The sequence below is a fragment of the Typha angustifolia genome, chromosome 14 (assembly GCF_048772165.1).
Source record: "Typha angustifolia cultivar Huaian chromosome 14, ASM4877216v1, whole genome shotgun sequence".
Lineage (NCBI taxonomy): Eukaryota > Viridiplantae > Streptophyta > Magnoliopsida > Poales > Typhaceae > Typha > Typha angustifolia.
In genome coordinates this window covers 7,075,963-7,184,028 of record NC_133252.1, presented here as the reverse complement: position 1 = coordinate 7,184,028, position 108,066 = coordinate 7,075,963, and the positions used below count along the sequence as shown (strand labels likewise).

General features: G+C 36.7%; 1 protein-coding gene across 1 annotated transcript; it reads left to right on the top strand.

Annotated features, from left to right (window-relative positions):
- The first annotated feature begins 46,455 nt into the window (after positions 1-46,455).
- On the top strand, positions 46,456-89,743 carry LOC140775491 (ABC transporter D family member 1). Its single transcript, XM_073118827.1, has 26 exons — positions 46,456-46,620; positions 48,547-48,743; positions 54,344-54,629; positions 58,172-58,396; positions 68,981-69,178; positions 69,298-69,752; positions 71,251-71,389; positions 71,477-71,555; positions 72,330-72,568; positions 72,708-73,012; positions 73,097-73,208; positions 73,282-73,440; positions 76,117-76,216; positions 76,295-76,403; positions 77,201-77,291; positions 80,161-80,285; positions 80,389-80,538; positions 80,694-80,766; positions 82,126-82,306; positions 82,392-82,550; positions 85,988-86,149; positions 86,233-86,439; positions 88,534-88,688; positions 88,807-88,859; positions 88,946-89,024; positions 89,124-89,743. The coding sequence occupies exons 2-26, from the start codon at positions 48,682-48,684 to the stop codon at positions 89,208-89,210; spliced, it is 3,990 nt and encodes a 1,329-aa protein (XP_072974928.1). The 5' UTR covers positions 46,456-46,620; positions 48,547-48,681; the 3' UTR covers positions 89,211-89,743.
- Positions 89,744-108,066: the final 18,323 nt, after the last annotated feature.

Here is a 108,066-nt window from a genome sequence, read left to right as displayed (position 1 = left end):
CTGAAAACTCATGTTGAATACCAAGAGAATTGCAAAATATAGAAAAAATTTTATTTTCAAATTCTTTACCATGATCAGAACGAATCCTAACTAGGGTTGTAGATTTTTCATTTTGCAATTTTAAGCATAGTGATTTAAAAACTTCAAAGGTTTCAGACTTTTCACATAGAAAGGCAACCCAGGTATATCTGGAGTAATCATCGACCATTAAGAATATATAGCGTTTACCTCCAAGACTTTCCGTTTTTGTTGGACCCATCAAGTCCATGTGAACTAATTGTAGCACACGGTCAGTGGTAGCTGCATTTATCTTCTTGTGTGAGATACGAATTTGTTTTCCAATTTGACACGAACCGCACACTCTTTTTGACATTTCTTTCATCTTAGGTATTCCTCTTACCACTTCATGTTTGGACAGAGTAAATAATTCCTTGTGATTCACATGTCCAAGACGTTGATGCCAAAGATCTGCAATGTCGAAAGAGGCATTGTTACATTTCAGTTTAAGTGAAGTTCCAACGACATAGCAATTATCAGATGTTCTAGATCCATAACATATAACATTACCATCATGATCTAGAATAGTACAATCATTTTTGGAGAATTTTACCTCATAATCTTCATCACAAAATTGATTGATGCTCAGTAGATTTGCTTTCAAGCCCTTAACATAAAGAACATTTTCGAGACTAGGAATCCCTGGAGTACTTACCTTTCCTCTACCTATTACCTTTGATGAATTACCATCTCCAAATGTCATAACTCCCCCTTCATGTTTTTCAAGATTAGAGAATAACGACTTGTCACCCGACATATCTCTTGAACAGCCACTGTCTAAATACCATAAATCAGAATTTAAAGCTTTCAAGGCAGTATGCACAACATAACATTTCAAATCACTTTTCTTGACCCATATAGCTTTTGTTTTCATCCCATAAATGAAGGAAGTTCTAGGTTTTTGCAAAAATTTACAATGAGGTCGAATATGCCCTAGAATGCCGCAATGATAGCATGTCGGAACAAACCCTTTTCTACTCACCTTTTGTCGATGAGTGTGACTAAAGTTTACCTTTGGTGCCGTCAAAGATTCACCAGTTTGTAGATTCAACTTCAATTTTGAAGGATTCATCCAGGATTGCTTTGAAAATGCGATTGATGGCTTCAGGTATTCTTCCTTTTGTATACCTGCAGAAACAAAAACAGTTTTATTATTATTTGAATTACTAGTATATCCAACACCATACCTATCTTTTCCAGAGATCTGAGCTTGTAGAATCTCGTCCAGTTTGTTCTTTCCTTTTAGAAATGTAACTTCCTTATGCAATCGCTCAAGTTCAATTTCATCAGCCTTCATTTTATTTTTCGCATTGTCAAGTTGTTCAGAAAGGTCTTTGACACGTTTAAGCTCTAATTTGTACTTCTCCTCAAATTGAATTCTTTCTGGTTCAATTTCCTTGAGTCGTTGAAGTAGTCTAAGATTGCTTTTCTTGAGTTTAAACGACTCCAGGTACAAGTCATTATATGCCTTTTGAATTTCAGATTCATCTTCCTTAATTGGTAGCATATCAAGATCATCTGTACTATCAGTATCATCAACAGAGTCAGTATTTAGCAGAGAAGAGGCAAAGGCTATAAAGTTTTCTTCGTCTTTTTCAGAATCATCATTAGATTCATCTGAATCATCCTAAGTAACTTTCATAGCTTTACTCTTTCTCTTAAGACGATTAGGGCATTCTTGTGCGATGTGTCCAAAACCAGAATATTCATAACATTGAACTTTATTCTCAGAATTCTTATTTTTCTATTTGATATTGTTGTTGCTACCATCTGTATTCAAACTCACAGTATTCTTCTTTTTCACAAAAGCTTTGCTTTTCTCAAGTTTTTCGGCATTAAACTTGTTTGGCTTCCGAAAGAATTTATTGAACATTTTGACAAACATAGCCAACATCTCAACATCTAAATCACCTTCATCATCAGACTCCTGTAAATTTTGTTCAACTGTGAATAGGGTCATCCCTTTGGACTTCCTCGGTTTTGAAAGACTGGACTCAAATGTTTGTAGATTTCCTATCAATTGTTCAACTTTCATAGAGTCGATGTCCTTACTTTCCTCAATAGCTGTAACTTTCACCTGAAACCTTTCTGGAAGAGACCTAAGGATCTTACGGACAATTCTGTTTTTAGGAATCTTCTCTCCTAGATTGAAACTGGAGTTGACTATATCACTCAGCTTTGAATAGAACTCATCAAATGTCTCATTCTCCTCCATACGTAGGGTTTCAAAACTAGTAGTCAACCTCTGAAGTTTCGAAAGTTTTACAGCCATAGTTCCTTCATGAGTTGTTTCTAAGATCATCCAAGCTTCTTTTGCTATTTCACAAGTAGAAATTCTTCTAAATTCTTTCGAGGAAACACAACTAAAAATTGCATTTATTGCTTTGGTATTCCAGCCAACTTTTTCATAATTTGTCTTATCCTATGACTCAATCGGTTTCTCAACAAACTCATCATTCACCATGTATATTGGTGGACTCCAACCGTTCACAATGGCCATCCATACTCGCTCATCTATAGACTTCAAATAAGCTCTCATCCTAGCTTTCTAATATCCATAATTTGATCCATCTAGAATAGGAGGTCTAATAGATGAGGGTCCATCTCTATGAAAATCTATGCATATCTGATCTCTCTCAAAGAGTGAGAGAACCTGCTCTGATACCAATTGAAAAAACCCCTGGACACACATATGTATCTAAACACTAGGCAATGATATCACTCGTTCGCTTAAGTAAAAGTCTGAAGAAATATTAAGAACGAAAGCAGAGATGAACACCAAGATTTTAACGTGGAAAAACCCAAAACGGGAAAAAAACCACGAACCCAAACTCGGATCAAAACCAATCACTATGATAGTAGCAGTTACAAGACTGACTCACAAAACAACCCGTCGATCCAAACGACTTTGTTCCTCTCAGTCTTGATCGCTAGAACCCACGATTCACTACTTCTTATGATTGAAGTCCAATCTCAGTAGCCCTCGAGATTGATCTTTCGTCTAGATAGCCTTTAAGACGAAAGATTAAATTCTTGTAGATGAGTGGAACCTTGTTCGTTGAAGAACCGATGTAGCCTCAAGAAGTCTCCTTCAATAATCTTCTTCAACTACCGTAGAGTTAGGGTTTCATAATCCTTATATATGATCTTCAAGATAGAGCCAAATCTGAGTCTTATCCGTACTCACGAAAATCCAATAAATTGCAAACTTCATAGGTGCGTTCGAACGCGGCCCGGGTGCGTTCGAACGGGCCCAAGTGTGTTCGAACGCGATAGCTTGAATTCTTCAGGTTGCGTTCGAACGCGTTTGTAAACGCTGCTCTCGGTCTGTGTGAACGCAGTACCCGCGTTCGAACGCGTTTGTGAATGCGGCTCTCTGTCTGTGTGAACGCAGTGCCCGCGTTCGAACACGTTTGTGAACGCGGCTCTCTGTCTGTGTGAACGCAGTACCCGCGTTCGAACGCGTTTGTGAACACGGCTTTCTCCAATGATGTTGCAATTCTTCACACCAGAGATATTCTAGACTTGTGAAAAGCTCATATATATGAAAAAATAAACTTAGAATATTTTGTACATAATTGCTAACAAATAAAAACCTAACATATTACTTTCCTAAAATTTATCCTCTTGGTGGTGTTAAGGAACTTGAGAAAGTTCGTGAAGTCTTAAGGAATTTGTATAATGAATATGCATCCAAATTTTCTTCTCCGGCTGATCCGAATGTGAATATAAATAATAGCTAAGCTTTGCAGAGTGGTAGGGTTGATATTGATGTTGATGAAAATTTGGAGCAATTTTTAAGTTAAGAATGTTAACAGCAATCTATTAAGGTAGATTTGGATCAATATATTAACGATGCCTCACTTCTATAGCAACGTTATGATAGTAAATTTGATTTATTATCTTGGTGGTGGAAGACGAAAGGAAGTGGAAAGTATCATATACTATCACAAGTTGCCTGTGATGTATTGGCAATTCCAGTCACCATAGTTGCATCTGAATCTGCATTAAGTACAGGTGGCCAAGTAGTTGATGCTTATCGTAGTAAATTGGATCCTGAATTGGTGGAAGCTTTAATATGCACTCAAGATTGGATAAGAATAATATTTGATAGCATTTTATAAATTAGTATTGTTTACTAATTTTAATACTTTTTTCTTATTAGGACAAGTAGCATCAATAATTCATGATGTTAAACAATTTGAAGTTGTCGATTTACAATCATTAGTTCCATCAATAAGTTCATTAGATTAAAGAGGGAGTAATCACATTGTAAGTTTTTTCACTTTATATTTTAAGTTGATTAATCTAGTTTCATTTATTTTGTAGATGCACTTGAACGTGGAGGATTGTTTAGATAGTTGGATGGTTTTATTCCTCTCTAACTTTGGGATGTTGATACCTTTTAAACTTGTATTAATTTTATTTGTTGAAGTTCATGTGAACTTGTGTCTAGACTTTATATGTTGAAGGATATTTTATTTGCTTTTATGGTTGACAATGTGAACTTGTGTAAGGACATTTTATTTGCTTTTATGATTGACAATGTGAAGTTATCCAAAAATATTATATTTGCTTTTATGATTGACAATGCGACCTTGTGCAAGAATATTTTATTTATTTTTATGGTTGACAATGTGAACTTATGCAAATATATTTTATTTGTTTTTATGGTTGACAAAGTTAAAGAATCTCATGATTGTTGTTGTTGTAATTCTTGGGTCAAGGTTTTTGCTAAGTCTATAATTTGATATCACAATGTAGTATTGCTATGTCTATTACATATTGTTATTCTATTGAGAGTTTTTTTTTTCTTAGTAGTTGTCTCTTTCAAAGATAGTTCCAATCATCAGTAAGATTCTTTCTTAGTAGTTGTCTTTCAACATACATGAGATATGTCTAAGTTGGAAGGCCATAATCCGTTTAAAATCCAATAAGTATCCGTTTAGGATCCAATCTATATCCGAAAACTATCCGATTCATATCCAAAAACTATCCTATAAAAAACTGAAACTTACGTGAATATTTAGATATACTATGATACCTACTGAAAAACGTAAGAAACGCTCTAGGAGATAGAATCAATCACACGCTATCAATAATAATATGCGGAAACTAAAGCGTGAAAAAGACGATCGCAAACACAAAAAAAATTTACGTGAAAAAACCCAAAACCAGATAAAAAATTACGAAATCAAACTCGGATCAAAACCAATCACTAAAACCTGTACTAGTAAACAAAAAACCTACAGATCACCCGTCAAACCCCATGACTCAATCTGTACCAATCTTGTTCGCTAAACCCCGCGACACACTGCTTCCCGTGATAGGTTTTCAAACTTTAGTGACCCTCAAGGTTGATCCTTTTATCTTAGTGACCCTCGAGATATAGTTCTTCCAGATCTGATACAGATGCATAAAGTTGAGAACGATTCAGCACTTTGTCTAAAGTTGAGAATTGATCTGTAATGGCCTCCAAAAGGTAATCTCAATATCATGAATGACAAGCTTCTCTAAAAGATGATCTCCAAGTTAATACTTGACAGCCCTTCCTTCTAGGGTAAGATTAAACCTTTTTATATTCTTAGAGATAAAATAAATATCTCTTAAAGATAAGATAAGTATCTCTTAAAGATAAATATCTCTTCAAAGATTCTTCATAGATTCTCTTAGAGATAAGATAAATAGTGATAGACTCAAATCTTTAAGTCAAATCAGCCAAGGTCGTTCGAACGCCCGCAAGGCCCATTTGAACAGGCTCGAATGCCTATTATTTTCTTCTTTCTTGGGAAAATGCGTTCGAACGCCCAATAGTCCGTTCGAACGTCTAAGTAGACTATTGAATGCAGAGTTGTTGTTCCTATGTCCTTGGATAATTTTTTATATTACTCTGACCATCATGACACCGTTTAAGCATTTTTAATTACGATTCCAAAGCCATTTCGAATACTGTGACTTTAAATTCAATCTTCCATTTCAAACATCTCATAACTTGTCATAACTTGTGCATATGCTCATATAAATAAAAATTATATTTTGAAACACAATTTGCCAATTACATTAGTACAAACAAACCTAACATATCCGATCCATATCCGTTTTTTTGGATATGGTTTTAATTTTTGCTATCCGTCAAGTATTTGTATCCAGATAAAAATATGGATCCGAATGTGGATTGAGCACTATATGATTCATATCTGATCCGTTTTCACCTCTAGTGGTGACCACATGTTAGTCTATTATTTAAAAGTAAAGACAAGTTGTAGATGTATTTAAAGAAGTATGCAATTGCCTCACACCACTCATACAAGGTTAAATATTCTAATCCTACCAGTTTATATGTGAAGTGTCAACAGATGATATTTGCCAATGGAGAGTACGAGCATATATTCATAATAGCCATGGGATGTGGGAAATAACAAAATACATTGGTCATCATAGTTGTCTCAACCCTTTACTAAATGAGGATCATTATCAATTAGATATCAAATTTGTGGCTCACTAACTTATAGATTCTGTAAGAAAGAATATAAGTATAAAAATAATTAGTCTCTAACAAGAGGTCATGGCAAATCTATTTGGTTGTTAGGCAGAATCATGTAAGCTATTTCCTTCATATATGATAGAAGTGAAATGCAAAAATCCTAATACAGTGGTCCAGTGGGATAAAGTCAAATTGGATGACCCAAATACGGAGATGTTTAGGCATGTTTTTTTTGGTCCTTTGGAGCTTCAATTCATATATTCAAACATTATAAGCTTGTAATAAGTATTGATACCACATATTTATATGGTAAATATAAAGATATCTTAATTATTGCTACAAGCACTAATCGAAATGATCAGATATTTCCTCTTGCATTTACTATTGTAGAGAGCCACAATGCATTGAGTAGGGGTTGGTTTCTTGCATGTTTGCATCATCTTGTTGTGCATCAAAGACAAGAAATTTGTTTGATTTCAGATCGGCATGCTAAGATATTAGCAGTTGTGAATGACTCTTAACAATGGTTGAAAGGAGCTATTGGCTTATCACAGCATTTGTTTGCAATATATAGTTAGCAATTTTAATAAATATTTCCACAATACTACTTTAAAGAATTTTGTTTGTCAAATTGCTATAGAAAATCAAGTCCAAAAGTTTGACTTTCGGATGTCATGAATTGAACGGTTACATCCAGATGTAAAGAAATGGCTTGATGAGATCCCAATTGAAAAGTGGGCTCTAGCTCACAATGGTGGACATCATTACGAACTCATGACTACTAATTTGTCTGAAATGGTTAATAATGTAATGCTTAATGCTCGATTCTTGCCAATAACAAATTTGGTGCAAGTGACATTTTATCACTCAGTCTACTACTTCTATAAAAGGCACAAATAAGGAGATGATTAGTTAAGAACCAACCAATAGTTCATGCCTAACATCATTGCTACTATTTGTGTAGATCTTGAGATAGCAAACTTACACATTGTGCATGGACCGTCGAGGTATTTTGGGCGTTACCACTGCATGTTCTTTACGAAGTACAGAAAGAGATGAAATTGAAGCATATATGAACACATGGGACCTAAGCTTACGCCGCTTAGTGATCAAGGTTATTGGCGCAAGTACGTGGTCTAACCTTCTTACCTGATCCATTAATGAGATGGATTAGTAAAGGGCGGCCAAAATCAACAAGGATTCATAATGAGATGGATGAAAGGGAAGGGCATCAAGCAATCACATGTGGGCGTTGCAAATAGCAAGGCCATAATCGGTGAACTTGTCATGTTACAAATGAAGAGTTAAACATAGACATTGCTTTAAATATAATAATTTTACACTTTTGTAAATATTTAGCATGTTTACTATTTTATGTGTCATGTTACTTTTTTATATCATGATCTTTGATGTGATTCGGACCACACTAAGTCATCACGTGCATAGATACAACCTATGGACCCTATTTCTTGTTTTGGTTTAGTTGTTTTCTTTAGAAAATAAGAACTAAAAATCGCGTTCGAACGCGGGGAGATCGCGTTCGAACGCACTTGTTCGAACGCCTACATACATTCGCACATACAAAAGACATGAATTGTGCGTTCGAACGTACTCGTTCGAATGCCTACATACATTCGCACATACAGAGGACCCGAATTGTGCGCACTCGACCCACGTTCAAACACGCTCGGCAAAAATACATTATTTCCAAGTTTATTAATTGTTAGTTTGGCTTGTTAGGTTAGCCTCTTAATATGTGGATGGCAACCCAATTGGGGAATGAATGAATATTGAGTTTTCCTTCCTTATCCCTTTACCCTAGCTCTTTTCCCTCCTTGCTCAAGCCCTAGCCATGTATCATCTCGATGCCGGTTACTCCTAATCCTCTTCGACTGTCGGGTCCTCCCCCCTCCTTGGGATCTCGACCAACTTCTCTCCCCTCATCTTTATCCCTTCATCACTTTGTGACACTAAATCCATCACCATTACCACCACCTTTACATCATCATCACCATCACCCGCCATTTCCACCTCCACTGCAATGTCATTATTTTCGTCCTAGGTGTAGTCAGAATCTGCCAAGAGCATGAATATCAAAAACATAGATAAGAAGATATGAAACGATCTCATATAGTTTCATAATTTTCTGACTATGAGAGAATATTTTAAGAATATTCTTCTCTGACTGCACGGACTGCTTCCCTGCATCCGAGCTTCATTGGGAACGGCCGCACGATTCATAACAATCTTTAGCATACTTATGAATGTAATTTCGTGCAATTGTGAGCACATGATTACACATTAGAATCCAAGCCCTATAGATGTATCTATTTTGAGGTTGTAAAAACAACATAAATTTTAGGCTATTTGGAGAGGCGAGGTAAGAGCTATCTTTACTTACCATCTTTCTCGTTCTCTTAAAACTTAATGAAGGTGGAATAAAAAAAGTTTACTATTAGTTATAGAATTTTTTATTGTTAAAAGCCTTGTTATAGATGGTTCATATGACATGCTCTAAGTGGTTCATATGACTTATTTTTATTTTTGCAAATTACATGATCTAGATAGCCTCATTTGTCGACATCGTTTTACATGAACTTTGAGATAGTGGGTGCCACATTCATGAGTTCTTCATCTTCTTGTTCAGAGCATATTCTACTTTGTCTATAGAGTAGTAGAGATTACTATTGACTGAGCACTTATTACAACTCTAGTTGAGTGTGGGCAGCGAGAGACACATTTTATCTTGAAGTCGGGGAGGCCACCGTGACTTTGCAAGATATGATGATACTTATGGGTTTGCATGTCCATGGTCCAGTTGTCACTGGTAGCACAGATTACAGATGGTCAGAGTTGTATCTAGAGCTTTTAGGAGTTACGCCACCTCAGACTGCTATGCGAGGTCATCAATCCGGATGCAGTTGCATGACACATTTGCGACATTACTCACAAATGCTAATAATCAAACTATATAGAGATATGCTTAGTCCTATATTTTCTCACTTTTGGGTAGCTGCATTTTAGTTGACAAGTCAGGAGCTGCGGTTCAATTGATTTATTTACCTCTACTATAGGACTTCCAATACACTAGCACCATTAGCTAGGGCAGTGCAGCACTAGTACTTTATCGAGAGTTATATTGAGCTTCTCGCCTTGGTGCATTAGAGATAACGGGGCCCGTTGTCTTGTTGTAGGTGTAATCTACTTCTATTTGTTTTGTCTATTCTATTTATATTTATAAGATGATATATATTGGTAAATTAGGTTTGGGCATGGGAACACCTATAGGTTGGACGACCAGATAGGCTCCCACCTCCTATCAAAGCAGTTGGTGATCATATTGAGTAGCATGACCAGCCACCTGTAGTACCAACCCCACCTGCAGATCCACTTGGTGAAAAATGGCAGTGCCGCTTGACTTGTGAGCATAATTCGGCGCCACATGTATTGCATATTCAATTAGATCAACAAAGAGATGATCAAGTAGTTGATAATTAATAATAGAAAATAAACATCTATTATTTTTCCCTAATTATTTTATTGTAATGTAGATGATATGGGAGCCATATACTGAGGATGTCATGGCTACTTTACCTGCCATATGTAAATCAGATAGTCGTGTATGGAGGACTAGAGCTCCCCTCATATGCTTTGTGTTACGATCTCCCGTCGGAAGGGTTGATCGTCTCGCAATTGGTTTTGGACAGAATTTGCATGGAAATTTTGAGAGATATTGCGGATGATCTAGTCGATAAATCAACAAGAAATTTTGATACGCGGTAGCCCTATGAAAGAACTTTCCAACGAATCTAGTTGCACATAAATCGGATGTGTTGATCGGATATATCTTCAAAAAAGGTAGACAAAGGTCGAAGGGTCAGACCTATGAGATCAGGTCTGCACGGTATTTGGGATCCATGGGTGGAGGCACGGACTCCAAGGTGAGGTATGGTAGTGGTAGGCCAACAGTGATGGCGTGGCACCGGTAGGGATACTGGTGGTGGAATGTTAGGGATGGTGTAGAGGGTAGGGCGATGGTAGAGAGATTAGAAGGAGTAAAAGAGAAAAGGGGGACTAGAAACTAGGAGAGACCAAACCAATGGAGTGATGGCACGATGGGCAAGGAGGGAGAAGGAAGGAGAGCCGACGGCTAGAGAGAGAGAGATAGGGGCGATAATGCTCCAATAATTAGATCATAATCAAATTATGATTTCTGAAAAAACCCCTAGACACACGTATGTATCTAAATACTAGGCAATGATCTCGCTCGTTCGCTTAAGTAAAAGATCGAAGAAATATAAAGAACGAAAGTAAAGATGAACACCAAGATTTTAACGTGGAAAACCCAAACGGTAAAAAACCACGGATCCAAACTCGGATCAAAACCAATCACTATGATAGTAGCAGTTACAAGACTGACTCACAAAACAACCCGTCGATCCAAACGACTTTGTTCCTCTCAGTCTTGATCGCTAGAACCCACGATTCACTGCTTCTTGTGATTGAAGTCCAATCTCAGTAACCCTCGAGATTGATCTTTCGTCTAGATAGCCCTTAAGACGAAAGATTAAGATTTTTAGATACGAAGGGCCTTGTTTGTTGAAGAACCAATGTAGCCTCCAAAAGGTCTCCTTGAATAATCTCCTTCAACCCTCCTAGAGTTAGGGCAACACTATCCTTATATATGATCTCCAAGATATTTCCAAATCCAAGTAATATTCGTACTCACGAAAATCCAATAAATTGCAAACTTCATAGGTGCGTTCGAACGCGGCCCGAGTGCGTTCGAACGGCCTAACTTAATCTCACTTGCGTTCGAACGGGCCCAAGTGCGTTCGAACGCGACAGCTTGAATTCTTCAGGTTGCGTTCGAACGCGTTTGTGAACGCTGCTCTCGGTCTGTGTGAACGTAGTACCCGCGTTCAAACGCATTTGTGAACGCGGCTCTCTGTCTGTGTGAACACAGTGCCCGCGTTCGAACGCGCTTGTGAACGCGGCTCTCTGTCTGTGTGAACGCAGTGCCCGCGTTCGAACGCGCTTGTGAACGCGGCTCTCTGTCTGTGTGAACGCAGTGCCCGCGTTCGAACGCGCTTGTGAACGCGACGGCTTTTCTCCAATGATCTTGAAATTCTTCACACCGGTGATATTCTAGACTTGTGTAAAGCTCATATACATGAAAAAATACACTTAGAATATTTTGTACACAATTGCCAACAAATAAAAACCTAACAATTTCCTCCACATATTTATAAAGGCTAACCCTATGCCAACCTAGATAAGGACTCGATCAACCAATACCACTCGACTAACTCAAGTTGAACTCAAGTTCACAATACATCTCATGGCTCGACTAAAACAATTAATTGACTTGACTAAACTCCATTAATCAATTAACAGACTCAATTAACCAATTAACAAGTTGAGTCCATATTTAGCATATACTTGAGTTCATGGCTCAACTAACAAGGCAACTGCCCAAAAGGACGCAAATAGATAACTAGATAAACAGGCTCAACCTGATAGGCTCTGATACCAAATTGATAGGCTCTAATACCAATTTGGTAAGCTCTGATACCAATTGATGGGATCTGGAACCAAAAGATCGGCTACGGAATAATTCCTTAAGATATGAATTTATTGTAGGAAGCAATTCGCACAACTGTGGGAAAATATTCGTCAGATATTCTCTGGATCTGTAACTTCCTGATTTATAACTTTCGTATTTACGCCCTTCACAGATTCAAATTGTAGCAGGGACGAAAACACGGAATAACGTGGGTGATACTGGTGGTGACGAGTGAAGTGGATGTTAGGGTTATGGATGGGTATGGAGATGCGGGTGGATTGTGGAAGTGATTAAGGGAAGTAGACGAGGGGACGAAGTAGTCGAGATCTCAAAGAAAAGGGCTGGCTCGACAATCGAGGGAGATTAAAAGCGAGGAGAAACCTTACCAACAGTAGAGGTGGAAGGATGATGAAGAGGGAGGAGGGAGGAGGGAGGAGTCTAGAGAAAAGATAGGAGGCAAGAAATCAAGAATCCAATTGCATAATAAAGTTAGTTGTCATCCATATATTTATAGAGGCTAGCCAATAAGTCCTAAAACAACATGAAACCCTAATTCTAGAGGATTCCCATCGATCGCGTTCGAACGCGCCTGATCGCGTTTGAACGCACTCAAAAAAGCCCATTCTCTGGATTTGCAAATGCGACACAGGCGTTCGAATGCGAGCGTTCAAACTCGCCTAACCGCGTTCAAATGCGAGCATTCACAAAGGCGTTCACAAGGGTGTTCGAACACAACTCCACCTGCGTTCGAACGTGACCTACAAAAATTTTATTTTAATAAAAATAAACACCTAATGCAATAAGAAAATATCCTAACTAAGTGTATCAGCCCACCATGCTTCCCCCACCTTGCCGTCAAGGTGAAAAGTCAGGGAAACGCTCCAAGATATTAGTTTCGAAATCCTATGTCGCCTCATCAGATGGCTTGCCAAGCCACTCAACTAGAATCTCCATCTCCAATCTGGTACCATATCGGCGTCGGCGTCTAGCAAGTACTCGAACTGGCTCTACGATCTCTATCTCCTCCAATGGCTCTAGTAGAACCGATCCAACAATCTTATGATCTCCAATGCGCTCTCTCAACGATAAAACATGAAAGACAGGGTGCACTCTCGACCCCTCCGGTAGCTCCAAACGATATACAACCGAACCAATACGCTCCAACACCTGAATGCATCTGCAGTCCAGCAGCAAACCACCTCGATTCTCCAACTCGGGATGGCGCTCCAGATCATCCATCACCTCCTACAACAATCTCAAAATATCTGGGTCAGATATACATGCATACCTTAGCTCGTCAAGGAAGGAAAGATAGGAGAAAAATAGTCTACAAGCTTGACGATATCGGATTGGCGCGATAGTGCATCCGCCGCTTTATTTTTCATTGCCTTCTTGTATTGGATTTCATAATCATATCCCAGCAATTTTGTGACCCATCTCTGCTGTGCCGGAGTGTGTATGCGATGTCCCATAAAGTATGGAAGCCTCCTTTGATTGGTTCGGATAATGAATCGTCTACCGATCAAATAAGGCCTCCACTTTGTCACCGCATGCAGAATTGCCAACATCTCTCTCTCATAAGTCGATAATTGCTGGGATTTTTATAATAAAGCCTTACTAAGATAGGCAATGGGACGTCCTTCTTGCATTAGTACAGCTCCTATGCCAACACCCGACGCATCACATTCCATAATAAATTCTTTGGTGAAGTCCGGTAGCGCTAGAACGGGTCCCGTCGTCATTGCTATTTTTAATTTTTCAAATGCTAAAGTGGCTTCATCCGTCCATCTAAATGAGTACTTTTTCAACAAAGAAGTGAGAGGAGCAATGATCTTGCCATATCCTGCAATGAATCGACGATAATAACCAATCAGCCCCAAAAATCCTCTCAATCCGATGGTAGTAGTAGGAATAGGCTAAGGGGTCGTACATGCAACCTTTTGAGGATCCGCCGCTACACCATCCGCTGAAATGATGTGACCTAAATACTCCACCATAAGCACTTGGACTTCTTGATCTTTAATTGGTTTTGCTCCAACAAATTCAGCATGTCCTTCAAATGCCACCAATGCTCGAATTTAGTCCTACTGTACACCAAAATATCGTCAAAAAATATCAAGACATACCTTCGCAAGAAAGGCCGAAATATATCATTCATGAGGCCTTGGAAGGTAGCTGGAGCATTGGTGAAACCAAAAGGCATCACTCGGAACTCGTAATGCCCGTCCGGAGTCCGAAACACAGTTTTGTGCACATCCGTTGGGTGAACTCTAATTTGATGATACTCGGCCCTCAAGTTAAGCTTACTAAATATAATCGCCCTACAAGCTCATTCAGCAACTCCTCGATAATCGAAATAGGATACCGGTCATTGATGGTAATAGCGTTTAGTGCTCGATAGTCGACACAAAAACGCCATGTTCTATCCTTTTTTTGCACCCAAAGCACGGGGAATGAGTATGAGCTATGACTTGGTTATATGAGGCCTTACTCCAACATCTCGGCTACCATCTTTGAGATAACTTTTTTTTGCACATGTGGATACCGATATGGCCTCACGTTCACCGGTGTAGCCCCGGGTACAATCTCTATGCGATGGTTCGTCGCTCTCCTCAGTGGCAACTCCTATGGCTCCTCAAACAGTCCAAAAAAGTTATCTAATAAATTAGACAATTCAATGGTAATACCTGAACTTGTTTGAGGCTCATCTCCTGATGGTCCTAACTAAAGAAGATAGGCCAAATCATACAAACAAGGTAGCCCCACCATAGGCTGCATCGTAGGAATCGGCGAAGACCGAACACCATCAAGCCGCACATCTTTATTTTCTTGTTTATATTTCATCCACATGCTCCGAAAATCAAATCCGACGGATCCCAAACTTTGTAACCACTGAGCACCAAGGACAATGTTCGCTCCTCGCAGCACCAACAGATACAAGTCCACAATGATGTCATGTCCTTGCAACCATATACCGACCCCACGACATAAGCTCTCCGCCCTAAGCTTCGTGCCGTCTCCAATAGCAACGTCAAACCCCGTAGTCGGTTCGGCATCCAAAGCCAATCTCCTCACTAGCCTCTCGTCTAAAAAGTTGTGTGTACTCCCCGAATCGATAAGGATGTGCACATAATGCTTTCTAACGAGTCCGTCTACCCGTAACGTCCTCGACACGAAAGTACCTGAATATGCATGCATCAATATTTTAGCTTGGATATCTTCCTCAATGCCATCCTCAACGGTCTCCTCATGGGTCTCCTCTAGACACTCTCCATCATCAACTACCTAACATCCTCCTAACGACCATCGATAAGCATCACAATCCCGATCGGTTTAGAATACTAATAACTGGGGGTGAAACGCTCATCACATCGAAAGCAAAGACCCTTTGCTCTTCGCTCCTCCACCTAGGTAAGTGTGAGAGTTCGAATGAGGGGTCTAGTGCCTCCTCTAACATCAAAAGAAGGTCTCAAAGGTGGTCGTGGTCTAGTACTCATAGCCGCTGTTTTTGAAACCACAGAATTTCCAGTCGGCGTTCTAGGTGCAAACCGCCCATCTCGGTTGCCCCAATTGGTTTTCACTGTCATCTTTAAAGCCCTATGCTTTTGTTCCATCCTCACGGCCTTCTCAAAGGCCTCCTCAAGAGTAGTAGGACATAGAGCCTAAACATCCGCTTGTATCTCCTCTTGTAGTCCTAAAATAAATGTACTCATCAATATACGCTCGGGCCACGGTGGCTTACAACGACTACTAACTCTTTCAAACTCAGCTTGGTACTCCAATACTGTAGTCCTCTGAACCATTTTGCTTAATGTGACAGTAAAATCTTCATATGCCGCTGTCCCAAATCTTCATGTAATCCTCCTACAAAAATTGTAACAACCCAATCCCAAAAAAAAAAAAAAAAATCTTTGCATGGGCACAACGTGGCCGGCCATAGTGTGACCAGCCTCGTGCCCATGCAGTGGGGCTGCGTGGGGGAGGTGCCACGCACCCCCCACCCTCGCGTCGCCGCAGCCAACCTGCTATGGCCATCTGGCAATGGCGGGCCCCAGCGCCGCCGCAGCCATCGCCAAACTCCCACCGCCTTCCCTCTCTCTCTTTAAATCTCTCTCTCTCGTTTGGTCTCTCTCTCTTTAAACCTCTCTCTCTCTCTCTCTCTCTCTCTCTCTCTCGCGCGCGCGCGCTCACACCCGAGCTCGGGCACGTCGGAACAGAGCCGCCGGCGAGAGGCCGGCCGCTGGCTGGCCAGCAGCGGCCGGTGCCCTCCCCGCCGACCCGGTTCCCCAGTTCCCTCCCCTCCTCTCTTTCTTCTCTTCTTCTCTTCTCTTTTCTTCTTCTTCTTTCTTCTTTCTTCTTCCTTTCTTCTTCTTCTTCCTCAGCTGCTTCTCTTCTTCTTATTTTCTGCAACAGTGCTCGGCTCGGCCCAGCACTGTAGTAGGCTAGTGCTGGGCCCGAGCCCAGCACTGTAGCAGAGATCCTTTATCCTTTTAATTTTATTATTTATTTATTTAGGTATTTCTGTCTTAATTAATACAAATAGATTTAGACATTATTTATTTTAATAATAATACATATTCATCATTATGATTATTATTAATTAAAGTTTATTGATGATTAATTAAGTGGTAAACTATTACACATAAATATAGGTAATACTTATATTTATTTATTTATTTATTTACTTATATGTATATTAGATTAATAGATAAATTTGTAAATTATAGTTATTAGATTTATATTCTAATATTCTTATGATATAAATTTTAAGTAATTCTGTTAATTTATTATACATTATTATTTTGTAACAAATAAGATAATGACTACATAGTCCCTAATTAATCAAGATAGAATTTAATTATAATTAGGTTTTTTTATCTATATTTATATTTTATTTATAATAAAAATCTAGCCAATTATAAAATTAAGTAGAAATTCTAAAATCTAATAAATCATCATATTTTACTCGAACGGATTATAATGGGATAAACAACTAACTTTATGTTACTTAAACATTTTCAGATCCCGAACCCCTTATTTGAGACCCCGTGGATCTTGCTAGCGAGAAGTGTCACACGGTTGATGGGCGGATGTAAGGGATACGTGGTTTGTATCTTCTGATCAGTGTGAGTAGTCTTATCCCCTAAATCCCTTTCTCAAATTAGGTTATATTATATATTATGTACATGTATGTTTTGGCCTCCAGCATGATTATATGATTTTATCTAGAGATGATTACAGTCGAGCATATTTTTATCATGCATATAATTAGGCTGATCTTGGATATGAGTATGATGATGATAAATAGAGATGATGAGATATGATTATACTGTGGTGAGGTTATGTCTAGTTGATCTGTAGCATGGGTATGCATATAATAGATTAGCATGAGTATGCATGTGTTGACTATATAGTTGGAGACTACATTGCATCATTTTTCTCTTGATTCCTATTCCACCTAAATTCCTGTTATGCATTGACTTGTTATCGTACTAGATATATGCATATGATCTGTCATTTAGAAGGAAAGCATGAAATGTGATTGATAGGATAGTTGATAGAAAGCGTGAGGATACCCGAGTGGGCGCGAGGGTTAGGGCGTGCCTGGAGATGACTGATCGCTCGACATAGTCGCGATCCTGTTGGCCTTACGTCTGAGGTCGTTAGTCTGTGTGCGCAGCAGACATTCGGACACATGCCGTTCGCCAGGGCATATGTGGCGAGTTATCTTCACGAGGTTTCTATCAACTATGTGGGTGCCCGGTCTGGATAGATGTTGATACCCTAGCGGGTGGCGGGGTATGGTTATATTAGAGATACTCTTGCGGGTGGCGGAGTATGCTCTGAGCCTTTGGACATGATGTTGAGACCGGGTACCGGGTGTTGACTGTGCACAGTGGTCTAGTATGATGATATTATACCGAGAGGTCGGTGATGATTATGATGTTGAGAAATGCATATGATTTCATTATCATTTGATTACCTGATTATCGAGTGGTCAATATGCATCATATATGGTTGCATTTGATATCATAGCATGGTCATGGTCGGCATGTATCATGTGTTATATTTGAGAGAGAGTTATGATGATAGTATGACATGGAGATTTGTTTACTCATGGTCGAGGATTATATACTTTTATCAGTTATGATATGTTATCTACTTTTCATTTATATATTATTGAGTATACATTCATATACTTATTCATGACATGATACTCTTTCTGATTCATATTATCCAGTACATGATTTACTCTCTGTTTGGCATCACTGATTCAGGGTAAGGTCTATTCACTGAGCCTTTTGCTCATGACTCTCTTCATTTCTTTTCTAACCCCTCAGATTTGTGGTACGTGATAGCGACCTGAGATATCTTGGGAAGATATTTTAGAGTGATGATGAGGTGAGCTATTGATGCGAGACGGTATAGAAGATAATTTAACCAGACATTGAGTTGTATCGTTGTTTGTTATATTTGTACCTTATTGTATCAGACGATGATTTGTATAATATAGATCGAATCATAGTGTACTCTTGTATTAGTTATTTTAGTTGTATCTTGATGGTTTGTTGTGGCCTGTGTGGGTCCTACCAGATTATGTAGCGGTCTAGTGTATATTATTGTGGACTTTGATATTCATATGTTAACAGGTTTATTTGGTTAAAAGTATAATTTATTTGGTGATGGATTATATGATCATGGATAGGTTAGCAGGTTTTATTTGATGATGTCATGATTATATGTGCACAGGAGAGTATCCGTGCGTGACGGGCCCCGCCCGACTTATCGCATGCGTCGCGCATGCCGTGCGGCCGCGTGGGCGTGCACGTGCCGTGCCGGGCGGGGGCGTTACAAAAATCAGCCCATCCGATAAATCCACCACCACGAATAACCAATCTATACTAATGCAATGCCGTTCCTTGGAGGTGAAAGCTTGCCATCTGAACTTTTTGCATCTTTCACCGTACCTTGACAATCAAAATATTGTTCAACTTGAAACACCCAATCCATTGGATCACCGCCTTGGAATTTTGGAAAGTCCAAGTGTGCGGTTCTCCCCAGAATAGTATTGTCGGGTTCGTGAAAGATCCTTGGTTCAAGTCTAAACTTTTGTGCAGGTTGATCACCCTCTCTAAATCCTCGAGCACACCCATCACCATCTCCATAGGGATCAACCTCATCCTCAAAGTGCCAATCCTCCTCATCGACGAAGCGCACCGGTGTCGCACGCCTCTCGGGTTCCACCACCGTCGATCTTGGGTTTTGTAACAGAGGTAGGGGATGATGTGAAGGCATAGGTAGGAGGGGATCATTAACACTCATATGACGCACCTGGACCTGTGGGGTATCGGTTCGATGGAGTCCCATCGCTGGTCCTTCTTGAAACTTCGTTCGTCGTCAAGGAGATGACGAACCCAATCAATTCATGACATATTATTGAATTCATTGTGATCCTTTTATATGTTGTCAACTCTATGCAATAATGTTTGGAACATGCCTCTTAGTTCATCCATATTCGAACCCATGGACGTTGGTTGACTTGGTCCTACCATGGTCGCTCCAAAGAAACCAGCCTCATGGTTAGGATCATCATGCATTGAGTCCTCGCTTGTTAGTGTGCTCTCCATAGGTCTCCTTGTTGATGTCATCTTCCTTGTCTCAACCATTAATGGAGGTCTGAGGTTCTCCTACTCTGATACCAAAATTGATAGGCTATGATACCAAATTGATAGGCTATGATACCAATTTGGTAAGCTCTGATACCAATTGATGGGATCCGAAACCAAAAGATCGACTATAGAATAATTCCTTAAGATGTGAAATTATTGTAGGAAGCAATCCGCACAATAGTGATAAAATATTCGTTAGATATTTTTTGGTAATTAAAAAATTATGAAACTAATTGGGTTCGATCCATAGTTTCCTGATCTACAACTTTCTTATTTACGCCCTTCACAAATTCAAACTGTAGCAGGGACAAAAATATGGAATAACATGGGTGATGGTGGTGGTGACGGGTGAAGTGGATGTTAGGGTTATGGATGGGTATGGAGATGCGGGTGGATTGTGGAAGTGATTAAGGGAAGTAGACGAGGGGAATGAAGTGATCGAGATCCCAAAGAAGAGGGGTGGCCCGACAGTCGAGGGAGATTAGAAGCGAGGAGAAACCTTGCCAACAGTAGAGGTGGAAAAATAGTGAAGAGGGAGGAGGGAGGAGTCTAGAGAGAAAATAGGAGGCAAGAAATCAAGAATCTAATTGCATAATGAAGTTGGTTGCTATCCACATATTTATAGAGGCTAGCCAACAAGTCCTAAAACAATATGAAACCCTAATTCTAGAGGATTCCCGTCGATCGCGTTCGAGCGCGCCTGATCGCGTTCGAACACACTCAAAAAGCCCCTTCTCTAGATTTGTGAACGTGACATAGGCGTTCGAACACGGGCGTTCGAACTCGTCCGACCGCGTTCGAAGGTGAGCATTCACAAAGGCGTTCACAAGAGCGTTTGAACGTGACTCCACCTACGTTTAAACACGACCTATAGAAATTTTATTTTAATGAAAATAAACACCTAATACAATAAGAAAATATCCTAACTAAGTGTATCACAACCCTATGAGCCCAATTTGCCGCGAATGGATCTAATCTGACCGAGTCATATCATTTTGATGTGGTGGAGTGGTATTTTTCTAATCATGTTATGCGACAGTTTGGTCGCATATAGCAGATTCAATAGCATGGAATATAGAGGATGCACTTCATGAGGTTGATAAGCGTGAAAAAAGCAGTTATCATTGGCAGGCGCATCATGTAGCATGCATTCATATATGGGAGCAGTGGATAGAAACAGTAGTGAATGAGGCCCCACATATTGGACTGATGGGATTTGAATGAGGCCCCACATAAGGAGTGGTATGGAACGATCACCCAGCAACTTATTTCTCCTTTATGGTATGTATAGTTTTTTACAAGTAAATTTATTATTCATAGTATTATGTATATTTGACTTGCAGTTTGCTCATAGGTTCATATTTTGACCGATATTCATAGTAGAGGTATGAATGCACTACAGATGTGGAGCAATGATAGGGGGCATCTTACGATGACAGAGATGTGAGAGATATGTGTGACAACATTAAATAAGATTGATGAGTCACATTGTCTTGCACATCTAGCTCACGAGGACGCTGCAACTTTAGCTCATGAGGACTTTGTAGCTCTAGCTCATGAGGATTCTACAACCCTAGCTCATGAGGATGCTGCACTTCTTGAGATTGAGGTCCCCACATTCTAGTTGATGCAAGAGCAATCTGCACGAGGGATAGAACGTGGTAGACGAGGGTGGGGTCAAAGATGTAGAGGAAGAGGATGAGGGGAGTCTTATAGACCTATACACGAGGGATTGGAGGTCCCTTCCGAGATTGAGGTACCCCGAGAGATATAGGTCCCCACATTACAGATGACACAAGAGCCATCTACACGAAGAGTTATTATTTATAGGAAAAAGAAATCATCACACCTTATTTTTTATTTACTAGGAGGATAGTCGATGATACTTTTTTTCATTTTTTAATTTTACTCTATTATTGTAAATATCTGGGGAGTTATGATGCATTCTGATTTTGTTAAACTTTTTTGCTAAGTATTATTTTGGTTTTATAGCAAGTTTCATATATTGTTAAGTTCCTAATTTTTATTGGTAGGTGTGTAATTAGTTGATAGATCGTCAAGTTGTCAAGATAACTCATTTTCTTTGAATCTAGATTTTATTTTGTAAGTATCAATTTTTGGTGTGACTTAATTTTTGGTACACATTTTATTTCAGGTTAAAGTTTCAAATTTTGTTGTAGGTTTTGGCACACGTGTATCAGAAACGCTTTTTGGAAAAGCGATTATTAAGTCACCTTCAAAGAAAGCGATTAATAAGTCGCCTTCAGAGAAAGTGATTATTAAGCTGCGTTCCACAAAAGTGATTTATGAACCACAGTGTGGCTGCATAATAAGTTGATGGATCGTTTAAGTCTCCCCTAAGAATCGCTTTCTCATAGAGCAAATTATGAATCACTTTCCCATAGAGCGATTCATTAATTGCTTTCGCCAATTACTTAGAGATGGGACCTAGATGATTAGAGGAATAATAGTTGCTATCTGAGAAAGCGATTTCCTTGTAATACTAGTTTGGAAAATAGTTTGAACAATGATCTAGTTTGGGAAAAAAAATTTCTGTAGCAGTATTTTGGTCAAAAACTCAACTTTGCATAACATTGATGTAGTGTCATGCTTGCTTGCAAATTGAATCATGTAACTATTATTGCAACTTTTCCTTTAATGTAGAATTAGTACTATTTTTTGTGGGAACTTATTCATGTCCTAACTTTTCATGATGCTATGTTCTGGTCAAGGTTGGTTAAGTTAGTAGATGGATGGTAATGATGACAGGGGACACGGGTGGAGGGATGGTGGTGGTGAGGATGATAATGGCAGATTAGAGAAATGGGGAGGGCAAAGGAGAGAGGAGAGGCTGATCCTACGGGTCTAGAGAGGTAGGATAGATGAGGAGGGAGGGATGACGATGACCTTGGAGATCACGGCAGCTTAGATCAAGAGAACAAGAGAGAGAGAGAGAGAGAGAGAGAGAGAGAGAGAGAGAGAGTGTGGAGAAGAAGGCAGAAGAGGGAGAAGGTAGGAAAATGGTAATAATTTTCAATAATCCCAAAGTGATTGCTCTCCACAATTTTAAAGGCTAACTAGAAATACAAAATCATTCAAGATAACCCTAATACGAGACGACCTCGACATCGGACGTTTAGACAAAATAATCCGTGTAACCCATTTAATAAATGGGTCGTGTCCATGTATAGCAATTCTGACTCGTTTAATAAATGAGATATGTTCATGTTTGCAATATCATGACCCAACCCGATTACCACACCTAGTGTTATTTACTAAAAAAGATAAAAGAAAGGGCACAACCAAAATAAAAGCCGCAATTAGGTGATGATGCATTTGTCCTTAATATATATAAGGGTATTTTAGTTATTTTATACTAGGATGGTTGAAACTATAAAGAATGATCAAAATGATTAGGAGTGCAAATAGAAAATTGATATTGGTTTTTAGTGAAAATCACCCACATTTAAACTTCGTTAGAGTAGTCGAGGGACTAGGTTTAGTCAACTTTGACAAACTACACAATATTTCCTTGTGAATAAGTGGATAAAATAGAACTAAGGCTAAGATTAAACTAAATTTAGAACACAACTATCACCCTCTCCAAAAATCCGGCTCGTCATCAATGTCTCCGATGCCCACCGCCCACAGCTTCTCCGCTACCTTGTCAACTTCCTTCTCGTCTTTGTCGCCGAGGAGACTAGGGCGTTCTCATGAAACCAAGGCTTACACTTCTTGAATTGGGGCCAAAATTGTCTTACTCGTCGTGGAGGCCGTAGTAGATGACGTGAATGGGTTGGGGCTTCTCTACCATGGAATCGTTGGGTGACATAAGCTTTGCTATCGAAGGTTCGAACGAATAAAAGGTAGCCTAGGGAAGAGAGGAAGATGTTTCTATGGGGTGCTTCAACATCTAAGCATGAAGAAATAAATTGCCTTCATGGTGGTAAAATAACGAAGAAGAGAAGCAAGAAGTTGTTATTGAGAAGATCATTTTCAAGAAGCGCAAATGTGTTAATATTGTGAAGGGTCTTGACCTATTTGGTGTAAAACTAAGTGATGCTTCAAAGAAGCTTGGAATTAAAAAAATCTTAATAGATTGACTAAATTTAGTATAAACCATAGAAGAGAAATTACAATAGATCTTACACACCTTAGAGCGTTAATGCAAAAGATAAATCGAGGTGAAGCAAGAGAAGTCATCATTAAAACACATATAGTAAAGAAAACCAAAATTTGAAGAGAGAGGGGCGAGGCCCCAAATTCAAAGTGTACAAAATGAAAAAAAAAAAAAGAGAATAAGAGATACTCTCAATAGGAGGGAAAATAATGGCTTGACGTTTTGCCAACCTACAAGCCAATACAATAAGTCAACAACGAGAAATGACTAGTGCCTAAGGACTTAGACCTAGACAAGGCTTTAAATCCTGACTCGGTACATGACCTAGACATTAGTGCCTTAGATTCGAAGGAGAGAGAGGAGTGGTGGGACAAGCACTAGGCCTAGACGATGGAAGGTGAAGCTAGTCCAGGTAGTAAAGCTTGTGAATTCCACTACTAGTCCCAATCCTTTTGCCTATAGACGGGGTCCTACACAACATAAGAAGCATAAGAGAATGAGATATTATAGCCAAAGTTAGAAAGCTAAGAAACAATAATAAGACTCACAGTAAGACTGAGAACAAGCTAGACATCAAGAGATAAGACAACCGGTGGGAACCATGATAGAGGTAATATAATCAACGTGGGACATGGGTCCTATCAATAATGTGAATATGAGGAAGGGTGAGATTGTAGGGGTGAGGCTAGTGAAAATGATAGAGTTACCAATTGTATGATGTGAGGTGCCAAAATAATTAAAAAAAAAATAGCTTAATTATACTAGAGTCAATAGAGGCAAAAGTATAGGCACCAGTGAAATTGAGAACTCTGTAAATAAGCTACTGAATTTGATGGAGTTGCACACTACTAAAGGAGGGACCGGTGGAAGAATGAGACAAAATGTTGGTTGGAGCTGTAGTCAAGGGGATTGAGGGTCAATAGGAGCTCCCGTGGCAAACTTTTTAAATCCTCATCTTCTTGTGACCACTTGTGCTCCTCTTTGAGGCTTATATTTCTCACTCTCATTAGGTTAAGGCATTTCTTAATGTTCTCTATCTCATCAATCAAACTCCTTCACCTATCCGCACTGGTGTCACCTCTTACAAGTGTCTCTTTGGTACTTCACCATCTTATGGGCATCTTCGTGTCTTTGGATGCATTTGTTTAGTTTTTCTTCCCTAGGTGAATGCAATAAGTTGTCTTCTCAAGCAGCTAAGTCATTTATCTAAGATATAATCCTGAGTATAAAGGCTATCGTTGTTATACCACATCCATTCATCGTCCTAAGATATCTTGCCATGTCACTTTTCTACTAGAGATACATTTCTTTATCTCTGATGCCTTGGCTCCACTTATTCTTTATAGATCTCCCTAACTTTTTTCCTTTTCTCATCTCCTCAGATGTCCTTGGCCCAACCTCACTGTTTGCCTCCCACATGCCGGATACTCCCCTATCCATGGACACTTCATTACTTCTAATTCTCTTATCCACAAGCCCGCCCCTCTCATTGTCTCTCCAGCCCTTTGGTGGAATATCCCCTTCCATGACAACCTTATCATATTTCTACACTCGTAAGTTACCTCCTCCTACAGCTGAACCTTCTTGAACCTTCTTCCTTTGGTAGTCCCCGTCTTTCTTCACGGTGAATAGATGGAAAACTTATCACAAATGTTTGCTCTCTGGATGTGCATTCAGCAGATGAATTTGAATTCTTCTAAGAGAACAACAGTGACAGCAAGTGATGTATATATCTTCTTATGGGTTTGTAATTTAACTTTGTTTCCATAATCATAGGAGATGCACCGAAGGAGTAATGTATAATGTGATTTGACATCAGATTCACATTAAGTAACACATTAAATTTGTGTTATAATATTTTGCTAACTTTTGACAATCTATCATAGTATTGGATTCTTATTAGAAATACCCAACCTTACTCATGCATGTACGTAGAAAATAGTTCTAGTGGAGGCCATGAGGCTCCTCGTCATGGTGATACCTGTAAGGCTCAAATTATGGCTTGTGGGCAATTGCCAAAGATTAAAAAAAAAGTTTGGTATTCAAGATGAGCATCTGCAAACATAATCAGAAGCAGCTGTTTATACACACGATTGAGCCAATATATGACATGGAGTATTTTGGGCCACGACTGTTCCAACATAAGATGACTGCAAATACTCTTCCTATAGAAAATTAAAGAGAGAATAATAGAAGAAGAGTAACGGTGGAAATTATTTCATTGTGTTTAGATGTACAAAGTAGTAGCTTATTTTTAGTTGAATGAGAGCATTATAGTGATGGAAACATACGACAAGAATCAATCCTAATTGGTACCGACAAAACTGATTTACACCAAATATGAGTAGGTAAGTATGATATTAATACAACTAAAGCTAGATCAAGTTGTATCAAAAGGAATAAATAAATTTGCTTGAGAAATAAAGCTTTCTGTCATGGTGCATTCAAACGCCAGGGACTCGCATTTGAACGCAACATTAGAACGTTTGCACATGTTTGTAAAGATAAAGAATGGGATTTGCGCATTCGAATGGCCTCGGGCACGTTCGAACGCGCCATTTCGAATGCCTACACGTGTTCGCAAAGACAGAGAATGGGTTTTGCACATTCGAATGGCTTCGGGCACGTTTGAACATGCCGTGATGAGAATGCTTAGTTTTTAGGAATTTATTTAGTTGTTTGAGTCAAAAGGGGTAGCCTCTATGTACTGTGGAGTGCACCCTAATTGGATTAGTTTTGGAACGAATCTTCTCTCTCCTTACCTCTCGTTATCTCTCTTCCTCCTTGTGCCCTAACCTTCTCGTCGACCCCTCGACCCCTAGTCGATCTCAGTTAGATCCTCCCCACCCCGTCTGTCGCTGCGCTACTTCTTCTAGAAGCGACCCCTTCTCCTTCTTCGTCCTACCTTTCCTCTATCCGCTCGCATCCCCATCTCCACATTCATCTTACCTTCATCTCCTTCCACCATCATGAAAGAGCTACCTTTAATCCAAATACCCAACCTAATATCCTCATTAATTCGGTTGCAATAGTGGTATTAGAGCCATCGATTCTTAGACCATAATTAACACAAGGTCAATGGTGAGGCGTGAGACGACGGATGTCAACTCGGACCTAGACCTGAGTGCACCAATGACCACTAGTGGCACCACCGACACTAGCAGTAGCGCCATGCCGAGTGCGCCTCTTTCCACGCCGCTGGATCCTAATATTGCAGCAATTATCTAGCAAATGATGGATCAACAACAAAGGATGATGGACCAGTAGCAGCGAATGCAGGACGCCCTTGTGCAGTCCCTACGTGAGGAGACCCGAATGATATCGCGCGGATGACTAACGCTAGAGGAATCCACCACAATTACACCAACGACGAGAGCTTTCCTCGGGCAGACGGATGCGTTGCTACCCACCCTCCTAGGCCAAGGATGCCACACCAGGCTCCACCGAGGGTGAACCATGGCATAGATGGAGGAAGAATCGAGCACCATCAAGGCAGGGGCGAACCGAAAACAGCGTGGCCATATGATGATGAACATGAAGCTGCTCACAAGGAAGAAGATAGGAGGCATCATGGTTCCAGAGATTCACATCCTTCATTGGCTAGCAATGAGGATGGATGCCCTAATATACAATGGACGCGATTATGGCATCCGCAGACGACCCGCTCGATTGGAATTTCCAAAGTTTAACGAACATAATCCTATTGATTAGCTTTTTCGTGCTGAATAGTAATTTTCATGTCATAGCACGTCGAAAGAAGATAAGGTACCTATTGCAAGCTTTTATTTGGAAGATACGGCTTTACATTGGTACCAATCGGTACATGCCCACCAACCGTTCGACATTTGGATGACATTCACTTTTGCATTAGCTCGACGGTTTGGACCTATTGGATACGAAGATATGGGGCTACACTCTTCAAATTGACACAAAAGACTACTATGGCAGCATATCAAGAAGATTTTGAGCACCTTAATAGTCATTGCTTTCCAAGATGGCCGCAAGAAGCATTGAAGAGCACATTTTTGGCAGTGCTACGCAAGGAGATAAAAGCTGACATCTATGCCATACAACCATTGATATTGATGGAGGCCTTCAAAATTGCCACAAGGATGGAACAGAAATATATTGCTTTGAAATGAGCTATGAGGACGAGTTGGACGTCGAAAGACAGCCGATATATGCAACGGATGGCGCCCATAACCAGTGGCTCCAGTTCCATAGAGAGACCACTGGCGCCCACCTTGGGACAGCGAGGTACCCCGAGACCGACGACTGGGTTCAAAGGAGGAGGCACGCAACCCAAAGGCTGATCCTTGTCACAAGCATAGGTGGATGAAAAATGAGCCAAGGGCTTATGTTTTTGGTGCGACAAGCGCTACACTCCGGGGCATCGATCCACCAAGGCTAGGGGCAATGTCATGTTGATTGACAGCTATGACGACGAGGCTGAGGGGGATGCCATAGAGGAGGTAGTCGGAGAGGAGCTTGAGGAGATAGTGGATGAGGATATGCAAGTCGAGATCTCGATGTATGCATACTCCGGTATTAGCGCCCCAAAGACAATATGGGTAGATAGACTCGTCCAAAAGTAGTGTGTGCACACCCTCATTGACACGGGGAGCATGCATAACTTTTTGTTTTTGGACGAGAGATTGGTACGAAGTATAGGGCTCGAGGCATAGCCCACTATCAGATTTGATGTGACCATCGACAATGGCACCCATCTTAGAGCCGACAATGTCTATCGAGGAGTGGTGGTATGAGCACAGGGACATAGTTTCACCTTGGACTTGTATCCACTAGCACTTTGAGGAGCAGACATTATGCTAGGCACCTAGTGGCTGTAGAGTCTTGGTCCTATCACATTTAATTTTTCACAGATGAGACTCACATTCCGGAGAGATGAATGTGCGATACAACTAGAGGGATTTCGCACGCAGTCGAGCCCTTCATTATGATCGTTGGTAGGAGTTCCACAGATAAGTGAGGTTGCCTACTTCTATCAGCTGGCGCCGATGGAGCCTAAGATCGTCTCTGACTTAGGTACTCGTCCCAATTTGGATTGCTTATTAGCTGACTTTTCTAGACTTTTTGAGGCCCCATGAGGGCTACCACCTACTAGGCATGCTGATCACAGGATCGAGATTGTACCGGGGGCCAAATCGACAAAATTATAGCCCAGCCGATATCCACATGTCCAAAAGGAGGAGATTTTGAGGCTGATTGCGGAAATGTTGGAGCAAGGCATTATCTAGCCGAGTCAGAGTTCCTATTCCTCACCGGTTCTGTTAGTGAGGAAGAAGGACGAAAGTTGGCGTTTCTGCGTAGATTACTGCGCACTGAACACCATAACCGTCAAGGATAAATATCTGATACCTGTTATAGAGGAGCTATTGGATGAGCTGACAGGAGCTTCATACTTTAGCAAACTCGACCTTCGTGCAGGGTATCACCAAATCTGAGTGCGTGTGGAGGACGTCCACAAAACGACATTCTGAACTCATAATGGGCACTATGAGTTTTGGGTAATGCTGTTTGGGTTGACCAACGCACCAGCAATCTTCCAAGGGCTGATGAATGACATATTTCATCTACTCCTACAATGGTATGTGTTAGTATTCTTTGATAACATTTGCAGCAAGACTTGAGAGGAGCACTTGGTTCACCTATGGTCATGTGTTAGCGCTCTTGATGGACTACTCTCTTAAGGTGAAGCAGAGTAAATGCCTGTGGGGTGAGCAACAAATGGAGTACTTGGGACACATCATTTTGGCAAAAGGAGTCGTGGTTGACCCCAGCAAGGTGGCATGCATGCTCAGCTAGATGAAACTGAAGATGGTACAGGAGTTGCGCAGTTTCCTTGGCTCGACAGGTTATTATCTCAAATTTATGGCCGATTATGGGAAAATTGTAGCACCACTAACAGCCTTATTGAAGAAGGATGCCTTTGAATGGACTAATGCAGCGACAAAGGCATTCGAGGAGATGAAGGTGGCAATGGCGACCGCATCAGTGTTGGCACTACCCGACTTCACCAAGCAATTCGTGATCGAGTATGATGCATCGGGCATAGGCATAGGGGCTATATTGATGCAGTTCGAGAAGCCTATTGGTTATCTTAGCAAAGCCTTGACAGAGAGATCACAGTAGCTATCCACCTACAAGCGGGAGATGCTCGCTATTTTGCATAGAGTGACGAGGTGGAGACCATATTTGATTAGAAGGCAATTTGTGATAAAACAGATCAGTGAAGCTTACCTTATTTTATGGGGCAGCGGACTCCGCCCGCACAGTAAAGGTGGGTCACCAAGCTATTGGGATATGACTACGAGCTGTAGTACAAGAAAGGAGCGGAGAATAAGGCAGTAGATGCACTATCCCGATAGCCGGCCGAACTGATGGCCCTGACCATACTTGTCTTTCCCTTCTTAGACGACATACGAGCAGCAGGTGCTACTGACCCGAATATCTTGAGGATCTTACAGGAGATAGAGGACGACCCTATGGGTCATCCCGGACTCATAAGCAAAGGCGGATTGCTATTGGATCGTGGGCGCATCGGGATACCAACGGACGTGGGCCTGTAGTAAAGAGTAATGGAGCATTTTCATTCCACCCCTGAGGCAAGACACAAGGGACTCCTACAGACTCACAGGAGGCTACTTCAAAGTTGTACATGGCCTAGGGACTCCCTGAGGCTAGTAAGATTACTTCAGTCTTTGCCCGTGTCAGAGAGGATTTGGGAGAACATCTCCATGGATTTCATTGAAGGCTTACCTTCTGTGAGGGGTACTCAGTCATATTTGTCGTGGTAGACAGGCTGAGTAAGTATGCTCACTTCTCAACCCTAGCATACCCATATTCAGCGAGGATGGTAGCAGAGGTGTCCGTGCGTGGCACTGCTAAACTTCACGGCATGCCACGTTTGACAGTATCCAACCAAGGCTGAGTCTTCATCAGTGGTTTTTGGACGGAGTACTTTGCACTCCAAGGTACCCGGTTAGACCTCAGTTCATCCTATCATCCACAGATAGATGACCAAATTGAGATGATGAACCAAGGCATAGAGTGGTACCTACGGTGCTTTGTGGGTGAGAGACCGAGGAGATGGCTCGACTACATACCGTGGGCGGAGTGGTCCTACAACACTGCATTTCATAGCACTATCGAGATGACACCATTCGAGGCAGTGTATGATAGACCACCACCTACACTAAAGACATACGACCCTGAGGCAACATCAATGAGGACGGAGATAGAGATAGAGCTAGAGCTGTCAGATCGGGATGCAGTACTATGGAGACTACGGGAGCACATGACAATGGCCTAGAACCGCATGAAACAAGTACACGATCGCCGACATTAGGAGTTAGAGTTCGAGGTCGGGGATCTTGTTTTCATGCTAGTTCAGCCATATCGATAAATTACTCTACGTCCGGTACGCAACTCCAAGTTAGCGCATCAATATTTTGGGTTGTTATGTGTATTGGAATGAGTGAGACCGGTGGCGTACAGATTGGAGTTGCCAAAGGGATCTCAGGTTCATCCCATGTTTCATGTATCGCTACTACAGATGAGAGCAGGGGCGGATCAAGTGGTGGGTACACATATACCCAATCCAATTGAGGAGATATAGGTATCCGAGCTAGTACACGTTTTGGCGAGACGGAGGCGACGCCAAGAGGGGCAACTAGAGATAGAGATATTAGTGGAGTGGCTCGAACGACATTCTGATGAGGCGACGTGGGAGTCTGAGGATGACATTGTGGAATGCTTTTTGGACTTCTCACCTTGAGGTCAAGGTGATGGAAGCATGGTGGATTAATACAACTAGAGCTGGATCAAGTTGTGGAATGCCAGGCACTCGTGTTCGAAAGCACTGTTCGAATGCCTGCACGCGTTCGCGAAGACAAGGAATGGGTTTTGCACGTTCAAACAGCCTAGAGCGTGTTCGAACACACTGCAGCGAGAATGCTTGGCTTTTAGAGCTTTATTTTAGTTGTTTGGTTCAAAAGGTGTAGCCTCTAAGTATGGTAGGGTGCACCCTAGTTGGATTAGTTTTGGAATGAATCTTCTTTCTCCTTACCTCTCTTTATCTCTCTTCCTTCTCGTGCCCTAACCTTCCCATCAATCCATAGCCGACCTTGGTTAGATCCTTCCCCCTCGTCTATCGCTGCCCTACTTCTTCTACGAGCGACCCCTTCTCCCTTGCCCTATATCCATATTCATCCCACCTTCATCTCCTCCCACCATCATTAAAGAGCTACCTTAAATCCAAATACCCAACCTAATACCCTCATTAGTCTGGTTCGTAACAGATATGAAATAAAAGATATTACTACAATGTGAGAACTAAAAAATATTCTCAAAATAATATCTTTGACAATATTTTGAGACTATTCTCGTATAAGTATGATAATATTTACCATCATCTAAATGATTATGGTAGATTTTACTATATAATTCTAACATCTCCCTCAAACTCAAGATAACAATGAAGTTGTCATATTGAGTTGGGAAACGAGATTAGGAAGCTAGTCAGAAGGATGTGACTTTGTGAAAACATCGACAAGGTGATCTTCTTATTTAATGGGTTGTAGGTGTAAAGTGCCCTTCTTTAGATAATGCCTAGCAAAGTGATAGCTATCAAACTAAGAACCCTAATTATAAGCTCATTTTCACACTTATCACCACATTCTTTGTAGGAAGCATGAGCTAACACCCTACTTCACAATTATCCATTTTAGGATCATCAAGTGCCTAACCTCTATACTCGATAAACAGTTTACCTAATTATCCTCCCATGAGTAACGATCTCAGACATAAACCAACATATATATAAAAGTATTATATATATTTTTCCCTTAATCTTGGTTGAGTGCGTAAAAGGATACATAACTACTTGATATTACGTGCGCATGGTATAATGTCTAATATCATATATGGAATGACCAGCATACTTTAAGTGTATATTACATATAAAGTATGCATTCAATCATCATGAAGTGAAAACACCTAGATGCTAATAATAAAAGCATTAATATAAATATCATAATATTACTACAATGTTAGAATGCTAGCATCATCACCATATGTCTATACTATACTTAGATTATAAAGAAATCACTTGCCTGAAGTGTATTTGACTGCTAAAATTACACTTTAGTTACTTGGTTCCTCCTACATCTCATAATGTTCCTCATATAGTAAGAGATTTACTAATAAGGTAAAGGAGAAATCTAATCTATAATTACATATTAAATATATCATGAAAATGTCGCTATGTTTTTGGATAGGTTCAATTTATTTGTCTATTAAAATAATTTTTAAGAATACCGACCCAAAAAATTATTAATTAATTTGAATATAATAATATTCATAATTTCATATCCACTTAATATAATAAACAAATGAATTTATATTTTCTGATAATTTATATTAAGGTCCCAAATTTAAAATATATATATGGTCTAGCTCACAGCCCAAATAAAGGATGGATTGCGAGCTGCCCACACCTCACCTCAACCAAGATCTTGAGTTAGGCCTTAGGGCCCAACCCGAGATTAGTTGCAATCAGTTTGTAGTCCAGGGTCCACAAGTTTGGTTGGCCTAGCCCACTCCTAATCTTCTTCTTCTTTGATCTAAGGAGAATGATAAATAATGCAAAAAGGGGAGAAGCAAGGCCAAAGGAGCTTGTTAATATGTTAAAATGTGATAAAATCTAGCTTGAGAGACAATCAACAAAATAGAGGGAGGCGAGAGGATATGGGACCATAGGGTTCATGACCCCGATTGGATAGGTAACGGGGTTGTAACATCCAAAAATAAAAATCGCGAACGTGCCTGACACGTGCGTTAAGTTTAAGGGTGTGCACGTGTAGGGCATGTGCACTGAGCTTAAGGGTGCGCACGTGCGGGGCACATGCGCCCCTTTTCCTTTCCTCTCTCATCTTCTTCTCACCATGTCGGAGCACCACCAGAACCGCCGACCCCTTAGATCGAAGGCGCGCACGTGTAGGGCACATGCGCCCCTTTTCCTTCCCTCTCTCATCTTCTTCTCGCCGTGTCGAAGCACCACCAGAACCGCCGACCCCCTGGATCGAAGTGCCGGAGCTCCCTCACCCTGCAGGTAAGTGTGATTTGCAATTCATTGGTTAATTAGGATTTTCCTTTGATTTTTCTCCTCTCGATCTCACTGTGATCTGGCCAACTAGCGGCCTCATGCCCTACCGCGTTGATCCGATGAGCTTCCCTCTTTCGCAAGGATGCCCCCATTGGCTTCCTTCGATGCCCTGGTGGCTAGAGCTGTCAGATGGCCCCTCGCCTTGGCCGACGGCCTAAGCGAGGTGGGTTCTCGCCACCTCTGGCAGCTCGGCTTACCCTCGACTAGCTTCTACTTGCCGAGGTAAGCGTGTTGGTGGGTTCGGCCGAGTTAGCCAGCCTTCCTCCCTCCTTTCGGATGACGTGAAGAATGAGGGAGAGGAGTGCCTCGAGCTGGGTGTAGCCAACCTAAGCGCCGGATTGGGCTAAGTGCGGCCCAGCTTGAGCTTCGAGTCAAGCTAGGTGAGGCCAGCCCGAGCGCCAGGTCGGGCTAGGTGTGGCCCAGACCGAGGCCCGCGTTTCAGGCCTAGCTGGGTTCGGCCCAACCCGGGGCCTGTTTGTCGAGCCAAGCTAGGTGCGGCCCAACCCAGCCCATATTAGGGTGTGGTTGGGCTGCAGCCAGCCTATGAGGATTTTAGGCCTAGTTCCCTTAGGCCCTATTCACATCTAGAATAGGGAAGAATAGGAATAACAAAACCTAATTTGTCATTCCTAAAATGATGGTTGTATTCTAGGAATAGTTATTCCTATGTTTACCTGTATTCTAGAATAATGGTGTAATAGTTATTTTTGATGTGATATAAAATGAATGAAATGATGGGAAAAATTACTATAATACCCTTCGATTTGATTTAAAATAGATTGATGAGATAGAAGGAGAGAAGCTTATAATATTATAAGTATGCAATGCATGCATGAAATATTGCATTATTATGCTTTATGCACCCAACGTGTATTACTATAGTGGGAGCGTATGTATGCATTGTGTATTGGTACGTATGTAATGCATTATCTTTTGGCAAGCAATATTAATTATTACCATGCTTTACTTATTTACCATCACTTATTACTATGTTAGGAGCATACTTATGTATTGTGTGCTAGTACATATATAATGCATTATTTCTTGGCAAGCGATATTAATCATTATCATACTTTACTTATCTACCAGCGCCTAATACTATGGTAGAAGTATACACATGCATTGTGTGCTGATACGTATGTAATGCATTATATTTTGGCAAGCAATATCAATCATTAGCATGCTTTACCTGTCTACCAATGCCCATTACTATGGTGGGAGCGTACATATGCATTATGTCTTAGTATGTATGTAATACATTATATTTTAGCAAGCAATATCAATTATTACCATGCTTTACTTATCTATTAGCACCCGTTACTACGGTGGGAGCATACCTATGTATTCTATGCTGGTACATATGTAATACATTAAAATATTAGTTTATTTATATCCGTCTTTTGTTATATTTAATACTACATATTTTCTAGTCGAAAATAATATGTTATATTTAAATATTATTATATTTAATATTAAAAATATTACTATTTTATTTTACATGGAACATATATTTTTAATAATCTTTGCAAAATGAAATTATTAATAATATTAAAATATTTATACTTTCATATGTTTTATTTTAGCTTAAAACATGATAATATTAATAATATAATATTAATTTTCCCCAAATTTTCTATTTTATTTTTTTTTTAAATTAGTTAGATTAATACATAGTTTAAATAGTATTAATATTATATTTTTGATGTTATTAGTACATATAAAAATTATTTTAATAATAAGATAATTTATAAAATAATTATTGTAAAACTTCAATTTATTTATAAAAAAAATTCTCTCCCTCTGACTGATGCACGCGCCAAGCACATGCGTCAGACCCTGCCACTCTCCTCCTCCCCCTCCCCTCCCCCCGGTCCTCTCTTCTCCTTTCTTCCTCTTCCTCTTCCCTTGTCGTGCACGCCACCTTCCCCACCTCTATTAATCCCAGCTCCCCCTCCCCCACCGGCACCATTTCTCCATCTCGCTACCTCTCTCCCTCTCCTTTCTCGGGTTGCCGATGTCGAACCCGCTGAAGCCTCAAAGCCGCCGAAGCCCCAGAGTCGACGAAGCCAAGCGCGCGGATCGCTGTAAGCCTCAACCTTGTTAAAATTCAGAAGTTAGTTTCCCTCCATCTCACCATCATCCTCGGCGGTCGACGACCCCGCGTCCGGCCGTCAGTCCGAGAACTCCGAGGAAGGGGCTCTCTGGACGGGCTTCAGACCTTTGGGTTGGGAAGAGGGACCTTCATGGCCATTGGCGATGGAGCTCGCCTCACTGCCTCGTCGGCCACTCCAGCCACGGGGCGAGCTTCTCCCGCTCCCCTGTAGGTGGGAAGGACGGGCGGTGGCTCCTTCGCGGCGTGGGTTACGCCCATCGAGCCGAGCCGCGCCCTCCTCTTTTCCTCCCCTTTGCATTTCTTCCCTTCCCTCCCCGGCGTAGGTCACAAGCCGCCAACCTGAGGGCGGGCTGCCGGCGACGTGGGCCACCGGCAGCGCCGAGCCTTCGCTTCTCATCCCCTCCATCTCCTTGACATGATTTTGGAGCCATTTATCTTTCAAGATATTGATGATTTCACCGTGTCGTGTTCGTGTTTATTACCTCAACCTATTTAACCCATTTATGACCGACCCGCCAATTCGTTTATTACACAATAACTTATCTATGGCATGATTAACCTGTTTATGACTCAACTAACCCGTTTATGACTCATCTAACATGTCTATAATATAAAAAAAAACTCATTTTATAATTTGAAAAAAAAAATTTATTTATAATCTGAAAAACTATTTATAGCTCAAATAACTTAAAAAATTAAAAAATTTGTGCTACCCAATAGCTCATTTATGACTCCATTAGCTCATTTAATAAACAGATTATGTTAGTGTTTAGAAAATTTAACCCGTTTAGTAAATGAGTTATATTCGTGTTTGCACTATCCTAGCTTGACTCAAATCAAACTCGATTGTCTCCGCTAACGTGGAGTGGCTTCATTATGCAGGCTCTAACTTGGGAAGCGAAACCTAAGCCTAACGATCTGGTAGTTTGGATTTATACCAGTTAGCGCGGCAACAACTTGGGAGGTGTGTGAATTTTCATTCACCAGGGTCTTTCAATAGGCAGGAGTGATAATTCTCTTCTTCTAAGTTACTGTGTCAATGTGATATATAGGAAAGCAATGGCAATTTTACTAGGCTTGAAATCATAAAGATTAGCGGGAATCACCCGGCTTGGATATGAAGCGACTCCCAGGTTGTTGTGAAGTCAATAATCAGAATAGTGGATAACATCGACTAGCAGATCCGTTCCATTATATGTGAGGCAAAAGATCGGAATAGTGGATAACATCGACTAGCAGATCCATTCCATTATATGTGAGGCAAAAGACTTATTATCCCTACACCTTCACATTCATATCTATTTTACTAGTAGAGGGAACAATGGATATGCTCACAATCTAGCTCAATTTGCTATAAAAAAAATCAACTATGTAAACTTTGATCTGGTCCCGAACTGGTCCTTTTACGTAATCTCGATCATATTTGAATGCAGTCAGGATTTTTTTCTTTAAAAAAATAAAATAAAAATAAAAATAAAAATGGGTACCAGTTCATCCAATGAGATTTTTGTGTGGGAGATTTTTTATTTTTATTTTTTAGGCTTGAGTTAGATTTTTACAATCTAGCCTACATAAACAAGTATATTACTAAATTAATATATTTTAGTTTCTATATTCTCTTGTGAAATTTAAAAGGATACTGATTAGAGGTGGCAATTTGGTCAAGTTGGCCACATTGGATCCAAATCAAGCCCACCAAAACACAACCTATTTATTATATGAGTTAAAATATTAAATATAAACATGGTCCGTTTATTAATTAAATGAGTTACATTAGTTATAAATGGATTATTAAATTATATAAGCCATCTAGGTTTATATAAGTTACTCAGGTTATAAACATATCTATTTGGATTATAAACAAAATTTATTCAGATTATAGTTGGATTTATTTGTGTTAGAAATAGATTCTTCAAAAGATAAATAGCTTATTCAATTTGTAATCGAGTTATTGTCTCATAAATGATTTATTATTTATAAACTGCTTATTATTTTATAAACATATTGGTACATCATAACAAGTAAATAATAGATTGAGATAATAAATATGAATACCACCCTTCTCCAACCAGATTATATTAAAGTCTATTTCCAAAACCAGATTATATTATATATATATATATATATATATATATATTAGGTAACTATCCGAGAAATCCAATCCAATGTACTGGAGCAAGTTTTAGACAAGGAACAAAATCCAGTGCTTGGAAAAAGGAGCTGATGAATTGGTTGAAGTATTAAATAGTCTCCCATTTAAGTGGTTCACGGAATAGTTAGAGAGGGATCATACTCATGAGTGTGAGAGGCGAAGTAGGTGGTCAGAAAACTTAAGGACGAAAGTGTTAAATTGGAAAAGTAGGTTGGCACTATATGTCACACATTATACACATGTATTCTTCTTCTTCTTCTTCTTCTTCTTCCTTCTTCTTCTTCTTTATTTTTAAAGAGGAGCAGATGAACTGCTATCTAGCTTACACAAACGGGTTTATTAGAGCACCCTGAAACTTGACATTGTTACTGCCCAATTGATAGCCATGTTAGCTTGCCATACATATACTGAACTTGAGCATTTACAAAAGTCTATAACATTGCTATATAGTATAGGTATGTACTCTACCAATTCCTCAGAGTCAAGAACTTTAAAATAACATGCTTTTATGCTTTTGACCCGTCCTGATTGCTGCCCTCTCAAAGTCTCAAAGCTCGAGCAGTTTTCGATCCGAGCGGGCTTTCCTCTCTCAATCCAGATTTGCATCTGCACAACGAGCACCCAGTTCTACCCTATCGGACCAAAGTTTCAAAGAATCCATCGGTGTTGATTTTGATCCAATTTGATGGAAAAGGATCGACCCATCTTACCATAGTGGCTTGCCGTCACAAAACTCTCTACCATAGTCAGCTGAAATGTTAGGATGAACTTTGAGCTGTTTAAAAAGATATCTACCATCTTTGCTCACACAGATGATGAAAAGTTATGACAAGTAGATATATGACATAATTAATGGAAACAGTAGGATTCATATCAGATGATGTCATAGTAAACATAACGAGTAATTAGTTAATTCTGGTCACATCTTAATAGAGTAAATTTTTTTTTTCCTTTTGACATGTATAGCCTTCTGAAATCTGTTATTTACGTGTGCAACCTTTTCTATAGTTGGTATTTACGGTAGCATTCTGCGAAATGCTTGCTTTACGTGTGAACCTAAAATCTTTTTTTTTTAATTGATACTTTTCAAGTTTCAAACTAACTAACCATTAAAATTTTACTAATTGAACTATAATAGACAGAAAATTCTTTATGGATAATTATATCTAGACCTCCCAAAATTACCCAGTTTTACATAGACCTTTTTTAATTTTTAGTAGCACATGTGATCCCTCAATTATATAAAATCTCCAAAATGCCCCATTTCTTTAGTTGTTTGTTTAATTACATTTCGCCTATTTTGTGATTTGCATCCTATTTTTAGGGATTTTATAATACGACTCTTCATTTTTTTCTATAATATTCATTTAACACCCAAACGTTACTTTAGCTAACTAATATTAACCATGTTATATAGTTTATGTGATTCTAGTTCAAAGATTACTAAAATACTTTTAAAAGTTCCTGACCTAATTTAAATTCCCACAAAATCCTTCTTCTCCAAACTTAACCATAACCCTACAAAATCTAAATCCTCTTATTTATAACTAAATTCTACCTCACAAAATTATATTAAAACTCACAACCCATAAAAATCTCCCAAAATTCCTACCACGTATAAGCCTTAGAAGCTTCCCCCAATTTTACCTATTTTTCTCTATCTCTTCAGTTCAAATTCTTTTTTTCTTCGTCTTTCCTCAAATTTTCTTCATCTCCCTCCCTATCTTTAAGGTCGCAAGCAACAAAATCGGCTTGGTGTTTGGGGAGCTCTAAAATTAACTTGGCGTGATATTCTCTATGGTTTGAAAAAAAGCAATAAGTATGAATATTCAAGTTATGAATAAAATTAGAGATAAGTACAAGGGTAATTTAGAAATATTATAAATTATATAGTGGATTATAATAGAACATTCTCTTTCTGGTATCATTAGTTTGATTATGGTTAGGTTAAATTAACTCAGAGTATTAAATAAACATTATAAAGAAAAGGAGGGGCCGTATTATAAAATCCCCTAAAACGGAGTGCGAATCATAAAATAGGTAAAATATAGGGTGTGATTTATAAAAATCCTAATAATTTAATATTTATAAACTGGTTATTATTTTATAAATATATTGATACATCGTAATAAATAAACCGATCTAGGTAATAAATATGAATACAACCATTTTCCAACCAGATTATATTAAACTCAAACTTATTTAAAATACTTGGATTCGTACATATTAGGTAACCATCCGAGCAATTTCAATCCGATGAACTGGAGCAATTTTCAGACAAGGAACAAAAATCTGGTGCTCGGAAAAAGGAGCTGCTGAATTGGTTGTAATTAAATAGTCTCCCAATTAAGTGGTTCACGGAATAGTTAGAGAGGGATCATGCTGAGTGTGAGAGGCGAAGTAGGTGGTCAGAAAACTTAATTTAGGACGAAACTGTTAAATTGGAAAAGTTGATCGGCACTATATGTCACACATCATACACATGATCTTCTTCTTAGTCTTCTTTTTTTTATTATTTGTGTATTAAATAGAATATTTTTTTTGTTAGTACCTTTCTGTTCGAAAATGGTTGTATTAAATTGACCTAGGATGGTGTATCACCATTCACCAACCACATAGTGTGACTCCAACTATCATATTTCTTAAAACTAGAACGGCACCTAACAAGCATCTTATATTGATCAATCAATATTCTAGTAAATATATTCCGAGGCATGCGTCCCAACTCCGGGTACATCTCTCTCTCTAGACTGTCAAACCAAAATTGCTCATATTTTAGTACAATCTAGATATGTTCCAGTTCAAATATCATATTACCTCTGAAGATCGAGGTATACGAAATAAATTCTATCATATAGACTAGGCTATAAGCTGGATAATAAGGCGCAGCCCACCATGATACACATCTTATATCTTAACTTCGTGTAAGCTTCATCAAATTGATTAGAGAAATCCATTCATATATCAACTGAACTTTCACTGGCTATCATACTCTATGCATTAGCAGACTTACCTCATAAATATATAATTCCCAATGGTGCAAAGAAAGAATAAGTTGGAGGCAACTGAGGAAGCCTTTGACATCTGACAGGATGATCACAGTTATCATATTATCGAGGACAAGAGGAAGTATTTTTAAGTCTGATTGGGGAATAAGTAGGAGCCATGTTTGACAGGGCAATTCTATCTTTCCTGTTCAGTTGAGATCGTGATTTTATTTATTTATTTATTTATTTATTTTTGAGAGACAAGAATCGAAGAAGGCGTGATCTATTATAACTCTGATTGCACCTTGCATTTGGGTCGATCTTGGAAAAAGAAACCAGATTGGATGGTGATCGGATAGTAGCAAAACCATATCTATTTTTAAATTCCATATTTACTTATATACCCCTATAAATTTAATACTTACATAAGTACACCTTTTGAAACACACCAATTTTGTATATATATTCTTTAAAACTCTATTTTTTTTTAAGAGTATTGTTAATAAAATTTGAATAATTTAGACATAAATAGATAAAACTATTCTTTTAGTCTAGTTTTCATACATTTTTCTTAGTTATGAATATTTTTTCTTTTTTTTTCTAGAGAATTAACTTCAAAAGTAACATAATAGTATCTATGCAAATAGCATATGTTTTGAGAGGTATACATGCAAATATTAACTTTAGATTGACATACAAATAAATAAAGAATTTTTCAAAGATATACACATAAAAAAAAACCCTTTTCTATCTGGATCAATAATAAACTTGCTTATTTTTTGTTGAATTAGGATATATAATATAATTAATAAATATTAAAAAATAGAAGAGCAATTTATATGAGGAAAAAATAAGAATAAATACAAAAACATGTTCTACCTTATTGTATTTCACTATGTTAATCAATATTACAGATATTATATATATAAGTTTTTGGATCAATCCTCATTCACACGTGGAATAGGGTTGAAAAAAGTAAGAGATTTATTTATAAAATAACTATTCATATATTCACTAGGAAGTAATAAAAATGAAATAATTATTTTTGATATGATATAAAATAAAATAAAATAAATATTTTTTTTATAAAATTATTATAATATTTTTTGATTTAATATAAAGTAAATTGATAATATAAATATTAATTGTAAATTAATAATTAAGTTAATATGTATTTATTGAATAGTATTTATATTCTTAATTATGACTGTTACGATGTTCTGTTATTCAGGAATTAGAAAAAAAAAAAAAAAAAGAGCTATGGATGGCTTAGTTATTAGCACAGTATCAAAGACGGGACATCCTAATATCTATAATCGGATCGGATCATATTTAGATCAACATAGATCCGCTTGGAAGGTTAATCGGATCTATCAGGTTCCCAGTTTGGGGAAATTGGGCACACATTACAAAGCTCTTATCGGAAAGATGAAGAGTCGTCCAAGAGTACAAACCGATCAAGTAGGTGTCGTTACGTCATTAATTGCTGTGTTGGTAGAATCCTCTTTATTGAGCAATCAAACTCCATAACTTTCAAAGAATTTAAAGTCTGACCGACTTTAATTAAATGATTTGGTTTCGAGCCAGAGTTCCAGAAATAACTAAGTTCTGTCAATTTGATTGGATTTGACATGATTATTTCACGAAGACAAGTCCAGTGATAAGAGGATCTTCTTTTCCTTGATTCATTTAGCTTTATGTTTCAAATTCTAACTCCTAAAATCTCTATAAAAAGTAAAAGATTTTACCCTCCTGTCTTTTTGTTTCGGTATAAATTTGACACAGTTTATTCTTACTCTATTACAGTACTATTCAGTTGAATTAAAATTTGTGTTATTCTCCAAACAATATAAATATATGCTAAATTTTTTCTTACAAATTCATTTGTTGAGGATATACTATTGATAGAAGTAGGTTTTGAGATGAGAACTCATTATTCTATAACAAAAGGCCAATCTCCAGCTATAAAATTATTATGATCCGATCATGGGAGTCGAGTCAATTGAGTCAGTTTAGTCGAGTCACATTAAATTGATTTAGTTAGTTAGATTTTTTTATTTTAAATTTAAATAAATCGGATAATCTATATGTGGATCTGATCTGCTAAAATTTTTACTCCTATAAATAGGAGTAGTCATGTGTTGATTATTATGAATCGTGGAATTGATTATTTAAGTTAAGTTATCTATTATTTTATCTTCTTTTTCACTGTAGTCGTTAGATTATCTTTATATTTCTATGAGTAAATCGTAGATGTATAACCTTTCAAGCTTCCAAACCCTAGTCACCATCTTCCTTAGCAGCCATCCTACTTTACAACTGTCCGCCATCACCTTTGGTTGTTCACCATCTTTCGATGACCGCCGCAACTTCAAATATTTATTATTCTGCCTCGTTCTGATTTTGCTCCACTCTTTTATTTATATTTTTTCATCTTGGCCTTCGATTTAGATAAAGAAAACGCCATTAGAAACTCTAACTTATGAGACTATCACTACTAAAATTTTTATAATTTTCTTACATCCAAATTAGTCTAAATCTGATCCGTAACAAAAATAGAAGAAACATAAGTAATGAAAGCAATTAAACTCGTGAGATATTAACTAATTAGAAAGAATAAATAGAGAGGAGAGAAGGATATCTGGATAGTAGGTGACATAAATAAGAGAATGATAAAACCGAAGCCTAGATAATGTGGAAGATAAATTTTATTACTTTTATTTTTAGTGGTATCAAATAACTAATACATCAATCATAATCATATAACTTATTTAGTATTTATATTAATCATAACTTCCCTAGGCCTACTTATGCAACGAAAAAATGTGGTGGGTATTTTGTACAAATTATATAAAATAGCAATGCTTTTGTAACAACCCAACCGACATGAGTCAGCCACAAAGTGGCCATCCTTGTGCCAATGCATGAGGCATGACGCATAGGGGCCGGTGCCATACTCCCACAGCCGTTATTGCATCCAGCTGGCCGTGGTGGCCCTCGTTGCTTAGCAACCATTGCAATCCCCACCGACTCCCCCACCACCTCTCTTCTCCTTTCTCTATATCTCTTCTCTTAGTCTTTCTCATCTCCACCTCCCTCGTCAAACTCTATCTCCTTCCCTTTCCTCCAACTCTCTCTCTCTCTCTCTCTCTCTCTCTCTCTCTCTCTCTCTCTCTCTCTCTCACGCACGCACGCGCACGCGTATTTGTCGATGTTGGCCACCATGGAGCCCCATCGTCACCGTCTCCACCTACCAATCCTCATCGGTGAGCTCCTCCCTTCTTTCCTTCTTTCTCTCTTTCCTTTCCTCTCAGTTTACTTCTCGAGCTTGGGTTCATCAAAATCAAGTCACCGGCGGGAGGCCAGCATTGATTGAGCCCCTCCTTGCCGACTTGAATCCCATCCCCCTTCCTTTTCTTCTCCTTCTCCCCCTTTTTCTTCTTTTTCTTCTTCTTCTTCTTCTTCTTCTTCTTCTTCTTCTTCTTCTTCTTCTTCTTCTTCTTCTTCCCCTACTGTATTAATATTGGGCTTGGTCTTGCATCATAGAGGGTTTTCAATTTTAATTTTATTTTCAATGAAGAGAAAGAGAGGCTGTGGGGGGTTGCGGTGGCGACGAGGGTTGTGGAGGCGACAGGCCTGCTACAGTCAGCTGGCCATAGCTAGTTGGTTGCAATAGTGGTGGTGGGAGTGTGGCAAAAGTGGCCGGCTCACATCGTGCCCATAATTTTTGTTTTGTTTTATTTTTTTAAGGTTGGATTATTATAATCAATGTTGTATATTTTTGTATTTCACTATATTAGACTGTGTTTTGTATGAAAGAAAATATTATACATATTAGATTGTATTATATTAGTTGTATATTGATGGTTTGTCATGACTTGTGTGTACTATATCAAATTATATAACGATATAGTATATATTATTTTGGACTTGGATATTTATATATTAATGTGTTGATTTGGTTGATATTATAATTTATCTTTGAGATATATTATGTTAAGTATAAGTGTATTTATGCATGATAAATTCATATGTTCTATCATGTGCACGTGCCAGTTGCCAGGCAAGGACATTACTACTTCATTTTTTACCTTAATGTTGGTGCTAGAGAATGATCAATGAACTTAAAAACATGTTTATCAAAATTGGCTGATCCCATTTAGAAACTAGTGTAAGTTTTGGTTTGGGATTGACTAGTTTCAGCCATCTAGGGCAAATCGACTAAAACTAATATTTTTAAAGATTCAAATCAAATTTAAAACAGATCTGACTTAGGAAACATTAGTAGTTGATATTTCCAATTGCGTTCTTTTCAAGTTTTTTGTTTTTAACCTCTATCTCTCATATTTTACTAAGCTAATCTGCTGAGCCTCTCCATTTGCTCCACACTCTAGTGAACTTAGATGAATATTTTTTATTTATTTTCTTCATTTCTCTTCTCTCTTTCTTGCACACTTTTTAACTCATCTTTTCTTGTTATTTTAGAACATGAGTGAAGATAAGAGAAACGCTCTTCATCTTACTTTTGTACCGGTCATTCATAAGCATATAAATTTGTTAAATTTAGCTTGAAATTCATCATGGTTTTGCATTACTATTTTTTTTAGTTTATAGGATTCATATAGGAATAATTCTTATTTTCTTATATTTTCAAACTTTAAAAATTTATACATATATTTAAATAGTATTTAAAAGTTTATATAATTAAAAAATAGTTCAATTCGATACGGCATCGATATATATTATTTTTTTGATCGACCGATTTCAATTCCGATATTGTATTTTGAAACTTTGCTTGAAAGATAATCAAGTAAGTGACTTAAAATGAGATTCAATAATTCTTGCTAAATAGTATTATATTAGCTACATATTCTTAAGATGGAAGATAACTTGCGACCTAAGTTTTGGAAGTATGGCTCGGTTTCGCATATATGCCAACATAATTTAACAGTTTACAGTCTCGTGATTTTGCAATTTATCTCCTTGAGGCCACTATTTGAAAAAATAAAAAATAAAAAATAAAAAATAAAAAATAAAAAATAAAAAATAAAAAATAAAAAATGAAAAATGAAAAGAGTACACGTAGAGACGGGCGGGACACGGCATACTATTATCGGGGGTCAATTCATCCCCGATCAGAAAACCTCGAACCTACCCCCACCTCGACCTCTCGGCCCTAAATCTCTCTCAGCAGAAGACGACAGTGCGGCGACGGTGAGCGCGGCGAACGGCTGAACAAATCGAGGGCGACGAACGGCTGAGCTTCTTTGAGACTGGGCAGCGAGGTTATATATATATATCTCCCCCCCTCCCTCCCCGCAAGCAGCTTCTTTGAGACCTCTCTCTCTGTGCGAGCAAAATTTCTTTTTTCTCCATTTCTTCTGATCTCCGTTGGAATTTTTAGAATAAAATTGAATGTTATTCTTCCTCACTGGCCAAGTGATCGATGACTCCTCTCTGCCTCTCCGCTAAAGCCTTTCATTTTGTTCCTTCTTTTTTTTTTTTTTGATACTTACAGGGCTTAAATTGAAATTTTTTGTTGTCTATATTAATTCTAATTAGTGTGATAAGCTGATATTGTGATTTATTTTTTGACAAAAGATACTGTGTTGTTTGAATAGAGAAAATGCTACTAATATATATTGCTTTAATGATTACTATGATATTGTCATCTTTGATACTGTGATGTAAAAACTCTGTTAATCTTCTAAATTGAAGGAAATGCCACTAATTGATATTTTTCTAATAATGTAGTTTTATTGCGGTTGAAGAAAACTGAATACTGAAAATACAGAGTCTAGTCAAAATACTGCATCTTCTATGACTGTGGATGATAATGCTCTTTTGTGGAAATATGTTACTAAGATGGAGAAATTGGGAGAAGGTGGAGACAATCATAATTTCAGATGCAACTATTGGCAACAAGTCTACAAATGATTATATTATAGGATTAAGGCTCATTTGTTTAAAATTAGTGGGCATGGAATTAGGGCTTGTCCAAAAGTTAGCGGTGAACATATTATGAAAATGAAAAGGGTTGTTGATATGACCGATTTTAGGATAAAAACTAAACAAATTCTTTTGCCAAAATTTGGGCAAGCTACATCTTCTAGTGATGAATAAGTTAAAGTGCAACTAACCAAATTCACATTTCAATTAGCAAAAAGATTTGATGAGAGCCAAGAAAGGAACAACAGATTATAGAGGAACTTGGTCAAAATTGCAGACTGGTTCTTGTATGTTAGATATGTCAGAGATTGTGCAGGCCACTGAAAGAGGTGATTATTTACCTTTTGCCATGGTAATTGACTATTAGAGATAGAAGGATGATACTAAAGAGCTAAAAAGTTGAGCTCCTTAATTGTCAAGGCTATGAAAACAAAGATATGAGAAAGAAGAGAAAATAGGTCATTAGACAAGATAATGGAAACCATTTCATTGTACTTTTCAATAGGAATGATAATGGAAATGAAAATCTCTATTATCTATTGCTATTGTTGCCGTATGAATACAAGCATGGCTGGACAACTCGCTAGTTGCCTCTTTTGATATTTCTTTTCAATAATTGGAAATAGATGTGCGAATGAAATATTGTTAGATTTACATAATATTGAGCTAATGTAAAGAATAGAAAAGGAAAAAATGGATAAGTTTTTTGAGTCCCAAATGTGAACATGATTTATTTGATCTCTGATCCAAACTAATTAGGTATTATCAATATGCTTTAACTCTTTAGCATAACATGCGAAGCATGGAGACAGATATAAGATACAGGCATGACATTATGTGCATATGATTAGACTGCAGAAGTGTGGATCTTGAGAAGTATGAATGATGTATACAATGAAATATTACTGGTTTTTTACATGAAGTATTTAATCAGTGTCTTTGAAAGAGTTAATGGATGTATGATTAATTGCTCTGTTTGCATTTATCACTATTCATGTTGATTGTCTTGCAACATTTGGTTCAACACAAGTACGCTTGCATTGTTATGTAAAGTCTAGTCATTTGAAGTTTTGAATTTTAAGTCTTGCTCAACTTGTTAGTAAATCGATTGATAAACAACTAGATTGTCCTGTACTATACCTCATCGTTAGGATACTGATTTGTTTGGTCTCATTGATATGAGGTATTATTTCCATTTTTTTTCCGATTTCATATTTCATTTGCTATTTATGTGATCTTCTTGATATACTGCACTATAACAGGTCAATTTTAATAGTGCAAGGCCAATCCTTGCTTGGGAGTAACAACATTTCTATCGACTTACCTTTTGTGCTATGTTGAGAGGTGAAAACTCTTGTTGATTGTTGTACATTGCTTAGAGGGACCATCTAGCAAATATGCCCTCTCTGCAATTATTGCCACTAACGGAGCATGGCCGTAACCTTCTGGCTTCTAGGAGGTGAGTTAAACCATAAATTTTGTGTTTTATATGTAGTCTTGAGTTGGGTCTATTGTATCCTTATTATACATTTCAGTGACATTTTGCTCTCTAAAATCGTGATGTTATATGCTTTCATGTGACATGTGACTTTCTTGAACTGTTAGCAAGTAACTGCCACTTAGTAATAATGCACTGATGTAGTTTCTGGAGTTTTCCATTATGGCTCATAGTACCATGGAGTTCTTTTTGTCCTAACATGAAGATCTATTTTTATCCATTACATATTTATGTTGGGTTTTCATGCTATGTTGCAGTTGTCTGTTTTAATGCTCTCATTTTTATTTTTAATGGCAGCTTGTACATATAATTGTTATTTTGGTGGAAGTAGGCAAAGGTGATAAAGAGGAGGTTAGCAGGATGATGTAATTATGTTTCCATGTGGCATATCTAGTCGGATTATCCTTTTGAGAGAGGAATCGGAGGTTGTTTGGTGTAGTGTTCTAGGAAAACACGTTTTCTTAAAGACTTAATTACACTTTGGCCCCCGCTAGATTATCACTTGGCAAGAATTTTTTGCTACAAATTGCTGACCCCTCCAACTATTAAAAATTGATAATAACTTGACATTGTCAATAAAAGTAGCATAATTGCATTGTTAACCTTAAAACTATGGCTGATAAATATATGAAAGTTGGAAGATAGAAGCAAAAGAGATAAACAAATTGATTGGAGAGATAGAAGAAAAATGAGATCAATTTCATTTGTGGATTGTGTCTGTAGCATAGTTCCAAGTTTCGGCCAATCCCGAGTGGGATCAGCCAAGACGGATTGGGATCGGCCATAGTTTATGGGCTCTCCTTCTCTCTTTTCTCACTCCATCTCTCTTCTCTCTCTTATTTTTTTTTATTTCTTCTCTTATTGGTGCCCCATCTCTCTCATTTTTCTTTACTCTCTGTCTCTAGCGATAGTAAGAGAGGGAGAGAGATTAAGAGAGAGAGAGAGAGAGAAAGAGGAGGGAGAGAGAAGGAATAAAAAAATAAAATTTGCTTTGTGGCAATAAGAGAGAAGTTAGAGAGAAGAAACGAAAAAAAATTAGAAAAAATAAATTTGCCTTGACAAGTAATAAATGGAGGAAAAGAGAGAAGGAGAAAGAGAAGGGAAAGTTAGCTCGGTATTCGTTAAAGTTTTTAATAAGTTAATGTAATTTTTAGTTCTTAGACTTTATATGTGAATAATTATTATTTTCTTATCTTTTTTAGAAATTTTTCCATATTTTTAAATAATATTTAGAATTTATATGATTAAAAAATAGTCTGATCCGATATAGGTGGTTGATATAGCCGATATGACCAATATAGCATATACTTATCATTTTTCCAAATGGCCGATCCCGATCTTCATACCTATTTTTGGAACCTTGGTTTGTAGAATAATATGATGGAAGAGATAGAATAGAAAGAAGAAATGAGTTTTGAATCAAGGTTTTGAAACTCAGTATCAGAATTGGGATTGGCTGTCCGACAAAGCAATACCTATTGGCTGCTTGTATTGGATTGGATTAATTTTTAGTTATGTTAAATTCTAAATATTATTTAAAAATGCAAGAAATTTTTTAAAAATTCAGAAAAAAGAAAAAAAAGAAAAAAAGGAAATAAAAATTAGTCACATATAAAGCCTAAAAATTTAAAAAATGTTTTAATTTAAAACTTTAATCAATACCAAACTAGCTTTCGTAAATTCTTATAGTCTTCATCATTATAATAATCATAAGTTTATAAATAATGATGTCTAGGACCTGGTGCTCTAAAAAGTGATTGCATCGTACTAGATATATCATATGAATCTTGTTGTGTTTGAGAAAGATAATAATCACTATATGGATCTTATGTTTGAGGATATTGAGGCTAATAACCATCATATAGATTTTATGACGGCTCCAAACAATAAATAATTGATGCACCATAATCATACGGAGCAATATTCTCATAACGACATCACTGATATGTATGTATATTCTCAATTTCTCTATCTTTAATCTTTATCCCTCCTTGACTTTTTTGAACAAATATAGAAAAGATGATCTCACCACTAGGTGTATCATTAGGATCATCAAGGTTATCACTATACTGGTAGGTGTACTATCTCTCATTGCTAACGACTCGTACTAATCTCTACTCTCGTTGTGGTCTCTTCTAATACCTCATGTAATAATAAGTCATTTTTATCATCTAATAATTTATCTTAGAGTTAAAAGGTTTATTCATCAAAAATATGATTTAAATCAATCAATTGGTTATTTTCCATCTTTAGTCCACTCATTACACATCAGTGTATAACCATATTCATCCTAATATTTTTTAAATGTCTTAATATATGTAAAGCTCATCTATCTCCGACTCAAGATATTTAGTAGCAATATTATTTGAACTATGAGGATGAACATTATGCCCTATTAATAGTAGCAAAGTATCAATGATTATGAAATGTATCCAAAAGTTTGAATAGAGTAATATATCACTTACTTTTTCTTATCCTCTTTATTTTGAACGTATTTTACAATTAATTTATAAATTTTGTAAATTTAACTACAAAATTGGTAAAAAAGAAAAACTGTGAATTGTAAGCAGAAAAAGGAAGATAAGGAGAAGTAAGAGAAATGCTATCGTATTAAAACTTTTGGAGACATTTTATAATCATTAATACTTTGCTAATGTACTCTTTTTACTTCTTTTATCTCTCATTCCTTCACCACCTTCTTTCTATTTTTTTCTTCTACTCGAAACAATTTTATACAAGCCTTTCATTCTATTATGCAAAGAAATATTACACTACTTTTCTTACTACTCTACCATCTTATTTCCCCTGTATAGAGACTTGTGTAGAATTGATTTTAGTGGAAGAAAAAGAAGAAGACAAAGAAGGTGGTGGAGGAGTGAGATATAAAAGAAAGAGAATGGGGAGAAGTAAGAGAGACTACTTTTTTGACTTTAATTCACAAATTTTTTACAAAATTTGTAGTTAATTTATAAAATTCATTACTCTATTTTTCTTTTACTTCTTTTGCTATCTCTCACTCCACCACCTTATTTCCTTTGAATAAGTGACTTGTATAGAATTATTTCTAGTGGAAGGAGAAAAAAATTACAGGTCACTTCTTTCTATTCTTATAATGTCCCATCAACATTTAATGAGACACTAGATGACAGAAGAGCAAATTTAGAAGAAAAAATAAATAAAAATGCCTCATTTGCAAAGGAAACTAAAAATGGGCCTGAGTGAGAGAGACAAAAATCTACTATGTTTTTGGTGCAAATTACCCCATAAAATTTGTAAACGTATATTTTCTTATATAAATAAATGAAAATATGAGTAATGATTGCACTGATATGTTGAACACAATATCATATTTAGATATTTAGTTATTTAGTTAAGATCTAGTGGAAAGGTTTAACTTCACTACGGTAATGGTGTGTAGTCAAGTGCATATGAAATTAAATCTCATTAATTATTTTCTCATTGTTTGTCATCAAGGCTACTCTTCAAGTATGCTAAATTATATGAGGTTACTTCACTATCTGATATCAGAACTCCAAAGGCAAAAACAGTAAGCACCACAGACTGTTAATTATGACTAGTTACCTGTTAGCTTTTTTATAATTTCTCAAATTTTCATTGCTAGACTTAGTAGTGAATTAAGCTAAGAAAATGTGTGCACACATTCATGAGGATTTGTATAAACTCTTTTGTTGATAGAAATTTAGAATGTATTGAAGAGTTGAAAATATCACATGTTTGACATGTGTATACATGTATATAAAATAGCTGAGTTGGATCATTTGATTCAAGAGGTTATGTTAGTAACTTGATGTGGATCTATTTTCTTTCTTCATGAACTAAGGATGGCATATTCATAGTTTAGGGGCACTAGAAACTGACAACAATGGTTGTCGGCGTAAGGAGGATTGTGGTAACTTCTCATTGTTGCATTTTTCTGATGCCTTTTTCTTGCTCGCATTTTTTCTATCATCCAAAAGTAAGTATAAGACATAACTCTTGCACCACTTTGTGATTGTTTGGATACTTTGTGCACACAAAGGATGGTTTTATTATTTAGTGTTAGTGAGCTCTTCTAGTGTCTTTCTTGATCTCTTTATGGTTTTAGAATAGTAACTATCATTGTTTGATCTTATAATACATATCTAGAATTTGCTCTGACCTTACGTATTAAATGCTATTAGGGCTTGAGTGTAATAGGACTAATTGGAATCTGATCAATAGAAGGGATAAGAGAAGTTTGTTGCCAGTGTTTAGGGAATTCTATAAATAGCATCCTGCCTTTTGCATCTGTTATCACTTATCATTTACATCTGTAATCTTTTTTTACCCATACGCATGATAACCTTCAGTTAGACAGAATAACTCAAGGGTGTTTTCTGGTGATAAAATTGAAGGCATGGCTAACCTGTGCATGTCCAAAGGGCAGGGTGTGAACAATATAATTAACGCAACATAGGAGGTTTATTTATTTTTTGTGTATAGAAATTTCATTTATTTTTAATTCACGACAAAAGAAAAAGTAATTAAAAACGGAGAAGAGAAAACAGATGGGACACTGCACTATGATTTTATTCAACAATTATATATAATTTATAGAAAAATTTCCTTATACTTCTACATATAGACTAGTAAATAGCCTTAAGACATGGCTTGATTTCCAATGATTATCCTACTTCTATGGCTATAATTAAAATTAAATTAATTTCTACAGACAGAATTTTTAAAATTGAAAAATGGAAATGTCTAATTATTAGTTCCAAAAATCCTCAATTTTTTGATTAACTTAAATTATTCCTGAATTAGTAAACTAGTGTCATATCTTAAGGTTTTAATGTCTTCCATTAGCATCCATAATGTCCATTGATTGATTGGATTGCTCTAGCTTCCAAATTGCACCAATCAGGTTGTCTTTGTGAAGCTTGCCCTCGTAATGTAGAAGAAAGAAGATATTAGTCGTTGAAGGTGTGATTTGATGAAGCAGTTGCATATGATATGTTCTTTATAGATACCACTTAATAGGCTAAGTCTACTGTCTTGAACTCTTGATTAATGAGCAAAGAGTTCCAAACATGGTTTGAATTTTCAGCCAAAACCAATTGGGTTCAACCGTAGCCTGGCCGAGGCCAATTTTGGAATTGCAAGATCACCTGTTTCTGGCCGTTTTAGTTGGTTTCAGTCAGATTAACTGGTCCTCTGGTTTTTTGCTTAAACTGCAAAAAAAGCTAAACCTATGATTCCTAATCTATTTGATAGATGCCCATTGTTTATCTTGAAAGGGGTAAAATTGACATGTCAACTTGTTTGCTTATAACTGATAACTCCTGGTAGTCATCACAATTTTGTTTTCCGACATTAGTGAGCTTCTTCGACTTGTTTGTAAGTCTCTTCAAAATGTATCACTTGCATTTGTTTTGTATGCCTTTTTCTATTTTGCATTGAATCTTGTTCTCGTTATCCACTTCATGGCCATCGAGTCATACATCCTGTGCTGTTGAAAGTTTCTTCTTTATCTCAAAGGAACATAAAAAACAGACCTAAATACAATGTTGGTGTACTAACAGGAGAACATTTGCACTGGTCTCGACTGCCTTATTGGCTGGTGGAACTATTGCGTACATGCAATCACGCCAGCATAAAAGATCCGCAAGACAAGAATCTTCTAATGGTCTTTGCGCAACGGATAACGGAGAAGAGAGTTTGAGCCAGAATGGTATAGAAGGTAAATCAGTTAGAGCAACAAAGCAAAGAAGAGGTGGATTGAGATCTCTACATGTTCTAGCTGCCATTTTGCTCAAGCAGATGGGTCCAATGGGCATGCGTAATCTTGTAGCCTTGGGAGCAACAGTAGTAAGATTCTTTATCTCCATTGTTTAATTATATTTTTTATATTTATATATCTGGTCTTCCACTTATCCTAATCTTTCCTAGAACTTGTATACTAGTGTCAGAAACATCTCGAACAATTTATACTTAAGAGTTACGGAGTTCTAGTGTGGGTGTCTAAATGTTTTCTGAAGTTATGATAAATTTATAGTTTATACGTCTAACTTCTCTCATTTTAACAAAGTGGTCCATTGATGTTTTTAATAATTACATTTAACAAAGCGGTCCACTACTCCACTGATGTACTTAATTTTTTTTTTTTTTTGCATTATAAAGTATTCACTTTATGCAATCCAAAATTTGTAAGCCTCACAAGAAAACATACAATTATACAATCATTTCTAGAAATATTTGGAATGACTAATTGTTGTTGGTTAAGAAAAAATGCAAAGAATGAGTAACTCCCGATGCATAAGAAAAACCACTTTTTTTGTTTGTAATTTTGGCATTTTTAAGTTGTACTTTGCAAGCTTGCATAGTTTGCTGATATTTTTTTAAGTCATATACCATGAATATGTTTGAGAACTTTCTTTGTGATCCTTTTCATTTTCTAGGGTCTACATCGAAATGGATCTCTTGAGCACCTGGTTCGAAATGACCGTCCCATACTTGTTTTCATCCTCTAAAAGCTTGTTGATTGCCTACAATTTGTTTAGTGTTCTTTATTTTACACTTGTAGACAAACTATAGTTGTCATGATTCATGAACTCATGATGAAAAGGAGAATAGATCATCCGTCATTATATATAGAATCAAGAAAATAGCATTTTGATGAAGATATACTTGATCTTTTAAGTTTGTTTTGTTGAGTTGTCAAGTTAGACTGAACTGGACATTGTAGAATTCTCCAGACCCAAACGGGAGCCCTGGTTGCCCTGGAAGTGCTAACTTAATTGTGCAAATAGAATTGTTGCTTATCTGAAAAGTGAAATGTATGTGTGTTAACCATATATTAAAAGAGAAGCTTGATTTTAATGAGGATTAGGTAAAAGAGTTCCTATTGTTATCTCAGTTAGCTATTCACACACCTGTTCAGGTATTATGTTTGAATTTTGACTTGTTTGATTTATTTGTTTTGGAACCTTGAGCACTCATGATTCAACGGCCTTGGCTTATGCTATTGTTATTTGGGTGGGATTCTGAACTAGTCCACTCCATCTTTGACCAGCTCAGCATATAAAACTTGTGAACTAGCAATTGAGAATTGCGTTCATGGTATGGAAAGGCATGGCAGCCGCCTTAGTGGGGTGATCCATGGACTGCCCTTTGTAGGCCTTACGGTCATGTTGGTGGGTTTTCGCAGGCCACCAAGGCAAAGGCAGCCCAAAATGCAGTAGAAGTAGCAGAATGGGTATGATTGGGGTAAAATGTCGAGTTTTAGGTAGTGTTTAAAAATAATAATTAAAGCTTCATGCAAATCCCTAACCCTAAATCACGTCTTCTTCGATTGAATGGTGGTGGTGACTCTCATGCTTGCCGACGAATGAACAGTGGTGACTCCTCTCGTTTCGTCCTAGTCTCTCTCTCCTTCTCCCTTTCTCATCTATCTTTCGATCATTGCTTGTCCACCACTGCCTCCCATCTTCCTCCCTTGCATATCCCTTTCCATGCCACACCACCACCACCTCTCTTGTGCATATATCCCCTTTTGTACCACACCACGACCACCATTCTCGTCGACACATTCCCCTCACACCACCTCCACCCACTGGCTTTCATTCTCTTTTTTTCCCAAAGGCAACACATTCATCTTTTAGTCTCTTTCTCTCTCTGTCTATGCAAGTCTCCCGTACCTCGGCTCGTCACAATATCAAATTGATTAGATAATCGTATTATCAGTTATCATAATGCTGAATAGTGTGAATCATGTTACTATAATAGTATAATTTAATCTAATTAGTGTAAATTAGTCTAATAAAATTTACATATAGTAAATATTATATCATACATGATTATTTTTAGGGAATTTTACAATTCACACCCTATATTTTACCTATTTTTGATTCACATTCCGTCTTTGAGGATTTTGTAACTCGATCTTTTTTTTTCTATTATTATTATTTAACACTTTGACGTCATTTTGACTAATTGAGATTAACCAAATTACTAAGATACTCTTACCTGTCTACCTCTCCATTATCTTTCTTCATCCTCTCTCAACCACCTCCTTCCGTTGTCGCCGTTGCCACTGCCACCACCTTCTCTCGTCTTCTCTTGCTCCTCATCTTCCTCATTTTCTTTTTCATCTTTCTCCCTCCTCTTCTACCTATCCCATGGAGAGATGAGAGAGAATGAGAGGATGAAGGAGACAAGGTTAATTTGGTTATTTTATAAAATATGTAGTATATTATAATAGAATATTCTTTTGTCGGTACCGTTCATGTTAATCAAGGGTGTTAAATAAAAAATATAAGAAAAAAAGAGGGGTCAGGTTACAAAATCTTTAAAGACGGGATGTGAATCACAAAATAGATAAAATATAGGGTATGATATTAAAAATGTTAGATCACTGGGGCGCTTGCATATGTGCCCGCATACTCTCTAGGCTCTTTGTGGTGGGGTGGTCGCCCAATGCAAGTGGCATAGTTAACGAAAAAATTTTATGATATTGCCACAAAAGTAGAAGAGTGGAGAGGAGAGAAAGAAGTCAAATAGAACTAACAATTTATTCGCTAAAAATATTGTATTCTCCATATACCTTTTCTTTAATAGAGAATAATCCTAAAGTAAATAAATTTCCTAAAACTCCTAAGAATCCAATCTAGATAGGATACTAACAAATGTTAGGAAACTATATAATTAGGAAAGATACTTGAAATAAGAAATCTATGTAGGAAATCTTTTGAAATTAGGTCTCATATGGGAATTAAGTAATCTTTGAGAATGAGACTCATATGAGAATTAGGAAACCATAAGGATTAGGAATAAAAAAAAACTGCATCTTCATTATTTACAATAGCATACACTATATTCCAAGGTAATCAATACACTTCCAATCTTGATGTTGCATATGATTTTACATGCCAGTTAACTGATGTCTTCTGCGATTCTCATATTAAATGGGAATCTTTGCCTGTCTTATAGGTTATACTGTTTAATCCACTAGGGTTTTCTAAACACAATATTCTGGTTTTTCATTTGTCATGTCCTTTGTTGAAGCTACAAACTTTTTAAACTTATGGATATTTGTACACCACTTTGGGTGCAAGAAATAATGAGCTGCTGTTGCTGAAGAACTGAAGAAATACCATTACCAGTATTTGTATGCTGATGTAGTGGTTCATGAAGGGTACCTAAGGATCTTGCCTAAAACCTTACAAATTTAAGGATGACACTTTGCCTTCCTTTTCTTCTTATTAATGTTCTTCTGAATTGTTTCAACATTCAATTTCTGCATTTTTACTCCTTTTCAGCAATATATGCTATTTTGTTCCTTTATCAATTTGATGTAATGACTCCCTGAAAGAATGTTAGAATAATAATGTGAAATATCTAACCTGTTGTAGGTGTTGCGTACTACCTTGAGCATCAGATTAGCAAGAGTTCAGGGATTCTTGTTTCGAGCTGCTTTTCTTCGACGAGTACCAAACTTTATTCGTCTGATTGTGGAAAATCTACTCTTGTGCTTTCTTCAGTCTACAATATATTCCACCTCAAAATATTTAACAGGATCCTTAGGGTTGCGTTTCAAGAAAATTTTGACGGATCTCATACATTCTGATTATTTTGAGGTAAACCCAGCAATAGTTTTTTTTTATAAATTTTTTTTGTGGTTGTTGGGTTACTCTTGTTTTTCTGTCTATGGCGTACTCACTTCTCTGATTTTATCGAGAGACTTCAAAAGTTTCATGATAGAAAATTGTATGACCTATACATTTGTATTGGAGTAATTTTACATGACAAAGATGAACAGTCAAGAATGGATCCTCATTGTATGATCTGTATGTTGAAATTTTGCAAAACTAAGATCATCCTCATAATTGGCATAACATTATCAACCTTCATTTGGAAAGGTGACTGGCATGTGGGTGATCAAGGGATAAATATATAACAAATGTTATAAACAAGTGCTTAGGAGGCACATTTATAGTAGATCGATGTGTATGCAAACATGTATGTGGTCATAATAGAAAATAACATTTGTGATAGGTCGTTGTGTATGCAACATGTATGTAGTCACAATAGAAAATAAAAAAGTCCTTAATTAGATATAATATAAGAAAATGATATGGAAGAAAGAAATTGAAGCCTATATGGGAACCTATTACTTGTAAATAGCCAGGGATTTTTGCTAGAAAGTTTTATAATAATGCTCTAATAATTATATGCACCAATATGTGTTGGTCTTGGGATTCAAGACTATAGTTCAATTGGTCTAAGTAGGCTCAAACTAGATCGGGATTCAAGACTCTAGGAGTTTGATTTTAGTTTTTATTTTTTATTGTGTTAGATGACCAATTACCTAAGGCTTCGTTCACTTGTGGAATAAGGCCAATTCTAAAATAAGTATTCTAATTTTTAATACTCAAAGAAGATAGCTAATACTAGTATAAGCTATTTTATTGTTTAGTTGAATACTAGTATAAAGAGTAATAATTATATTTGATGTGACATAAAATTGATATTAAAATAATGAAGAATAGTGAATTTATATTAGGAATTGATGACATTTAAACCAAATAACCAAAATACTCTTGATTGGATGCAAAGTAGTAGTAATTAGGTGTTGTCTAACTAGGAGCAAAATAATAATTTTCAGCTATTATTAAATTGATTTAGAAAGGTTGTAAGGAATAAAAAGACAAAATGATGAATTAGTATATCAAAAGAAGCTAAATTTATTGTTTAGTTACTATATCAGAATAAGGAGGTTTATTCTAAAAGAAGGCTATTCCTATTTCACAAGTCAACGGGGGCGAAAAGTCTTAAGTTGATAGGTACCAACAATATATACCATGCCTTAGACATTTCCTTATGTATTGCCTCTTTTTTCCCAAGTGATTACAATTATTTACTTACTCGGTAGAGTATACCAATTTAAGTAGGAATCTTCCATTGATTCATATTTGGAGACCTTGATTCATCTTGCAAGAGTGATGTAAAGCAAGGATGGTCGTGCCGGTAGTCGCACAACACTTGTTACGGGGTGTGCCAATAGCACACCCTCGTGCCATGCCAACTGGCATGCATGCCGCGTTGACTCATGTCTGTCTGGCACGGCTGCGTACAAGTCATTATGCCAATGCGGAGTTTTTTTCTTTTAATTTTTTCTATTTCTATCAATCATCATCTAATTAAGATCAAACCCACGGGGTCAGACCTAGACAACCACAAGTCATAATTTATGAGAGACAGGAAAGGAAAGGGACCGTCTCAAGCTCAACATATTTATAGCTAGATGAGAGAAATGTTTGAGTCTGTAGGTAGCAGAACATCAGGAGAGGTGCGCTCATGTCATAGTATGAGTTCATTATCATTACCATCATATCAATCACACTCACTAGAGCCACAATACTCTTATTATATTCTATATCCATACTCTATATATGCTTATGGTGTGCCTATACCGGTTGTTCTCGTATATGTTTAATATCCATATCATATCATAGGAGAACTGTAAAATTTCTATTTATATGAAGACTATGTGAGATGTTACAACGAGCAATACTATTAGTGGATGACTATTAAAGATTATCCAAAGTATTTAATGCGTCATTCTCGTTTTATTTTTGTGTCAGCAAATGAAGTCTTTGATCCTCCTTGTCATTCTACTTGTAATTAGATATTAGTTTTAATTATTAAACTATTATCAATTAATATTATGTATTGAATGTTATTATATGTTCAATTATATTATTGAGTATTCAATCATATTATGGAGTGTTCAATCATTAATATTAGTTTTAATGAATCTATTTAATTATAGTATGTGTTGGATAATATTTATATTTAATTATTGCTTTATCTTTAATAAAATAGATTATTTATAAAAATAATTAAAAGATACGCTATTATAGGTAGGTTTTAATACATATATTTAAATCAAAAACTAAAAATTAACATGCACCCAAAAACATCTCTAAATATTTTAAATTTTTATTAAAAATACTATAAATGCGTGTTAGTGGCATGCAGACGTGTGTCGAGGCATGTCGTTTAGCACGCTGCATGTCGTGCCGATGGTGGCACGGCATGGCACGTGCCATTGGCACAGCCATTGTTGATGCAAAGTATTTTGCTCATAAGACATTGAATCACAATATGGAATCAAAAGTGTTAGGTCTGCTTGCTAGTTAACACCCTAGAGCTGGTAGTGCCATTGGTCCGACTTGCGTGCATAAAAAATGTTACTCTAAATACATTATATATAGTAACGAGAGGACAACAGTTGTCTAAGATTGGATACAGATCAGAGAGTGCTCAAACCACATCCGTATCATATTTTTTGTCCGGATACGGATTCGGATACGAATATTGGACAGATAACAAAACTTAAAACCATATCCTAACAACGGATATAAATCGGATAAGAATTGGATCTTAAACGGATGAGTAAAGATCGAACACGGATCGAAACCGAAGCATATTACACTAATATGTTTCATATATATATATAGAGAGAGAGAGGAAACCAAGGCTTGTTCAAAAGAATCACAGATTTGATTTCAGTGAGATGCATAATGTTTCACTTGTCATGGTGTTTATGATAGCATCTCAGACCTAATAGTGCCTCTGACTGAAGATAGGATCATAACTCAATAACAGTTTTCTCTCCTTTCTTCTTTTGTTCGTGGATTTCATCTTTGGAGACAACAGCTGTCTCAGATGGGGAGGAACTCACAGTGAACCTGACAAAGAGGCGATACAATAAACTGACTTGTCTTCTATAAGGTGCATTTAAGGTCTTAATTGCATACTCCCATACTCTGATAGAATAAGATAACTTCATAAATTAAGCTATTTTCCCTGTCAGCGATTCTAGAGATATGGGTTATGTTTACAAAATCATGGCAGATACTCCCCAAGCAACTTCAGAATCTAGTTTGAGCAAGATGACTGGTTAACAAAGAAATATAATTGTTCAGCCAAATTAACAACAAGACCTACGAATTCCATCCAACCTTGTGCAGAAAATAAATATTCAATATCCATCTAAAAACTGAAATTGGTGTACTCAATTCGTGGTGTACAGAGGGTAGAAAAAAATCTGAAGTTAATGAATTCATGTAAATAGACATTAAAAAGAAAAACTAAAACAGAAGACATGCTTACTGCTGTATTGTTTTCTTCAAGAGGCTATGGACGCCGAACCCAAAGAGAGGAGATTAGTAGGACACTCTAGATTAGAAAGGGAAGGATCAAATAGATTGACGCATCAAGAATCACGATGGAGGTCTAGGAGAGAGAGAGAGAGAGAGAGAGAGAGAGAGAGAGAGAGAGAGAGAGAGAAGAGAAGAGGTCTCGATTTCATTTCGGGACTAGAAGAAGAAGGTAAGGCCGTAAGGATGTTGGGATTTCGACGACGGCTAGGGCTAGGATTAGAGAGTAATGAGAGGAAGAGAAGAGGGGTAATTGGTAAATGAGTAGGATTTTTAGCAGGTAGGGTATACAACATTAAGTATATAATTTATAAATTATGCGGTAAACGGGTATCCGATATCCGTATCCAAGTCAGGTAGGATTTTTCGACCTGAATCCGATTCGGATCAGGTTGGGTAGGGAGTTGGTTTGGAGTTAATTTGATCCGTGCTCACCTCAGGTACAATTTAAGAGTATATATACATTAACGCCCCTGTTTAAACTTAAGGTGGATCAAACACAAGGAGTTTCCCAACTATATATTTAAAACGTGGAGTAGGATGTGACTTAGCGAAGTAATAAGCTATCAACTCCACAGATATATAAGGAAGACTAGTAGTGCTAGCTAGAAACTAATGTCGAACAAAATGATAGTTCACCTCAATGTGTTTTGTTTTCTCATGGAATATAGAAATGCTTGCAATCAGTATAATATTCATGTTGTCACAATAAAAAGCAATGGGCTTGGGAGTTGACATGCCAATATTCATTTGATTCATAAGGGAAAATGTCTCCTCATAATCAATGCTATACTCCTTAGTGAAACCTTTAATAATAAGGTGAGCTTTGTATTGCTCAATAGATTCATCAAGCCATTTCTTGATTTTGTAAATCCAATTACAACTAAGAGGTTCAATGCCACTTGGTAGAGGAACATCTCATGTCTAAGTGCATGCAAAAGCCTAAAACTCCTCATTTGTAGTATGCTTCCACTCAGGATGAACTACAAATTCCTAATAAGAACTAGGCTCATGATTTGCATGTAGAGCTGTTAGAAAGGTGTGAAATATAGAAGAATAGATTGCAACATCATTAAATCCATATCTTTGAGGAGGACGATGCACATGCTGAGATCAAAGATAGTAGCAACTAGAGGAGAGAGTGCAAATAGTGGTGCAGAAGATAAACAATAGGAGACGCAGATGAAAGAGGTATAGGAGTAACTCTGTTACGCTTCACCTTGGATGAGCCCAATAGCGATGTGGGGGCATTGGGTTCGGTGCCCAAGAGGTTCCTTAGGGTATTTCAGATTAGACCCTACAACTTATTTTATTGCTTTCTAGTCCGGTTTAGCTATTTCTTTCGTATTTCAAATAAGACCCTAGATTATTGTAATATATTTAGATTTGTGTTCAATTGAGTCGAGACTAAGTTGAAACCATGTAGGCTGTGCACCCAAGTCGATTATTGAGATTTATCATGTCTTCTTCTTTCTCTCTTCCTCTCCTCTTACCTTCAGCCAAACTTGGCCGACCACCTTGGTCGCCTTTCTCACCTTATTGTTCGACTAGCATCTCCTGCCCCTTAGGAGACGGTCCTCCTATCCTCCTTCGACCTTTCTATTGACCCGCTACACTACCTCATCTTCTATCGCATCACCACCATCACTCAATTTAGTCAAATCACTACTCAATTTAGCCAAACCACCACCACCATCGGCTACCCACTTCCAAATCCACCACCATAGAATCAAAACTATTGGTATGTGGTACACAGTAACTATCAGTTTGATTCACCATAAAAAAAGTTGTTGAAAGTTGAAAAGGACGAGAAAGTGATGGTAGCTGGTGGTGGAGATTCCAATCATTGGAATAGAGGTTCGGACAGTCGATATCTCAATATCTAACTAGCCAAACCTTGCGATCTTAGATTTCTTGGAAAGTTCTCTTCTAGAGCGACAACTTTTTCAAATTTTAAGAGGTTCCAATGTCTAGATCTCCCGGAATCGCCCTTGCAAGGTTTGCCCTAGAACAAGTCCAAAGACTGCTGCGAATCGAGTCAAGTCATTTCCCCATCGAATAGATCTGAGTGCGTAACAAACTCGTCGAGAGTACACTTGAGTAATAAGATAACAAAGGAGAGAATCACTAGGACATTCAATAAGTGGCTTCTTAAAAGAGTATGAAGTAGGCATAGTCTCAATAGGAGGTTGAGAAGATGTCAAATATAGAGGCTCAAGAAAAGTGAAGTCCTGAGAGTCATGAGAGTTATAAAGGAATATCCTTTAAAAAAGAGATATGATGAGCAATCCATATCCGATTAGTCAAAAGGATAATAGCATTGATAGCCTTTATGTATAAAACTGTACCCAAAAATAACAAATCACACATATCAAGTTGACAGCTTGTTATACTCATGTCAGGAAGAAGAATAAAGAAAATACATCCAAAGACATGAAGATTACTATAATCTAGTTTAACAGAGAAAAATAACCTTATGAGGAGAGCGATCTTGTAGGAGAGGAGAAAACATGAGATTGATAAGATTGACAGGAGTCAAGAAAGCGTTTTCATAAAAGGAATATGGGACAAGAATTGAGAATAAGAGCATGATTAATCTCTAAAATAAGATGATGTTTTCATTCTACTACACTATTTTGCTTATTAGTGTAGGGACAAGAATGTTGAAAAAAATTGTCACGAAGATGAGAAATGGAACACATAGAAGCATAAGTGTACTCTCAAGCACAGTAAAACGTTTAAACCTTAATGTATTTGTGAAATTGATTGTGAATCATAGAAGTGAAAATTTGATAAATTTGGGGAATCTCAGATCGATGACTAATGAGATAAACCAAAGAATAATTTAAAGAAGTTATCAATGAAACTCACATAATACAAATGTCCACATGTAGAAAGGTAAAGATGTAGGTTCCTTGTATTAGAATGAATAAAATCAGAATATGATCTGCTTTTACTATTACTAGAAGAAAAAGAAAGAAAAGCCGATTATTTGGCCAACTTATAACCCACACAATCCGACATAGAACTAGAACTAAAGGAATCTTGCCCTAAGGCTCTAGAATAGAGAAGACACGAGACTTTGATATATGACATAACCTACGGTACCACAAATCAATATGAGAGAGAGCAACACCAACAAAATGGGAAATAAGTTAGATAAGTAGACGAAGAAAAGAAATATGATAAAGATCACTAACTCTACGACCAACTCAAGTCTCTTGGCTAGTCACTGGATTCTGCACAACACAAGAATTAGTATTACATAAGATATGATAGGCATAATCACAAATAATGCTAATTGAAAGAAGATTTGTGCTCAGATTAGGAACATACAAGACATGAGGTAGTGTAAGACCATCATAAGGCTCAGAGGTAGTGACAATAGATTTAGAGTAACAAATGGGAAGAAGAGGTTCATTTGTAGTCTGAAGTGGTGGAACTATGACATGAGTGAATAAAAAGGATAAAGAATCGAGAATCATATGCTCAAACCGCTCTCTAAAAATCTCTATAGGTACTAGCAAATTGTAAAGGAAAGTCAGGAGGCTCTAATGCCTGCAACTCCTGCCAAAAGTCATGCATGTGGGTATATAATTGTTGGATGGATCATTCACCCTGCTTAGTAGTTTGAGCACTAGATAGGAGGAGATAGGAGGTGATACTCTCGAGTATCATTAGACTTGACAAACACTCTCGAGTATCAGCTTTAGTGGCAAAATCAAGTAAAACCCAAATGAAGAGCGTTGTCAATAGAGGCAATCAAATATGCCCAAACACAATGATTGCAAGCCTTCTAAGTAGCATATTCTTTGGAGACATCGGAAGGCATAGTATTGGGTTTGTCGAGATGATCGGAGAATCACAATCATCGAGTGCACTCTCTATGGTTGCGGATCAATATGGCCAATCAACAGCAGTTAGTGGCATCAAATCAGTAGAAGAAAGTGATCATGGGAATGTGGAGAGCTCCTAGCCTCTTGTTGGTCATAAAGGTCGGTGCATTATTTCCAACTTTCCTAGAAGACCTAACAACCAATGAGCTCCTCTCAAGCTGATATTTTTGAATCGAGAAGCGAAGAGGTGAGACAATGCTCCAGATTGAAGGATGTAAAATTGGTGGAGAGCTTCGGATTGGATCTGATTACGAAAGAGGAGCAAGGAGAAGGTTGCTTGTCAGAGTTAGGGCTCTCTTTTCTCCCTTCTCCTCTTTCTTCTCCTTACTCTTCTCTTCGATCTCGTTAGTAGTGATGTGATTCGCAACAACTGAGATGTTACCATTGGTCATTTCTAACCTGAGTCGATGAAGGAAAGATGAGAAGGGAGGAAGGAGAAGGCATGTGTCTCACATGTTACCTTTCCTTAAATATATATACATTTTGTCCAGTTATTACACTGAGCTTCGGCGATGCTACTAAAATACAGCGTCAGCGATAAGGTGGGTCCTGATACCTTGTAATAAAAGTAGAGGCTCTAGGTCTTTCTCATTAGAATAAGTATAAATACATGTATATGTAGGGTAGGTTGTCCCTCAAGTACAATATAAGGGTATATATACATTAACATATACATGATTTAAAACTATCCTAATTGCAGCCTTTCTTGTAGGATACTACAAGTCTACAACTCTACAAGTCAAATCCCAAGTATGCGTGTATTGAGATTCACCTGAGAGACTTATTGGACAACCTTCGAGACTATTCAAAGGTGTAGAAGCTTGATAGCGTGAATTTCAGAATCTGATTTTTATGTGGACTCAAGAAGTGGGTTCACTTGCCAAACACGATTTTATAATATTAGTCTTAGGCCAAATCCAAATACGGGTACATACCACTACAAGTCTACTACTTGGATGTCTGCTTAATCTAGATATAGGTACTAACCATGACATGACTCAAATCCAGATGACTGGGTATGGATGTACTTACACTTGATATCTCTAATTATGGATAATACTAAATATCTAATTTGTTAGAGCTAATTTTCTTTTCATATGTGCACAAATTTAATTTGGCATCCTAAGCATAATCGGGCCGATTTTCAGCTGATTAGCATGATTAATTGATTAAATGATTCAATGAATCGACCCATTAAAGGGATCAAATTGGCCGATTAGATCGGATTGGCAGCTCTCTTCAATTTTGACCAAAAGGTTGATTTTGTCCAAAGCAACAACAATGATTTTTAATTCGGCCCAATTAGAAATGAACGGCAATTCGAATGATTTAATAAAATTGGCCAATTCAAGTCTTCCTTTCAACAATCAATTTTGACCAAGTACAGACACTTGGTTGGAAAACTATCATTAAGTGTTCCGATTAAGAAATCTACTAGGGAAGATGGTAGCAGTGGAAAATTGATATCATGTGACAAGGGCCTTTTTCTAGCTTGAGAGGAGCTACTTATAGATATGGAGAGTAAGAGTGAGGTGGCAAGGAAGACTACCAAATGACTGCACAAAGAGAGTTTAGGAAAAATTTGACACACGGCCAAATGAAGCACGACAAGGATAAAAAGAAATATGTGTCAACGAAAGGCTCTATACCTTGATTAATGATTAAGATAATTAATTATGCTTAATTATGGATATAATCAAAATCATATCTTGGATGAAATATTATATAATCAAAATCAAATATGTGTAACTAAATTGTTAGGTTACACCCAATAGTTAGTCCAAATTAGCGACGTACCTACTGTACCTAAATTCTTGCACTAATATTTGATTATCCAAAGTGAATGACAAGATTACTCATGTGGGGATTGCTACATGCAAAACTAATGAAAAGTTTTCTTTTCATTGATGGATGATTAAAAGTCATATTGAAATGACGTTTATTTTGATTTATAGTTTTATACTATGTTGAAAACCAACAGAATGGAGAAAAATATGCTCTCTTTATTGATCAATCCAAATAATACAATTTGAAAAAGAACAGAAAAGTTGTGGTTGAATTTGGAAAAGGAAAGTTCCTCAATTTAGCATTTATAGCAAAATAAGGCAAATTAATGCTTGTACATATGATTTTAAGTTTGAGGAATGAAGACAGGAAAGCAGCAGTGCAAGGGAGGAATGAAAAGGAGAAGGGAAAGGAAATACACTAATCTATTGTAGAGATGGAAGAAAAGATACTCACCGAAGTTGTGGGAGTTCACTGGGGAAAGGAGAAAAGAAGAGAAGATCAATCTGTGGGGAAGGGAAGATTAATTTTACCTGGGCATGGAAGGAGAGAGGAATTACCGACCTGGATGTAGGTGGGAAATGGAAGAAAGTTATAAATTATAATCAACCTTTATTTTTCAGATCTGAATTTTCTACTGTTTTGTCTTCTGGCCTTTATTGCTCCAGAGTCTTCACAGACTAATTGAGGCCCTGGTTTAGGCAGATGTGGATTTAGAACTGGTTCAGAACTTAAATATTAACTTTCCTTGAACTTAGCTTCTAAATAAAGAGTCTATCACTCTAGGGGAAGCTTTAAGTGTTCATTGCTCGATTAGGAAACAACTGGGAATCCTAATTATAAAGGATAAATGCTCAATCAGGAACTAGCTCTTGTGATGGTACATTGGGGGGCTTGTTATATAAGATCGGCTTGTCTTCAGTGATCCCTATTGGCTGATTCTAATGGTAATGAAGTCCGTGATGTTTCTCAATCGGCACATCGGTAGACACTTGGTCAGCTGGAGACCTAGTTGTTGCTGCCAGATATCTATTTGAATGTCTCCATTAGGATGTTATAGGTTCTATTTTATCATGTTGATGGCAGTTTCCATTTGACCCTTGAAAGGACGTAATACTCTTGTCACCAAGTAAATGAATATAATTATTAATTGTTCGATAGGTTTTCTTGTAAAACTATTGCATTTGACTTCTTATTCTTGGAGTTAAGTAACTTCAACTTAAAGATTGCATTTTCTATTGCATAGTTTGGCAATGTGCAAAACCTTTGATATTTATGCTTGCTTATTCCTGGTAGATCTATTTCTTCTGTGCAGAATATGGTGTACTACAAAATATCACATGTTGATGACCGAATCACCAACCCAGAGCAACGGATTGCTAGCGATATACCGAAATTTAGCTCAGAACTAAGTGAACTTATACAGGATGATCTTACTGCAGTTGCTGATGGCCTGATATACACTTGGCGTCTTTGTTCTTATGCAAGTCCAAAATATGTGCTCTGGATACTGGTAAAGTGTACCTCTCAAAGGAAAGATACTTTTGTTCTTGATATAAGTTCTGGATGTTCTTGATTTTTCTGTATGATGCCATGATACAAAGATACTCATTAGTAAGTTATTGTTCTCAGGCATATGTAATAGGAGCAGGGGCTACAATTAGAAACTTCTCTCCTGCTTTTGGGAAACTGATGTCGAAAGAACAGCAACTTGAGGGGGACTATCGACAGCTCCACACACGGTTAAGAACTCATGCTGAAAGTGTGGCATTTTATGGTGGTGAGAAGAGAGAAGCCTCTCATATACAGCAGCAATTCAGATCTCTTATTAGACATTTAAATCTTGTTCTTCATGAGCATTGGTGGTTTGGAATGATTCAAGATTTTCTCGTGAAGTATCTTGGTGCAACAGTAGGGGTTGTCCTGATAATTGAGCCCTTTTTTGCTGGCAACCTTAGACCTGATTCTTCGACCATAGGAAGAGCAGAAATGTTGAGTAATCTTCGTTATCATACAAGTGTCATAATATCACTATTTCAATCCCTTGGGACTCTTTCTATCAGTTCGCGACGGTTGAATCGTCTCAGGTTATTGCTTGACCCATTATGAACTGGAGAAGTTATGCCACTATTTTTGCATGTTAGTATTATATTGAGAATATATATCAGATTCCTTCAACTGTAACATGTTATTTGTATATGCCTGAATTCATGACCAAGATGTAAAATCTCACATATCAGCATGTAGTATCTGTTCATTGCACACAGAATTTTGATACATAACATTACCCAACTCTTGTCTTGGTAACCTGATGCACAATTGTGTCTTATATTATTGATATTGTTCATGTCGTGAAGTCTCATCCCTTCTGAATTGAAAGCCATATTATGCATGTTATCATATATAATCCAGTAGAGTATATATCTCTTATTTCTTTCTCAGCTATTAGTATTATAGAGTTATAGCATATTATCTAGATAAGCAGCTTGCACTAAGGCCATGAGGATTTTTTCACTTGGAAATTGAGTTCTTAATCCAGCTTGCCTTATAAATATATTCTTTGCATTTACTTCCAGTTTGGCCACTTAGGCTTTCATCTTGTAGCATCTAGATTATCATAAAGTTTGTTTATCTCCTGCTCTATATTTCATTGGATTACACTGGGAATGATTGGATATTACTTATATTTTCATTCAGAGCTGAAGTTGCAACTTGAGTAATTGAAGTAGTACATTGAATGGAGATGCATAAATTTGTAGATATATTTAATATAAATTAATTTCTGGTATAATTGTGGCTAGTAAGAAATTTATGCAGTTTTGTTCTTGTAAAGTTGTAGGAATGAAAGGAAATAGTTTTTAATTATTTTATGTGGTTATGGCAAAATTTTTGTAGTTGAGAATATTTTAAAGGATGAAAGTTTGCTGGAGTTCAATCAGAAGACAAATGGATTTCAGCTTATTTTCTTTTACATATTGAAGCTCAGTTTTACAGTTCATGATCTAAAAAATTTGTGATTGTTGAGGGAGAGATGATTGGCCTCCATGTCAGTAGAGTGAATGCTTGCATTCGATATATTTTTCAGTTTTCTTGCATGCTGAATTAACATGCTGTTTTCACAAAGCAAGAAGAATCTGATATTTGAGGAGGGGCAAATTGGATAGCCTTCTTTTTTTTGGTCAGATGCAAACCCATGCGTTTCATTTAGCAAGAGCAACAAAAAGATAACTCGAACAATTTGGAAGTTCAAACAATTCAATTTTTTTTGTACTGGCTAGCAAAATCCATATCTCAGGTTTTCTTCCTCTTTTTCTTTCTCCCCATACCTCTCTCTCCTCATACTTTCATTTCAACATGGTATGAGTGTGAAAGTATCTCTGCTTTCTAGCTTGCTATGGAATCAGTGAGCTAATTGTCAGTCTCTGAAGTATATAAAGTACTGTTGTGTTTCTTCATTTTACTTGGCATGCGTTGCTAAGGTGATGTTTGGTTTGCATCTTTTTTATTTGTATTGCTTAGATATGTATTATTCTACTGATTTTCCACATTATTATGTTCATTGTTTGGAGATATTGTATTTTACAGTGGTTATGCGGACCGCATTCATGAGTTGCTGGCTGTCTCACGAGACTTATCTTCTGGCCATGATAATTTGTCACTTAAAAGGAATGCTAGTAGAAATTATATAAGTGAAGCAAGTTATATAGAGTTTGCAGGTGTCAAGGTATGTTGTACTAGCAGGGACACTATTATTTCTTTCTATTTCTTGTTTGATCTTTGTCTTTCTTAGTCTGATACTAAATTCTTCCAGGTAGTTACACCAACCGGAAATGTCCTGGTGGATGATTTGAGTCTCCGAGTAGAATCGGGTTCTAATCTTTTGATTACTGGTAGTCATTTTAACTTTTCTTTTCTTTATTTTGATACTTTGTCTAGCATTTAACTAACGGAATCAAAGCTGTTGAATTCAATATTAGATTGAAGCCCAAGTTCCTAATCAGTTGGAGGATTTTTGTAATGTTGAGCAACCTTTAGAAAGCATTAATTAATTACCTGCTATTGTTTTTGAGAGGTGAGTTTCCAGTGGCCACGCTTATCCAGCTATCTTTGAAGGATGAGTTTGCTTAGATTCAGGCAGTGCCACAGTAAGACACCTCTAGATTTACTCTGTTTTATGAAGTATATAAATAAAAACCCACTTACATAATTTGAACAAGTTGGTCTTCTCAAGAATTTCACTACTAGTAAAGTGATTGCTACAATGAAAATGAATACTGTTATTTTTTTGGCATCTTGTCCTGCATTTATTGCTTAGATAATCATGGCTCTACTGTGATGTCAACATTTAGAGGATATACTGTAGGAAGCCTTGGTATTAAATGTTTGATATTTGTTCCTCTGCAAATCAATGAACTGTCTTATAGATCTTATAGCTCCACAGCGCCATCTTTGAAATTTAAGTTTCCTGTCGAACATTTCACTGTGTACCTTAGCAGAGCTCATTTTGTCATTTTGGTGTATTGCTTGGATCATAAGGGTGGTATGCTTATATTATTGTTTAGTGTTAACCATGCTAGATGATGGTATTTTATCTTGGTGTTTATCTACTAAGTACATGTGTAGTTTCATAGTTGGAAAATGATTTCTGTTCATACTTTGTTCAGGTCCAAATGGAAGTGGGAAAAGCTCCCTTTTTAGAGTCCTTGGAGGACTGTGGCCACTGGTATCTGGTCACATTGTCAAACCTGGGGTTGGCTCTGATCTTAATAAGGAGATATTCTATGTCCCCCAGCGACCATATACAGCTGTTGGAACACTTCGAGACCAACTCATCTATCCTCTTACAGCAGATCAAGAGACTGAACCACTTACATATAATGGGATGGTTGAGCTATTGAGAAATGTAAAATTCACATACTCATTAATGTTTCTTCTACCTCCTGCCCTAAATATTGCTTCCTCTTCTATTATTGAAGTTTATTTCTTCTTCCCTCTTTTTCAACAAGTGGATAGTTCCATATATCTAAACTGCTCGTTTTCAGGTTGATCTTGACTACTTGCTGGAACGTTATCCTCTTGAAAAGGAAATTAACTGGGGCGATGAGCTCTCTCTTGGTGAGCAACAAAGACTAGGGATGGCCAGGTTGTTCTATCATAGGCCAAAGTTTGCTATTCTAGATGAGTGTACCAGTGCTGTCACAACAGATATGGAAGAGCGTTTCTGTGCTAAGGTTCAAGCAATGGGTACATCGTGCATTACAATATCCCATCGCCCAGCATTGGTTGCATTTCATGACATAGTTTTGTCCTTGGATGGCGAGGGAAGGTGGAGTGTTCAGTATAAGAGGTTGTAGTCCATGAACTATTTGATTTAATTTTATTCTTCTCAAAGCTTCTGACTTTTTGAACTTATATTGTCTTGATAATGTAGGGATGGCTCATCTTTTCTTACTGAAGCAACATATGATTTGTTGAAATCATCTGAAACTGATCGTGGAAGTGACGCGTTAACCGTTCAAAGAGCTTTTATTACCAATACAAAGGTCTGCAACTTGTATATTTATCTCCTCATATACTAGATTCTTCACAGAAGATTTTACAGGCTTTATTTTGCAGAGAAATACATTATTAAAATCCAAGGAGCATTCTTATTCAACAGAGGTGATAGCATCATCTCCTAAAATGGAGCATGAAGCTCCACAGCCCCTAGTCCCACAACTACAATGCTCTCCAAGAGCATTACCTCTCAGAGCAGCTTCAATGTTCAAAGTGCTGGTAAGCTCTTATGTTTGGATCAATTTACTAGGAGGCTAATTTATGCAAACCTGGCTGGAGTCTGTTATTTAAAGGAAAATTAGTGAGCATTAGTCTGCAAATTGTCAATTCCTGGAACAAACCAATAAGACGCATGTAGGTACTTCAAATTAAGATTTTATTCCAAAATTCACTCCTAGAATGGAAGAGATTTGAAAACAAAGTTTTTTTATTGATAAATTGGTAGATCAATTATTTTACTATTGATCAATAGTAAAAGCAACAATGGCCATGCTAAAGGCATGTACCGTGTCGATCCTTAGTCGACCAGCATGCCCTGCGTGCCATTGACATGCATTGGCACACTTTGAGATATTTTTAATAAAACTTTTAGGGTATTTAAAGATGTTTTTGGTTCTTCGGCATGCCCAATTTTGCTTTTTGGTTTGAATATATATAGTAAAAATTTTCATCAGTATTTTATTTAAAATTATTTTACAGATAACCTATTTTATTAAAGATATTGTAATAGTTAAATAAAAACATTATTCAACACATAGTATGATTGAATACTTTATTATATGATTGAATTAGAAAAAAGTTAAAAAAATGGGCTCCACATGACATATTATGTTTCACATGATAAAGAAAAGCTCTATAGATATTTTAGGTTTATTATTCTAATGGATTTGTACTGGATCAATAAAATTCATTTTGAATCTTACACGATCCATGTGGTTCGGCACTCACCAGTGCCAGTCACACGGCTCAGCACAGGAGTGTGCTAGGTGCCGTGCCACCATCAGCACAGGGCATGCTGACTAGCACGACCATCATTGAGTAAAAATATCTACCAAGAATTGTGCTGTAATTGTTTAGGAATGAATATATGGAGTCTAGTCAGAGATAAAGGATTTAAGGTTAGTTCTAAATCCATCTTCAACTCCAGGTATCAAAATTGACTCAATCCATTGCAAGAATCCTTCAGACAGCAGTGGAATATTTGACAGCAGCTGTTGAAAAGTATTAATGGTTGAGAAGTGTAGAGAAGAAAGAAAAAGAGAGGAAGGATGTGGGATAGAATTGGAGAGCTTGGGAGGGAAACTTGTACACCAAAGAGAGGGATTGTACATGTTAAATAAAGAGGCAGAGAGAAGGGAGTTCAGTGAGTTGTGCACGTAGCCTTTTGGGAGGTTCTATAGGAGAGACAAATAACTGGGTGACATAATAAAAAGGGTGGAGTACATACAACTTTAAGTAGTAGTAAGGGATGATGGCCATAATCAGGGCAGCTCCACTTAAATCTGACTATAGGCCTATCCTTGGGCCCACTAAATAGGTATCAACTCTCTTATTACTTAGTGAACTTTTCCTCTTTAGGTTGACACTGGAATTAGTTGGATGCCATTTTGAACTTTTTATTTACTTCACTCACTGATATTTGCAGAGTTGCAATCAAGGATTGTCACATTAGAGGGACAGGATGTGTTGGCCATGGCATGGCACATACTGCAACATGTGCCTTACCAAGCTAGTATGTTGCTAGCACACTAGATGGCCTTAATGTGACAAATGTCAAAAACCATAATCTTTAAATTTTAAACCTTTTAGAGCCTTAAAATCAGTTTTAAGGGTTAAGTTAAAGTCTTTTGGCACTAGATATTAATGTAACACATACAATTTATTATATCAAATGGTGAATCATACACCAATTGGATTCTAACATGATTTCCCCTTTTTTCAGATTTTTAAAGTTGAGTCAAATAACTTAGGGAAACTGAAATGTTTCTTTGATTCTTAAAATTTAAAATATAATTTATATAGATTGAGCAATAAAAGTTAAATGGGTAATAAAAGGGATGAGAGACACATAATAAGATTGAATTTTTTTTAAACTAATATTAATGATTAAACACTCAATAATATGATTGAATACTCCATAATATAATTAAATACATAATATTAATTGTTAAGGGTTTAATAATTAAAACTAATATCTAGTTGAACATAGCATAACAAGAAGGATCAAAGACTTTATTTACCTATAGAAAAATAACACAAGAATGTTGCACTAAATATTGTCGATAATCTTCAAAACTTATTCACGGATAGTATTACTTGCTGTAACGTCTCACATTAGTTTTCATACAGATAGAAATTTTGTAATTATTTTTATAATATGATATGATATGAATATTGAATATGAATATGAATAGGAACTAAAGTTGATTTGATAATAATTAATGAAAATAAGAATTATTTTTTATAAAAGGGTTTCCCATGCCGTGTTAGACAGCATGGGTTAGCACGAGGGTGTGCCAGTGACATACCCCGTGCCAAGTGCCGTGCCACTACTGACACGGGAAGTGCCGGCCGGCACGGAGTGTGCTGACCGACACGGCCATCCATGCTTTGAAATTAAATATACTCAATACCTAGTGACATTGGTCAGCATGGGTGCCCATGAGAGGGTATCAAAATTCAAAATACTCCACCTATGTCGGTGTTGGTAACTCACTAGCACGATATAGGTCAACTTGTGTTAAAATATCAAAATTTGGCTATTTAAGTTTTTTTTTTTTTAAAAATTCAACTTGTAGCATTACGTAGTGATATGCTCTGAAATCAGAATGTGATAGTCTGATTGATCAAGTAGTTTATCCAATTCTTACGTTTCATATTCATTTATATTTCCAGATTCCAAGACTGCTTGACAAGCAGGGAGCACAATTGTTTGCAGTTGCTCTACTTGTTTTCTCTAGGACCTGGATTTCAGATCGCATTGCCTCCTTGAATGGTTGGTTAATTTTTATGACTTCTTAAGAAAGGCATCAAATGAACTGCTTCATTTGATATAATTTATGCTCCCTTACAGGCACTAGTGTGAAGTATGTCTTGGAGCAGGATAAATCAGCTTTCATTCGACTGACTGGAATAAGTGTCCTTCAAAGTGCTGCAAATGCTATTGTGGCACCCTCCCTAAGGTATGTACTTCCTTCCAATAAGGTAATCTTTGACTTGTCAATACCGCTATCTTGCTCGGATTACTTAGAAGCAGTCCCTTGGGTTGGAGAAGAAGGATAAAATGTGCTATCATCTATACGGCGTCTTCAGAATAACAATGGAGTTAGTCCTCTACTGAAAAGAGTGTCTTCTGATATCACCAAGGTGTAACCACACTTCATCACCTCCTCTTCTTGAGGAAAGAAATACTCAGAGAAGTTATGTAAACATCTAGTAAACTAGTGTTCTTCATGCGTTTTAAGTACTCAACCTCACAATAGTTTATAAAGATTCTAGCTCTGTATCTTAGGACTCCAGAAATTGCATAGGAACTACACTAATTTTGAAGGTGCAGTTGGACTAGGAACATAGGTGAGACTTGATGTTGCCTTCATTAATATGATTTGTCAATAATATAGAATCCTATTAAGGTATCCTAAGATCTAATATGTTAGCAGAGAAAGAGATGTTGCTTTAGTGTTTATTCTAACTGCAAAAGCTAATGTCTCAAAGGATTGTTGCTTAGATATGTCTGTAGATACGCTGTGAATACAATTTTATCTATTTAATTGTTTACTTACTTTCTTTGATCTCCTATTTTCTAGGTTATTCATTATGTGGAAAGGGATATTATAGTGACAATTGCTTCTAGTTAATTTTGAACTGGCATTTATAGTTTGAGATGTGATACAAACTTTAACCTGCCTTCCATTGAAAATCATGTGTCAAGTAGTATGACCTCATGACTTCAGTAACCTTTCTCGTCTACACTTTACAGGCACCTCACAGCTAAGCTTGCCCTCGGATGGAGAATTCGTTTGACTCACCATCTACTCCAACATTATCTGAAAAGAAATGCTTTTTACAAGGTACCCTTCTTTTTGACAAAAACACCTTACAGGCTTAAAGCATTAACTTAAATCCAGTGTTTTAGTCTTCACTTTAGAAAGTTTACCTACCTAAACTATTTCTTTCAATTAAAAGTCAATAGACGAGAACTTTGGAATACACTTCTGAGTTTTGATTGTGCTATATAGAAAATACCTCAAAATGAAGCTAGTTAGAAGAAGGTTGCACAAGCAACATTTGAAAATTGAAACTAAGACTTTATGGAATTTTGTTTCTAGTTTAAAACTAATATTGCTCTACAATTAAGGGTTTAATTGATGGGGGTGTGTTAGGGCTGTTCGGGCATGTGGTGTATTGTTTGATACATGAGGAGTATCGGCTGTATTAGGTATCATACAATATGCAATAAGTGACACACAGGACTCTCTAAGGGTTACTCGAGATCAATGTTTCGAAAGGCGGCCGCGAATGGCAGACGGTCACCCCACCGCCTAGCGCCTAGGCGGAAGGCGTGTGACAAGGCGGGTGACAAGACGGTTTAGCATTTTTAATATAAAAAAATAAAAATGAATAAATAAACATATATAATATACATTACATACTTATATGTAATTACTGACAAACAAACTAATAGACTAATTACTAAGTGATTAACATTTAATAGATTAAAACATTTTAACGGATTAAGTGATTAATAGATAATTACTAATTTACAACTTTATAAGCATTTATTCTTCAACAGATAATTAATTTAGTCGACTTTTGACTTGTCATTTTGTCTAATTGCCTATCATAACTGATTAACTGATTAAAACAGATTTTAAAAAAAAAGGACATTCGATCTGTTCGATTGAGAGAGAGACTATGAAGGGGGGAGTGAGAGAGAGAAAGAGGACTGTGTGTGTGGGAGAAAGAGAGAGAGAGTGTGTCTGTGTGTGAGAGAGAGGGAGAGTGAAAGAGAGGGAAAGAGGATCGTACCTCTTTCGCTTCTCGCCGTCCATTTCTCGCTCCTTGCCAACTCGTCCGCTACTTGCTGTTGCTGCACGATGCCCACTATCCGCCGCTTTAGCTACCTTGGAGCTCGCTGTTGGCGGTCATGGATGGGAGAGCTAAAGAGGATCGAAGGTTTAGGCCCTTTAGTGTTTCTAATTTCTTTGCCGAGACTCAGGAGAGGAGAGCAACGAGAGAGAGAGAGAAGAGAGTTTTTATATTAAGGTTAATGAGTTAGTTATCTTAGTGGATAATAACCCGACCCTATACCTATTTGTAACCCGATAAGGCTGGTTGGCGGGCCAAACCACCATTCCGCCTTATCGGGTGAACGGCCCACCTAGCGCCTTTTGGCGCTCAGGCGACTCGCCAAGGCGGCAGCCCGCCTTATGCGAGCGCCATACCGAATGGCGGGGCGGCCGGTGCACCGCCCACCATGGCAGTCGCCTTTTCCGATTTTCAAAACACTGCTCGAGATACTACTTTTGGGGTCTACTTCACTCTTATCTTTCCCTCCGCAGCCCCTAACAAAAAAGAGGATTAAAACACCTTTGGGAGAACATGACAATCCTTAGGCACCAGAGCCACAGGACACATACTACACTTAATATACATTGACTTGCCCTATATTCACAGCCACAAGACTTTGCATGCGTCATATATAACTTGTCCACAATCCTTTGTAAGCCATCCAACCTCCACCATTCACATGGTGCCAAATGTGAGAAAACAGAAGAATGAAGCAGAGAGGAAGGAGAATGAAGGGGGGAGTTAAGGACTTGAGGTTCTCAGCTTGTTTGTTAAATGGGTTTAAGTTTTGGTTTGGCAGGCCAAAAGCCCATTAGCTTTAATTATTTAACTTAAGACTAACCTAGAACACTCATAATTTTGTTCCTCCTGTTTTCAACTTTTTCTTGATTTCACATAGTCCATCTCTCTCTCTCTCTCTCTCTCTCTCTCTCTCTCTCTCTCTCTCTCTCTCTCTCTCTCTCTCTCTGTCCATCCCTCCCTCTTTTCTTCCTTTCTGTAGTTGGAGGTTTTGATATCTTCATGGAATTAATGTTGGTAATTCCCTATTCATGTGAAATTTTAGTGTTAGAGAACCTGAAATAAAATCTTAAGGGGTTAATTGTTAATTGGCCAGCCTGTTGATTTATGGCTTAGAATGTAGGGTGATGATAGTAAAGTAGGACAAATGACAGGCGAAAGATTTGGATGAGGGCTTCTTTTATTGGAGTTAGAGAGGAGATTTTTCCTCGTATCTTTATCATGCAGTAGATAGAAAGTGAGCAATGTCCCTTATGAACTTTAAATGTGTCCTTTAATGAATAGCAGATGGGGTTGACCTTTTGTCTAGTTGTCATTAAACACTCAAGGATCAATTACATATGGAAGTTCCATGAGCATAACGATCAGTGCTCACAAGAAGCTCTCTCTCTCTCTCTCTGTCTTTGTGTGCACGTGCATGGAAAAATTTAAAAAAAAATGAGTTGGCTAGTTAGTGTTGATTGACGAAGTGGATCTTTGTTTAACAGTGCATGAAGAGAAGAAAATTAGAAAGAGGCAACATAGAGATAGTTGGCTTCATTCTTGTGCTCTCCAACCCATGGTGACCTATAGCTGGATCTCTTATGTGGTTCCAGATCCTGCTAGTTTCCTTAACTCAAACATGTAGAACCTTGAAATGCTATTTCTTCTTTTACATCTCATTAGAACTCAGTTCATAGGCCATCTTCAAATACCACATTCAAATAATCAAATCAACTATTCTATGAAAATTTCATATCAAACCATGTGTTTCGGTTTGCTTACCTGCACACTTTTTTGCTAGTTTTCTTTTCAACAAATATTATTGTTGGCATACTAGAGGATAAAGCAGTTGAAGTTTTGTTGTTTCAGGTATTCAACATGTCAAATAAAAGAATTGATGCAGACCAAAGATTAACACATGATGTGGACAAGTTGACCACCGATCTTGCTGGGCTGGTCACTGGAATGGTGAAGCCGTCTGTTGATATTCTTTGGTGTGTCTTCGTTGGTTTCATATAACACCTAGCCTCTATACTTTGGGGTCTGGACAATTTATCATCTTTGTTTGCATATGTTGATGGTGTTGAAACTCTGCAGGTTTACATGGAGAATGAAACTTTTGACTGGACGAAGAGGAGTTGCTATACTTTATGCATATATGTTGTTGGGTTTGGGTTTTCTAAGAAATGTCTCTCCTGATTTTGGTGATCTTGCAAGTCAAGAACAAGAGCTTGAAGGAATCTTTAGGTATCATTGCCTTCTGTCTGTTCTGCAGGTCTCTTTCCCATGTGTTTCCTATAAAATAGATGTATATATATATATATATATATATATATATATACATATATATTTATTTATTTTCTCAGGTTGCTGAATATCAATTGTGCACTGTAATCTACTAGGTTTATGCATTCGAGGTTACGTACACATGCTGAATCTGTCGCTTTCTTTGGTGGTGGCTCCCGGGAGAAAGCTGTGAGTTTTTCCTTGGAGATCAAATTCGAGTTGTAGCAAGCTCCTTTTATAGTCAATGGAATTTATATACTACTATATCTTATGGAATAGAATGTTGATTTTACTTGTGGAACTCGTTCAATTAAAGCTCCACTAATTTGAGCAAACAATATAATAGCTCAATAATCCTATTGACAACAATTTACTCACGTGTGAATAACTTTGTCCTTTTCCACTTTATGAATTTGTTCTTCTTTGTTCACTTCATCTTCTAATGCACCTTTTGCTTTCAGGTGTTTTAATGGTTGATTTGTTTACTCTTTTTTGTGCATTTTTTTTATATATGGTTTTTTTTTGTGTGTGTGTGTGTAGACCCCTCCAAAGTTCCTTATTTGCGTGTATAGCCTTCTAAATTTCATATCTATGTATATACCCTTTAAAACCCATGTTTTTTGTGTGGATGCCCTCAGGTAACTTTTTTGACAGGCATAAGTTAGTAATTAAATAGATGAAAGGACATAGATACCTTTGGCTGAAAGGAGTGTATGCAAATAAAAATAAAGTTATTTATGTCATAAGTTAGTAATTAAATAGATGAAAGGACATAGATACCTTTGGCTGAAAGGAGTGTGCAAATAAAAATGAAGTTATTTATGTCATAAGTTGGTAATTAAATAGATGAAAGGACATAGATACCTTTGGCTGAAAGGTGTGTATGCAAATAAAAATAAAGTTATTTATGTCATAAGTTAGTAATTAAATAGATGAAGGGATATAGATACCTTTGGCTGAAAGGAGTGTATGCAAATAAAAATAAAGTTATTTATGTTTTTTATAGCTAACTTGATGAAATCTTAATGGTTTGTTAGGTTTGAAGAATATCCATGCAAAAAAACAATTGTTTTAAGGGGTACTTTTGCAGAAATCACATGTTTTAAGGGATGAGACACGCAAATAAGAAATTTTAGAAATGTAGACATGCAAAAACTCTTTCATTTCATATAGGATTGGCTTCTACGATGTATTATTATTTATATGTAACAAAGTCATCAAGTATACCATACAGCCATTATAAAGATTCCTTTACTTTTGCAGCATTAGATCTTCTTGCATATGTTTTAAGTGATATTTGAATTGACTATCTAACTTCGATTATTTTTTCAGACTACAATACATTTTTCTATTATTTTTCTGCTGATGGTATCTAACAAAGAAAGTTTGGTTTGTTCCTGTTATTTAAAACCATAAAATATTTATTAGGTATAGTAGCGTGTTACTCATATGTTTTCTTTTCAAATTTGCTATTGTATGTTGCATAGATGTTTGATAAGTACATCTCAAACTTTCACTCTTTTAACTTTTCTTTTTAATATTAAACAGATGGTTGAGGCAAAGTTCAGGAAATTGCTTGAACACTCTGCAATTCTATTGAAAAGGAAGTGGCTGTATGGTATACTTGACGACTTTGTTACAAAGCAACTTCCACACAATGTGACATGGGGACTTAGTTTATTATATGCTTTGGAGCATAAGGGTGATCGCGCTTTGACTTCTACACAAGGTTGAACAATTATGATAGAAGGCTTATTAGCTATTTCACTTGTTATCTGGATTTTAGTTCACAAGTTTGTTAATATTTCCTTCAGGGGAGTTGGCACATGCCCTGCGCTTCTTAGCATCTGTAGTGTCGCAAAGCTTCCTAGCATTTGGAGATATTCTTGAGTTGCATAAGAAATACCTTGAACTTTCTGGTGGTATTAATCGTATCTTTGAGCTTGAGGAGCTTCTGCATGTTGCCCAAAGTGGTTAGTCTTATTAGATAACAAGCATCAGTTAGATATTCCTCTTCTTAAATTGTGACCTTTTACTCTTGAATGTTATTGCACCTATACTCTAGTTGCCCATTTCCATGTTTATTGTTGTCATTTTATATAAGTGCTATTAGAAATGTGCTTGGAGTACCATTCTGATAAGAACCAGGTGCTAAATATGGTTAGGATACAGTATATACAGTTGGGAGTACCATTCTGCTATATGCTTATTGGATACATCTAGGTACTCTTCTTTAAGGTGTCTTTAGGAGATATTCTCTTCAAGCACATGGTAAAAATAATCTTACTGTAGTATATGATGTTTCTTTTCTCCTTTTGTTACAAGTTGACTGTGAAAATATATATGTTGTCTTGTTCCCTTTATGTGTATGGAAAAATGAAGATGAGATGAATCATATAGTATAATAGTTGTTGACTTAATTGATATCCCATGATCTATGTTGTACGAGTGAATGTATTTGACTACCACTTTAGTTTCAAGATTAATTTATAGAATACGAATTTTAAAGTATATCAATTGTATGTTTTGAATAATATTGAATCTTAGTTATAAATGTGCAGACTCTTATTCTTTTACAAGTATTATATGGTATTGATGATGTTGTAGAATAATTTTGACGATACAATGAGATATGACATTTGCAACGTCCTCCCACGCCTTTTTGTTTATGGGATAAACAAAGATCAGGAAAAGACGGACCGGACCCATTCGGTGACTTTCGCGGTCGCCCTCACTGAACCGACTTGGATCTGAACTACGATTCAGATCAAGTCTTACCGAAATGGGATTTCCTTTGCGTGCCATATCTTGCTTTTTCTTTACTTTTTCCCCGAACTGCCCTTTCCTCTTCTTCAATAAGGTCTTCGTTCTATTCAAATTCTAAACCCATTGTCGTCCACAGTTTCCTTGTCGACGCGAAGGGACAAGCAGCCCGCAAAGTCTTAGATCTGAACTCATACCGCGGTTGTGGCTTGAAGGCCGCATGCAAGTTCTTCAATATTTATATAGTATGTGTTAGTACGAGATCGCGCTATCAACTTATTGGCCTAAAAGTAATCTTTCTCGATGAAGTCGATTGATTAGGACAAAATAGTATCCCTGCAGAACCGTACATGCACCTTTGGATGCCGATCGAATGTTGTTACAATACGAAATACTTGAAGGCCACACGCAATTGACTCACCTACATTTTTTGCTCCCACCCTTTTGTAGACTGATCCTCTGCCTCTGGGGAAGTGCTCACATCAACTAGAATTTGGATGGAGCTTCCCAATGGGTTAGAGCGTTTGCGAACCAGAAAGGGGAAAAACCCATCCTCCAAAGTTGTGAAGTGAGCCAGGACAATAAGACAATAGGTTTCATGGGCCAAGCCAGCTATCAGGCAGTGAGTGGGAATCAATCCTGAAAGAGAGAAGGTGTAGTGCATTAAGCAAAGTACCTATTTTATTCGCTGAAAAATTGGCTTTATCAGACCAATCCATTGGAAGAAGCCTTCCATCAAAGGTCAGTGGTCTAGGCCGCTTTCCTTGACTTTGAGTTGTCTGTCATTCTTCTTTTTCGTGACAAAAGGAGGGTAGACTGAATCCGAGACACATGGGTTCTTTTGCTTCCTTCAAAGAACTCATCTGATCGCCTCTAAAAGGAAGGGCATAGTATCCAAAATCTGCCACCGTCACCACCTCAAAGGAAGGAATTGGTCTTTGGCTTTGAGTGATCCAATCATTGGTGAATCGGTGAAGTGAGGTAGAAGGAAAGGACCAAACTCGACCTGGGAATGAACAGCAAGAAAGACTGGCGCCGATCAGCGAAGGCGAACCCTTCAGTACATCACGTTCAGCCCTCCCTCCAAATCCCATTTGTTTTATTGAGGAGGGTATATATGGTGGACTTTTTTTAGAAGATAAAGTAGATTATCATTTCTAAACTTTGTCAAATTTAGGTAAACTAGTTATCATAAGTAAGATATGTAATGTGTTATTATTAACATAAATATTAAATAGAGAGACCATTTATATTGACATATTAGTTGTTTTTATGAGGTAATTGAATAGAGTTATTCACAGAGTATATAGATATGACCCTTTATCATGACAAATAGATAATTTGGGAGTTGGATTCATTACTTAATCGGACATAAATAAAGGGAATACGAAAACTCTAGTTTTAGAGTAGTATATTTAAGGATGTTATTATATTGCTAGATGATAAACAAATAATAATGTCTAGAGCATGATTATATTAGCATTTATATAACTATTGACTTACATGTTAACTTATGACTAGAAGTTTTTGAGCAAATCTTTTAGAATAATGATCTTGATCTTAATAATTTTAGTAGTATATAAGAATTTGCATTTGAGGTTTAATGTGAAGATATATGATTTGGAGATAATGATATATGATGGATAATTCTATTATAGTATGTAAAAATTTGATCTATTAGCCCCTATTCACTTCAGGAATAATTTTTTTCTTATTCTGGAATACAATTCCTTATTTTTGAATAACAGCTAGACATCATAATAACTCTATTCTGATACCACACATTAACTCAATTACTAATTTATTCTTGATATCTATTTTATCAACCTATTTTATATCAAATCAAATGGTATATATGATAATTTTATACAAAACAAAACACCAATTTCTTATATTTCATTCACTTTATATCATATCAAAGGTAATTATTACATTCTTATTTCTGAATATAAGTGAATATAAGAATAGTTATTTCTAGAATAAAAACTTTATTTTAGGAATAACAAAGAGGAATGTTTATTCTAGAATTGATCTTATTTCTACAGATAAAATGAGGTTTTATTGAATTACAAAATTAATGATATAAATTAATATCTAAAATAAAAGAGAAGATATTACTAGTGAGGTCGGATAATTAGTATTTTTAGACGTCTTGTTATCTATATGAATTAATTGGTTTTAGTTGCTTTGTCGGCAAATCATAAAAGCATGAATATTTGAGAGATTGATCCTAGTAGCTTTATATTTGTGGTTATGCTGTCATGGGTATGATCCCATGTAACAACAGAGAATTATTATTCTTTCAATGCCACAACCACATCAATCAACACCTGCCCAAGCACCAAAAAACTGAAGCACAGATGACCTTAAAAAGAAAGGAAGGAAAAAGTATAAGATGAAACGGAAAGAAGGAAAAGCGATGTGCATACATGATATACCTATAACCCTGCTTTCTGCTTGTACTCATTCCCATGTCAATATAGCTGTTCTCTAGCCTGTAAAATGTGCAGTCTGTCCAAAAGATATAATATATTAAAATGTTTGTTTGATGTGCTGTGCTGTGCATATTGTGCCTTATTTTTATAACCTGTTTGTGATGTAATCATGGAATCATAAATAATTCACCTTCTTTCATTTGAATATGCAGAAGTTAATCTATCTGATACTTCCCTGTCCTCCAAATTGAAAGATGTACCTACTGAAGATATTATTTCCTTCCGTGAGGTGGATATCATTACTCCATCTCAGAAGCTATTGGCCAAGCAATTATCATGTGATATTGTTCAAGGGAAAAGTCTGCTTGTTACTGGTAAGTTTTTCAGTCACTTTTATTTTCCTTCATTTGGATGTCATTAATCTTATGTACTTTCTTTGTTGTTTATGATCTTGAAGGTCCTAATGGTAGTGGGAAGAGTTCAATTTTCAGAGTCCTTAGAGATTTATGGCCCATTGCTACTGGAAGACTCATCAAGCCCTCTGAAGGGGTATTCCATGTTCCTCAGCGGCCGTATACTAGTCTGGGGACCCTAAGGGATCAAATCATATACCCTCTTTCACGTGAAGAGGCTGAGCTAAGAATGCCTTCATTGTTCAATACAGGTAAAAGACACTTCTTTTTAACATAATCGCTTAATTGATTGTAGATTTATAAAAGGGAACTTGAAACGTGTTTGGTTCAGTGTGCATGACAGCTCTTTCTTTTTTTGTTTGTGTTGTTTAAAATTTGTAACATTTTGTGTTATTCACTCGTGACTGAAACCCTTGGCTCATTAAGCATTTAACTATTTTCGGCTGCACTAGCAGTATGAAGAAAGAGAATTGATTTTCTGGAAACTAATTTCAGGAGCACATATAATTGCTATGTGTAATAGTTACACATAGCAATATATGTGCTCCTCTAGAAAAATAGTAATATTGTATTCTGTTGGATTTTTTTTCTGGGTTCTTGTTGCAATAATATTTACTTTCAATGAGCCTAATTCTTATGATGCATGGACTTAATATGCCTCTGATTAAAATTTCTGAGGTTTTAGTTAGAAATTTGAGGAAGTACTTTGTGCCTTTGTGGTATCAGATATCCAACAATTGGTGCAGCTCCTTTTAGGATAGGGGCGGAGTGATTTATAATGAACAAAGATATTTTGCTCATGTTAGGTTTCTCTTTTCTCCCTTTTCTCAACAAGATGGTAAAAATCAAGCCATCGAGGTTTTTGTTGTGCCTTTATATAAATTTTATGCAGAAAATCTTCTCCAACTGAAAATTAATGAGTCTAATTTTAATCCTACACTGCTACTCAATAATCGTGATTCAATTGATAATTTATCCCAGCAGTTCAAGGATTTAGCTCCATGATATTTCACAAAGATTTCTGCCCAGATTTCAATGATTAACAATTGGTGATTTGAACTTCAGAAAAAACAGTAAGTCATTGGGTCCTGAATATTCCTTTGGTCCAACGATGGTCTGTTTGCCTTTTAAGTCCGCTTTCTTTAAGAAAGTAATTATTAATGGTTCATGCGTTTCTAACTGCAATGTGTGTAACTTATATGATGATCTCCTTTTATAGGGTTGGATTGGTGCTAGGTCAGGTTTGAATCTGATCCATAAAGTTCCTTTTCCACTAAGAAACCCTCAATGTTGTCCTGTGACCCCTCTCTTCCTTTCTATCCCTCTCTTTTCCTACCTCCATCGCATCTCCTCCCTCCATTGTCTTCTTTCCCTATGCTGCTTCCCTGGTGTGGCTCCATTGGGACAAAAGTGTCAGATGGTGCAAGGCTGTCTCATCTTGTGCCTTCAAGTTTGCAGTGCAACTTTTCTTGCTATATTTGTAATATTTGATGAGGGCAATTTAAGTTTCTGCATGATCTACTGTCTGTTTTCTGGTTTTAACTTTTAGGTGGTTGGCAAATCTTCATTTCTTTTAAGCATTCACCTAAATGTAAGCACTGCAGAAAATGATTTTTTTTTCTTTTATGCAGTGAAGTAATTGAAAACATTGCATCTTGTAGAAAATGTCAAATGCGGTAAAGATATTTGTATTCTCCTTTTGATATACAGAAAAATTCTAGAAGTTTCATGGTAAGGAGTTGATTTTTGACCCAAACATGTTATGACTTTTGACTTCTACAAATGCCTTAGATCAAGATATTCAGATATCTGTGCAGCTTATACTTGAAATAACACACTTACCTACTGGTAGAACCAGAAATTGTAATTTTGGCCTATATAGGAAGCTTATTCTCGTGTGTCTGTTAAGAAAGATCAGGTCTGGCAAGGATAAATTGTTCAACATGTTTTGGTTTGCTTATGAGATGGACCATGTTACTTGATAAATTATATCATCTGGAGTATTCAAGTGATGGGGAGAGAAGTAGGAGACGGAGAGGAAGAGAAGTAGGAGATGGCGAGGGAGATGGGAGATTAGGGTGAGGGTGATGAGCTGTATATGCATGGAATCGAGATGATAAGAGTAGAAGGGGCACGAAGAGGGTATGCTTGTCTTTTCCAGAAAGAGGTAGTTTATGTTTTTCGATCACTGAGAACAAGAGGTAAACTAATCCATTCTGAAAATGACAATATTGAGAGAACTACTCAAATGCAAGTATTTCTATTAAATGGTTTTTTCTTTTATTGCAGTTCTGGAGATGCCTTTATTTATTTTGCTTCATAGTTACATTATCATGCTAATATAGGTAAAAGGTCTGATGCTTCTCATCTCCTGGATGCTCACCTGAAGACTATTCTAGAGAATGTTCGATTAGTTTATCTTCTCGAAAGGGAAGGATGGGATGCTACTCCTAATTGGGAAGATGTCCTGTCTTTAGGAGAACAGCAAAGGCTTGGCATGGTCAGTAAATATTTTTTAGTGTTATCTTGAGTAAATCAAGGAACCCATCTCTCTACTCTTCTTACTCCTATCCTATATTATATTCTTAAAGCTAATACGGATGCTTGTATTATTGCAGGCTCGTTTGTTTTTCCACCACCCTAAATTTGGTATCCTTGATGAGTGCACTAAGTATGCTGCTAACTTTAAAACTGCCAATGTTATTGTTCTTCTGGATTAACGACCATTCTTATTCCTGATACACTTCTTTGTTACAGTGCAACAAGTGTTGATGTGGAAGAGCATTTGTACAGACTGGCGAACAAAATGGGTATAACAGTAATTACCTCATCCCAAGTAAGTAAAGACAGTAAATATCATATTTTCATAATCCAACTAAATTCTGATCACACTCTGATCTTCTGTTGTTTTTATTCATTTTTACCTTGCTTATAGCGGCCAGCACTCATACCCTTCCATTCTTTGGAGTTGAAACTTATTGATGGTGAAGGCAGGTGGGAGTTATGTGCAATCAATCAGTAATATGCTAAAATTCTTCTGGTGGAGTTCGATTACTCTGGCCCGTACAGGAGCAATTCTGTCTCCACACTCCAGGAAGCTAGTAATTCCTGTGATTCAACTAGAGATTAGACTTAAATAAACCAACAAGGTGAAGCCTGATGCATAATGTTTCCAGATGCATGCTGAGAGGAGCATCCTCATGTTTAAAATTCTTGGTTGCAGTGGCAGATCTTTATTCGTCTCTATTTTTGGGATAGAAGAAAAACAGTTAACCATTAATGGCTTAAACTGAAGGGTCAAGAAGTGGAATCACGAGTCTATATAAGAAAAATGGAACACAATATCCGAGCTATATAGGCAGACTGAGTAGTGTTGTTGTACATAACTCATATACACATTACTGTGCAATTTTTTGCATGCATCAATCCGACCTATCGATTTCTTGTTATAGTGTATAAAATAAGCTGGCGAATTTGGCCACATGAAACTAAAGCAGTTGCCATTTGTATTGCATGAGAAATCTCCTGTAATTGCAAAATATCGAGATTCCAATCTTCCTGTTCTTCTCTTTTCACAGTTTTGATTGAATTGTGTGAAGGCTTTGCCCTGATCATATGTTTCTTATAAATATGTACTTAATTTTTTTGGTTTTTTTTTTCTTATCTCTGTTAGCCCTTTCCTGGTTTAAAGATATTCAAAAAGATGATATGGTTTGCAATACAAGATAACATTTATGTTTTGAGGCAGAGTGACAAGTTGGGTCTCAGCTTGTTTAAGTAATGCTATCTAACGGCTATTTCAAGTGAGATCAATATTATGAGTTCAGTACCCTCATTCCCTTACTCTTAAAAAAGAAGAGATAAATGTTCTCTCAACAAAAAGGAAAAAAAAGGAAACAACGAAAAAAAAAAGGAAACACCGATTATAGGAAGAAAACAGTATGCCCAAAAAGGAAACAATGAAGAAAAAAACATTATATTTATGCAATGATTATAGAAAGTGGGGTTCCCATGGTAGCATAATTGAGTCCAAAACTAGTTTACATTATTTGGGTTCAGTTTCTGCACAGGATTGGAATTTTTTATTTTTTTTGTTTTTTTTATGGATTATATGATGTGATTCGGGCTTGATCCGGTCATCTCATAGGAGATATTGGGTCACTGGGTCAAGTGTGCTTATCTAGGATTAGTTGTTTAATATTCTAGCCTTATGTTCTAGTGGTTGAATGTCGATCAATGACGTTGAACATGAGAGCAACTTTCATTGAGGCGTTCAAATGCTTAACCAATGATGTTTGAACGCTCTTCATTAAAGTGTTTGAATGCCCAGTCACTGGTGTTTGAACATTCCAATCTGAGAGTAGTCTTTATCGAGGCATTCGAACACTAGGCTAACAACGTTCGAATGCCCAAACCTAAGAACAACTTTCATCAAGGCGCTTGAATGGCTAGCCAATGGTATTCGAATGCTCATCCAATGATGTTTGAATGCTCAACAACGGTGTTTGAACACTCAGATGCCAATTCAGCTAGACTAGGATTATTTCAATTATTTGTTTGGTTTACAGCTTAATTAATTTTGATGTTAGTAGGGTAAGCCTCCAAATACATGCATGGAAGATAGCCACTTTTAGATCATTGAAGAATATTGATTATTTTTTACGTTCTCCTACCTCTCAACTTTTTCTCGTCTCCTACCCTCCTTCCTTCTCATTCTCTAAGGAGGTCACCCTACTAAGGTCATTGTCCTCCTCCCTTCATTGACTACGCCCTAGACACCTAGGGCCGACCTTCTCCTCTCTCCTCCTTTTATAAATCAAAGATCTATCCACACCATCACCATTAACCCATCTACCTCTACCTTCTAGATCTCATCATCTTTACCAGTCTTTTTTTTACTAATTTAGCCCTAACAAATCTTAAAAAGACTATTGTGTCCTAAAAACATCATGCATCACCTATGTAATTTATGCGTGTCATTTATGTAAAATGTATACTCTAATTTTCAACAATATACATAACAAGATTTAAAAATGAAAGACCACATATTTCCTATGTAATTTATATGCATCGCCTGTGTAAAAGGTACGCTCTAATTTAAAAAATATCACGTATCACTTAATGTAATTTCTACGCATCGTTTACGCAAAAAGTACGCTCTAATATTCAAAAATATAGTCATTGAGATTTAAAAAAAATGTCAATAATCACTTATGTAATTTATATGCATCGCCTATGCAAAATATACGCTCTAATTTTTAATACTATGTGCACTGATATTTAAAAAAATATCACGCATTACTTATGTAATATATACGCATCACTTATGCAAAATATACACTGTAATTTTTAACGATGTACGCATCGAGATTTTAAAAAAAACGCCACGCATCATATATGTAATTTATATGCATCGCTTATGCGAAAGATGTCCTCTAATTTTTAACAATGTGTGCATCAAAATTAAGTAGTTGGGTTGGGTTAGAGAAATGATAAATTAGTCTAAATCAATATAAAAAATGCCTGAATTTCTACCAATTAAAAAACTAAAAGGCTTTTTTACTGCAAATCGCCCAAAAAAACTCATTAATTTAAATCTTTTTTTTATAATGTATAATTTTGAACTTAGGTTTATGTTTCAAACTTACGTCATGATTTAGAGATTATAAACTGTAATTCTAACAAACAAATTCTTGAGACCTGTCTGGTTTTTTATTTATAACTATTTTTCATAATTATCTTATAACTTTGATATTTTATACCTAAAAAGTATACTCGATATTCTATAACTTTCATATACAAATATATTTTTATAAATATATTTTAAAATGTAGACGTTACTTATGTGCAATAGGGCCCACAAATTAACTCTTCGTAGTTGTTTTCCTAGCTAACATCTTCTAGACATTGGTTCACCTTTTTAGCCATAATGCTTTAGCAAAATGTTCTTTTGATTTAATTTTTGTTGGGTTAGAAAGTAATATATCATCTGGCCACTTCGACCATTTTAACTATCAATAAGGTGATGTAAAATATATAAAAAATCTAACCAAATCTGCACACATAAATGCTTTGTCTTCATTGTTTCAAATTATTTCAAATGGAAAAAAAAAAATCTTCTCAAGCCTATGCTTATACCTTATGTTGAAGCAAGAGTTTCAAAGACAAATCAAAAGATACTAAAGAAAACAATCTAATTTAGCCCATATTGGAGAAGAGATGTTCCCATTTGACAAGTTTTATTTCTTTATTTTTTTAGTGAGATTTATTTGTAATCAAACTCCGTTGAAGTTATTACACACATTGGGTGTGTTTGTGGTTTTGATTTTATTTGTGAAGAAGATGGAAAAACCTTCGTGGTTTGTGGGTGAGAGATCGGGTAGATTTAGGAAGAAGTCAGTGAAGTCTTGACTTAAAGCAAAGATGGAAAAACCTTCGTGGTTTGTGGGTGAGAGATCAGGTAGATTTAGGAAGAAGTCAGTGAAATCTTGACTTAAAGCAAAGGTTATTTCGAGAGAAGAGATTTTAGGGGATAAATCTTTTGTGTAAAGGTTGCTAGCACCTTTGTAAGCTAGTGGTTATGCTTTTTAGTGCATAGTAAACTTTTAAAGAATGTGCCCTCGGGAGTGAATGTAGGCATTGGCCAAACCAATATAAATATGGGTGTTGTACTCTCTTTTTTTCCGTTGCTTATCTCATTTAAGTTTTCATAGCATAATTATATACATAAGCATATATTTATATATTTTTATTCTCGTAATTTGTATAAAGTTTTGAATTTCCCATTATCATTACAATTTATGATTATCTTGCATACTTGGTTTTTATCTTCTTATTTAGTGTGTAAACCCAATTCACTCCTCCTACATCAATTTAGAGGATAAGAATGTCAAAGCATATTGATTGTGTGTTTTGGTTGATGTTAGATTTTAATCAAAAATATGCATACTCACATTTATTTATTGTTATTATGTGGTATTGATAATGTTGTAGAATAATTTTGATAATGCTATGACATTGAATTCTTTGGTATATGTGGTAGCCTTTATTTGAAAGATAGTATAGATTATCATTTCTGAACTTTTGAAGAATTATCAAGTCTAGATGTGATACACCTCATGGGAGTCTTTTCTTACTGTACTAGTTATTTAATTCTAAAAAAATAAGGTTTCTGTATGTCGCGTTCGAATGTGGGAGGGGGTGCATTCGAATGCCTTTGCGAACGCTTGCAAGCGTTCACATTGACAGAGAATGCAATTTGTGCGCCTAGATACGCTCACATTTATAGAGAACGTAATTCGTACATTCGAATGCGTTCGACCCTATTTGAACGTGATCGATGGAAATCCACTATTTCTAAGCTTAATAACTATCATTTTTGTCTTATTTGGTTAGCCTCTTAAGGTGTCGATGGCAACAAAAAAATATTACGATGATGAATATTGAATTCTATCCCCTCTCTTGTTTCTCTACTCTAATCTCTCTTCCCCTTCGTTCAAGCCCTTGGCGTGCGCCATCTCGATGTCGATGATCTTCTAACTTCTCTCATCTGTCGAGTCCTCCCTCCTCCTTGGAATCTCTGCCCCTCCTCCCCCTTCATCCTTATCTCCTAAAATCCATAACTCATCCACCCTCATCTCCATTATTATCCCTAACCTTTTCATCACCACAACTTGTCACCACCACCATCACCCCCACTTTTACGTATTTTCGTCCCAGTTTCAATCAGAATATATGAAGGGCATAAATGCAAAAAAAGTAGATCAGGAAGTTATGGATCGACCACCCCTAGTTTCATAATATTCTGACTACGATAAAATATCTCATGAATATTTTCCCTCGGGTATGTGGGCTGCTTTTTTGCAACTGATCCAGATTGAGAGAGGACGTTCCGTTCATAACAAATGGTATCAGAGCCCGACGGACCTCAGACCTCCATTAATGGTGGAGACAAGGTTGATGGCATCAAGGAGATCAATGGAGGGCGCACCAACAACAAAAGACTTGACCCACGAAAATTCTAACCAAGGGGCCGAGCCCCTTAGTGCGGCAGCGATAAGGTTAGTCAATCGACGCCAGTGGGAATGAGCATGTTCCAAACGTTGCTGCAGTGGGTGGATGCAATGCAGAGAACGATTATAATGCCTTGAAGGAGTATGTCATGAACCGGTCAGCTTATTCATCTCCTCAACGAAGATCGGTGCCGTAAGAAGGGCTAGTGGTGGAACCACACTGAACCGACATCCCACATGCCTAGGTATGACATGTTAATGTCAATGAGCCGCGTTTACCTATTCCTACACAACATCCTCCACCCCCGGTACACAACCCGAGGCCAACAATGGTGGAACCTAAGAGGCACGTGGCTCCGGTGCGTTTTGTCGGTGAAGAAGATTGGAACTTTGACGATTATGTCAATCCTTTGGAGATGGTGTTGGACATGTTCGAGGATTCTGAGAAGGAGAGCATAGGGTTGTTGGTGATGGAGAGTATGTAGAGGAGGTCCATGGAGAGGACATGAAGGAGGGCGCAGAGGAAGATATCCAAGTTGAGATATCGATGCATCCATGGGGAGGACGTGGAGGAGAACGATGAGGTTGTTTGGATACTTCCGCATTGAGGACATTGCGAGTTGACGGACTCATTAGAAAGCACTGTGTGTACATCCTTATCAATTCCGAGAGTACACACAACTTTCTAGACGAGAGCTTGGTGAGGAAGATGGGGTTGGACGTTGAACTGATCGTGGGGTTTGAGGTTGCTATTGGAGAAGGCACAAAGCTTCGAGTAGAGAGCTTGTGCTGCCGGGTCGGTATACGGATGTAAGGACACGACATCATTGTAGACTTGTATCAATTGGCACTGTGAGGAGCGGACATTGTCCTTGACACTTAGTGGTTGCAGAGCTTATGACCATCAGATTTGATTTCGAGAGTATGTGGATGAAATTTCAGCAAGAAAACAAAGAGGTGCAGCTTGATGCGTTTGGTCCCTGCCGAGTCCAGCTATACAGCTAATGGTGGGGCTACCTTGTGCGAGTGATTGGGCCTATCTTCTTCAGTTAGGACCAGCAGAAGATGAGTCTCAAATGAGTCCAAGTACTATAATTAATTTGTCTAATTTATTGGATAAATTTGTTGGACTGTTTGAGGAACCAAAGGAGTTGTCGCCGACACGAAATGCGGACCATCGCACAGAGATTGTGCCCGGGGCTGCACCGGCCAACGTGAGAGCATATTAGTATCCAGATGTGCAGAAGAAAGTTATCTCCAAGACATAGTTCTTACTCATAGTTCTTACTCATCGCCCGTGTTATTGGTGCGAAAGAAGGACGGGTCGTGGTGTTTTTGTGTCAACTACCGGCACTAAACGCTATCACCATTAAGGACCGGTATCCCATTTCGATCATAGAGGAGCTACTGGATAAGCTTGCAGGGGCGACCATATTCAGCAAGCTTGACTTGAAGGCCGGGTATCATCAAATTAGAGTTCACCCGGTGGATGTACACAAAATCGCAATTCGGACTCCTGATGGGCACTACGAGTTCTGAGTGATGTCGTTTGACCTCACCAATGCTCCAGCAACTTTTCAAAGTCCCATGAATGATATTTCTCGGTCTCTGCTACGATGGTATGTCTTAGTATATTTTGATGACAGTTTGGTGTATAGCAGGACCAAAATGGAGCATTTGTGACATTTAAAGGATGTGTTGAAATTATTAAAGCAAAACCAGCTGAAGGTTAAGAAGTCTAAATGCCTATGGGGAGTACCACAAGTGTAATATTTAGGTCACATCATAACAGCGGAAGGAGTGGTAGCGGATCCTCAAAAGTTGTCATGTATGACAGCTTAGCCGATCCCTACTTCCACCATAGGATTGCACGACTTCTTGGGGCTGACCGGGTATTATTGTCACTTCATCGTCAAGTATGGCAAGATCGCTGCTCCTCTCACTTTATTGCTGAGCAAGGATTCTTTTAAATGGACAGAAGAAGCATCTGCAGCATTTGAAGAATTAAAAATAGCAATGACAACGGCGCCCGTTTTAGTTCTATCGTACTTTACCAAAGAGTTCGTTGTGGAATGCGATGCGTCGGGGGTTGGCATAGGAGCAGTACTAATGCAAGGAGGACGTTCCATAGCTTTTCTAAGCAAGACATCACAAAAACCCCAGCAATTGTCGACTTACGAGAGGGAGATTTTGGCAATCCTCCACGTGGCGACGAAGTAGAGACCTTATTTGATCGGTAGGTGATTTATTATTCGAACCGATTAAAGGAGTCTTCCATACTTTATAGGACACCGTATTCACACTTCGGCACAACAGAATTGGGTCACAAAATTGCTGGGGTATGATTATGAAATTCAGTACAAGAAGGGGATAGAAAATAGAGTGGCGGATGCACTATCGCGCCAACCCGATACCACTGAGCTCGCAGCCTTTATTTCTCCCACTTTTCCTTTTCTTAACAAGTTGAGGTATGCATGTACATCTGACCCAAATGTTAAGAGGTTGTTATAGAAGGTGTTGGATGATCCGAAGCGCCATCTAGAGTTGGAAAACCGAGGCGGTTTGCTACTGGACCGCAGGTGCATCTAGGTGCCCGTGAACGACGGGTTACAGCAGAATTGGAGCACTTCCACCAAACTCCAAAGGTCAGTCATAAGGGTGTTTCTTGAGTACTTATAGGAGGCTATCACAGAGCTGCACGTGGCTAGGACTAAGGCGAGACGTGAGGATTTTTATCCGTGCTTGCAAAGTCTGTCAAAGGACAAAGGCAACCACATTGAAACCAGCCAGATTACTTCAGCCTCTATCGATATCGGACCGTGTTTGGGAAGATATTTCTCTGGATTTCATATAAGGTCTTCCGCTGGTACCTAGCTACTTAGTTATTTTTGTGGTAGTTGATAGATTAAGCAAATATGCACAATTTTTTGCATTGTCTCATTTATTTTTATCTTAGTCGGTGATTGAAATTTTTATGAGAGATGTTGCTAGGTTGCATGGCATGCCATGCATGATTCTCTCTGATCGTGATTGTGTATTTGTCAGTGACTTTTGGATGGAGATTTTCAAATTGTAGGAGACTCAATTGAACCTCAGTTCGCCCTACCTTCCATAGATGGACAGCGAAACCAAGGTGGTCAATCGAGGCATCGAGTAGTATTTGCGATGCTTTGTGGGAGAGATGCCGAGACACTGGTTGAAGTTCTTATCATAGGCAGATTGGTCTTACAACACCGCCCACCATAGCAGTATTGGCATAACTTTGTTTGAAGTGATGTATGGGCGCACAACTCCGACATTACATGCCTATGACCCTGTAGCATATGCAGATCGGACCGAGATGGACTTGGCATTGATGGATAGAGACGCCATATTAAGGAGTTGTGTGCCCATTTTAAACTTGCTCAAAACCGCATGAAACAAGTTTATGATCGTAGCCACCGAGAGTAGGAGTTCAACATCGGTAGTTGGGTGTTCGTGAGGGTGCAACCATACTGACAAGTGACCCTACGTCCGATACGAAACTAGAAGTTAGCACATCGCTACTTCGGTCCGATTTGAGTGTTAGAGCATATCGGTCCGGTTGCATATCGCTTGGAGCTGCCTGAGGGGTCAAGAGTATATCCAGTCTTTCATGTTTCATTGCTGAGGGAGCAAATTGGAGATCACTAGGTCGTGGGATTGGTTCTACCCAAGCCATTGGAGAAGACAGCAGTTGTGGAGCTAGTTTGTGTACTTGCGAGGCGTCGACGACGTCATGGTACCAGATTGGAGATGGAGATCCTAGTCGAGTGGCTTGGTAAGCCATCCGACAAGGCGACATAAGAGCTGGAGACAGACATCTTGGAGTTTTCCCCAACTTTGCACCTTGAGGACAAGGTGGGGAAGCGAGGTGGGCTGATAGACCTCACGGGAGTCTTTTCTTATTGTACTATTTATTTAATTTAGAAAAAAATAAGGTTTTATATGTTACGTTCGAACGCGACTCGCGAACATCTATAGGTGTTCACATCGACAAAGAATGCAATTTATGCGTTGGCACACGCTCGACCTCGTTCGAACGCCCGCATGCGAACGCTTGCATACGTTTTCATCGACAAATAACGTAATTTGTGCATTCAAACACATTCGACCCCGTTCGAATGCAATTGGCATAAATCCACTATTTCGAGAGTTAATAATTGTCATTTTTGGCTTGTTTCGTTAGCCTCTTAAGGTGTGGATGGCAACAAAAAATATTATGATGAATGAATATTAAATTCTATCCTCTCTTATTTCTCTACTCTAATATCTCTTCCCCTTTGTTCAAGCCCTCGGCGTGCGCCATCTCGATGTCGATGATCTTCTAACTTCCCTTATGTGTCGAGTCCTCCCTCCTCCTTGGAATCTCTACCCATTCTCTACCTTCATCCTTATCCCCTAAAATCAATAACCCAACCACCCTCATCTTCATTATCATCCCTAACCTTATCATCATCACCACTCATCACCACCATCATCACCCTCACTTTTGTGTATTTGTGTCCTAGTTGCGGTCAAAATCTGTGAAGGGCCTAGATACTAAAAAAAAATAGATTAGGAAGTTACGGATCGACCACTCCTAGTTTCATAATATTCCGACTACAGTAGAATATCTGGTGAATATTTTTCCTCAGCTGCGCGGGCTGCTTTCCTGCAACCGATCCAGATCGGGAGAGGACATTCCGTTCATAACAAGGTGGTTATTTATTTGAAATGAGATATGATGATTTTTTTCACATGAATATTAAATTGGGTATTATGATATTATTTTGATGATAAAACTAGAGAGATATTTAGATAAAATTATATATAGAGTATATGATAGATATGACTTTGTAATATAACCGACAGATTATTTGGTAGTTGGATTAATTGCTTTATAGGATGGTAGTGAAGGTAATACGGAGGACTATGATTTTTCATATAAAGTGCATTGATAGATGTTTATTATATTGCTAGATGATAAACAGATAATGATGTCGAAAGTAATTATATTAGAATTTAGATAATCATTGATAGGTTGTTAAGCTATTATAGAAAGTTTTTGAGCAGATTTTCTTTTAGGATAATGATGTTAATCTAAATAATTTTAGTGATCCACAAATTTGCATTTAAAATTTTAGATAAATATATCTGATTGAAAGATAATGATTACATAATTGATAATTCCATTATAGTTTATTAAAATTTGATCTCTTAATGAATTGAAAAGTTGAGGATGTGAATTGATCTATAAGGTAAAAAATAAGATATACTAATGAGGTTGGATAAATGGTATTGTTGAATATCTAGCCATCATATGAATTAATTGGTTTAGTTGCTTTATTGGCATATCACATTAGCATGAATAGTTTGGGAGATTGATTTTAGTAATTTTCTAGTTCATAGACAGTATTTTTATGGATTTACCTGAATTATGTGTATGTAATTTTTAGATCTAGTATGATGGATTAGTAAATACTTGGAACTTTATTAGTTATATATTGATATGCTGATATTATTAATTATATGCTAATAGTTGCTGGATATGGATTGGTAACATGAACTGAGTATTATATTATCGAGTTATTAAAAAGATTGTTGGATTGCTTATTGTTAAATTCATAATTATCATACTTGTCATGCCCAACTTATTAAATGTTAATATTTTTTTAACTAATTAATGTATTTTAGTTATATGTAAACCTTTGATCAATTGAATCTCATTTAATCACTAAAAATGGTCAAATTTTAGCTCAAACCATATTTAAACTTAGTTAGTTAAGTTAACTAGACAATATTAACCAACTCAATCTAACTCTCATCTCTCAAGTCATGATTAAGTGAAACCAAAATCTACTAATCATTTTCTTCCTTATTTAAATTTGAACGAGTCAAAATTCATTCAATTTCCATTGAGCAACAAATTTTCAATAATCAAATCTCTATCAAGTTATAGAATTTTATTAAGAGATCTTTACCTAATGCAGTATATTTTCAGCTCCAATTTAGCAACAAATTTTAGCAATAATTGCATCTATAAATAAATTTCAAAATATTATTTGAGTATCAATTTCCAGCTAAGCCAATTACCCACCTATTACAGCAAATTTCCAGTAGATTTCATACAAAATTTCACCAGATTTTATGAACATTTTTAGTAGATTCCAAGCATAACCAAAGCATATTTCCAGCAGATTTTTCTGGGTCCAAGAAGTCTATATATAGAGGGATTGAGAGCTAGAGAAAATATTTTTCTTGTATACTTTCTGTTCAATTTTCAAAGAGGAGTTATAGTTTAAATTCCAGAATTTAAACTTGCAACTGTTTTAATTCAATCGGCAACAATAGAGTTCATTTGAAGAAATTTCAATCTTTGTAAGTCAACAAAGTTCATATTTTGATTTTTTTTTTTTTTAGCGTAATCTCTTGTTTTTGGATTTGGACTTTAATGGTTTTTGAAAAAAGTAATCTACAACTCTTCGGTGCTAATCTCGTGTTTATTTTTATTCAAGTTGTATTATTAATTACTATAATGAATTTCTAATTTTCTAAAGGTTGAGGATGAAGCTTGTTAATAACATATTTCTTTTATTCTAAATTTCATATGTGTTCTCAATTGCTAAATAAGTTTTTCTTTCTTTTACTTTAAATTTGTTGTTTAGAATTTATATATTACTTGTTTTTCTTGAAAAGGATACATCTAATTATTAAAATTCTTATTCCATATTTTTCTATAAATGAAGGAAGAACTTAACTTTTATGAAAATTGAATTGCTCATTCAAAGATAATCTTTCCATCCACGGGTGATTGATTTTTTAGTGAATCGTAGAAAAAGAAGAGATTTAGGTTAGCTAATAGAAATGTGTTATCTACAAAGTGGATTTTAAGACCTTATTTCTCTCACGCTTAAATACTTTGGGTGTAGAGGAGAGGAACTATCGATGGAAAAATTAGTAGAAATTCTATCATGTATATTGCTATAGGTAGTTTGAATTTAACCATTCAAATATTGCTGGTTAAGAATGAAGATAATGTAGGGAATTAGAAGGTTATATAAATTTTATTTGATATTACAATATGATTAATAGTGGTATGTCAGTTTTGATCAACTGTATGTTATTTTGAAAAATGTATTATAAATACAAACTGTGGTTTAATAGTCTTATATGAATAAGTATGATATCTTATATTGATTTGCTTAATAAATTATATAATGGTTTAAGAATATGAGTAGTGCACTTTTAAATAAGAGATACTATTGCTTAAATTCTATGATGACATCAGATGATGGTGAATATATTTAGGTTAGTGACATAATTTGTTTAGAAAAAGAAACATGAGTTAAGTATTTTGAATGTTCTTAAATAATATGTATTTTTTTCTTTCTACCTAATGCTAGTGTTAGTATTGAGGGATGTTCCGTTGAGCATGTTTAGGTATTAAAATATACATTCTGTAAGTTGAGGATAACTTACATAAATAGGTCGTATTGTATTATCAAAAGTGATTATAGTATTACATTGTTATATAATTGTAGTTAATCTAAGAAGGGATATATTTGGACAAGTTTAGGCGTTTTGGAATAGGACATGATATAGTTAACAGATGGCATACCTTCCATATTATAGAATTAGAGTACTCAATTATTGTATAAAGTGGTTCTTTCTTATGGAGCAATATTATTATAAATATTTTTCTGTAATTGATTTCTATAGAAAGGTAGTGCAATTATCTAGTTGACCTAGATATGTGTATCTAATTCTTATGCTAGATTATTTAGAGTTGGGTAAGGTTAGGAGTTAATTGGTAAAGATAGTAAACGAAGTAACAGTTATGGATCTAAAATAATTATATGAGACAATTATTGATTTGGTTAGAAGAGCATGAAACTAGGAATGTTGACCCTACAATACGAGTATAATCTGAATTTCGGGGTCGAATTTTTATAAGGGGGAAAGAGAAATGTAATGACTTAGCCTTAAAAAATAATATAAAAATGAAATAAAATTATTAGGCATGACGTGGTCCGACTTGTGTGCATACAGTCAGCTTGCACACTAAACGCGGGGGGGCCACGCACCTCACAACTGCTGCCATAGCCAACCAGGTGCTGCCAACTGGCCATGGCGGGCCCTACTACCGTCGCAGCCAGCTTTCCCACTTGGCTGCGACCAACTGGCCGCCAAAACCAACTCTCCTACCGCCTCCTTCTCTCTCTTGGTCTCTCTCCCACTCTCCTCTCTCTCTCTCTCTCTCTCTATCTATCTTTATCTTTCTCTCTTGCTCTTGCCGCCTCCACCGCGGGGCCAAGGTGAGCTCCCTCCTCCTCTCTTCTCTCTTCCTTTTCTCTCTCTTTCTTCTTTCTCCTCTCAGCTTAGTTGGACCTAAGAGGTCGGTCGCTGGCTGGTAGCAGCCGAGCCTCTCCCCATCGGCCCCAGCCAACAGCCAAGCCCCTCCCCATCGGCATGTCTCCCATCCCTTCCTTCTCTCCTTTCTTTCTTTCTTCTTCTTTTCTCCTTCTTCTTCCTTGGTTCCTCCTCCTCTTTTTGCAATAGTGCTAGGCCAATGGGGATTGTAGCAAAGTGGACTGCCTTTTCTTTTTCTTTTTCTTTTTCTTTTTCTTTTTCTTTTTTTCTTTTCTGTTAATTATATATTTTATTTCTAATGTTAAGGAAAAGTAGTTTATTTAGATAGTTAATTATTTTGATAATTTACACTCGCTAGTATAATTATTAGCTAAGTTTTTTAGTATAATAATTTATTAATTATAAATATAAATATTTGCATATAAATTTATCTATAGTTTACCCATTGTTTATTAGAGTAATGCATATAGTTATATTGATAAAAATCTTATATTCATGTTTCTATAATTATTTTTAGCATCTTATTATTGTCCACTATTTTTTCTGATGAAATATTAAGTTTACATATTAATTTTATATAACTAGATAATGACTATTTTACATATAGTTAATGATTAATTAAACATTAAATAAGAGTAAGAATCACAAAATAATTATTGATAAGACTATGTTTATAATTATATTTTTCTAAATCATACATATATATATATATGGTCATTGTTTATTGTATAGAAAAAGAGATAAATTATTATATACTTACTTATAATTAGCAAACTAAGATTCTTATCAAATAAATATAAATTATAGTAATAGTATATCAATATTATCACAATTAAATTTATCATATGAATCTATCATATCTTACTCGAACGGAATGGATTATAATCAGATAAACAATTAACTTTATATTACCTAAACTTTTTCAGATCCCGAACCTTTTATTTGAGATCTTGTGGATACTGTTAGCGATAAGTTGACACTTAGTTGATGAACATGAGGGACATGTGTCTTATATCTTCTAATCAGTATAACAACCCAGAAAAATAAATAAATAAAATAATAATAAATAATGTAATAACCTCAAAAAATAAATAAAATAATAATAATAATAATAATGTATAAAATAAATAAATAAATAAGAGACAAAAAGAAAGAAAGAAAAAATAATAAATCAAGTGTAAAAAAAAAAAAGGATAAATAAAAGTTTGTGGGCACGACGTGGCCGGCCTCGTGCCCAAGCAAGCTGCTCATGCAGCTTGCGTAGTGTGGCGCGACGCGCCCATTGCTGCTGCCCCAGCCAACCGGCCGCGGCCAGCTGGCGCGGTGGGCCCCGCCGCCGCCGCCGGAGCCTCCCTCCCCACCTCCTCTCTCTCTCTCTCTATATTTTTCTTCTCCCCACTCTCTCTTTCGGTCTTTCTCTCTCTCCTCCTCCCCTCCAACTCTCTCTCTCTCTCAAACTTTCTCTCTCTTTTTCCTCGTGCTGCCGCCGGCCTGCCACCACCGGGGTAAGTTTCTCACTTTCCCTCTTCTCTCTCTCTCTCTCTCTCTCTCTCTCTCTCTCTCTCCCTTGGGCTCGGGCTCGTCGGAGCCGAGCCGCCGGCGAGAGGCCGGCCGCTGGATGGCCACCAGCGGCCGGTCCCCTCACCTTCTCTCTTTCTTCTCTTCCTCTTCTATTCTTCTTCTTCGTTTCTTCTTCCTTCTTATTTCTTCTTTCTTCTTCCCATCTCCTTTCTTCTCCCTCAGCTCTCCTCCTCCTCTTTTTGCACAGTGCTGGGCTCGGCCCAGCACTGTTGCAGAGCATTGGTGGCATTATAAATTTATTTGTTTTATTTTAATTATTTTATTTATTTAGTTAGGTATTGCTCTTTTAATTTATGTAGATAACTTATTTAGACATTAATTATTTTAATAATAATGCATATTCTTCAACATGATGATTATTAATTATAATTAGTTTAATTAATGATTAACTAGGTTATAAACTATTATGCATAAATATATGTAATACTTATATTTATTTAATTATGTATTTATATTTCTATTAGACTAATAGATAGTGTTGTAAGTTATAATTATTAAATTTATGTACTGATATTCATAATATATGCATTTTAAGTAATCTTAACAATTTATTATATACTATCGTGTGTGTAGAATAAGATATTAGTCTTATTAATTAATTAATTATTTTGCATAATTAAGTACATACTATATAACTTCTGCTTAATTAAGATAGAGTAAGAATTATAAAATTTATTATAAAATAAATCTTGTCTATACGTATATCTTATTTATAATTATTCAGCTTTTATTTTATAATTACATATCTAGAATATTTTAATTAAAAGAAACAAATTTTTCTCCTTATATTATAACTAGTATTTTAGGATAATAATATAATTATAGCGTTTAAATCGTATATATAATATAAATCTAATTATGTAATCAAAAATAAAAAGAAGTGATTCTAAACCTAATAAACCTTTATATTTTATTTGAATTAATTCTAATTAGATAAACGGCTAACTTCATGCTACTTAAATATTTTCAGACCCCGAATCCCCTTATGTGAGACCCCGTGGACCCTGACATTGAGTTGATGTCTGACTGGCGGACGTGAGAGTTGCATGGTTCGTGTCTTCTGATCAAGAGTGACTAGTCTTATCCCCTAAACACCTTTCTCAAATTAGGATATATTATATATTATGTACATGCATGTTTTGGCCTCCAGCATGACTATATGATTTTATATAGAGATAATTGCAGATAAGCATATTTTATCATGTATTTGATTAGGCTGATCTGGGATATTGATATATAGAGATGATTGGAGATGATTATACTGTTATGGTTTTATGCCGAGATGATCTCTAGCATGAGTGTACATGTGATAGACTAGCAGGAGTATGTATGTGTTAGATACATGGTTGGAGTCTACATTACATCATTTTTCTTTTGGCTTCTCTACCACCTAAATTCCTAAGTTGCATGATCTGTTGCAGTACTGGATATATGCATATGATTTATCATGTATAGAAAATCATGAAAATAGTTATGTATAAGGATGTGATGTGATGGCTAGAACGGTATCTAGTCCGGACTAGTATTGGACATACTCTTAGCGTATGACAGAGTATGGTGATGGCTGATGGTTGTACTCTTAGCGTATTATAGGGTACAACTATCATTGATATACCCTTAGCGTATGGTAGGGTATAATTACTTTCTTCTGAGATACCCCTTATCGTATGGTAGGGTATGATTTATCTACAGAGATACTCTTAGCGCATGACAGGGTATGCTCTGAACTTATGACATAATGTGTATCGAGTTTGGGGCCGAGTACTATAGTCCAGCATGGTGGATGATATTCAGAGTTGAGATGGATGATTGTGATAGTGAGAGATATGTGGATTATATCTACCTCTGACATGTACGATTATCTAGTGATCGGCATGCATCATGCATTATCATTGATGTGACTAGTATTATTGGATCATAATTATTATACATGATATGATATTATATTCGGTGATGTTATATGGTAATTTCATCATGTTATATATTTTCGATTGAGGATATAATATGGTCATTCATGATAATTGATTTCATTCATATATAAGTCGTTGAGGATACATATATATATATATGCTCATACATGGCATCATGCTGCTTTCTAATTCATATTATCCAGTACATGATTTACTCTCTGTTTGACATCTCTGATTCGGGGTAAGGTCTATTCACTGAGCCTTTTGCTCATGACTATCTTTTTATTTCTTTTCTAACCCCCCAGATATTATAATACGTGATAGCGACTTTAGATATCCTGATGAGATATTTTAAAACAAGGATGAGGTGAGCTATAGACGTGAAGCGGTACAGAAGATAGTTTAACCAAACATTAAGTTCTATCGTTGTTTATTAAAAATTTACCTGATGATTTGTATAGTATATGTCAGATCATAGAGCACTCGTGTATCAGTTGTTTAGTTGTATCTTGATGGTTTGTTGTAGCCTGTATGGGTTCTGCCAGATTAGGTAGTGGTCTAGTGTATATTATTATGGACTTTGATATTCATATTTTAACAAATTTATTTGGTTGATAATATGATTTATTTGGTGTTGGATTATGTGAGTATGAATATGTTAATAGGTATTATTTGATGATGTCATGATTATATGTGCACATGAGTGTATTTGTGCATGATGGGCCTCGCTCGACTTGTTGCGTGCGCCACACGTGTCGTGTGGGCGCGTGGGCATGCATGTGCCCATGCCAGATAGGGGCGTTACAATTTAAATGTGATTAGTCTTACCTCCTAGAGAGGTTTCCCATATTAGGATATATTATGTTTATATGTATACACATTATGCTTTAGCTTTCTATATAATTATATGATCTTATATATAAATGATTTCAGTTAAGCATATTTTATCATTCATTTGATGGAGGTTAATCTTGGGTATAAATATACCATTGATATATAGAGATGATTGGAGATGACTATTATGACTTTATATCGAGATGATCTCTAGCATGAATATGCATGTGATAAATTAGCATGGGTATGCATGTGATTGATGTATGATTGGAGATTAAGTCGCATCATATTTCTTTTGACCCCTCTTCAACCTAAATTCTTAATATGCATTGACTTGTTATAGTACTGAATATATACATATGATTTTTTATACAAAAGAAAATACATAAATCTTATTAATAGGAAAGTTGATAGAAAAAACATGAGGTACCTAACTAAGCACTAGGGTTAATGGGTGCCTGATGTGATGATTATGGTCACCGATATGCAATATTTTATGGCCTATGTCTGAGGTCAGTTGAGTCTAATGTGCATAAACAATTTGATACCTATTATTCGCTAAGGATGCGTGTGGCGAGTTACTCTCATAAGATTTCTATTAATTAGTGGGTGCCAAATCTAGATGGATATTGATATACTCTTAGTATATAATAAGGTATAATTATGACTGAGATACCCTTAGCATATGGTAGGGTATGCTTTGAGCCTACAGGCAAAATGATGAGATCGAGTATCAGATGTTGACTATGCATAGTGGTATAGTATGATAATATTATTCAAAGTTGATATTGATGATTGAGATGCTAAAAAAATACATATAATTTCATTATCATCTGATATACCTGATTATCGAATAATCATTATGTATAATATATGGTTGTATTTAAAATAATAGCATGGTCATGGTTGGCCTGCATCATATGTTATATTTGAAAGAGTTATGATGATGATATGACATGGAGATTTGTTTATACATTGTCTAAAATTATATACTTGATTAATTATGACATGATCTACCATATATTTATATGTTATTGATGATACATTTATATTCCTAATATGATGCTTCTTTCTAATTTATATTACTTAGTACATAATGTACTCTCTATATGGTATTACTGATTCATGGTAAAGTCTATTTGTTGAGCATTTAGCTTATGACTCTTTTTAT

What these genes read in the sequence shown, in the direction of transcription:
- LOC140775491 (XM_073118827.1), top strand. Translation starts at nt 48,682, where the DNA reads ATGCCCTCTCTGCAATTATTGCCACTAACGGAGCATGGCCGTAACCTT. An exon ending in CGCTTTGACTTCTACACAAG is followed by an intron (nt 82,307 to 82,391) that starts GTTGAACAATTA and finishes TATTTCCTTCAG; the next exon opens with GGGAGTTGGCACATGCCCTG. An exon ending in GAAAAGTCTGCTTGTTACTG is followed by an intron (nt 86,150 to 86,232) that starts GTAAGTTTTTCA and finishes ATGATCTTGAAG; the next exon opens with GTCCTAATGGTAGTGGGAAG.